Raw genomic sequence first — 144,179 nt, 5'->3', positions numbered from 1 at the left:
CAAAGCATGAGCTACTGTCTGGGCGTGGCTTAAATAGCCCCCAAAGTAGTTCCAGGTAAGTATCCTTCCCTGGCCACGCCCGTGTGGCAAAATAGTCCCAATGAAAAAATAGTCCCTTTCAGGTCTCAGGGAGGCCCGAATCTTGCAGCATGGTCTGCATCCGGTAAGTGCACAAAACACCTTCCTTTATGAGCCTGGCGCCTATGGCACCAGGACTGATGTCCAACATGAGCCTGGCGCCAACGGCGCCAGGACAGAGTCCAAAGAGCCCCTATAAGGGGCCGCTGGGCTTTTACCCGGGGGCATGATGCCTGCTCCCGGGGGTGCTGGGCCTGGCCTGGTGCTCCGGGGGAAGGCATCATGACACCTGCTAAAACCACTGGGCTACTGACGACAGTTAGGAAAGAACTGGGGACAGTTGAGATTAAACTAGCGACCCTTGAAATAAATTACAGTGCCACACATAGTCCTTGCAGACTTACACCATACCCTGGGAGAATTTAATAAAGAATGTTTATAAAGACATAAACCATACCCTGGGAGAATTGAATAAATTGCCAGATAGAGAGGTCGTATATATGACAACCCCTGCCGTACCCGAAGATACGGCGAAAGTAACAGAGCGGGTACATTTCGGGCCAACATGCTTAGAACAGGGGATTATCATAACACGAAAACCAGTACACGTATGGCACAGGGGGAGGTGATAAACATTTATGAAGGCATTAATTCAACCTTCACTGAATTTTATAGAACCTTATACTCTAACCGAGATGTTAAGTCTGGGGAAGAAATAGCTGACTACCTATGAGATCTTGATCTCCCCTCTCTAGATCTGGAAACTTGTGCAGGGCTAGACTTGCCCTTCACAGTTGAGGAGATCACCTCAGCTATTAAGGCACTAACTTCAGCAAGGCCCCTGGCCCTAATGGACTTAGTGCCGAACTGTATAAAGAATTTCAAGATACATTGGCCCCCATTTTGCTGAGGGTATGGGAAGAGGCAACTGAACGCAGCACACTTCCGGACTCCATACGCAAAGCAGTGATCACTGTGCACCTTAAGCCCAGGCGACATGTTTTCTTATAGGCCCCTCTCCCTTGTTAATACGAACACCAAAATCTTTGCCAAGATTCTTGTGACCAGACTTTTGCCACATATACCCACCTTAGTCCATCCTGATCAGTCCGGTTTTATTCCCACCCGATCCACTGCCCTTAACCTGCGAGGACTTTTTGGAGTTATGGCTTAAATTAACCCGAAAGCCGTTGCAGCCTCAGATGCCGAGAAGGCTTTTGTATAGGGCAATACTTCCTGAAATGTGTCAAGCTTCTTTACACCAACTGGAAGCTAGGTTTCTCACCAATCACACTCTATCCACCCTCTTCTCCCTAGGTAGAGGCACTAGGCAGGGGTGTCCCTTCTCTCCAATTTTGTTCGCTCTTACGATCGAACCCATGGCGGAATTCGTCCGGAGAAACATGCACACAGGGAAATCAGGTTGAAGGGTCCTCCACAGATTATATCCCTTTATGCGGATGACACTCTGCTTTATATCCGTGATCCGGTGGTAAATCTGGTTTTGGCCGATATCCACATGTTGGCAGAATTTTCGGGCTATAGGATTAATGTTTCTGAGTCGGAGCTGTTTCCGCTGACCCCGTCCACGCCTGAATTGTCCAATGTCAGTGAATTCAAATGGTCCCCTACACGGGTTCGTTACCTGGGTATTATGGTCTTTAGCAATTAAAGTACACAGTATACTGACAATTTTGAAGAATTACTTCATTCTTTAACGACTAAATTGCATCTATGGAATAAACTCCCTATCTCTCTATATGGTCGAGTGGCCCTTCTCAAAATGATTGTTCTCCCCAAATTACTGTACTTATTCGGTAATATCCCCATATGGCCTGGTAAATCCTTCTTTACGAAACTCCAATCTCTCGTTACATCATACATTTGGGGCGGGAAGACAGCAAGGATGAAATGGGTCAAGATGGTAGAACCTTATTCGAGTGGTGGCATTGCGGCCGCAGACTTTGAGTTGTACTATTTAGCATCCCTATGCACAATTTGCTCAGCACTGGTTTGACCCCAATGACAGATCTGCACATATCCCTATTGAGAAGTACACGGCCTCCCGCTGTGATGTTCAATCTATTATTTTTAATCCAAACCATAGAGACACCTGTGAATTTGACCCGGTCAGCGCCACTGTGCATGTGTGGTCCAAAATGTATAAAAGAGTTGGAATCGAGATACCATATGACCCAGTTGTCCCATTATGGAACTACCCAGGCATTAAGCCCACATTTGATAAAACCCTACCGTTGACATGGGATCCGAATAAACAAATTAAACTGCAAGATATGTCCCCAGGGAACACATTTGTGGAGTTGGGGGACTTTTGGGACACGATTGGGGGTGGGGATGCTTAAGCGTTTTCAATACAATCGCGTGAGAGCTGCGTTTTCTGCCAAAAGGCCCACATTCTCCACTGAGCCTCCCACCCATGAATGTATAAGGGCTATGACATCAACAGATGGTCGGAAGAAAGGGGTTTCGCTTGTGTACACTCTGGTCCAGGCACATTCTGCCTCCTGCACCTCCATACGGGAGACCTGGGAATGGGACCTAGGAGCCACCCTGAGCAAGGAGAAATGGCTGAAATACTGCCAACTCACTAAATCTGTGTCCCTCTAATCAGGTCTGCGGCTGATACAATTTAAAATACTCAACCAGTTGCACTACACCCCCGCTAGATTGGCCAAGTTTGTGGAGGGATGCACAGGTAAATGCTTGAAATGTGATACACCAAACGCAGATGCCTACCATATGTATTAGGCATGCCCCCTTGTGGTGGTTTTTTGGGGTGATGTTGCGGACATCCTCGAGAAGATCACATCAATCCCAGCCTCCTTGTCCCTGGTGAAGTACCTGTTTGGGGACATTGGAAAAGCATCTGAAACTATCAGGCGTCTATTTAATATTGGTTGTGTAATTGCAAAACGTTGTATATTCAAGAGCTGGAAGTCCGCAAGTGCACCCGCTGTGGAAGACTTTCTTAAGGACCTTACGATGGTAAACGAGTGTGAGGAGCAATATATGTTAACGGTGCCTGCCACTTGCCGCCCTAAGGATATTTGGGCTCTGTATAGGAGCTACGTATCCTCTGGATATGATATGATATGATACGATATATGATATGACATGATTATATCATATCAAAGTTTATCCTCTGGATACTGAAAAACACACAAAGCCCTATTTTAATTCTGTATAATGAGTGGAAAGGACATTTAGATATGTTACTGTGACATTTCAAAAGAACAAAAAATGCAGTACTGACATAAGTGTGCGAAATAAACCAGTCGAACTTGTTACAATTGTAAGAGGAGCAGAACATCTCAGAATCTGTACGACAACAGAAAATTCATGAAATATCTTTAGGGAATATCTTCCCACAACTCACGCTAAAGAACAACTGCGCTCAAGAGAAATTGACATCCAAATCAATATAGACATAGAGACTCAAACCTTAATTAAATCAAGAGCAGTGCAGAAGCAAGTACTGCAAAAGGTAAGTAGAAGGCTTTGTGACTGCAGCAATGTAAATGGCTGTCACAGGTGAACACTGAGACATGGGACGTTGTTGCGCCATACAAACCTAGGTAATACGCAAATGTCATTGCATTTGCGTATTACCTAGGTTTGTATGACGTATGGGCCGGACCCAGTGAAATGATGGTCTGTATACATATATATATATATACATATATATATATATATAGTTATACCTCAGTATACCATTAAAACGTAAATATACAAAGTATCAGGTTAGCATTTATCTGGTCTCATAACTGTAAACAAGAAAGCGAGTTTGAATGAAAATAGTTGAAATAAAAAAGATTTTCTTCCATTAAGCATATACACCCATAAGGGTGTGAAATTAGCACAATCTTGGTATGTCACAACAAACTTTGGGTAAGCGCTTACATACTCCCATCATTACTTAGTCAAATATCATACATCATTATAGTAGTCACAACAGGGTGTATGTTTATGGAAAGTGAAATAATGTGAATAAGTTGTACGCAATTGTATTCCATTTGAGTGCTTCATTTAGACCCTTGATATGGCTTTTGGTCAGGGAAATCACTCTCTGACAACTGATAAAAAGCCTTGTTGAATTTGAACTCCTTATTTAAGGAACACTTTTTTTTTTACCACCTTCCATTTTACATACTTTTATGTGTGATTACAATCATGAAATGTCATACCAAGGGGACTATCGTAATAGGAATGTGCATGCAACTACTGCTGTCCACAGAAATGTGTTTATCTTTCTCTTTGTTTTGCCAATCGATAATGCATTACCAGGACAAAATATGATATATATCACCATTGTTGAATAGCAGTGGGAGAAAAAAGCTTGCTTCCAAGGGTGTTCCAGACCTAAATCTATTTAATTGATTGGTTCTATACATACATTTCAACCAAGGGAGGGGCAAGAATCATTGCATTGCTCTCCAGAAATTACAGCTGGCTTCTCTGGCTTCTCTTGAAGAGAAGAGCGAGCAATAAATCTTCCTCTTTCAAATGAAAGTAGAAAAAGTTACATGAAAATAGTTTATATGTGAAAATTGTTCGAGCAATAACAAAAAGATCAGACCCTTTCCTCATTTATTTGTCTAAATAAATGGGAATCAGGCATTTGCACCCCTGGCTGTAAACACCCAGTCACTAACCGGTATATGTTGATGATTACTGTTAGAACTAAGATGATAGATAATAATTGTTGGGTCGTGAGTTATATTTCATATTTTTCTATGGATAATTATATTCTCCATCAGCTAACAATTCATTTGGATTTTGTTACCAATAAAGTTCAGTTCGGAATAGGAGGCAACCCAATAGATTTCATCAATATTAAAAGGGCATTTTGGTGCACTGAATCGCTTTCCTGTGTAGTTGAATTCCAAGTAAAAGATGACTGTACTACTCCTGGAAATACCTGGAAATTACCATTGCCTTTAAAAATCAAAAACGTACAAGCATTGCATATTGTTAAACCTTTATTATCTTTTATGATATTCTCCAGCAACACAGTCTATCTCTATATCTTACACTGCTAGTAGACATGCATGACGACAACATTCAAATATTGTAGGACAATAATGATCCACAAAGTATCATTTTGTGTAAAGACAGCACTGTTGGAAGAGCCATTGATGCTCAATTATTTTAAATTGACCTAGCAAATTCAATTATTAGTCCAATCTAAAATGATTTGTATAACAATACTGACAGCAGCAGAACAGAAACTCCCTAATCTCAACACGTGGTGTACTCCCCGTACATTTATGAGGTGGAGTGTGTTACCTGACAATTTAGAGGATAAAATGGCAGTGCGTGTTACAAGTAAGTACCTCAATTCCAAGTAATCGTCTGTCTAGGTAGACAAAATGAACATAGATCTTTCTAATCAATTTGAGGATAAATATGAAATCAATATCCAAGAGGTGTCTCCAGGCTTTCTTCGGAAACTGTCAGAACAGATTACTCTGGTAGATACCTGCAATACTGATGCTCAAAAACCACAATTGTGATTGTTTTTATTTTTCATTTGTAGAGCATCTTCTCAGTTAACTAGTATTACTGTAGTCATTCATCCATACATTGCACAACAATAACCAGTGACAGATGGCAGCAGAATTTCAGAGACAGTACGTACAGGGTGCATCTTTAGACAATTAAATCATTCTCAGAGATTATCAAAAATGTGGAATCCTGTGGAGGAATTTATCCAATACACAGTAATTTCAATAATCCAGTGCTGTGGTAAAAAACAAAATGGAGACTTTGGGTCAGCTTGTAACAACTAAATAAAAGGGTTCACATGTAAAATGTAGTCCCTCCTTTTTAAATCGACCAAACACTGGCATAGATGCAACTATCTAAAGTGTACTGAGCCCTAGATTTAACAAATGAATATTGGATGGTCCTTTTGCTTTGCGACCACCAACATAAGATTAACTTTACTTTTAAAAACAACCCTATGCATGAACTCCTATGTCCTTCGGGTACATCAACAGTGGGAACAGATTTGACATCTTCCTACATAAAACCATGCCCGACTTTAGCGGAACAAGGTTAATTGTCTATTAATAAAAGGTAGGATAGACAGAAAGTAGAGATCTATAATGTCCTGACACCAACAGAAAACAGGGGTGAAATTAACACTCCAAAGCAAACTTTTTGGACCGTGAAATCACAACCAAAGGCCTTAAATCTCATAAAAAGAATGTTGAAGCCTTAATGAAATGAAAGAACCTTGCATATCTATGTTAAATAAGAAGCCTCTAAGAAATTACTAACTATTGTTGTAAGTTCATAAAGAGTTACTCCAAGATCACTCAGCCCGTAGTTCATCTTTTAAAGGCCTCGGTGAAATGGGAGTATGATGAATCTCAAACAGAGGCTATGAAAAAATTAAGAAGACATGTTTTCAAGCTTCTTGTTTGGCTCACCCCATAAATATGAGTTCTTCCAGGAAAAGGTATTTTCTGGCTGCTGTCTAGCTGTAGTATTATATCAGAAGTATAAAAAGGTAAATAGGTGATCTCCTATGCAAGTAATACATTGTTACCTATAGACGTAAAGTTCAATGAATGCGAGAAAGCACTTCCGGAACTTTTATGGGCATTGAAAATCTACCATCCATTGCTTCATGGGGAGCATAGTGAGACTTTCCACCAATTTCCAATATTTGCAGAGAAACCAGATATTAAATAGGAATTGTCTACATCTCAAGGATCTATACCAAGCATCTATGTTGGGATTGGATAAATGTTGGTGTCTTTACGCAGTGAGAAAACATATACATTACACAATAAGACCATTATTAGCAAAGTACAAGGGGCATGTCACTCATTGACTAGTTGTTTTGATGAAAGCATTAATTATTATAGTGGCATACCAAAACATATTGTACACCTTTTTATTTGTAATGCAAGCACAGACTTATAGGTTTGCTCATAAAATTAATTTATAAAATGTCTTTGGAAACCAGTCTAAGGTGAGGGACTTTCTACCTTTTTGTTGAGGATCATTTGAAATAATAGATGTAATATATCTTGCAGCCTAAAGGATTGACATTCAGGAATGTAAATAGACATACAAATGCTGTTGACCAGCTGAATAGCTGGCATCCCAGATCTGGTGGCCCTAGGACTGAATAAACAGCTATTCCTGGACCTCATATGTGAATTATGTTTAAGAACTGTCCGTTATATGGCATTCAGGTCCAAGAAATAATGAAAAGGGGTGTTCTTCTGGAACCCTTTATCAATAAGGAACAGAGGGAAGCTACATTCCTGCTATTCCCCCACCATTTGAAAAAGGCACATGAACACAATTATAGCTTTCTGTGCAGGTGGGCTGATGACCTATAACATTATCAGGCTGGGAACCTGTACCATTATTTAAAATGATCTGGAGCCTGCGATAAACAGATATCAGCTTTTGGGTTTTCGGCATTTTAAAAATACTTGTATGGAGACAAAAGAAAATAACCTTTTAAAGGAATCAAAAATAGCATATCAATTGCCTGAAAAGTGACGCCAGAAAAATGAAATGTATATAATTTCAACTGTCTTAATTTGTCCTTTCAGAAAATATAACTCTTACATACATTGGAGAAAATACATACATTTAAACATAAGTTAAATATCTCAACGTCTCTGCATTACAGAAGTTTCAGAGTCATTGTGTTGGAAGCCATTAGCATTTACAAATCAAATGTTACAATTTTGCAAACGGTGGAATGCACTTTCACTAATATTTCCACAAAACTAGGATGTGAGGGTGTCATAAAAGGGTTATTGTCATGGAAAAGGTTGAAGATGTGACGCTAAACTGTAGTATTCCAGTGTCCACGTGTGCCTGTCCTCGGGATAACCTTGATGTGGAGAACAGACACACGAGGACACTGGAGGTAGACGGTCAGAAAGGAAAAAGCAAAGAGGAGTGAAGCGGGCAAGATGCCATTTGGTTTCCTGGAGATTAATCTTACCTGCCCATACACTGGCCGTTTGTCTTCATTCAGGTAGTGATTCCGAACACCAAACTGGGGAGTAGTTGGCCCCACAACCTGCCAGCCGACCAAACGCAGAAGAGCTAGCATGGAGACACCTGCCCTCCCCTGGTGCGATACAATCACAAAAAAACCTGCAACCCAATTCCTGGTGTACTGCAAAATTCTAGGCCGATGGAGGAAGCCCCAGAACTCATTTCTAAAAAAGTATTCTCCAACACCGAATGGACCCAATATTGCTATATCCCCACAGCTCCATTCCATACCTAGCAACAGAGGTAGCTTTGCCATTATAAACCTTGAACATCAACTCGACCCGTTTAGCTTTGAACATACCCATAGTTTGTGCCACCACCCCCCATAACCTGTTTGAATCTTGCAGTCTGCTTGGTAACATGGGCTTCAGCACTAGAGTTTGAAGGAAATATGGCCCCCTGATAGTCAAAACTAGAGGTTCTAGGGATCAAATAGTAAAAATAGTGAAATGGTAACTGCTGCCACCAGTTTGTCTTCATGCACACTTAAAAGTAACAAAAAATCCTTTGAGTGCAGGTCTAGGGTGATACAAAATTATCCCCATTGCACTGCATTGTGAGGTGCATTGTGCAACATGAAAAAGTTACCCAAAATAGATAAGATGCAAAAAGGAAAAGGGAAACATAGTTTCCCAGTAATGACAGTCTGAAGGACTAGCCAGTTTCCCCATAATAAATTAGCAAAAGGCGAATATATTGAAGTGTAAGGCTTCACTTTAGTGCAAAAGTCGGGACATGGTGTAAAAACAAAAGCTAAAAGTTTGGGGTTCCTTAGAATATGGAGAAACAGTTGCTTCCAGAGAAATAATTTCTGGCATTTACCAACATCCTGCCAAATTTGTGTTGCAGACAGAAAGCAAAGGTAGAAAAAAGCTGCCGATCTCGATTTCTTTTGGGGGGAGCTAATACTGGAGGCCCCAAGCAAGCTGGGAGCATGAGAATCTCTGCGTGCCTAGAAGCTCAACAGTAGCATTGGAGAGTGGGGGATTTTTGATCCTGGTTTCCATCAGCTTTGGCCTGTTGATTTCTAGACAGAGGAATCAAGACTAAACTGAGGGAGTCCCGCCAGCTTGAGCAGTGTCCCTGCCCTGCTTCCTACTAAAGTCTTTCTTTTTTTATTTATTGTGAATCAGCTTGCATAAAATGTTACACAAATATATCCATGTTAAAATATCATTCAATTTATTAAATTCTGATTAAACATGGCGTGTACTATGTTGTAGAAGGGCCCTGTTTGTGCAGGAATGGTCACGCGGACAATATCTGGAGAATCATTGGAACTAACGTTGGTGTCAATTAATAGGAAATGTCTTCTATTTATCAGATATTGTTTGTAGTGTCTTGCAAGTGAAGTCGTGGGTTCCTCTGCAACACATGAACTTGGTGCACAGGGTGGGGAAATGAAAGCCTTTTAGTAGGGTGCTCTACTATTACCAGAGGACATTATCTGGGGGATCAATGGAACTCGCATTAGCAGCACTTTATAAAAAATATTTTCTATTTTATCAGAAATAGTTTTTAGTGTCGTGCAAGTGAAGTCATGAGTAGTGCTGCAACACACGATCACGATGAACAGGGTGGGGAACTAAAAGCTGTTTAGTAGGGTGCTCGACTATTATCCGCCTACATATTTTCTGTCATCTCGCCTTTAAGCCTGAGTGCCAGCATATTAGCTTGGCAATGCGGTTGTTTATGTTATCTTGCATTTGTATAGTGCCTCCTGCCATGAGGGGGGGATCACATATTTCCCTCAAGCCCGTGCTGGTCCGTGGGGGGGCACTGCCACTCCCCCACGCTCAGTACGTAATGATGTAATGTATGATGTAACCATGACATAATGATGATGTAATTGATGATGTAACAGTTTGATGATGTGATTCATGTATGGCTTTGTCGCATTTGTTGATGATGTAAGAGATGTAATAAATGCTGCCTTTTTGCCTTCCAAAGAATATTTGTGTCTGGTGTCCCTCACTGGCCCTGCTTCCTGTACCACCCACAAGATAAGCCCTGGCATTTAGCCAAGGCGACGGATTGGGCGGTGTGGTGGTGGGCCAGGAAGGAAGAGGCACCTGAGTGGGGGTAGACCAGACCAGTGCTGGGCGGCATGGGAGATCACTTGCAGGGTCCACTGCTTGGCGCCGGAAATTAGTCCTTCGCGGGTATAAAGAGGGGGGTGCAAGGTGATCTCCATCTCTTTTTCCCCGGCTTGGACCAGTGAGCTGCAAAGGCAGCATTCGTCTATTTATCTGCCCACCCACCCTTTTAGATCATGGGTTTATGGGTGTGTTGAGTTAGGTTGGGGCACATTGCATTGAATTGAGCTATGGGCTCAACCATTTGGGTCACTGGGGGGGGAGATTTATTGCTTATTCAGGTTATGATCCCAGGTTTGGTGCGGAACGGTGAGGTGTCATGCCAGGGTCTCACAGAGCGGTCCTCACCGGTCCGTGCAAGGGGGGGAGCGGGTCTGGTCAGTCTAGGGGGGTCACATATTTCCCTCAGGCTCATCTCAGAGCATGGAGGGCATGGCCATTGCTACTCCCCCACGCTTGTTACCCAATGACTTAATTGATGATGTAACTATAACATAATGATGACAAAATTGAGGATGTAACAGTTTGATGATGGCATCAATGTATGACTTCATCACATTTGTTGATAATGTAAGACAAGTAGTAAATGAGGCCTTATTGCCTTCAAAAGAATATTTTTGTCAGGCGTCCCTCACTGGCTCTGCCGCCTGCACCGCCCACGTCCCTGTAACCACTGTTACTCACCCTCTTGTCTATCTGTCTGTGCCATTAAGACTCACGTCTATTCGTCTTGTTCGCCCCTTACCCCCGCTGTCCCCGTTCTATCCTCCATTTTCTCTTCTCCCTTTCATATCACAGAGCACAGTCTGGTCGGCACCCTTGGCGGTGTCACAATTAATTCACACATGGATATGGTTGCTGCACTTTTAAGACCTCTACAGGAGTTACTTGCATTAAAGGCCAGATAGGACATTAAAAAATAAAATGATCAGCTTGTCAATTTAATTGCCTTTTTATATCCAAACATGTAATTGTTCTGAACATTAAAGCATCACCGAAATGAAGAGGATCTAACCATACGTCATTAGAGCAACTAAATAGTTACCTCCCTTACATTTTGACATTTCTTAAGCACATGATTGTGTGGCTTGGTTAGATTAGCTTGCGGTTGTACTTTTCCTGCATACTTGTGCACACCTTTAAATGTTTTGGGATGTTTACCCTTGTAAATTATTCAGAACAGTGGCTCACATGTGTCGATCTAAGCAATGGTGTCTGTTTTGAATAAGTGACTCCCGACTAGCAAGATCATAGCAGGCAGGGTGTGCAATGTAAGGTTCATATGTGGGTCACCTCAAGACAATGAGGAGTAGGACGAGGAAGGAGCCAGAAGAACTTGGCGTGGTCTTGGCATTGTACTCTAACTCAGATCCATCTGTGCAATTCCCTCCTTGGCTACCTACAGCTTGAAACCCTCAATGTGTGGTCGTTCTTCAATGTGTTCGCGCAGTGTGACAGCTCACTTCCGTTTCAGGCGTTCTGCTCTTCCCAGACCGCCTGTCCTTGAAACAACTCGGTGAGTGACGTAAGCTTGAAAGCTGTAAACTGAGACTATGGGCCTCATTACAAGTTTGGCGGTATTCCAGCGGTAAAGCTGCCAGAGTTCCACCAAATGCAATTACTGTTGCTGCCACTTGGTCCGGTGGAATTACCACCAGATTACAAGCAGTGGTATGGTGTTTATACTCCCCATTTGTGGAGATAGGACTCCATGTGATTTTCAGCGGAATTGCTACTGGTAACTAAGCCGATTTGCCGTTTTTAGTATGTAAAGCAGCGGAATTACTGCCAGCATTTTGCTGGAGGTTTTTACTCCTCCTCACCACCAAATCTATAGTACAGTGGTGCGGTAATGCAGTGATAATGCAGTGCTAGTGGCAATAGTGTTACCACTGCGTTACCACCGTTTTTTACCACACCGGCATGCTTGTAATGACGCCATATGTCTTGCGGCCTGCACTAGTGAAATGGGCCAGCCTGGCATCTCCACTGCTTTTCATGTATCTGAAAGCGTGGCCGTTAGGTGCAGGCAGAGGCGTTGCCAGGGGGGGCGGTGGTGTGGGGGGGCTGAGGGGACTATAGCCCCAGGTCTTTTTGTTGTAGCCCTGGATAGAAGCTCCCAGTCCCGACAGTCCCAAAATGAGCGTAGTCCCAGACCTAGCAACACCCCTGGGTGCAGTCCCTAATCTGAGCAGGTCATTTGGTGCAGTACAGCAAAACAAAGGGGCAGATGAACTCTCCTCACACACACACACAGATAACACACCCCGGGAAGTAAAATTGCATTGTGCATCTATTTTGCCAAAAGTACATCTGCTGTTTGTTTTCCATCTGTGTAAATATGTCAAAACGGGATGCGCGCGGCCACGTGATGCGGCTTCTTAACTAAGGCAAACAGTCTCAGTTTTGAATTGTGTAAACAAGGCTCGCATAGGGCCGCTGCGCGCGCAGGGCAAGTGGGCCCCTGCGGTGGGCCCGGCAGGCCTCTGTGGATACTGGCGTGGAGAGGTGGGTGTCTGCATCTGTGCGCCCTCCTGAGCTCTGGCCGTCCAGGAGTGTCCTTAGGGTTGGCGCTGGAATGAGCCGCCTGTATTGCCCACATCAAAGCCGGGGACTGTGTTCTATTTCCTCTTCAATTAAAATGAAAGAAGGCAGCCAGTATCGGAGCCCTTCTCCCTCGGCCTGCCTTGTGTCGTATTAGGGACTGACTTCACCAAGCAGACATGTGCTGGCTCTCAGATCAGATGTGTAGTAGTGTGGGGTCTGACTCCTGTCACTGTATGCAATGCACACCACCAGAAGGCCTTTGTCCACACTAACTTTCCCTAAATAGTACACTAGCTCACCACAGACGCACAAACTCAATCCTTCACACTCCTGAAACACCACTCCGGCAGACACCACCATCACACAAACAATGAATGTTACCAAGCTGGAGCGCACAGTATCTACTGCTCCAGACCACCCACAAAATAAATAAAACGTATACACCACAGAGTCATATTTTCTCATACACGCACACATCAAAGTTGCTACAATGCAACCTTGGCGCCAGGGCCTTTCAACACTTTCAGATATAAGGGGTCTCGAGCCTCAAGGGTGCCCCCAGCAGCTGCTCCCATGTTTCTAGTCAGCAGCTTGATAATACAGCAATAGATTCCTTAATATATTATTTTCATTCTGGGGCTTTAAATGTGCGCTTTGCGCTGCTCGCATTTCAAGCTTCATTTCCTGGAGGACAGGTAGTCACTTAAAGTGACTGCCTGAAGGGCCCCAAGAAATGAAGCTTGTAACTGGAGCATGGCAAAGCGCACATTTAAAGCAAAGAAATACACCCGGCGTTAATAGCCGCCGATTATCAGTAGATGGCCAACCAGCAGGGAGCTGAAACAGTAAATATCCACTGAAAAAAGCTATACATTCTTCTTTGTCACCAAGGGTCTGATGTGGAGGACCTGGTGTTAAAAGACAAGGGGCCTCATTACGACTCTGGCGGTAGGAGGTTAACGGCGCCGGTAGAGCTGCCGGCGCCGTTAACCCCCTACCGCCTCATTACGAGGTCTGCTCCCGGGTCCCGCTAAGGACGCCTGGTAAAACGTCCTTAGAGGGTCCCGCGAGCAGACCAGGATGCTAACAACGGGCCCGTCATTAACGAGCCCGTTGTTAGCATCCTCCCCATTACCATTGAGACCTATGGGGGCTCAAACGGAAATGGGGATGTACTGGGTCTGGGTTCCTTGAATGGGGAAATACAGGGCCTTCCAAGGTCGGAATGGCCTGGTATTTCCCCATTCAAGGAACCCGGACCCGGTACCCGCTATGGGGGTAGCCATGCCCCTAAAAGCGGCATGGCTACCTCCATACTTGTAATGAGGACCAAGGAGAAAATAATCCGTGGGTATTCAATGTTTGAGCTCCCTACTGGTTGGCCGTCTTGTGATAAAAGGCGGCTATTAACCCACAGGGAAGCATTTATCTCCATTATAATGTATGCACCACATGGATGACGCAGACTGTTTTCCGCTCTTTGCAAGGGTGCAGAAGCAACAATCATGTTAAAATGGGCCATTTACTAGAAGAAATTTGATTATTTGCCCAGGATCACACACTTTGGTTAAACAGTGAAGCTGGAATTATACACCCGTGTACAGTTTAGGCACTTCCAGACATACCTTTCATGCTGCTCAAAAACACAAAGGTGCTCCCTCTAGGAATTATTGCATACTTGTCACAAAATTAGTAAGGTCAGTTATTCTTAAATAGGGTGTGCTTCTTAAAGGTTACACTATTGCAAACCTATATCTAACACACGTTGAAAATGAATTTTAAAAAGTCAATTACAGCATTAGACAATTAAATTGTTGTACTTTAATGAGATACATATGTATGAAAATAAATCATACAGTTGATAATAATGAATATTATCTAGGAACTTAGAAAAAGCAAATCTAGCCAGAAACACATAGAATAATACCAAACACACTCATAAAACATGAATAACATTAATGAATGAAAAGCTACTTACAAAAAGCGATCTACTCTAAAGTGATAAGAAACAGAAACTCCAAGACCGTGTGCAGAGTGACTCAATGCACCTGGAATGGGAGAGTGCCCCTATTATTGCCCTGTCAATAAATAACAAAGACAAACTACACTTATCGCTATAAGGGCTGCTATAATCAGGGTCTACATATGAGTGCTAACCTAATCGCTAACCAGAGGCTGTTGCTAGGTAAGTTCTTGCACACACCATACGTTTCGGTGGAACCTGACATTTACACTACCTTCTTCAGGACCGTTAAGTGACCCTATCAAAAATGAGACAATTGTAGACATGTAAACTAAATGCATTCAAATATTTAAAAACCATATTAAAAGAGAGCAGGGGTTGCAACACCCTCACCACCTCATATGTGAGACAAGAATAAACAAATTATAAAACTGCTACTCAGAAGGCCCCAGAAACCCAAGAGCTGAGCTAAACTGTGTCAGAAATTAAACCATTTTGAGTGAAACTTACAAATGAAAAGCCAAAGCAAAAAGAGTAGGTCACACCGGCCAAATAGGTGAAAAGACAAACGCCTCGAAATTGATGTCTATTGCTTACCCTTTCCAATATAACACAGGTAAGTAGTTGCAAATTTAGGACTATACCTGAATCATTTTATACCACGGGACGTTGATATTCTGAACTGACTGTTTCAGCGTGATCCTGGACAGATAATGAGAAAGTAACCAAAAAATACATTGACATACTGTATCATGCAATTCTAATGAAATGAAAATCAGAAAGAGGACATAGGACTAAAAAGAAACCTCTCAGGATTGCTGGCTGAGAGGGTGTTTTGCCCAGGATCCCGTTCTTTGGTTGAATGGTGAAACAGGAATTTTAACCCACTGGACAGTGAAGGCCCTTTAAGACATACGTGTTGCGCTGCACCTGGTCGACATATTTAAATTTTGTATTTTAAGACCAACGTTAATGCTGCCTTACAGATCAGAGCTCAAAAGGTTCCCATGGCTTGTGCAAGAAAGCCAGCTAGTCCTGTTTTTGCTAGGAATTTTGTAGTTTTCCTAAATTCCAAGTGGGGAAAAACTTCAAATCCCAGAATCCAAAGGTGAAAAACAGGACTGGATGGTCCTCTCACGCATATCATGGTAACTCTGATAATTCTATTTGCAAAATACACATCCCATATTAAAGCAACCTTGCAAAATGTCGATTCTTAGCAAAAAATGTTGAGCCAAAAGAATAATTGGTTTAGCTTTATTTGTCATGTAATGAATGGGCCGAAATATATTTTCTGTTTACACCACTGTATTTGATTCACTTTGAAAATGTGTAATAAAGGTTGTGTAGCTTGTAACTTGGATAAAGAATGGATAAAGAGACGAATTACCATTCATAACCATCAAAAACTCAAAATACTGACAGTTGGTCTCTGTGTTCATGGAATACTGGAGGACACTACCATCTGTTCGACCAGCCAGTTCCTGAACTGGAACCCTTTAAGTTAATATGTTTGCAAGAAACCTGGATTACTAATACACCCAGTTGTGACGGCTTTTTAACCTTTTTGAATCCTGCAATCCAGAGAAAGCAAGGAAGACGCTCCTCTGGCCTACTTACTTTGATCAAAATAAATCCTAATTGGAGCCTAGTTGATACGATAAACATCAACCCATGGATTCAATCAACAACTATAAAAATTACAAATCACCCCAACCAGTTACATCGATCTTCTTCCAATAGTTCTCATGGCAGAATTATTGTGATTCTAAATGTGTTCTGGAACCCAGTTGCCATAAATGACAGCAACTTCTTAGATGGTGTATTCATGACCATCGACAGTTTCGCTGGCAAATATCAGAATATTGAGTTCATAATCTGCGGAGACCTTAATATCCATATGTTCGCTCCAAATGGCCAGCCTTTATCTTTTGACGATCTTTCGGAAAGGGCCCGTAGATGGACCAAAGAAGTAACCATTAGAAATGTAGTGTTAACAGGCCACTCCACTGACAATCAAAACGCCCTGATTCCCACTTAGTCGTGCGGCAATGCTACTGCAATAATTGATTTTATATACTTGTCTCCGGGTCTTAATAATACAATTATGAACTCTGAAACGATTTCATCCAACAAGAGTGACCATAATATGCTGACGATATGTGGTGCATGCCTCCTTGATCAGAGTAAGCAACAACTCGTACCATTGCTGGAAACCACAGGAGAAAATGTCAGACTAAGAATCAGCTCAAAACAATTAGTAAACCTCCTGATGCTCTTCCACCAAACAACTATGAAAGACACGGATAAATTGAACTATGATTGGCTATTGATCCCTTTTTAGATAAAGGGAAATAGTCTAGAAAAAACAACTCATAAACATCATTATAATCTAGAGTTGGCAGCCAAAAGGAAAATCCTACGGAAAAACCTTCGAGGGTGGAGAAAATATCTTACTCCAGAAAACATCAAAAAATGAAAAAAGCCAAGCAAAGCTATTCCATCTGGAGAAAAACCCACGTGATGACACTCCAACAAACGGATGCAGAAGCCATTCTAGCAACATTTAAAAATCGTAATTTGAGAAACCTGTGGAACCTGCTTAACAACAACTCCCAGCATCAGCATCAGCTGGTGTTTAATGTGTCTGAAAACAAATGGATTCAAAATGTTTCCAACTTATATAAAGCTCGGATTTCAGACACCAACCCAACTGAAACAGTTGCTTCCAAGAAATGGACACTCATATGGGACAAACAAGATTTTTGGGAGATGATCATCAAGCTCAATGCTTCCCGCGCTCCTGGCCCAGACGGCCTTTCTAATGCCATCATGAAACAGACCCGTGAGAGCTGGGCGAACCTGATGGATCATCTACTTACCTTAATCAACAAACTTAAGCAGATCCCTCCACCTGGAAAAGGGCTACGATGATCCCGAGCTTTTAAACAAGGGGGTAGGGACGAGCCGTCCAACTATTGACCTATCGCCCTTCTCGATCCCATGGGCAAATTGTTTGCCATGTATTTAAAGCAAAAACTCACTCTGTGGGTGTAAAGAAGCCACCGGAGCCAGAGGTATGTAGTAGACAGTTTATTTGTCTTATCGTCAGTAGCATACCATAAGACCCCCAACCCAAGCAGCATCCAGGGTACAACTGACTAAACTCAAGTGTAAACATATTGAAGTAACATCATTCCAGAATGGTACAATAGGCAAGGATCCATTCTGGCATTACAGGTGGCATGCTTGGCATAAACATAGCTGCAACAGAGACACCATAGCAACCAGCAAAACATAAAGCATTTAACCTTTATACAACACACCCTCCTCCCCTATGAAATAAAATTCTTTATTATGAGAAATATACCAACTGAAAATATACTAAAACTTCTATCTTTTTACCTTTGCAATTCTGGACAACCACCAAATTTGACCACTTTCTACACCCACAGCATTTTTGAAAACTCGTGTAACTCTAACAGGTTCTGTGTAGAGCGGCTCCCCTTTCTTAGAAATGACTGCTTTCCTTATCCGCACCCAATCTCCGGCCCCGACCACAGTAGTTTTTCTTGGATGTTTCTCATTTACTTTTTCCGACCATTTGTTTTTTCGGGCATCCATCTTTTTCTTTACAACATCCACAACCACATCTGTTGCTCTTGCCCTGCCCAACCAAGCTGGCGCCACACAAGTGTTTGCTTTTCGCCCTCCCATAAGTTCAAAAGAACTAATCCCTGTTTCTATTCGCGGAGCCATCCTCAATGCATACAACCTGTCTCTCACTGCAATTCTTTTGTCAAGACCACATGCATTCGCTCCACGAATAGCATCCATAATACATCGATTTACTCTCTCGACCATACCGTTTGCTTGGGGATAATACAAAGGGGTCCTTTTGTGTTTAATTCCGCATGTATGAAGATACTCTAAAAATAATTTCCCCATGAATTGGGGACCATTATCAGTGAGTATGCTCCTGGGTAAACCTTCCCTCTCAAACACATCCTCCATGAATTCAATTATACACCGACATGTGACTTCCCTCAAGATCTTAAATTCTGTCCATCTTGAAAAAGTATCAACCATAACCAAAATGAACCTTCTTCTACCCGCACCCATGTCTACTGGACCAGGAACATCCATGGACAAATCTTGCCACACTTCCTCCGGAATGCTTGTTTTTCCCATAGGTTGGGACACCGCTATCACATTTTTTCTTTTTTAGGTACAATCATTGCATGCACCAAACAATTTCTCAATCTCACGATCAATCCCTGGCCACCAGTAATCAGCTTTTACAACCTCTTTTATTTTACAAACCCCAATATGTCCCTGGTGAGCACAGTTTATTAATCTCCTTCTCAGACAACCAGGAACCACCAACTTGTCCCATCTATACAACAACTCTCCTTTTACAGACAATTCATTCCTCACCTCCCACATTGCCCTTTCTTCACCGGATAAGAGCCTTTTCTCTGGCCATCCATCCACCACAAAAGCCATGACCCGCTTCCACATTTACTTAGACTTTAAAACTTGAACCCACTCTTGTTTTTGTATTATACCTTCCACGGTTGCAAAAACCATTTCATTCTCACCACACACATTACTTCCTCTATCACCAGCATTATCTTCCAACTTCACCCTCGAGGCATGGTCAGCCTGTACATTCTCTTTACCAGCAACTACTTCTATTTCAAATTTATGACACTGTAGCCTGGTTACCCAACCTGCCACTCTCCTTGACACCTTGTCGAGGCCTTTACTTTCAAAAATCGCCTTAAGTGGCCTGTGGTCTGTTCTCAAGGTAACATTTTGACCCCAGATAAAAAATTTCATTTTTTCTATGCCCCAATGGCACGCCAAAGCTTCTTTTTCCAACACGGAATAGTTCAATTCTGCGCCTCTTAACATACGGGATGCATGCATCACAATCATCTCCGTGCCATCGATATCTGGCTGCAACATCACCACTCCTATTCCTGTGTCACTAGCATCCACAGCCAGAATAGTTTTCTTTCTCGTATCAAACATTGATAGGGTTTTTGCCATAATAATTTTTCTTTTCATTGCTTCGAATTCTTTTTCACATTCATTGCTCCATACAAACTCAATACCTTTCCTTAACAACGCTCTCAAATTGGTTATGGAATCAGCATAATTCTCAACAAACCTATGATAAAATTCAATAGTACCTAAGAATGATCTCAATTCGGCCTTATTCTTTGGTGATTGTGTTTTCAAAATAGACTCAACTAAATTCCTCTTCGGTTTGAGTCCTTGCTCAGATATTTCATGACCTAGATAATCAACCGCTTGAGTCATAAAAACACATTTTTCACCACGCAAAGTTATTCCTCTTGCTTTAAAGACCTTAAGAACCAGATCCAGTCTTGTTTTCAACTCACTCTCATCCTTCCACATATCAGAACATCGTCCTCCTGAAAGCACCACACTCCACCAACATCCTTCAATAATTTGTCCATAACCTTTTGGAAAACGGAAGACGCTGATACCAATCCAAATGGCATGCGCTTGAATTGATATATTCCCTGATAAGTAATGAAAGCAGTCAATTTGCGCGATTCGTCATCTAAACATATCTGATGATACGCACTCACCATGTCAAGTTTTGCGAAATATTTTGCACTCCCTATCCTACTTAACAACTCTCCCATATTTGAAAGGGGATGCCGATCCGCTACAACACACCGATTGAGTTCCCTCAAATCGATGCATACCCTCAAATCCCCATTGCTTTTCTTCACCACCACCATGGGAGATATCCATTCTACTGCCTTAGCTGGCTCAATGATTCCCTCTTTCTCCAATTTTATCAATTCATCTCGCACAGCTTTCCGCATAGATAAGGGTAACGGTCTGAGCTTTGACGCAACAGGACTGCTCCCTTCTTTTATCTCAATCTTGTGTACCATCCCTTTGAGACATCCCACTTTGTCACAGAATACTTCAGGGTATCTAGCTACCATTTCACATTTGGTTTTGTTGCTATTAGGCTCAGAAGAGTTAACCACATTGAGAACTTGTTCTTCGTTATTGGGATCTAACTTAATTCCCAATCCCCTTTGCTCTTTCCAACCTAACAATGTTTTACCTCTTTTGGTAATACATATTTTCCCATGTGTCATTCTCCCTTTGAACTTGAACTCTGCCTCACAACACCCCAAAATTTCTATTTTGTCTCCATTGTATCCCCCAGGCATTTTATCTGAAGGAACCAAACATCTGATATCGCCTCCAATTACATTTTCAAAGACAGTCTTGGACATTAATGTGATTTTGGAGCATGAGTCGGCAAGCATTTTAACCAAATGCCCATTTACTTCTATCCATGCTGAGGGATGCTCACACTCATCAGACCCCGAGCACTTTACCATATGAACCGTAACTATTTCATTCTCTGAAACATCAGCCTCTGCAGACAACGCACCATCATACTTTTCAATCAGGAGTGTTCCCTTTCCACCTCCAATTCTATAGTTTTTACAGCAATTCTCAAATGCACCCATTTCTTACACAAACTACAATTGACACGCCTTCCAGGACAAATGGGAGATGTGGACAAATGTCGTGAACTTCCACAACGAAAACACAGTCTATCTTCCCTTTTCACATTAAATTGGGCAGTGTCCTTTTGAAGACGCCTATTACCCTGCTCACCACCCCCACTCTTGGTTTGGGTATTCTCATAACGCTTATTGGGCTTGGTTCTATGTTTCTTCTTTTCCTTCGGGCAACCTCCCTTCTCGTCTCCAACCCTTAGTACCTCAACACCTGGTGCTGATTTATTTTCCTTGAGCGACAATTTCGCTACACACTGTAAGGTGTGCTCGATCCTCTTCGCTATACTAATAACCTCCTCCAAATTGGGATCGTCCTTTAACCAAATCTCCTCTCATATTTTATCATTAGAGCAATGAATCATAAATTGATCCCTTATGTGATCCTCTAATCCACCACCAAATTTACAATTTAGGGATAAATGTCTCAAAGCAGTTATATAGTCTTCAACAGATTCTCCCTCATGTTGACATCTCATGCCAAAGTGATATCGCTCCAATACAGTGCTCGTTTTTGACTCAAAATGCTTATCAAGTTTAATTAATGCCAGGTCAAAATCATTTGTTCCCTCTTCCAAATCCAATTCAACAATATCAGGAAGCGTGTCATATATCCTCTGACCTTCATAACCCAAAAAATGCATTAACATTGCTACTTTACGTTCTACAGACATCCCATTTCCACATGTGGCTTTAACATAATGCAGGAAGCCCTTCTTCCAAGGGGCCCACTTAATTTTTGGCGGACCTGGTGTGGGCAGAAATATTTGTGGACCGGGAACTCCAGACAGGGCCATGTTTTCTACCCTCGATAGGCTGTGTGTAACAGTAACTTTCACCAGAACCAAAAAAAATGCAGTGCTAAAACAGCAGTTGGGGTGTGTCCCAAAAAAAATTCTTCCAAAAATGTCAGATGGCAACTTCTAGACCACAGTCAAATGTCACCATGAACATAAACACTCCCAATTAGGAATGCTCTCTCCAGTTAATTTCCTTGTAGGCCAGATCCACAAGGAATTTATTATTATTCTTTTTTTTCATGGGCGGGGAAAACACACACTCCCTCACCTGTGATGCTCCTTGACAATGCTCCCCTAGTTCACCTTCCCACACGTGGCCCTGGGCGAGACCTCAGTACTTTCCCTTATTACGGCGCCACATCCGCATTCAGCTGGCCTTATTACGGCGCCACATCCGCATTCAGTGGGCCGCGTAACACGCAAACACGGATCTTCTCTTCCGCGTCGCTTGCAGCTGACAGCGCCGTGACGGGCGCGTACGGCCCAAATCTCCTTAGTTGAAACCACGGGACTGCAGCTCCACCTGCAGACAGCCCTCCGCTCGCCGACACTGACAAACCAGCAGGAAAGCTGGTGACGGGCAGGGCTCGCCGAAATACCGCAGCTCACACGCGAACCAGCTGGGACGCTGGTGGGGAAAGAAGATGCCTCCCCGCAGCACTGCAGGTTCACCCTGCAGCCTCCAGCCCAGTTCCAGCGACGGCCGCAGATTGACCCCAGAGCCAGCGACGCTACTCCAAAAAAAACGAGTGCGCTTCTACGGGGCACCTTCCAGGCACCATCCGGCAGTGTCAACCCACTCGGGACAGGCGCACCTCACGCCTGGGAAAAGCAGATGGGGACACTTTTCGCTTGGACCAAACTGCAGGCTCCGAGCGAACTCCTCCTGGATGTCGGCTACCACTGACTGCTCCTCACAAACACTGCTTCCAGACACTGTTGGGGGTCTTGGCTTCAATAGGGATCACATCAGACATCCCATCCTCGTCGCCATTGTAAAGAAGCCACTGGAGCCAGAGGGATGTAGTAGACAGTTTATTTGTCTTATCTTCAGTAGCATACCATAAGACCCCCAACACAAGCAGCATCCAGGGTACAACTGACTAAACTCAAGTGTAAACATATTGAAGTAACATCATTCCAGAAGGGTACAATAGGCAGGGATCCATTCTGGAATTACAGGTGACATGCTTGACATAAACATAGCTGCAACAGAGACACCAAAGCAACCAGCAAAACATAAAGCATTTAACCTTTATACAACAGTGGGCTAATCAAACAAACCAATTTGATATTCGACAAACGGGATTTACAGCAAATGTAGGGACCAACGTAAATCTTCTGCTCTTAAATCTAATAAAACATGAAGCCCTACGGAACAACACCCAGGTGTATGTTTCTTTTGTAGATTTGCACATGGCTTTTGATGCCATAAATAGGCGAACATTGTGGAACAAATTGTGCCCATGGAAATGTCCTCCAGAGATCATTTAACCAATCAAACTTTTACATTCCAACACTTCAATTACCATCAGACTTACAAAAGAAGGCGTCACGACTGCCTCTATAAGGACATGGAATGGATTAAAGCAGGGATGCCCCCTCGCTGCAACGCTCTACAACTTGTACACTGCCGACTTTGTAGACTATATCAAAGCCAATTTACTGAACCCTCCAAAAATCAATTCTGTGCCGATACCATATATGATGTACGCTGATGATATCGTGCTTCTGGACAAAACGACAGCAGGATTGCAGAAAAATGTGCGAATGATGGAAGAATACATGAAATATAACGAGCTGCAAATTAACGTCAAAAAAATAAAAAGAATGAAATTAACCAAACAAGCAAAAAAGCCAGTTGCCAAAATTTACATTAGACAACAAAGTTCTAGCAGAATTAAACACCTTCAAATACCTTGGAATTCTAATAAATCAAGCGAAATCAGAAACAGATTGGGTAGCTACTTTAGAAGGGAAGATACTATCGTTAGCCAGACATGGATCCCTGTTACATAGACAGTACGGAAAGTTCTCGCTAAAACCCGTCATCGCGTTCTATCACCAAAAAGTAATACCCATCATAACATATGGGAGTGAAAACAGCTGAACATATTCCGCAAATTGAATAACAACGATAAAACAACAGCCATTCAAATACTGTGCGAGATCCCAAATGCTATGAATAACAACATATTGAAAGCTTTGAAAATCGATTTAGAACGGTGTTTGAAAAATGAAGACATCTCCACAGAAATGCTCATAAATCGTCCGCAACATGCTAAAGTTAAGATCCAGCGAAATGACTGGATCAAAACATCACATGAGAAAAACAATGTACACAATGAATCTTCAATGTACAAATGATATCCGAGCTATCAATGAGCTTCCTCGTTATCTGTCACTCTTTCCGGATCCTCTTATCCGCAATATGTTCATGAAAATTTGCTTGAATATTATTCCAACCCAGCATAGATTAGCGGAAATCAGACAAATCCCCATGTCTGACCAATTCTGCCATTTTTGTCTAGATCAGAAAGCTACAGAAACGCTGCATCATATCATCATGATCTGCCCGGCCCTCATCCAAAAGAGAGGCGTATTTGGAGACTTTTTAAAGATATCTGCCCACCAAACAGATGCCGACTCCAGATGGTCTATGATACTGAGGGGTCAGGACAGAAAATTAATATACAGCATTGTGCATATTCTTTCCCATATTCTGGGTTTGGACAAACCAATTATTAATATGTTGCAGCTGTGGGAAAATTTACTAGAGATGCCTGCTTTAATCTTGTTGCTGTACCTGAGATAATATGTCTAAATTTTAAGTTAACTGCTGGAAGAATCTCAAAAATGTTTAAATGAAAAGTTTCTGTTTAAACTATATCATTTTAAAATAAAAAAATGTAAAAAAGAATGGTCACCACAAACTTCGGGTTTCCTATCGTACAATACAGAACAATTCCTTTTTTGCCTGTCTGTATAGCTGACATCATGGCTAATCTTTCAAAGGGGACTTTCTCTTCTGCAAATGTTTAGGCATTTGGCATTGAAAGGGGCACTTATCGGTTAGGTAAAGATGTGCCAGTGGCCTTTCAGATGTGAATGTCCCATCAGTGCCAAATGCCTAAGCATAGGCACAAGGAGGAAGCACCTGGCAGCATGATGAATGGGCAATTGCAAGTCATGCATGTATTTATTATGTTTATGGCTCAAAGAGCTTTAACATATTTTACATAGCAACAAAACATTACAATAAGAATATCTTAAAATCTAAGGATAAATCATTCAAATAGAAAAAAACAAATCAACCAATTACAACAACTACAGTACATCATGAGTATTTTGTGCAATTAGTAAGCTTTTCAAGTGGCCAGAACTCCCTTCCAAACATTATAAAGTGCAATGTGCATATTCCTGAGTTCTGAATTCAGACAGTAATTCCAAAGGGAGTTCCTCTTTATGTTATCAAGGGACGATACAACAGGGCCCAGCCTTACCATGTATAAAGAGCAGCGCTCGCAACACTCTGTAAGAATGTGTCGCACAGTTTCAGGTAATTGTTTCAAACCACATAGGTGGCAATACCTTTCTTCCTTCGCTAGACCAAGCTCAGGGCCTAAAGCTGCGAGCACAGGAAGTTTATTTATACATAGGCGTATAAGAAATCGCCTTAGGTCTGGCCAGGGGCATAGCTTCAGATACGTTTGTGGGGTCTCCAATTTATGAACCAAATTCATAATTAGGGTCCGGTAGCTTACCAATGTTTCCAGGTGTGAGAAATTAGCACACCATTCCCACTGTTCAAGTTTCTTTATCATGTCCTTCTTAAGCGTATGGAGAACGTCCCCCCAATTTGGTCTGCAACCAATCATGTCGAAGGTCTTTATGGCCTACAACTGAAGTGTGAGATTGTCAGAGTCATCTTGGTGGATCCCCAACAATCCAAGCAAGGGGCAAAAAGGGGTTTCTTAGATTTCAGATATAGGACTCATCTCCTTTTAAGAGTCATGGTGCTAAGTGAAATAAGGCCCAGTTCAAACCATATGATTTCCATCGAGGTACTAGGCCCTAGGTGTAATATTCTACACCAGAACATGCCGTCTATAACCCTGAGCCAGGCTAGATCTTCAATGCAAAGTGAGTCTAAACCGTATAATATGGTTGCACAAAGACTCTGCTTATACATAGTCATTATACCCGTTTAGCTAAAGCCAGACAAAGCACCATCACATCTATATATTGCATTCATTAGTGGGATTGCCTTTAGTTTCTTCCCTGCAATCAGGGTCTGATAGCCGAACTGAGATGAGATCTCCAATCCTAGGTACTTAAAAGAAATAACCAGTTCATTGTTTTTACCATTGATATTCATACCAGGGACCGGAATCTTCTTGCTACAATAGTGCATAATCTTGGTCTTTTTGTAATTCACGACAAGATCATGATCTTCTGCATACCCTGTAAAGCTGACCATGATCTCTTGAGCCCAGAAAATGTGTGATCGCAGAGCACAACATCGTGGGCATAAGATAAACTGTGTATTTTCTCTCCAGCTATTTTGTGGGCAACTGTCTACCTGGCCCAACCTCTCTGGGAGGTCGGCAATATAGATGTTAAAGAGCAGGTGTGCCAATGCACACACCTGCTTTACCCCACGACTTGCATTTATGGGCTGAGAGACCAAACCCTTACTATTCAGTCTGATCTGCACTGAGGCTCCATTGTACAGACATTGTATGGCCAGTAATAGATCCTGCGGGTATCCATATGCTTCAATTTCTTTCCAAAGCTTTGCTCTATTAATAGTGTCGAAGTCAGCCCGGAAGTCTATCATGGCCACAAATAGATTAGGCTGTCCCCTTACCTTTGCCTTCCTTGTGAGTAAGTCCATCAACCATAGACAGTAGGTAGTGCCTAAGCCTAGTCTAAACCCCATTTGGAACTTACCCAGCACTTCCACCGAATGGGCCCATTTTTTCTAGCTCGTCGAACAACAGGGAGGCAAGCAATGTACCCGATATATCAAGCATGGCAAGCAGTCTATAATTTCCTGGCAATGATCTACTACCATGCTTGTATATCGGGACCAGAATTGACATACACCAAAATATAGAAATGTGCCCCTCCTCACAGACCTAAGAGAACAAGATAAATAGCAGTCTAGCCCAAATATCATGGGCACCTTTGACCACCACATTTGATAGGCCATTCAGGCCCTGTGCCCTGGACTCACGTGGGATGCAAATACAGCCCCAGAGTGACAGAGAATGAGAGGCCATGCTATGTCCCTATTGTGCGAGTGAAGCTGGCTAATGTAGAGTCCCATTGAAATATAAAAGCCGGTACAAAACAGTGATTTCTGACATAAAGCCTAATGAAATTATAAGAAATGGGCCTATTTCAACTCTACTAAAATGGATAGGCGCTCAAGTGAAAGGGAAGCTACCTGAGAAGTTAAAAATGCTATACATGCCCAATGAATGGGAAAGACATGAATGGCTGGAAATGCTGTTTTCCTAAAATATGAAAAGTTACAATTTCAGCTTAAAGAGACTGATAGCAGCATGGGACATTGACTTCTATACAGCACAGGACGATGATCCAGAAATCCCAAGTGTAGGCAAACATTTTGCATTTGTTCAGAATAAAAAGACTTATTTTCATCACATAAAATGACAACATTTAAAGGGAAAGGCCTATTTCGTTTTGCGTAAAAATGAACACTGGTTTCTATGCAACTGTGGCCTATGTGTGAATAATACCAAAAGTGAACTTATATCTGTTCAAACAGAATGTAAAGAAAGATTGTATTGTGAACAACATGCCCAGATGCAATACTAAATGTTACATGTAAACACATTGTGTCGATTTAAAAGCTGTTCTTTCAGATGTATGGATGCAGCATGAGCCTTTCCACTGAAATTAAACTGCAACCTTAAGGCTTTTGGCTGAGGCCCTCTAGGAGAAAACAGGCCTGGGTTTTAGTTGAATGCAAAAGAAATATAAAGAATCAGATCGGAATTGTGGAGAGGTAGATAAGCCGGCCAGCAGAAATGACCTTTAAGGGCGGGTCTCCCCATTAACTGTGCATTGGTGGCAAACAGAAATGCCCTTTTTAGTGCTGACTTAGAAAAAAGAATTGCCTTCAGAGCCACAAATGGATCTTCAAACACTGTGTAGGAACAGACACTGCTGATAAACAGATGTTCATGTCAGGTCACCGAAGGGAAACAAAATTTTAAAAAAGGTGGTGCTAGATATGAAACTATGAATTCCCATGTGATGTATTGCCATAGATTAACATTGGGCCACCTTTTCTTGAATTAAAAGAGAATTCTGTGTCCCAGTGAGCTCATCCCAGACCTATATTAAAGGGGATAATAAACCTGTCGGTACCATGTGAATACGAATTCTGTGTGATGTATACAATTTGAGTTATGAAGAGAATTATGATTCCGGCCTTCTCATAAATCCGAGGAAATGGAAGTTGGTGTGGTGAGAGATTGTGAAATTAATGTTTGAATATTGAAGTGTCTGATGTTTAACTAAATCGGAAAAACCAGTAGCTCCTCCCAGGAAGGGAATGCCAAAATAAAATTAGTATTTTCTGACTCGCCATAAAATATAGAACTCAAATATCTATATGTGCCTACAGTTATCTGAAAAATTAAGGTAGCTGCCATGTTGTGATATTTTAAGAACACTGGAAAGGTAAACCCACCTGTATTTCTGGGGTGATGAATCTTTCTCCTCCCTCAGCCTCCACCTTCCACACCGCCCAACTCCTTGTCCTATCAGCCGGCATATGGGCGTATACATGGTGGGAGGGAGGAGAGAGCTATCCTATCCATATCATGGGAATTATTATAATATGTGAGTGTCATCTACAACTAGCAGAGAGGCAAGGAGAGCTACCAAGGCCATCTGGGTAACCCTTGCGAGGAGAAAAGCTGTTTATCTGGAAAGGCCTTAAACCTTGCATCGGAGACAGAGACTGGAAAATCTAGAAGCTAGCCGGGCCTTCTGGGGACTATCCTTGACTGAAGCCTGTGGCCAGATCTTTGCTGTCATCAGAGGAGCTCTGCTTTTTCCCTGGAAACCCCTAACCAAGGCCTCCCATTTAAGTAGATTCATCCAAATGCCAACAAAAAGTGTGGAGAGAATCATCCAGCCTTAATCTCCATCTCGAATGGTGGGTAGGGGGTTGGAAGTGGGTAGATCCTTTGCACATTTTATTAACTATAACTCACATTAATTCCCCCATAGAAAACCACCTTATCCATTTAAATTGAATTGTGTTGGGAACTGCCTGCCTTGATCATTTCTATTAAATTGCAGGGGAGGGGTGTAACTGTGTAGACCCTTAGCACATTTAAATAACCTCTTAAATGCCAAGGACAAGTATGCTTGTCCTTTTTGCAGAGACTTGCATAATAGCCAAGCACAAAGTTAATTCAATGAATTCCCATAAGGAGAAATCAAGGGATGAGTGTTGTTAGAGTTCGAAACTAACAAAGTTCATGCCCAGTGTGTTAGAGCCAGTATAGACAATGGGCCTCATTACAAGTTTGCTGGTCCGGAAACTACCGTACTGGTAAGCTTGCCGGTACTGTAGTTCCAGGACCGGCAAACTACAAGGTGCCTCAGGTCAGACCTGGTGGGCAGAAAGGCACCCGTGAGCACAGCATGTCAGATGCACCGGCACCGTTATAAATGGTGCCGGTGCATCCAACCTCCCCATTCCCATTCAGCCCTATGGGGCCGAATGGCAATGGGGAGCATCTTGTTGCCGGCGCCCGCAAATGGGCAATTACCAGGTCCGGCAGGGCTGTAATGACCCGGTAATTGCTCCCGCCAGCCTTTTAATGAGGCCCAATAAGTACTTGGATGACTATTTTTCTGAAACCCCTGACTTCTGCACAGAAGGGGGTGTCCTGAATCTCAAAAAGAAGTAACCATATCTGCTTGATGCCTGGAGATGGGTGGTTGCTGGGAGAAAAGAGTTGAGTAACAAATTAAGCAATCAGTGTGTGTTTTACATGTTTCTATGGGTTGAATTGCAGGAAATCTGATGTAAAGTGATGAAGGCCCATCTCTAAATTTTACCTGTGTGTTGTACTCTATGAAAGTCCATTAGAAATATGTCAGTCAATTGTGCAAGTACTTTTGAAATTGTAATACTGTGTAGTGCTACAGCGTTGGTGGCTGATGTTTTGGTGACTGTTCTATTATTCTTTGTCAAACCTTAAATAAATATATATTCTTACTATACACTGGCCTTGATCCTATCTCATTGGTAGTAAAGAGATTATTTGCTGCATGGTACTATATGGGTTGGAGGCCTCACTAAAGTTGAATCTTCAAAGCACTTTGTTGTGCGCCACCAGGCTTGGGAGAGGAGGAGGAACTCCCTGATTTGAGAATGACCATCCAATAAATCATGACATTCCTTCAGCTTTGCAATGTTGGCTGTGATGGCTTTTGTGTCAAAGGTTATATCAAACCTAGCGTTAGGAAGTTGGTGGGAGCCTGCAACTTCATCACCTTGGAACACTTCCTTTAGGTGGAGGAGCCATTCATGTTTGGCTATTCCACACACCACCCAAGTTTCTTGCGTGCTATTAAATGACCTCAGCAGCTTCTAATTCTTACGGGTTTCTTTAATATTTATCATGGCAATCAAATACTGCCATTGTGCGTTTCTTTCTGAGGCGAACCATGATTTTACTCACCTTCTATACCTATTCATTGCTAATTGGGTGGCATGCTGAGCGTCTTTAAGCGAGTGGTGCACATTCCAAATTACGCGCATTTCAATTGGTGCAAGTAATTTGAAATTGTGATATTGTGTAGTGCCACAGCGTCGGTGGCTGATGTTTTGGTGGCTGATCTATTATTTTTTTGTCAAACCTTAAATAAAGATATATTCTTAGTAGGCAATGGCCTGGTTCCTAGCTCATTGGTAGTAAAGAGGGTATTTCTTGAATGGTACTATATAGGTTGGAGGCCTCACTAAATTTGAATCTGCAAAGCACTTTGTTGTGCGCCACATGGCTTGGGGGTGACTCCCCGATTTGAGAGTGACTGCCCAATAAATCGTGACAAGCTAGGGGCTAGTGGCCCAAAATTGGTTGAGAGTTTTCCCTTGTGACAGTTGCAGTAGCAGCAGACTATTAATTTTTTGTAATTGCACTACAGTGGATGGAAAGTTGTGTTGCACTGTTAAGGTGCCATTCAGACCTGTACCCTGGGTTCCAGGGTGGTGTATAGAAAAGAAAGTGTTGATTTTAAGTTGTCAATGTAAGTGGAATCTAAGCAGGGACAGGGTTGAGATTGTTGCCCTTGCATAGGGAGAATATAAGGTTGTAGAACACCTTTCCTTTTCAGAATGAGCACCATAGAAATCAACATGAAAAGGAAGCACCTCCTATCCAAACGTATTTATCAAAGGTGAATGGATGGAAGAAGAACATGTAATGTGGCAAGCCAGATTGATGCAGGAAGTTACCTCTGTAAATGTTGACATATGGCAGGATAATGGTCTGTTACATCAGCACTGACAGACTTTTACCTGACACAAACCAGGAATGATGAGCAAATTAAAATGGCTCCGCTCACAACATACATGTATTTCCATATGCTGATCATGTAGGAAAGTCAGCAGAATAGTGTGGCCTCGGTGCAAAACCAGGCTGAGCTTTTGAATCAAGCCCAGAAAGAGCTGAAACAATTAGAAGCGAAAGCGCAAGAGAGCCAAGATTTAGTGTTAAAATGAGAAATTCTTATTGAACAGCTAAAAGATGAGTTAACAACACAACAGCAAGCAAATGCAGAGAGTGAGACTCCATTTTCTGCACTGCAAGGGGAGTATAAAGAATGTGTTGAAAATCTGAGCGCAAGTCAACACAAAATAAATCAGAAGGTTGTTCATAATAGAGCCTGCTTAGAGGACATTTTCACATTTCAATCACAGGTAAAACAAATGAAAGCTGAACACGGCCAGTTAATTATCAGAGGGGTTGACTCGCAGGGTGAGTTTGATGAAATGAACCAAGATCTGAACACCTTGAAACAGCAGACAGAGCATTTGAGGGAGGAAAATGACACATTAATTCAAGAGAATAGTGCACTGTTTCAGGAAGTGCATCAGTTAAGGTTGGATGTGGAGAAAAGTGAATCATGTTCTCAGGAACTGACTCACAGTAGGTTACAAAATGCACAATTGACGAAACATGTGAGGCAAGCAGAGATTGACCTAGAGCGGGCAACACTGGCGAAAAAATTGTGCAAGGGGAGATTAGTCTCCTGAAAAAGTAATGCTCTGAATAGGCACTGACGATGCAAGCCTCACAGAAGGAAAATGAGTCCCACTATGAAGAGAACAAGTAAAGTGCTAGAATGCACTCAAGCACTGGTACCAGAATTGTAAACTCAGTCCTCTGCCTACCACCAAGAGATAGGGACTGAGAAAAACAAATGTGAGAGGTTGGAAAGTAAAATAGCCAAATATAAATAGGCTTTGAGGCACCCAGACCAGTCAGGGTATGGAAGAGCACCCTCCGATTGCGGACTGATGACTTCCCTACCAGAGACCTCAAGTCAACGCACCACCTCATATGTACAGAGTTCAGCTGATGTCATGCATACCACTATTTCAGAACAGGGAAACATGAGGCAGCTGGACTCACCCAGGCCTAGTCCAACTGATCCAGAATGGCAGTCCTTATCCAACATTAATGAGGGTTCAGGGTTACCAAGTAGAAGTGAAGGGGGCCTCTGGGAATTAGAAAATACCCTGACATGTATGTCTGACCAGGAGGGCTCCTATGATGAAAATGTCAGGGAGTTGGACTGGTGGCAAAGGAAGTTACAAAGGGACCACCTGGTCCGCTTCGCAGAAAGAGAAGACCAGAGTTTAGGCCTCAAAAGAGCATCTTAAAATCCTACACACATTCAGGGAGATGGGGGGAATTCCCCACCATCCCTGGAAGGAGGGATTAGGAGGATGAGTACTCTCTTGTGCAAAAAGGGGAGTACAAGGGAGATGGCCCTGAGAGCACACAGCACAACAGGAGAGAAGAGTCCAGACCCAGTAATTATGGGAGGTATTCCCAGTCTCATAGAGGTAGGGAGCGCCTAGAGGAGAGGGAATGAACCACCGACAGTAGCATCTCTGAGTCAGAGAATGAGTGAACTCAGGTGCAGCGGAAAAGGAAGTCTGCCAAACAGAAGAAAGGTCTTGTGAAAGACCCAATTCAGCAAATAAAGGCCATAAAGATCTTCATGACTCCCTAACATACAAATGCCAGAAATTCGGTATGGGAACATCCAGAGTGTTATGACCAAATGATGACATCATTTGCTATTAAATATAACAGAAATAGCATGGAATTTGCTGAGCGGACATTCTCTCCTGAATACTCCAGCTTCTTTGCAGGGTTGGAGGACCAAGATCACCAAAAATGGCCCACCTATAAGGCAACCATTCTTAAACACGTCTCACTTCATAGGAACCTGCAGCAGGCCCACTAGGCAGCATACTATCTGCAGTGTGGGGAAGACCAAGTGTCTAGAGGGTTCATGCAGGAGCCGAAACAAGCATTTGCACAGACTTCTAGGGGTGTGAACAAGAATAGCCAGGAGTTCATCAGCACATATTTTCATATATTCACAAAATACATAATGGCCCAACTAGTAAGGGATTTCCATGAGCGTAGGACCCTGGATTGGGTGATTCAATAGGCAGGATCTATGAGGTCCAAAAGCCGTCTGAAAATAAGAATAACCAAGAAAATACCCAACCATCAAACACACCTGCCGCTGCAAAGGTAGTAGAGGTGAAAAATATTCCCCCATTGGACTTGGAGATGGGGGCCTAAAAATTCTCCTCCCACCAATAAGCAGAATGAGAGGCAGAGGAGACCTTTGGATCCAACCCAATCAGGTGGTAGGCCAGCAGGATACCAGACCAATGCTCCATCTGACCCTGCCACCTACATCAGTCCTAGATACAAGGGTAACAGACCCATCCTGGGGTATATCTACACCCTCCGGCACACAAAGGGGGGCCCGACCAGGTAAGTAACCTCCATCAAAACTTCCCTCAAAACTTCCCTCAGGGGGAAGCAATACCCCACCCCCAACCTAAACTTCTTTCCCAGATACCCTTCAAACCCCAATTTCCAGAATCGCCCTCCTCTCTCTCCCCACTTTCAGGATAATATATTCCCAAACACAGGAGAATGGAGACCTAAGATGGAAGGTTATCAGGCAAACTTCCAATACCCAAGCTACTCCAGAAGAAGGGATAGGTACCCTTTCAGGGAGCAGCAAAGGTATGAATCCAGACCTCCCACCAACCAGAACAAATGTCACAACTTGAGCGACAAGTCCAACAATTAATACAAGACCTGGGGTGCATCTTGGGGGCTCAGCAGAACCCTCAACTGGAAACTGCTGCCAGATCAACTCAACCCCTTGGTCTAATGGCCGAGGGGAGTAATGACGTGAAGAAAACTCAGACAACCAACAGGTTCTAGAGGAGGGGGCCCGGCTGGAAAGGAGATGCAAAGCCCTAGAGGAAGATTCCTTTCCGACCAGGACAAAACCCGTGGAAACCTCTGAGCCTGAATATGAATCTCCTACCCCTGAAAATCTGGAACCTAAAGAACAGAGGTTAAGATGGAGAAAGAAAGAGAAACCCCACTTTGTGGAGGAAGTCCGCATCATCCCTTTCGAAGGTGAAGAATCCCTGGAGGATTCAGGGAAGATAATCTTATCTTTAAGGGCTGTAGGGATCCCTCCCAAGGAAAAATAGGTCACAATAACTGTGATCTTGATGGTGTAGGTATGGAAAGCGACCCAGAGAAAGAAGCTCTTAAACCCAAACATGTCACCCAGAAGGCCCAGAAATCACAGAGGTATCCCCCGCCCCAAACAGGTAAGGGGAACTGTCTCCACAAAAAGGGAGACACTAAATAATCATCGGTAAAAGGGGACTTCCCAATCCCACCTGTTTCTGGGTGCAAAATCTTTTTTATAGATTCCTGAACTGCGACACAGAAAACTGTCCCAGATCCCATAGGATTGGAGTTCAATATAAAACGGTTAACTGCCAAGCTGGCACATAATACACATTTTCTTTACCCCCCCTCCCTGAGGAGAGGGAAGGAGGATTTTACGCTTCTGTCAAGGTACACGGTCAGTGTGCATTATAATAGCCGGTGGATACTGGATCACAAGCCCCCCCTCCTGTCAGAAAGGGCCTATGATCAACTGAACTCAGGAAGAGGGAGAGTCACCAAATTCCCCTCACAACTCTTCCCGTACAACTCCAAAACTTCGATGGGAATAGTATTCCCGTCGAAGGGACTGCGGTTCTGGAAATGAAAATTGGGTGGCATAGGGTGAAACACCCAGTGATAGGCATGACTCCACAGGGCATACCTTGGCTATTGGCAAATGACCTGTTTTGGAGGTTAACACCCCTGATTGACTGGGTGAACAAGGTCCTCTGGACCCAGACTAACTGGCCGATCAAACTAAAACAAAGCACAAATGATATGAGTTTGAATGGCACCTGCCACATGAGTGAACAACGGTCCGACAAAATAGAATTCCATTTCAGTTACAATCAAGTCCCAAACATCACTGTCATCTCGATAGGAGAACAAATTGGTGATGGGAACCCTTCTCCATTCTTGGAAATCAACCTCCCTCCCATTTTTAAGTGGCATTCCACACTGGAAGGGAATACTCTGAAATGTTATACTAGTCCAAAATCAGAGGAAAACCCAAATCCCATGATGAAAGAAGGTGAAAAACCAGCTCACGGTTTGACCGACATCCAGATAAAGGGCGAACAGCTGTTTTACCCCATTCAGATAAAAGAGGGGGAAGAGCCTGTTCTCCGCAGAATATGCCTGAATAGCGGAAGAAGCTTCATCAGCGAAGCATTATTCAGGAAACTCCCAAAACATCCGACCATGCCCACATTTAAAATGATTGCATAATGGGAATTAGACCTGGAAACACCAAATTCTCCTGCCTAGCAGATGTATGATAAAAATGTCTATTTGCGACAAAAGCATACAACATAATTGTTAGGTTGTGAGAGATGTCCCTTTGACTTTCAATTAGGCAGTGACATTCTCAATCAATTCGCAATCAATTTGGCCCTAATTATAAACAAAGCATGGTCCCGACTGGGGCTAACCCCATGGGCTTTGGCAACCCTGAGAAAGTATTCCAGTCAGCTCAATTGCTGCCTTATGCAGTGGACGTTCAAGTGAGAGAAGAGGTTACCATCCCAGGACAGGTGCAACAATTTACCCTCCCCTTAAAAGTTAAGCGAGGAAATAACCTCAAATGGCAGGACGCATATATACATTTGAATTACCATCTCCAACAACAAGGTTTGTATTTACATACGACACACCTAGTGGATCTAGAACACAACAACATTCGAATATTGTTGGATAACAGTTTATTTATTTATTTATTCAAATTTGTTTAGAGCGCGCAATCAGCCCGGGGGCATCGTGGCGCTGTTACAAAGAAACATTTGGCTGGTTACAGAAAGGAAGGTTGAACAGAATACAAGGCATTTGGTTTACAGTCTAAGCATACAAGGTATTATTTTTTGCAAGGCATTATGTTTTACAGTAGCGTTCTTATGGTACATTACAGACATCAGAGCGTTAGAGGTACAGAACAGGTAGGGGGGGAGAGTGCAAGTTAAGTAAAAAGTGTTGTTTTGAGGGATTTACGAAAGGAGAGCAAGGATGGTTCCGCTCTGAGAGAGTTAGGAAGGTCATTCCTGAGCTTCGGAGCTATGTGTGGGAAGCTAATGCCTCCAGCTTTAGCTCTTCTTACGGTGGGAACTTGGAGTTGGTTGTCATATTGGCTTCGTATCGGACAGAGTGAGAACTTTATGTTTATGGTTTCTGATAAGTATGACGGAGCGGTGTGATTGATACATTTGTGTGTGAGGGTGAGTATTTTGAAATTGATTCTTTCCTTGACAGGGAAGCCAGTGAGCATTTCTTCGTGCCTGAGATACATGGTCAGATTTGGGAATGTGCAGAACAGCGCAGAGCGCATTGTCTTGCACTTTTTGGGGCTTTATTTAGATTTTTAGAAGATGGGCCGGCTAAGAGGGCGTTGCAGTAGTCATGTTTGGCTCCTATGGTGGCTCTAGCGATGGAGAGGCAGTTGGGCGTGGTCAGGTAGGGTTTTATAGCAAAGATGAGTTTGGTGGTTAGTGCGGATGAAGAGGAGATGGCGTTGACTTGTCTGGTCATGGATAGTGTGGCGTCCAAGTAGACTCCTAGGGTCTTAACGGCAGAGGAGACCGGTATGCTGATGTTGTCAATGGTCATGTGTGAGTAGTCTTGGCTAAGCTTGGATAGAATTTCGCTGGGTGCCAGGATGATGATCTCTGTTTTGTCACCATTAAGGCAAAGACCACTGATAGCCATCCAGGTTTGGATTGTGGAGTAGATGTTGAGGAGAGCTTCTGTGTCTTTGGCGTGGTCTCCAATTAGAGGGAGGAGGACTTGTGTGTCATCAGCATAGTTGGTGTAGGCTATGCCGAGAGCGGCCAGTAAGTCAAAGAGGGGTTTAGTGAAGAGATTGTAGAGGGTCGGTGCAGTGCAAGAACCTTGTGGGACTCCGCAGCTGATGGTGGTAGGGGGAGCGTTGGCATGGTCAGAGTAGACTTTCATGGCCCTGCCTTCTAGAAAGGACGTGATCCATGTGGTTGCTTTGTGAGAGAAGTGGGCTGCATTGGAAAGGTGAGATGTGAGGATGTCATGGTCAACTAGGTCGAATGCTGTGGATAGATCGAGTCGAAGGAGGAGAGCAGGTTTGCCTGTGTCCATTATTTTGGTGATTTGATTCTTCAAATCTAGGAGGGCAGTTTCAGTCCCTCAAAGTATCACTCTGGGCGCAGACACCTTTATTGGAATGGGGATTGATGCCCAACATTATTCTATTGATTTAGGTAATGAGATCATTGGACCAATTCCAAATGACTGCTACTATTTTGACAACAGTATCCCTCCTGAAAAGATTTTCACCAGACAAGGGTGAATCTCTTGGTGTACTCCTCTGGCCCTTATTGTGTGGAAGATGTGACCTGTGACATCAGGAAGGATAAGGTGGTATTACGAGTCAACAGTGACTACCTTCTCCTTGGGACCTCACGTCCAGACCAACACCATAACAAGATATCTCTCCACCCAACTGGAGGATACCGCTGAAATTGCAAAGCTCAAGGTCTTTCCAGACTTTAAGCTGATGCCTGTGAGACTGAGGAGCAAAAACAGAATCTGAAACAGGTGTTTCTAGATTTTCAGGATATCTTTCCAGTGGACTCATATAACTGTGGACGCACAGATATACATTCAACTACCATACCCACAGACCCTGAGGTGGCTCCCGTATTTGTGAAGCAGTACCAAGTTGCCTTTCGCATCCATGAAGTCACTCACAGAGATTATTAAAAACTTAGAATCCTGTGGGATAATTTGTCCAATCCACAGTACTTTTAACAACCCAGTTCTGGGGATACTCAAACCCAATGGCCAATTGAGACTTTGGGCAGACATAAAGGAGTTAAATAAATGGGTACACATGTCAAGATGGCCCCTTCCCTACATCAACCATGGACTGGCCCAGATCCAATGGTCAAAGATGTATTTCCGCCATTGACCTGACCAATAGTTACTGGACAGTAACCGTGAGTAGGGAAGGCCAGTAAAAGCTTTCCTTTTCCTTCAGGGGGCAGCAATACACAGGGACCCGGACCCCACTTAGATACATAAACTCTGGCAACAAATTGAACATCTTCCTACATAAAATCATGCCCGATTTGGGTGAAAGGGGAAACCTGACCTATTTAGATGATGTCTTAATCAAGAGCTCAACTGTGGAGGAACATATAGCGGAAATACACTATGTTATGACCCAGTTGCAGAAAGCTGGAGCAAAACTCTCCTTTCAGAAGGCACAGTGCTGTAAAACGTGCATGAAAGTCTTAGGGCACGAAATCACCCCTGAGGGTTTCAGCCCCCAGGCGAAAAAGGTGCAAGCATTGAAAATGAAAGCCCTACTACCCTGCGAGGACTAAGAAGCCTTCTTGGACTCACTAATTATAGTAGAAAGTGTATTGAAGACTACACAGAGGTCACTTGACCTTTGTTCCATTTATTAAAGGCCGAGGTCAAGTGGAAGTGGGGTTCGGAACAATCCCAGACAGTAAAACAACTAAAGAGAAGCCTTTTCCAAGCCCTTTGTTTGGCTTACCCCATAAAGAACAAGGAGTTCTTCTTAGAGATGGGGTTCTCAGATACTTTCTTAACATCAGTATTATACCAAAATCACAAAAAAGGTCAACAAAGTAATCTTGTACGCAAGCAAGACATTGTCCTCTGTGGAGGAAAAATTCAACAATTGCAAAAGGCACTCGTGGCAATGGTGTGGTCATTGAAAAAATACTGCTGTTTATCCAGGGAGAACGCATCATTGTGGAGAGTCCTCACCCTTGCAATACTTACAAAGTGACCAAATCCGAACAGGGAATGTAAGTAATTCCAGAATTACTACCTGGATTCTGTCCATGTAAGGCTTTCCTGTGCAGGTCAGATATGGACAAAACAAGAAGAGTGCTCTAGTGCAAGGATTGGCTGACTTGCATGAATGTGCTCAAGAAAACCATCTTGCGGAAGAAAGTCTAAGGGCCAATGAAAATATGGAGGCGTACCGTACTTCCCTGCACAAAGTCTATGGGGACGACACGTGTCAGGGGATACCCACAGTTTATGTGGATGGGTGCTCCTACCATGTTGACAATCATGAGGGAAAATAACTAGTGGCTGGCATTGGGAATGCCTGGGTGAATGATGACACAGAACCCTCTGCTGGGTACAAAATAGGTCCCTGAAGTAATCATGTGGCAGAGTTGATGGTGGTACATCAAGCCGACCTCACTGCTGCACACCACCAACACAAACAGCTGGTCATAATCACTGACTCGGGTTATGTCAGGCATGGGTTTGTGGAACGCCTGATTGACTGGAGAAATCGTGGCATGCTGTGTGTGAACAATAAACCGCTAAAGCATGGGAAATTAATCAAATCAATTTATGATCTGGTAACCTCTAATGAGAGGACTATCTATTGGAAAAAGATCAAAATAGAGGGACCAGACAAGACTGGAACTGGCTTGGCTGACCATTGGCAAAAACCAGAGCCATTCACAGGGATCTCATATAAACCAAATCCCTGTTGAGGGAAATCCAGGTCACAGCGATCACCAGTTCCCAAACCCATGCCAATACTGAACTCTCAACTGCCCAGTGGAGTAAAGAAACTCCAGATGCAGATTTGATTACTGCACAAAAAGATGGTCCAATTATTGGGAAATGTTATCAACATATTGAGGCCCTTGCACATTTTCCTCTGACAGAATCGGATTACACCGGGAAAGAGGATATCCGGGTGTTGATGAAGTTTTCCAAAATGTTCTGAATCCAAGGTGATGTGTTGGTAGAGAGATCCCTATCTGGAAGGGACCATGGGGCGGTACCTAACTAATTCCGAAACCTGATGTTAAGTCACGCCATGACACGGCCACTGTCGATCATAGGGGTTTCATACAACATTAGAAATCTTGCGTGAGGTTGCTTACTGTCCACAAATGAGCCACAACATTGACATCTACTTAAAGGGGTGACCTGTGTGTGTGCAATTTCAGCAGAGTTTGCTCACATACAGAACTCCCCTGCAGAAAAGGGGGATGGCACTGCTGTGGTCAGATTTGCAAGATGATTTCATCTGCCTAGTGATTTGCACATCTAGAGGAAACTAGTACATATTGACCGTAACATGCTTGTTTACCGTCCCAAATTGTAAGGCGGAGATGGCTGCCGCACTAATGATCACCCACATCTTCTCTCGTTTCGGCCTTCCCCAAAGGATTGAGTTGGACCGAGGAAGTTATTTTACCAGCAAGGTGATGACCAAGATGTGGGAGGGGTAAAAAGAAATCTCCACATTGCCTACCACCTAGCCTTGAGCGGGGGAGTTGAGAGGTACAATAAGACAATTGTGGGCATCTTGAAGAAGTTTGTGGTGGACTCTAGACCTAGTTGGGACATCAGATTACCGCGTGTCCTGATGGCCATTAGATCCACACCGTCTTCTACTACAAATATGTCTCCATTTGAGCTCATGGCTGGATGCAAAATGGTGCTACCTCAGCATCTGCATTACAGAACTCAACAGCAGACTTGATAAATGCGTCCATGACCCACGAGTACATCGAATATGTAAGCAAACACCTTCAGCACACTTTTGCCTATGCTCAACAAAATTTGGAAAAGTCGTCGGAAGGCATAAAAACCTACTATGACTTAAAGACTACCAAGAAGGAGTACGAAGTAGGTGACAGGGACTACTTGTACAATTTCCAAAGGACCCAGATCAAAGAGCGGAAGTTCCTTCCCTCTTGGCGGTGCCTTTGAAATCATTGATAAAATGTCTGTGGTGCCTATAAGATCTGCATCCCTAAAGGAGAACATACGGAAGAGAAATAGGTCCATATCAATCAGTTCAAGAGATGTCACAGCATAAAGACTTTACTAATGATTGAAGAGCCCAGTGAGGGTGGAGCTCAAGAACCATATGAAGAATTAAAGGGAGGAAGGGAAACCCAGATGGTGAATATTACACATTTACAGGGAGTAAAGTAATTTATACTTTTAAAGAATGTATAAAAATCAGAATGAGAAAATGATGTGTGTAGATATGTTCATGTAAGGGAAATAAATGTCAATGTGTTACGTGATGTGGTTTTGTTTTTCAAATTGTATGCCTATTTACCGGGGAAAGAAGTACTGTTTAATATACATAACCTCTCTTTTAGTCTGCAGACTCAATAACACCTTTACAGCCAGGGGGTAGGAGGTACCAAAAAGGGAGGGGTTCCAGGACCAACCCCTAAATTCCCAAAAGAGTGGAGTGCAGACCAGAGCGCCATTGCCTCAGGATGGGGAAAAGAGCAGACGTGCTCCAATGAGGAAATTCATGGAATTAACAATCAAAAGAAAAAGAAAATCCCCACTCTCCCTTGCTCTTTTCTATGGGTCAACCGAGTCAAAGACCAAGGTGGGGCACTTCTGGGGTGCAAATACATCCCTAGAGTGACAGAGACTGAGAGGCTATGCTAGGCCCCCTATTGCCAGAGTGAAGCTGGCTAATGTAGAGTCCCATTGAAATATAAAAGCCAGTACAAACCTGTGATTTCTGACATAAGGCTTAGTGAAATGAAAATAAATGTGCCTATTTCAACTCTACTAAAATGGACAGGTGCTCAAATGAAAAGGAATCTACCTGAGAGGTTAAAACTGCCAGATATGCCCATGAACGGGAAAAGACATGTGTGGCTGGAAATAGTGTTTTTCTAAAATATGAAAAGTTTAATTTTCAACTTAAAGAGGCAGACACTGCATGGGACATTGACCTCTATACAGCACAAGATGGTGATCCAGAAATCGCAAGTGAAGCCAAGCATTTTGCATTTGTTCAGAATAAAAATACTTATTTTCATCATATAAAATGTCAACATTTTCATGGAGTGACCACTGTCTCCTCTCCTCTCATCTCTCTCTACCCCTCAGGCCGAGCCAACCCCTGCACTGCCAACCACCTTCTCGGTCATCCGACCCATGTGTCAGATGAGGCTTTCCTGGCACTTTCTCTCCCCCTCCTGCACCTCTGGCTGACTCACATCCTGACACAGCCCTTTCAAACCTCCATTCTTCTATCGCTGACACTCTCAATGTACTTGCCCCTGTCATGAAGATACACTTGAAGCCCAAAACCAAGTGTAACTCTTGGTATGATTCAGACCTCGTCACCCTTAAACACAAGTGTAGGGTGGCTCAGAGGAAATGGAAGGCATCTTGCGCACCCTCTGACAAACTGGCCTGCCGCCTGCTCCAAAAGCAGTACTGACTCTCTGTCCTCACTAAGAAGAGAGTTCACATCCAACCCTGTGTGTCTGCGGCATCTAACAACTCGGCCAAACTCTTTCAAATCTGCAAGGAGCTGCCCAATCCTGCTGCAGTCTCTACCTCTCCTGTCCCCTCCGAAGCCCTCTACATGGCCCTGGCTTCACATTTTACAATTGAAACCCAGGACATCCTGTCCACCCTCTCTTCCTCTCCTCCTTCTTCCTCTACTTTATCCTCTACCTCAGTGGTCGAAGTGAGCAGGAGCGGTTGGGAGCGGTGCTCCTCTACTTTTTTAAATTACGTTTTACTTTACCACCAGTACCTCCACCTTGTATAAAATGGTCTGGTGGCTGCATGTCAGCAGCATGTATTCGCGGCATTACGCGATGACGTCATCGTGCACGCGGCACTACGCGATGACATCATCATGCACGCGGCACTGCACAATGACATCATTGCGTCCGGTGCCATTTTGGATTGGGGACAGAAAGTGTTTTTATTTTTTTTTATTTTTTTGTGCTGGTGCTTATTTCTGCCTTACTTAGGGAAGTACAAAATTAAAGAAGATTTGTTAAGGTTGTAGATTCCCTGAGACACTATGTAATTAAGAAGGAAAAGAGAGAATTTGTAGCAGAGAATACTAATAGTGAAGCCCTGGTACAATTGTTTTATTAGTGCACTGTGTGGTGTTTTAAGTAAACACATTGGCTAGGTTGATGACCTTGATGTTTGAGCATATTGATGTGACATGAGTTATCATAGGTAATGCATTCTGGAGCATGATATACATGGGCACCATTATGTGACAAACATTTGCATTCATAGAACATTGAGGGCATGATATGCATAGACAGATCCAATGTACAATTGAGATATGTTAATTGTAGAACAAGAATACATATAATTTAAATGGTACTGTTTTTGAATTCAGTTCAAATGAAATGGGATAGTTCATTGTCGGCATGGCAGCAATCTGTCAGGCATATCCATTTGGCTTCGCATTGGCGCAGTTTCTTTTCACGATTGCCACCTCTCGCCGGTTTGGATATTTTTTCTATCCCAAAGAAAGAGATGTCCTTTATGTCATCCGTAACATGGTTTTGGAAAAAGTGGTTGGCGAGTGGGTGTCTCATGTCCTTATTTCTCAAAGTTCTTAAATGTTCAGATATTCGTGTCTTTAGATGTCTGATTGTGCTTCCAATGTATACTTTCAGGCATGTGCATATTATTGCATGAACCACAAAGGTAGAGTTGCAGTTAATGAAGTCTTGGGTGTGGTGTTCTTGTCCATTTGGTAGCATTATTGTAGTTTTTGAATTGACTGAATGATTACATACCGAGCAGGAGCCACATTTATAGTTGCCTTTTAGTTTTGGCATATTCCAAAGTTGTTGCAGTCCTTTTGAATCTTTTTTAGGTTGAAAGTGAGAGGGACACAATATGTTTTTGAGATTGCGTGCTCTGTGATACGTGATGTTTGGGTGATCTGGCAGATATGGTCTAAGATTTTCATCAGATGTAAGGATTGACCAATATTTTAGTAGACTTTTTCGAACAATAGATGCTTCAGAGTTGAATGTTGTGATGAATCTGATGTCTTGATCCTTTGTTGTTTTGATCAAGGGCTTGTTTTGTAGTAACTCATTTCTAGATCTTAGTAGTGTTTTCTTGTATGCTTTATTGAGGTTTGAATTATGGTAGCCTCTGGCACGAAATTTCTGTTTTGCTTGGGTCACACGTTTCTCGAATTCCTGAGTGGTTGTACAATTCCTTTTAATTCTAAGGAATTCCCCGTAGGGGATATTTGTTATGGTGTGATGAGAGTGGTTGCTTGTTGCATAAAGCGTACTGCTACCTGCCGTTGGTTTAACATAGAGTGTGGTCTGTATGATATTGTTTGCAACATATAGTTCAAGGTCTAGAAATTGGATCCTCTCTGTACTTTCTTGTATGGTGAGCTTGAGGTTGTAGGAGTTATTGTTGAGATTTGCACGTTCCCTTAAACAGCAGGTGCATGTGTTTGGGGGTTTGTATTGTGTGTGGAAGGCGGTGTGGTGATGGGGTTTGTGGGGAGTGGGTGCATGCTAGCAGGGAACATAGTTCCACTACTTCTTTTCATACACTTCGACAACTGCTCTACCTTTGGCCTTCCTGCGGCCACCTCTCCTCCTCCCTTCTCTTCCTTTCCTTTGTTCACCCCTGATAAGGTTTCTAGACAAGACCGATCTATGTGAGTCTCATCAAAACAGGTTCTTCCCTGCTCATCCAAAACCATCAAGGACCAAATTGACACCCTCGCTCCAGCCTTGGCCGACTTCTGTAACCACTATTTCACCACTGGAACATTCCCTTGCCCCCTGAAGTATTCTCTTTTGCACACTCTTCTTAAGAAACCCTCAGCCGACCCCTACTGTCCGGTTAACTATCACCTGATTTCCATTACTCTTTCTCTGGGCAAACTCTTGAAAAAGCTGGCCATCATCCAGCTTAACCTTCACACTGAATCTGTTGGTTGTCTTCATGACCATCCATCTGGCTTCTGGTGGCCAGAAGCATGGAAACTGCTCTCCTGAACATCCTTGAAGATTTGCTCCCAAACCTGAATACTAACCACCCCTCTATATTCATCCTGGTCGATCTCTCTTCGGCTTTTGATACTGTCAACCATGCAATCCTGCTCAACTGGCTCTGTGATAACCTGGGTATTACTGATCAGGCTCTGGCCTGGCTGCCCTCCTTTCTCTCGGACCGACCCTCCCAGGTCCAACTTGGGTCCTATGTCTCCTCTATCTATCACGCTGCTGTCGTGTTCCCCAGGGATCTAATCTTTCTCCCTGGCTGTTCAATCAATACCTGGCACCTCTCGCCCACCGCATAGCTGCACTCCGTTCAAACTTCAATACTATGCGGATGACACTCGCTTTCAGTCTCCCCTTAGTCGCCTCTTCTCCCTCTCTCATCCCAGATTGTCTTTCTGCAATCCAGGAGTGTTGTGCCACCAATGATCTATGCCTTAATTCCAGTAAGACAGAGATCCTCCTCATCGGCTCACCAGCACCTTCCTTTCCTGTCACTCTCTGGCCGCCCACATTGGGCCCTCTTCCTGCTCCCACCTGTATGGCTAAGAACCTCAGCGTCATCTTTGACTCCACACTCTCCTTCCCTCCTCACATCCCTGACGTCTCTAAGAAGTCAAACTACCAGCTACAACTCCCCCGAGGTATTCTTCCTTTCCTCACTTTCCCCCAGAAGCTCACTGTCTCCACAGCTCTGGTTCTGTCTAGGCTGGACTACTGCAACAGCCTCTTTCTAAATCTACCTGCCTATACTCTCTGTTCTCTACAGCTCATCCAGAACAGGACTGCGAGACTTGTCCATGTCCTCAAGCCCAGGATCATATCTCTCCAGCTCTGAAATCTCTGCATTGGCTCCCAGTGGCTGCAAGGATCAAGTTTAACACCCTCTGCATTGTCCACAATGCCTTCAGGGGCCTGGGACCCCAATACCTTCAACTCTCTCTGCGGAAATATCTTCCTACTCAAGCTCTTCACTCCTCAACCTCCAGCTCCTTGAGGGTCAGTTGCTTCTCCAAAAACTTGAGCAGAACCATCTCCGGTTCCAGAAGTACCTCAAGACCTTCTTCTTTGCTTCTGCCTTCTCTCTTCCTCTCCCCTGATGATCTTCTGTCTGATACTGCACTGGTCACCTGGCTACCCTCTGAATTCGTGCCCAGGTCCCTGCCCATCAGCTGCACACCCGCACTGTCTTCTGGTACCTCCTGCACTTATGGTCTGTATCTGTAACCCTAAGGTCCTCTTCCTGCACTTATTGGATCTCTCTACTAGGATTATCAATACTAAGTCCATATTTACTACAGCAAACCATTGTATTGCATCTGGCCTACAGCCAATACTCTAATGAAACAGTGGCCCCCCTGACCCCATAGAACCTACCATCCTAGAAATACACCAGCAGAGTAAGTACCCTTTACCGTTGTCAATACCTTGCGACACCCAATGTGACTTCTATTGCCTCTTCCCCATTCCCCCCCCACTCTTTAGCTTCTCCCCTTACCCTTAGCCACTATACTTAGCAGTTATACATTATAATTACCTTTCATCTATCGCTATTCATTCCTTCCAACAAAACCCTCCTGAGGAACCAGACCAATTAATCTGGAGAAACACGTGTCGAGGGCTTCAATACACAATTCAAGTTACTTTTAACAATAATATATGTGATATAACATATATTGAAGACACATCTAAATAAACCTTCTCCAAAGACATATTGGAGCAACAATGTTCAGATGAGGGATCTCACCACAGAGTAAATACCTATCAGCAAGCTACTGTTTCCTACTTTTTGAAACTTGTGGATAAGCAGACAACACTGCGCTTTGTAAACTTGTGAAACCAACAAGGCATCTATTTTTGTTCTAAATTTTGTGGAATTAATCAGTTATCTACTTCGCTTTTCAATCTGTACAAATACAAAATTTCAAACAACAAGTGGCTACACTTTGATTTTTGCGCTTTCATCTCTTTAAGATTAAGGGCACAGGGCACTAAAAGGAGTTCATATTGCTATGACCAAGTACTTATAAACACTAGGCAGTCTCAGTGCTAACACCACAGATGGCAGCCCCAACTACCAACTGGCATACAAAAACTTACAACCTGTCTAACTCGCCGAAGGTTGACTATAAGGCTGAAAGGTTTGAGTATGTACATATTGGACACTTGTCTGTGCTTTTCACTCTCGCACTTGCCACCTGCTGGCTGCAGTACTTGTGTTGATTTCTTGTCCAGCACTTCTCCCTTCCCCGCTCCCCTGCACTTGGAAAATCTCAATGCCACTAGGCCTAGTAAGATCATTGTTTTATGTCCTCCCTGTTTCCCCTTACTTGCCTTGTCACGCCCTGAAACACTTGTGTCAAGGCGGGTTATAAATGCCACATCATATCATATCCTATAACATTTAAAGGGAAAGGCCTATTTCATTTTGTGTAAATGTTAACATGGGTTTCTATGTAATGTGGTGTATCTGTGAGAAATACCAAAAGTGATCTTATATGTGTGAAAACAGTATGTAAAGAGAGGTTGCATTGTTAGTAACATGCCCAGATGCAATACTAAATGTTGCACATAAACACATCTTGTCGATTTAAAAGCTGTACTTTCAGAAGTATGGATGCAGCTTGGGCCTTTCCACTGAAATGAAACTGCTACCTTAAGGCCTTTGGCTGAGGCCCTCTAGAAGAAACCAGGCCAGGGTTTCAGTTAAATGAAAAAGAAATATAAAGAATTAGATTGGAATTGTGGAGGGGTAGATAAGCAGGCCATCAGAAATGGCCTTTAAGGTCAGGTCTACCCATTAACTGTGCATTAGTGGCCAACAGGAGTGACCTTTTTAGGGTTCACTCAACCTCAAGAAATGGCCTTCAGAGCCACTAATGCATCGTCAAACACTGTGTAGGAACAGACACTGCTGATAAACAGATGGTCAGGTCACCGAAGAGAAATGAAACTTTAAAAAAAGATGGGGGCTACATATGAAACTATGAACTCCCATGTGATGCATTGCCATAGTCTCAGATTTGGGGGGTTCTATGTTAAGGTAAATACCAGGATCCTCCCTCTCTTCCTTCTCACCAGTATCATGTTCCTCAGAGGAGCTCTCTGTAGATATCGTCCTTCTATTTCTCCAAGTTCCCTCTTGACTCTCTTTGTAGGTTTTGGGACGGACTCGTCTGGAGGCCACCTTGCCAGTTCGCAGATTGCTCGGCAGTGGGACCCTCAGGGAGTCCGCCCCTAATTCCAGGAAAAAGGCATAGGCCGGAAAAAACCCTGGCGTGATGGTTAACTGCTGCAGGAGAGCGTAGACTACGATTCCCAGAAGTCTCTTCCAAAATTCAATCAAAGCGAAGCGAAATCCAGGCACAACAAGGCAGTAGCGGGAAGAGAGTGAATGCAGCTTAGTGGAAGCAGGATCCGCACCCGAAGGGAAGCGGGAAACGAGGGTTGTAGTAAATGGACCAAAGAGAGAAGCGCCGAGCGGGGAAAGCAGACAAACAAGGTAAGCAGGCGACAAGCGGGAGGTATGGCTGAGGAAAGCGGGAAACAGAAACCCAGCGGGGAAACAGCTGGAGGGCAGAGAAATACTCACACGAAGAGCGCAAAGGAAGAAACTTCAGCGTGTAAACCCGAAGCGGAAACTGAGGGTTGCAACGCACCGGCGTAGCTGTCCGGTGCGTAGATAATGTTGAGCCTCAGGGGGCGTGGCACGGCAGTCCGGACACTAGACCGCAGTGAATGGTTCCGTTAGTGTTTCTTCCATCGAGTCCACAACTTCCAGGACGGACGCGTCGTGACAGTATAACCTCTTCTCCTCTGGACCCCTCCGGGTTTCCCTGGATGGTTTCTATGGAAGAGACGTAGTAGTCGAGGTGCACTGAGGTTTCTTGCAGGTTCCCAGGACCTTTCAGTCCAAGGGTATCCTTTCCAAAGTATGAGGTACTGGAGAACCCCTTGTCTGTAACGAGAGTCCAAGATTCGAGAGACTTCATATTCGGGATCTTCTTCTAAGTTTGGGATGCATTTCTTGATTTGTCTTTGATATAGATCTTTTTTGTAAGCCTTAAGAAGGGACACATGAAACACTGGATGGATCCTTCGTAAGGAAGAGGGTAGCTTAAGTCGAAAAGCTACTGGATTGATCTGCTGTTCAATGATGTAAGGGCCAATATACCTTGGAGTGAATTTTCCTGGACGTATACGCCTTGGTAAGTATTTTGTGGATAACCAAACCTTATCTCCAGGTTTCCAGATCGGGTTTGCTCATCGCTTTCTGTCGGCCCATTTCGTATAGGATTGACGGCTGGCCGTTAATGTTTCCTGAGCTTTCAAGTGGGTTTGTTTGAGGGTGTTCAACAATTGATCTACAGTGGGTATGTTAGTGGTTGGAATCACTGACTGTGGGATTTGTCGAGGTTTGTATCCATAAGTACATTTGAAAGGGCTCATACCAATCACCGAATGTACTGTATTATTATAGGAGAACTCGGCTATGGATAGAAGTTGGCTCCAGTTATCTGTGTCTGGTTGCAGTAACATCTGAGGTATTGTTCCAGTGTAGTGTTTAGTCGTTCGTTCGGTCTGTCCATTGCTCTCGGGATGGAATCCGGAAGACAATGCCCTTTGGATTTGTAATTGTTTACACAACGAGGACCAAAATTTTGAGGTAAATTGAGTCCCTCGATCCGAGACTATTGTATGTGGTAGACCATGTAGTTTGACTATGTCTTTCAGAAATACTTCTGCAGTCTTGGTGGCAGATGGAGTACCCCGGAGGGGGGAAAAATGAGCAAGTTTACTGAATGAGTCCACTACAACCATGATGGCTGTGAATCCTTCTGACGGAGGTAAGTCCACGATAAAATCCATGGATATATGCTGCCAGGGACCCGCAGGTAATGAATCCTGTTGGAGAAGGCCCAGTGGCTTGGCCGTGCTGTATTTACCTTGAGCACACGTGGGACAAGAAGATACATAGGCATAGACATCCTTGACCATTGTCGGCCACCAAAAGTTTCTCTTTAGTAGATGTAGTGTGGCCGCTTGACCCTTGTGTCCTGCTGTGGGTAGATCGTGACACCAGGCTAGTGCTTGAGACTGTAGTCCGGAATTCGGTAAGAACAGCTGGTCGTCTTTAAACAAGTATTCACCCTTCTTGATTAAGGATGGAAAACGTGTGACTGTGGATCTTGCTTGGGCTTCTAACACTTGTTGTAAAAAGGTGTTGACTGTTCCTATGAATTTCTTCCCTTGAAGTAACTGTTCGTGATTGGAGTATGAACCCGATTCTTCCCCAAAACTTCGGGAGAGGGCATCCGCTAGGTGATTCTCCTTTCCTGGTAAGTATGTTAGTTCGAAATCATATTGAGCGAAGAAGTATGCCCACCTGGCATGGCGAGAATTTCGGCATTCCATACTCTTGAGAACACTAAGATTCCGGTGATCAGTTCATACTTGGAACGGGAAGTTCGCTCCTTGTAAAAGGTGCCTCCATTCTTCACAGGCCTGTCTGATGGCCAACAGTTCCTTTTCTACTACAGAGTAATTCTTTTCACTCGGGGAGAGTGTCCTAGAATAATAAGCAACAGGATGCTCCAGTCGATCTTCCTTCTTTTGGAGGACAGCAGCTCCAATAGCTCCTTGTGAGGCATCTGTCTCTACAATGAAAGGTAAGGTTTGATCTGGTTGCCTGAGGATGGGTGCAGAAATGAAAGCCTCCTTGAGATGTTTGAAAGCCATATCAGCCTCTTTATTCCAGCAAAATCGTGTGCCTTTCTTCAGTAAGGCAGTGATGGGCAGGACAATGTTGGAAAATCCCGGGATAAATTTACGGTAAAAATTTGTCAGTCCTAGGAACCTCTGTATATCTTTTACAGAGTTTGGAGTGGGCCAGTTTTGGATGGCTGAGGTTTTGTTGGGATCCATTTCTACCCTTCCTTCTGACAGGATAAATCCCAGATAAGGGACTGTAACAGCCTCAAACAAACATTTTTCTGGTTTGGCTAGCAGATGATGAATACTGAGCCTTCGGAGTACCTCTGATACATGCTGACGATGTTGTGTTAGGGTTGATGAAAATACCAAAATGTCATCCAGATAGACCACTACTGAATTGAACAAAAGATCACAGAAAATCTTATCCACAAATCTCTGGAATTGAGCTGGAGCATTGACCAACCCAAAAGGCATCACTTTGTACTCGTAATGACCCAAGGGAGTCCGGAAAGCGGTCTTCCATTCGTCTCCTTTTCGTACTCTCAAGAGATGATATGCTCCTCTTAGGTCTAACTTAGTAAACCACTTGGCTCCTTGCACTGCTTCCATTATATCCTTAATCAAGGGCATGGGGTACCGATCCCGAATGGTCAAGCTATTAAGACCCCTGTAGTCAATACAAGGTCGGAGCTCCTTGGTGCCTTTCTTGGGGATAAAAAATAAAGATGCTCCGGCTGACGAGGTGGATTCTTGTATAAGACCATTTTGAATATTAGTGTCCATATATTCTCTTAGAGCTTCCCTTTCATGAAGAGACAATGGAAACATGCGTCCAAAAGGAACTACAGCATCCGGTACCAGATCGATCTTACAATCCTCATTGCGACTTGGAGGTAAAGGACTGGGTTGAACGTCTGCAAACACATCAGCATAACCTTGATAGTGTCTTGGTATGGTGTTGATACTTCTTACAGAAAGAGTAGACACTTGAGGACATAATTGTTCCTTGTTGGATAGGCAGGACCGAAAAAATCGTTCAGAGCGGAATTCCACTACATTGGCTGTCCAGTCAATGCCAGGATTATGCCTTCTTAACCATGGGATGCCTAGGATAATTGGAAAGTGCGCTTGCTCTTATGAGATCGAACACCATTATTTCCTGATGTAATTTCATCTTTACTCCCAGTTCTTGAGTCTCCTGCCTGATAAGGCCTGAGGACAAAGGGGTACCATCCACCCCTTCTACAGGGATTGGGAGAGGTTTCGCTCTTCTGGGGATAGCATGATCTAGAGCCCATTGATCGTCCATGAAGTTCCCTGCCGCTCCACAATCCAACATGGCCAGGCATTCTACAGAGTGTCCTCCTTTCCAATCTAGAACCACCGGTAAAACCATCAACTGATGTGAGGCATCTGATACTTGGGGTGTATTAGTGATACAGGGACCTGCCGTTTGAACCCCTTCCTTGTCCCTGTTCAGGGTCGGGGTCTTTGGTTTCCCTGTCTCCTGGGAGGTACATTCGGACAATCTCGCAAGAGGTGTTTCTCAGAACCACAATACATACATAAGTTCAAGTCTTTACGTCTCTTTCTCTCGATTGCAGTTAGGGGCCCTCGTGCAGTTCCGACTTGCATGGGTTCTTCTGTTTGTTGCACGGTTCTTTCTGGTGGTGTAGGAATAAAGGAGAAGGATGAGGAGGGTGATATTCCAGACTTGTATCTTCGTCTTTCAGTGCGTCTCTCGGCCATGCAGTATTCTATCTGAAGAGCCAGAGTAACCAGTTCCTGGAAGGACTGTGGTCTAGCTACCCTCGAGAGTTTGTCTTTAATCTCATCAAGTAAACCCCGTCTGAAGAGGGTTTGTTTGGCGGAATCCGGCCATCCTGTTTCCGCTGCAATCCTTCGAAAGGTTGACAAGTACGTCTGTACATCTTGAGAACCCTGTTTTGTATCCACTAGGTTCTCATATGAGGTGAATAGAACTTCGGGTCTTTCGAATCTTGTGTGGAACTGTTGAACAAAGGCTCCATATTCAGCTAGAATTGGGTCGGAATTAGTCACCAACGGAGTTGCCCAAGCTAGGGCATTACCTCCTAGATTGGAGATAAGAAAACCGACCTTGGCTCTGTCAGATACGAACATCCTTGGGCGAAAGGTAAAGTATACCTGACAGGCATCAAGAAATTATTTCATTCCTTTGGGATTTCCTTCGTACTTGCCACATGGCAAGGGCATAGGAGGAAGGTCATCTCGTGCCTCCTCCCTTTGTGTAACTTGTAGGCGTAGAGCAGCATTATCCGCCTTTAATGCATTATTATCGGCCTTTACTGCCTGTAGTTCAGCTGTAATTCTCTGAATCGCATTGACAAGTTCCTGATATTGCTCCAAACTGGCCATCTTTGGGCGTTGCAATCTCTCAGATTTGGGGGGTTCTATGTTAAGGTAAATACCAGGATCCTCCCTCTCTTCCGTCTCACCTGTATCTTGTTCCTCAGAGGAGCTCTCTGTAGATATCGTCCTTCTATTTCTCCAAGTTCCCTCTTGTCTCTCTTTGTAGGTTTTGGGACGGACTCGTCTGGAGGCCACCTTGCCAGTTCGCAGATTGCTCGGCAGTGGGACCCTAAAAGAGTCCGCCCCTAATTCCAGGGAAAAAGGCGTAGGCCGGAAAAAACCCTGGCGTGATGGTTAACTACTGCAGGAGAGCGTAGACTACGATTCCCAGAAGTCTCTTCCAAAATTCAAACAAAGCGAAGCGAAATCCAGGCACAACAAGGCAGTAGCGGGAAGAGAGTGAATGCAGCTTAGGGGAAGCAGGATCCGCACCCGAAGGGAAGCGGGAAACGAGGGTTGTAGTAAATGGACCAAAGAGAGAAGCGCAGAGCGGGGAAAGCAGACAAACAAGGTAAGCAGGAGACAAGCGGGAGGTATGGCAGAGGAAAGTGGGAAACAGAAACCCAGTGGGGAAACAGCTGGAGGGCAGAGAAATACTCACACGAAGAGCGCGAAGGAAGAAACTTCAGCGTGTAAACCCGAAGCGGAAACTGAGGGTTGCAACGCACCGGCGTAGCTGTCCGGTGCGTAGATAACGTTGAGCCTCAGGGGGCGTGGCACGGCAGTCCGGACACTAGACCGCAGTGAATGGTTCCGTTAGTGTTTCTTCCATCGAGTCCACAACTTCCAGGACGGACGCGTCGTGACACATAGATTAACATTGAGCCACCTTTTATTGAAATAAAAGAGAAACATGTGTCCCAGTGAGTTCATCCCAGACTCATATTAAAGGGGATAAGAAGTGATTGGTACCATGTAAATACAAATTCTGTGTGATCTATACAATTTGAGTTATGAAGAAAAATATGATTTTGGCCTTCTCATAATTCAGAGGAAATGGAATGTTGGTGTGCTGATAGATTGTGAAATTAATATTTGAATCTTGAAGTGTCAGATTTGTAACTATTTTGGCTAAGGAGCAAATTGGAAAAAACGGTAGCGCCTCCCAGGAAGGACGTGCCAAAATAAGAGTAGTATTTTCTGACTCGCCATAAAATATGGAACTCAAATATATATATATATGTGCCTACAGTTATCTGCAAAATTAAGATTTTGGGAACACTGAAAAGGTAACCCCACCTGTCATGTTAGGGTGATGAATATTTCTCCTCCCTCAGCCTCCATCATCCACACCTCCCAACTCCTTATCCTATCAGCAGGCAGGGGGGCTATATGGTGGGAGGGGGAGGGAGAGAGCTAGCCAATCTGTATCATGGGAATTATTATAATTTGTGAGTGTCATCTGCAATATAAGAGATCAGTTTGCAGTCTGAGAGGGGACTCTGGACTTTACTTTTCCACTCAATTTCTGGGGGTAGTCTACTTATAGACTTTTGTGAGGAACAACTAGCACAGAGGCAAGGAGAGCTACCAGGGGACTATCCTTGACTGACGCTTGTGACCACATCTGTGCTGTCCTCAGAGGAGCCCTGCTTTTTCCCTGGATGCCCCATAACCAAAATCTCCCATGTAAGTAGATTAATCCAAATGCCAATAAATGTGTGTGGAAATCTGCCAGCTTTAATTTCCACCTCGTATAGCGGGTAAAGGGGTGGAACTGAGTAGACCCTTGGCACATGTTATTAAATATGATTCAAATGAATTCCCCCATAGAAAACCACCCTATTAACAACAAACCACCTAGCATTCAGGAAACTCTTCAAATCATGGCTCTTCAAAGCGTAACCACAACAGAGACGCACTAGAATGCCCAGACATTAAAACAATGATGGAAATAACTCCAACCTCGGCCACTCTCAAATTGGACGAACACTCAAACCAAAGAACCAACCACTCGACAGAGCATAAGAGATCATGGAAAATAGCCACAAAGGAAGGCCGCAGAGACTGACCACATACCTAGACCCAGCCAAAAGCCCTCAAGTGACTCTCCGACTCGTACGTACTGGACGAACATATCCAGACCGGCAGACGCACCTACATAGATGTAGGCCTGTGTCACATATGGATAGGATTGACTGAAGGATAACTTGCCTGCACCTAGAAAAAACGTGAATGCTAGCATGTGCCACACTTAGAGTTGTGAACACCAGCCTGCGTGGCGTTCAGATGGAGTTGTGAATGTTAGCATGCCCACACCTAGACAGATCTCTAAACTCTAGCCTGCGCCGCATATAGATAAAAGTGAAAATGTTGGCATGAACACACCTGGATGTTGTCCTAGGCACTGGCCTGCGCTGCGTCTAGATGGGAGTGTGAAGGCCAGCAAGTGCCACACTCAGACAGAACTGTGAATGTTAGCATGGTAAAGGTCAGTTAACCCACTAACCAATATAAGCTCAAACTCTGCATACTTATCTCACTCAATAAACTCACACAACCATCTCTCGCACAACAAGCCGCACACACTTCACAACACTGCAACAACACATAAGCCGGAACAACAGCACACGCGGACTGACTCCGATCCAATACCCGCACCAAAGCTCAGCACCCGGTGTATACTGAGTTGAGCTGCCAACAGAACACCACTCCTAACCCATCCCACCTTTATCATTTACAAATCCGCCTGAGCGCCTGGGGACCAATTCCGTTGGTGAGGGTGCGCGGTACAAATACCTTTAACATTTAATATTTAACATTAATTTAAATTGAATTGTGTTGGGAACTGCTTGCCATAATCCTTTCCATTAAATTGCAAGGGAGGGGTGAAACTGTGTAGACCCATAGCACATTTAATAAAAGTTAAATCAATTAATTCCCATATAGAAAAATCACAGGATGAGTGATGTTAGAGTTCGAAACTAAGTTCACGCCCAGTGTGTTAGTGCTGGTACAGACAATAAGTACTTGGGTGACTATTTTTCGGAAATCCCTGACTTCTGTACAGAAGGGTGTGTCCTGAATCCAAAAAGTACTAACCCTAAAACTCTGCCTTAAACAAATGTTGCCACTCATTTTAAACAAGCCTCCCAAAGCATTGCATTTCCCTTGAATGATTGGTGCAAAAATGTCCCATTTATTCTCGAAACCGAATCTCCAAAGCCTTGCATTCACGTTATTGTTTGTTGAAAAACGTTTTTACCAAGAGAGTTCATTCACAAACCTTGCCTTTCAAATAAAAGCTAAAACAATGTTCCCATTGCACCCCACTACCTGTACCTTGCCTACACACCGAAGGGGTCATATCTGCTTGATGCCTGGAGGGAGTGAGGGGGGCTGCTGGGAGAAAAGAGCTGACTAACAAACTAAGCAATCACTGTGTGTTTTACATGTTTCTATGGGTTGAATTACAAGAAATCTGCTCTAAAGTGATGACTGCCCATCTCCAAATATAACCTGTGTGTTGTAGTCTCTGAATGTCCATTAGAAATATGTCAGTCAATTGGTGCAAGTACTTTTGAAATTGTGATACTGTTTAGTGCCACAGCGTTGGTGGCTGATGTTTTGGTGACTGTTCTATTTTATTCTTTATCAAACCTTAAATAAATATATATTCTTACTATTTTTTATTTTTTTTTTAATTTTGTTTATCTAGTTCGAGTATAGAAGATAGAAAGAGAGCAATTGTGTAAGTGTACTTGTTGTTGTGGCCGCTGAGGAGAGCGGCCCATCTTTCTTGCGTACACATTTGTATCGATGAGAGTTGGTAAAAGGCACCAAATTCTTTGCGTTGTGACGCGAGTTCGTTACATTCCATGACAAGGTGGAATATGGTTTCCTCGATTTTTTGGTCTTTACAGAACCTGCAATAGTTGTCTTCCTGCTTGATCTGTCTTTTTGTAGCTAGGTATGCTTTTGTAGGAAGAATGTTTAGGCGAATTTTCAGAAATGTTGTTCGAATGGTTTGGTCTGGAAAGGTTTGCAGGTAGGCTGGTTGTTCGTGGATTCTCCTGTTGTCTTTTGTGCAGTGTAGATTCTGTTTATAGGTATTTTTTTGTTGAATGGTCCTTATCCAGTCATTGTGCAGCAGTTTTGTTTTTGCGTGTTGTGGACGAAGTATGAGTAGTTCTTCTGTGATATTTTCACTAACCATTTCTTTTCTCATTGTGTCTTTCCATTTTTGCAATATTGTCGTGTTGAAGGTGTTTTCTTTATGTCGCAGTATTTGAATTGCTGGAGTTTTCCCGTCTGTCAATATTTTGCGAAAAATGTCTAGTCTTTTCCATTGTACGACTGATTCAATTGATTGAGTTGCCAATTCGTAGCGTATTCTTGGCATCGGAAATGTTTGCGGGAGGCGAAGGACTTTGCGCCAGAAAGCCGCTTCATATTTTGTCCAGTTGACTCTCTGAGCGTTCAGCATTGCTTCAGTACCATAGGTGAGAATCGGAATGTACTTGTGTCTGTAGTAGGAGATAATTGGCTTGAAGGAGAATTTTCCGTATTTTCTGTGAAGGAGGCAGCCTTGTCTTGATAGCGTTTGGGATGTTTGTTCGATTTTGTCTAGCCACTGCTCTTCTGATTTAGACTGGTTTATTGTGATCCCAAGGTATTTAAACGAAGTAACATTTTCTATTTCAACATTGTCGATCGTAAAGATACGCTGGTTTGTTCTTTTTTTTAGTGGTTTGGTGAGAGTCATTGTCTTTGTTTTTTCTGCATTGATCGTTAATTCATTTTTTTCATGTACTGGCTTAGGTCTGCCAGTGTTGTTTGTAACCCAGTTGGTGTTTTGTCTAGTAACACGATGTCATCGGCGTATGCCATGACTGGGAATGGGATCGAGTTGATTTTAGGGGGATTGGTTTTGTGTGATTTTAGATGGTCTTCAATATCAGCAGTGAACAAGTTGTAGAGTGTCGCTGCAAGTGGACAGCCTTGTTTGAGTCCGTTTTCTGTTGGTATGGCAGGTGTTGTAGTTCCTTGTCTCGACAATCTAACTTTTATCGTGGTTTTTGAATACAGTAGAATAATCGGTTCTAGGATGTCAGATGGACAGTTCCATGTTCTAAGTTTCGACCATAGTTTTTCGTGCGAGATTGCGTCAAAAGCCATTTTTAGGTCAATGAATGCTGCGTAAATTGTCGAGTTGGAGTTGATAGCTTCATGTTTAATTACTTGTAGTAATATCAGGTTGAGGTTTGTTCCAACATTGGCCGTAAATCCTGTTTGTCTGGTCGAGAATTTGTTGTTTTTTATGGCCCACGCAGTGAGTTGGTTTAGAAGTACTGTTGCGAATAGTTTTCCTAGCGGATCGAGCAGGGCAATCGGACGGAAGTTTTGGGGGTCTTCTCTAGGGCCTTGTTTATGGATTGGTACGATTACTGCTGTTCTCCAGGAGTTAGGTATTCTATGCAGTTTATTGATCAGGTTTGTGATGTGGCATAGGAGGCTTGCTCAAGCGTTTGGATCTTCTTTGATTATGGCATTAGATAGTCCATCTGGGCCTGGTGCTCTAGAAGTATTGAGTTTGTTAATCAGGAAGATGAAATCTTCAAATTCTACGTGTACTTTCCATGTTGGGTCTGTTGTAGTCTGTGTATTCTGTTGAGCTGTTTCTCGTGGTGCGTAAATGGTGGTAAAGTGTGTTATCCATTTTTCTTGGGTTACATTAGCTGTAAGCTTATGCTGTTTTTGTTGATTGTCATTGAGTAGGTTCCAAAGTTCTTTTGTATTGTGGGATTTGTGGCTTTTCAGTATTTGTTCAGCATCTGCTTGTTGAATGAGACTTTTTTGTGATTTAGTCCAGTTTCGATGGTTGTTTTTCAGAATTTTGATCTGGTATGAAGTATCGAGAGCTGGAGTTTTCTTTAGCTGTTTTATTGTTCGGTTTAGGGCTTTTTTCCTTTCGGCAATTTCTTGGTTGTAGGAATGTCGATGGTCTTTCTGCGGGCGATTTTTACTGGTTTGTTGGAACGGAATTAGGATCCATTCGTAGTCGATTTTTATAGCATTTGTCAGTCTTGCATGTAGGAATTATTCCGGTAGTGAGGTTAAGGATGCTTGTGGGATTCTCAGTCTTGTTGTTGTTCCGTTTAGTTCTAATGGAGGAGGTAGTGGTGCTGTCACTGTTTTTTCTAGTGTCGCTTCAGAGTGTGCGGTAAGTTGGTTGAGGTCGCTCCTGTCCGTTAATATCGTCTGTACGTTTGTGACTGATTGGTGAAGTTTTTCAGATAGAAATATATAATCGATGATTGCATGGGACGAACCTCTGCTCCATGTTGGTGTATAGGATTTCAAAGTGTTCCCTTGACTTAGAAGGAGTAGGTTGCGTGTCGTGGTTTCTTTAATCCATCTCTTTGCATTTGGCGATAATTCTGAGTGCTTTAAGAGGCCACCGTTTTTATCGTATAACTTGATGTTCAGATCGCCACAGATTATTATTTCCGATATCGGGTATTTAGTTGTGGCCTCATCAATTGAGATGAAAACTCTGTCTAGGAACGTGTTTGTTGATATTGCTAGAGGGTTCCAATAGAGGTTTAGGATTAGGATTGTTGAGTTGTTTTTGTCTTCTCGATTTTGCTGGTTTTTTGTAGATGTTATTATGGTCAGTTGCGTCCCAGGGTTTATATTCTCGGAGAGTATTGCTGTGCTGTGAGGGTTTATCTTGATTAGGGTGAGTAAGCCTGAAGCAGGTCTTCCTTGTTTTTGTACGATAGCTGGGTTTAGGAATGTGATAAAACCATCGCATGCCGGTGGGTCGCTGAGCCAGGTTTCTTGGAGACATATGAAATGGTATTGCTCTAGTTCAGCGGCTGTGTCCGTGAATAGATGTAGATTACCTCTGGTGTTCCACGAGCACAATGACCAATTAAATCCATAGTTCATTAATTGTTATGAGTTTGAGTTCATTGAGTATTCTGTAGATTCTGTTTCTAAAAAGGTGTTCTCGAAGTCATAGATTCTTCTGATTGCATGGGCATCTCTGTCTGGTCGTTGGCTTCTTATTGAGTCTTCTGTAGATGCAATATCTGATGAGGGAGTTTCAAAGCTAGTTCTGTTGGGTTTGTTAATTCTGTTTGAGTCTGCTTCTTCTGAGGCACGATTTGAGTATCTATCGTCAGTTGCCTGTTTTTGTTTCCTTTGTTCAATGTATTTTCCTTCGTAACTTGCGGTTGCTTTATATTTTGGTTTGCTTGGTATTCTTGAGGATGTTGATGCCCAGCATGAGAAGCCTAATTTGTGTAATTGTCTTCTTGTTGATATGATGAGTTCTTGGTTATTTGGGTCTGGGAGCTCTATGACAATCTTGTCCAGGTTCCGATCGTCTTTAAAGGTTATCAGAGCAATATCTTTTGTTGTGAGTTTGTTCAGGCGAGGTATTACGCCAAAAAGGCGTAGTAGGTTTGTTCTATTTAGAATTACCGGTTCCTGGTTTTTATTTGCATTTTCAATGTGGATTTCATATGTTTCATTTTGTCGTAGTGGATTGACGAATGTTGGTCGGATCTGGCTGTGTTGACTGTGGTCTTGTGGTGTTGTTGTTATCGAGATCGACGAGATGGGGTAATAGGGCTCATCTCTGGTTGTGAGTGTTGAGATGTTTTCCATTGAGATCATTGAGATTTCTTCTAGGGAGATTTCAGTAGAGTTGTCTTGATTTTGATTCGATTGTTGGTCGAGTATTGAGGCGTATTCGTCGATTATTATGTAACTCGTCTGGATTAATGGTTGTGGAGAGTGTTGATTGTTTTCTAATGGTTGTTCTTCATGGGTGGTCATGTCGAGCAATTCCTCGTCGATTGGCGATTGTGGCAGGGTAGGTTGCGCTAGTTTGGGTTTTGTCTGGGCTAGCTGAACTTGAATGCTTTGTGTGTTGGCAGCTGGTAGTTTCTTCTTTGATTGTTGAGCAGTTTGGGTGTTCTGGGTTATATTTCTTAGAAACGCTCGCGAGCCCGTTTGTCGTTTTTTGTTATTTTTCTGTTGGGTGCCTTTTATTTCGTTTGTTGTTTTTTCTTTTTCGAAAATCTGAAAGTTTTCCTTTGGATTCTTTGTTATGTTGCTTGAGATAATGGTTTCTGTTTTTTTCTTAGTAATATTTTGACTTGGTTCTTTCAGTATTTGTTGGGCAGGATCTGTGATTGTTTCAGGTAGTGGTTGTGTCTGAATTGGACATTGTGTTGATTTTGGAAATGGCGAGGTTTGTAGCCGTTGGTCGTTTGGTCTGGTTGCTTGTTGCTGATGATGTTCTTTGAGCATCTGTAGAAGTTCTCCTGTGAGTTTTGTTTTCTCTTGTCGGTCTCCTCTTGCGATCTCAGCTAATCTTTGTTGCCACTGGTGTGTCTCGTCTGCTTCTATTGTCAGTCTTCATTCCACTGTCGAGACAAAATGTTCGATGTGTATCTGTTTTGAATGGATTAGTGCTAGAAGGGTCGCTTGATCTTTTATTGAATCTTTCAAGTCTTCTTGTAATTTCAAGAAGGGGATCATTGACTGGGAGAGTGTTGCGATGAGCATATTTTGCAAGTCTAGCATTGTTGTTGGGATTCTTGGATGTGTATCTTCTTCATCTTGTTCATGGTTGTCGTTTTTCTGTTGGGGGTCTTTTGGTTTTTGGTTCTTGATTATTGGGTCTGGGGTATAGTAGGATTCATCCGAGTCATAGTTGAATCGTGATGGGATAGTTTTACGTTCATCCAGTTCTGGTTGTCGTTCCTTTTTCATCTGCTTGTTTTGGTTTCCATAGGGGATACATGGGGTTGAGGTTGATTGCATTTGATTTGCTTCTGTTCGTTCTCCAAATACTTCTTTTCTTTTTTCTGCAGTAGTCATGATTGACTCGATTTCGGTAATGTCCAGTGATAGTTTTGCCAATTTGTTTCTTGTTTTGGATGTTGTTGGTTCCACTGTGCTGGTGGATTTAACGGAGTTGAGGGTTTTAAGCCACGCAAGCCGTGCTAATCTTGCTTTTTCTTTTTGCTTCAGTTGGTCTGGTGTTGGAACTGCTAGTTTTGTAGTTAGGTCTTGTGTTCGTTCAGTTTGTTGGCAGGTTGAGGTTGGCTTGAAGACGACAGGGTCAGCTGTGAGTTTTGGTTCTTGATTATTAGCCATTTCCTGAGGATTGCTATCTATTTCGTGTAGTTTCTTCGATTTCATGGATTGCTGATTTCGGATTTGTTTGTCCGGTGTTAAGTCCTGTTTTGTGGTCGTCTGCAACTGTTTGGTTGTAAGTTCCATGGGTTCTTTGTTGCTGGTTGTAAGGTTTCTCAAGGTGTCTTGTATCACGTTGTTTAGAGGATCTTGTTTTGTGGGCTGGTGGTTTGTGTTCAGAGCAAATGAAGGACTGATCAGTTGTTGTTCAAATTCGAGTTGGAGAGGCGGTAATGATAGCACGGACATAATGGGTTGTCCAGGTTTTGTAGTTTGTTTCTGAGCTTGAGGTTTGGTGTCCGAGCTGTTTACCTCAGATGAGATTATTTGCTGATTTTCTACTGTACTGTGTGACTCCACTGATAGTTGGGGGGATGTCACAGTGGAATTAACAGTTTCTAGAATTTGGTTTCTGGCGTCTTCTGAGTTCTGTTTAGAATCTGAACACTGTGTCAGGGATTTTGGAATTTCTTTGTACAATGTCACTTTCTTGAAGGATTGTTCCAATGTTAGCTGTAGTGAATCTTGCTCTGTGGTGTTAGCGATCGCGATCTTGTTTTTGGGCGTTGAGTTGGGTTTTGTTTATTGGTGCGACTTGTAGCCATTGTTTCCCGATTGTAGATTGCTAAACTTAAGTTTTGCGAGGTTTCTGTTTGGTTTCTTAGAGTACTGGCCCCCTGGTTAGGGCTTGCTGCTGTTGTCTTTGTCTGATTCGAACGTTTTGGTATTTGATGGGGTCAAGTTGTTTCAGGGCCGAGAGTAAGGTTGTAGGCAGCTTACTGTACTAGATTGAGCTGGGTTAGATGGTGTGTCGTTTGGGAATCAAGGGTCTACCGCTCGATGAGGGTACGCAGATGTATGTTCGTTGCGGTCTTCCGTGTTATTATTTTTTTTTTTTGTTTTGTTTTTTTTGAAGTTCGCTTTTAGGATCCAAGGGTCGAACCCTTTTGGTCGCCTGGTCAGCGGTGGCTGTGTAGGTGTATCTTTGTTTCGCTCTTCTGTAGTGGATCAGGGTGTGCTTTCAGGATCCAAGGGTCGAACCCTTTCGGTCTCCTGATCAGCTAGGCTGCGCAGGTGTATCTTCGTTTCGCTCTTCTGTAGTGGCTCGAGTTGCGCTTTCAGGATCCAAGGGCCGGACCCTTTCGGTCTCCTGGTCAGCGAGGCTGCACTGGTGTATCTTCGTTTCGGTCTTCTGTAGAGGATCAAGTGCGCTTTCAGGATCCAAGGGCGGGCCCCTTTCGGTTTCCTGATCAGCGAATGGTACGAGGTTGTATGATCGTTTTGTTTCTCTGGAGCGGTTAGGGTTGAGGTTTCAGGATCCAAGGGGCCAACCCTTTCGGTCTCCTGATCAACGAGGGTAGCTGGGGATGCCGGGAGTTAGCACGTTAAGTGGCAGGGGCGAGGCCGCAAAAGCACGAGCAGCAGAGGATTCTGTTCGGTGTCAGGTGGAGTGGAGGCGCGTGTACGATAGGCACAGGCAGGCTCCGGCGTCAGAGGTGAGTCGCGCAGCTCCACGCCAGCCGATGCGAGCACACGAGGGGACAGCGCAGCTGTCAGCAGTCGCGACTGTGCTCAAGTCGATCAGCAAGTTCGGCGTCAGTGATGCAGAGCGTGGGTAGGTGGGAGACGAGGAGCCTGTCACGGGTTGAAGATCCCGCGGGGCGGGCAGCGGTGCTTTGGGTGTGTGTAGCGTGATGAGAAGCAGGTCACCTGCGCGGTTTTGAATGTCTTTGAATGATTCAGTGGGTGGATTTTCTGGGGGGGGGCGCCGCGGAGCCTGCAGAGCCTAAAGACCAAAAGACTCTGCAGCAGACTCCGCGGCCGCTCCGCGGTCTTCTGGGTATTTTAAAGTCACCAGGTGGAAGCAGGTGAAACAAAGGTAGGACAAGAAGCAGGTCCTCACAGGGTTCAGGAGCAAAAGCTGTAGAGTCCTCTCGCAACCGCAACCAAATGATTCTGCAGCAGACTCCGCGGCCGCTCCGCGGTCTTCTGGGTATTTTAAAATCACCAGGTGGAAGCAGGTGAAACAAAGGTAGGACAAGAAGCAGGTCCTCACAGGGTTCAGGAGCAAAAGCTGTAGAGTCCTCTCGCAACCGCAACCAAAAGACTCTGCAGCAGACTCCGCTATATTCTTACTATATATATATGGTTCCTAGCTCATTGTTGGTTACTAGGGTATTTGCTGAATGGTACTATATAGGTTGGAGGCCTCAATAAAGTTGAATCTGCAAAGCGCTGTGTTTTGCACCACCTGGCTTGGGGGGAGGGACACCCTGAGTTGAGAGTGACCACCCAATAAATCGTGACATTCCTTCAGCTTTGCAATTTTGACTGCAATGGCTTTTGTGTCAAAGGTTATATCAAACCTAGCGTTAGGAAGTCGGCGGGAGGCTGCAACTTCATCACCTTGGAACACTTCCTTTAGCTGGAGGAGCTATTCATGTTCGCCTATTCTGCTAACCACCCGAGTTTCTTGCGTGCTATTAAACGACTTCAGCAGCTTCGACAGCTTACAGGTGTTTTTAATGTTTACTGTGGCAATCAAATACTGCCATTGTGCATTTCCTTGAGGTGAACCATAATTTTACCCACCTTCTATACCTATTCTTTGTTAGTTGGGCGGCATACTGAGCGTCTTTAAGCGAGTGGTGCTCATTCCTAATTACGCGCATTTCACTTTGCAGATTGCGTTTTGCATTCTGTATTTCTAAATCGAAACAATGTATCTTTTTAGGCTGATCTAGATGCACATAAAGTCATAAAGGGCTCCCAGAAGCCCAGTGCAGGGCGCTCTGTGGAGCCAGCAACGTGTAATGGCTTAGCTTCTATGTAAACAATCCCAGTTACACTTGCACCTATATTAAACAAGCGGACCAAACCGTGACAAGCGACCTCCATATATTACAAGCGACTTTCGGCAAAAAAAGCCCAAAGAGGCTTATAAAAGGCAACTTGGCAACACTGTGGTTTGGTTCACCACCTCCAGACAAAGAGGTCTCCTTGGAATCGTCCTCCCCTGCCCTTTGATGAGATGCTCGGTAGTCTTTGGACTTTGCTTTCTTCTTTTTTGTGCTGCGCTCTGAAGATTCATCTGTGCTGTGATTGGAAGGGGAAGACCTTTGCCACGTGTCCGATGATTTCATTATTTATTTATTTATTGCATTTGTTACACACCCAAACCCAGGGATATGACAGTGTTGGTTACTTGAGAGTCTTAGCTAGTTGCAAGTTAGTTACATACAATAATACATTACAACATAATATGGATATTGACAAGAGAGAAGGCATTAGTTGCATTTGTCAAAGAGCTGATGATTTTCTTGAAGCGCTGGTGTGATGGCTCATTTCTGGTGTGAGTCTGTAGAGTGTTCCAGAGCGTTGGAGCAACTACTGAGAAGCCAGAGCCTACCGCCCTTTTACTCTTGAACCTAGGGACAAACAAGTAAGTGCTGGTACAAGATCTTACGGATCTAGTTGAAGTCTTTTGGGCCACACTGTTGCTTAGAGAAGAGGGGGCATCACTGAGGATGCATGTGTGGCAGAGTGATGATGACTTGGCAGAGTTTCTTGAAGGACATCTAGACCTCGGACAAGGAGATCGCCTTTTGGGGGTTCTGGCGCGGGATCGTCCTATGCCAGGACTGTGGGGTTGCCGGTTATAATTCTGTCAATTAGGTCTGTTGTCCTTAACATCGCCCCCCATGGTCATACTGACCTTGTGGGTAAAATCCCCTGTCTCCTCTATTTCCGGAAATAGCCAGGTATCCTGTGCCCTAGGAAATTATCCCGATTCTGGTATACTCTTGGATAATTCCTTTCAAGAATGTGGGGTGAGGAATGGGGCCTTGAACATGACTCGGAGCTCTGCACCCCATTTCTCGGATGGGACAATGGGCGTGAAGAGAACGTGACTTTGAGAATAAACGTGACCGGGACGGGGGTCCTTGAAGGGGAGGACAGACTGTGATCTCATTCCCACCAACCTGGCCATTATATGTACCAAGTCCAGTTTCTGTGATCACACCGTAGGCTTCAGGCACCACACACAGATGACTTGCACATCAAACTTCTCTTGCAACCAAAACTGATGCTCAGGTCCTGTAGTTGGGACGTGCGGGGGCTCCTGGGAAATATAGTGCTTTCAGAACATACGTGCGTTGACCGAAAGCAACATGCATCTGTGTGTGTGTGTGTTTGTGTGTGTGTGCGCGCGCGGGCAGAAGCCTGGCTGCGGGGCGAATCAGGGGTGTGTGCTCTCGGCAGCGCGTCACGGGAGGGAGCCTATAAAGGCACCCCCTGGTGCAGCTCCCCCTGGCACACACCGCGCTTCTTACATGGATGGCCGCACAGCTCCCTGGAAGCACACCGACCACCCCCGCGCTAGAGCCTGGGCGCCCACCGCCCGGATCCCGACACAGGGGGGCTCGTCCCGCCTTGGCAGTAGAGTTGGTGGATGGGAGAGGGCCCCTGTCCGGCTGCGCTACTACCTATCCTCGGGTCTCGCCAGCCCGCTAGTTCTGGGATTCTGCGGCCAGCTGTCCCCGCAGCCCGCGCCAGCTGCTGTCACCGGAGCCCCCATGTCTTCACCTGACTCCCTGCACTTGTGGACTGTGCGCCTTTCTCGGGTTTCCAGGAGGGACCGCGGCATCCACCTCGGGTTCCTGCTGCCAGACTGCTTCTGAGCGGAGGGGAAAGCGCCCGGGACATCCTCCCGCAGGAGGGCGATCGCGGCGCTGCATCCTCCTGCAGGAAGAGGACAGGCAACTTCTCTCTGGGACTGGGAGCAGATCTTCCTGCAGGGAGAGCGAAGAACGCATCTTCCTGCAGGGCTGTATTCTAGGAAGGGGAGTGGGTGGACCGGACACCTTCCTGGGACGGTGGAAGGGGCATTTTTCGGAGGGGCTACGCCCAGCTTCCTCCAGGCGGAGGGCCAGGGCATTTCGGAGGGCATCCACGCACCTGATTACAAGGACATTGAGCATTGCCCCAAGCTTCTGCAGGAAGCAGTGAGACAAATAAACAACTTCCTGCCTGAAGGAGGAGTGGGACACCATTTGTGTGCAAACAGCAGGAAGGGGGCACCATCTTCAAACCATTACATTAGCCCTTCGAGGGGCAGGAGACCACACACCCCTGCGGGAAGCAAGGGATCGCACATTCCTGCGGCAACCGGGGAGATCGAGCGCGCATTCCTGCAGGAATCGGAGGACCTGATCACATATCCCTGCAGGGATCGAAGAGAGGAGTTACAACGCCCCCTGCCCCTCTCCCAGGGATTGAAGGAGTGATCGGCTCCCCCTTGCAGGGATCCGAGGCGGCCAGGACACTGCACATCCCTGCAGGCGCCGGGGAGGGAGCGCAGAGTCCTGCAGACAGCAGGGAGGGACAGCAGCACGCCCCCTCCCTCCCCTCCCTGGAGGCAGGGCTGCTCCCTCGGGGCTGCCCGGACTGGCTCCCAGGCGCAGCTCTCTCCCGCAGTTGGCGACCGCCTTGCGCCGGGCAGGCGATGCTCTGAACTTTCCCCAGAGGCACCGCTCGCCACGGAGGGGGCGCCCCATGCATTTCTGGGCGGCTGGGCTGGGTCCCGGGGGTTCATGTCAAGCCTCGGTCTGAAGAGACCAGATAAAAGGTGAGCTGTGCGGCCGGTGGTGGGTGTGGGGAGGCGGGTGTACCTGCGATGGGGGTCATTTAAGCCTGCTTTTGCGGAAAGGCGAGGGGTCGGCGGAGGTGGAAGAGTGAGTTGGCGTCTGATGTGAGGAAGGCAGCCCCTATATGGGGAGAGGGTTTCTATCAGGCAGTTGCGCAACACCACTGAGCAGATCGGGCTCTAGCCCCCCCCCCCCCCCAGTAACCACCTCCCCAAAATTTTGGGCTATGTTGATTCGACCTGGTTGGCCTATGGTGAAGTGGCCTGGCAGGGCAGGACACAGACGTTTAAGGGTGCTTCGGGTACCCTGCAACAACTAACGGCAAGCACTGCAGTGTTAGCACCTGCATGCGTATGCATGCGTTTTTAGGCAATAAATCCTAACGTGGGGTTAGTTACTTGCATGCCAAGGGGGTGATTGGAAGGGTAGGGGGGCAGTTGAAGGTTCAGATTCACATCAGTACTTAAGTGTGTAGTTTCAGACATAAAGGAGAGGGTTAACTGCTTGTAATATTGAAGTTGCACTAGAATAGTCTCATTGGGAGGTATCATGAAGTTAGAGGGCCCCAGACAAGTAAGTTTGCCCATCGTCTCTGAAGTTAACTCTTCCCCCAACACTGACATGTTAACCTAGGTGCGCCCCTGCTATCAAGAGCACACCAACATGCATTCCAGGAGGTAAACAAAAGGACCGGGAAAACATGCAAATTCACCAAATGCAAAATCTGTCCTTCCTGTGCAGGGATGGGAGAGTGTGGTGTGGCTGGTGAACAAGTGGGCAGTGAAAACAGTGTGTGCACTCCGCAGAGAGTGAGGAGAGGCGGGAGGGGGGTGGTTCGGGGGGGCGTTGTACTTGAGTCTCCCACCCCAATCCCTCGAAGCTTGCAGCCCCTCCCCCCACTCATCTGTAGAAATGTAATAGTACACTGCCTCCTGCTGCGTATACTGTTTGTCAGATTGTTCCAAAGCGGGAGTTCGATTACAACCAGTTGGGAGCTGCTAGCGAGGGTTTGCTCGATACATGTATGCAGACATGCATGTAAAGGTCACAGATGCATACATGGATGAAAAGCGAAAGGTGGCCAGTGAGTTGGTCAGAAAGAGCGACGGCGGGCCCCAGAATGCCCAAGGTTGATATCGGAGGGTTGCATGGGTCATTCAACGTGCAGGTGGTGGTGAGAGGGGAAGGTATGGTAGGTAGGTGGGTAGGGGGACCGGCACATAACTAGGCAGAACCTGGGGTGAGATGGAACGGTGGGCTGGGGGGAGACCTTTCTTTTCTCTCTGCGAACTGATTATTGTACACTTTGCGCAGGGAAGGTACCTGCTTGCATTGTAAAAAGGAATGTAGGAGTTAAGGTTATATATTCCACGCATATGGTGTGCTGCCCACTCACTAAACCGTACACATGCTTTGGGGGCTTCTATTATATGTATTTAGGTTTTTAAAGCCGGGCCACCCTGCGGCAACTTCCCGAAATCTATATCCCGCTCTGAACTGCTGTGAACATATCAATGATACTGGACCCTCTACTACAACAGTCCAACAAATAAACAACAGAAACAATCAGGCCCACAGAGGTCACCGACCGCGCCAATAATCCATATATATATGGGCCTGCTTCACAGAAGTGTTGTATAATGGCGTATTCGCGTTGGAAAGCGCTCTGTGAATCAGGAAAACGGCGAACCGTGTGCCATATAAGAAGCGCGTAACATCACGAATATGAGCGACGCAGTCTTGTGGAACTGGGAAGCCCGCGCTTTCATTCCAGAGCTGCGGTGGCTGGCAAATCCTCTTAGACTGCTCCTTCTTGCGTGGAATGGAGTCGAAAAACTGCCCGGTCCTGCAGTGGCGCGCTCTAAGGAGGTCACAGTAGACCCCATGGCGTGTAACAAAACATCCTAATAAGTAAATACATGAAGGCGGCAGCGCGACGACGCACCACATGTGGCATCGTGTGACGCAGCGCAGGCGCCCACGCCTCGCTGCCCGCCGAAAGGCCGTGAATACTTTCAATGTGGCCAGGTGCCACGGCTGCACGCTGTCAGTGGCCTCAGCCATTCGCCGGATGGCTGCCTACCGCCCCTCGTTTCGGCTCAGTCTGGTCCCCAGTAGCAGTCACTTTGATGGCTGCACGTTGTGAAAGGTTAACGTCGAGCTTATAGTTAAAGGCAGGCCTGGTGCGGAGAGCCGACTGCTGCTGTGGCTCTCATCCACCAGGGTCGTCCCCGCTCTGCCCAAGCGTTATTAGGGAAGGCCGAAAGGCGCAGTTTGTTTTCATATAAAGCCAGCAGGCCGCCAGCAGCCTTGCCAGGATGATAACTTCTTCAGGCAGTTCTCGGCTAGAGCACGTCAGCCGGTCCCGCCCCCAGGCTCCCCTCAGATCTGAGCACATGAAGCCCTGTTGGTCTACCAAGCGCTCCGCGGCTGCTGGCAGGTAGGTGCAGCGCTTTATATATGAGGGGAAAACCACCCGAAATGCATAATCATCAGGGTCGTCTTTAGATATGTCTCGACTTATGGGGCCCATTTCACAAGGATGCTGCCCCCATCTCCCCTCAGTTTGGAAAAAAACAGTCGGAGGCACCTGTGGAATGCATAACGTATAGCAGAGAGATAAAGGGGTGGATGGAGTGAGTAGCTGAAGATTATCATGGCACATGTTTATTGGCATATTCACAGAATTAAGAAAGGCAGCCAATGAAACACTTAGGGTCTGATTTGCAAAGCGTTTTTTTAATTGCGAAAGGCTTTTGTAAACCAGGCCCTAATATCCGGCGTAAAGCTATTAAGCATTCTTTGTCGGCAATGTGTTTATGTAGTGGAAACAGCGCAGGAAATGGGCCGGAACAAGACTGAGTAGGAACTCCCGTAATACGTGCCTTACAGAATGTTGAGTTATCACATGGAGGAGCAACCCACGGAACTCCCGTAATACGTGGCTTACAGAATGTTGAGTTATCACATGGAGGAGCAACCCACGCTTCAACGAGCTGCAGAATATTGTCCTTGCAATAACGGCTACAGAACAGATCTGCCCACAGGCCCAGGAGCTAGTGCAGGAAACTCTCAGCAAGATCTCGTCTGAAGCCAAGTTATTGCATGCATGAGCAACCCACGTTTTAAGGGCTTTCAGAAAACGAACATAATGCTCTTTGCTTTTATACAAATCACCAGAATTGAGTTCTATGAAGAGATAATATGTTGTTACCTGACCCAGTGCCACACGCCTCGACCTCACCGCCTCCTCTCCATCTACTCTTTGGAGGGGCGGTACCATGGTTTCCCCAGAACATTTTTTGCCATTTCCAGCACACAGTGCAAACGAGGTGAGAAGAACACTGCTGGATACTGCAAGGTCAAAGTGAGCCGATGGCCTGAGGGCCTAGCAGACAGAGCTTGAAACTTTCACTCCGCAAAGCGCACATTTAATGTACTGAGTTAAAGTAATATTTAGCTTTGTGGTAAGACTGGTACAATGGGGGCAGCAACTCAGCCCCATTTCAGCTAAAAAAGGTGAAATGCCCAGACACAATCCCTGACAATGATCAAAACTCAATCTTCAATTCCAGAACTACATGATTCAATCCAACCAATTCCATGAAATTGATAAGCATCTGCGTGGACCCATGAGATTTCAATCCACTCAAACTTTGCCTGTAAAATTGACAATTGATCGAGATGGTCTGATCAGGTGTCCGTTTGTGGCAGTAGATAATCGGACTTCAGTTCACTTGGATAATTTGCAGTGGGGAGATGTGAAAGAGGCAGCGTTACGTGGTGTGGGGAGCTGTTTCACGCACCTTTGCTTGTTTTGGACATTCATCTTCTAGTGGCAAGTTCCTGGTGTGAGGCTTGGACCACAGGGCATTTACAAAGTAACTGTGCCCTTAGTCTTTTTTTCTTCCTTGACTACAAAAATGTAGTCGTGCTCAGATTGCACACACTTTCCCCCAGAATGCATTGCATTTTTGGGGTGCGCACATCGTGTAAGCAGCACAACAGAAGATACTTACTCAACAGAATGGTAAACGTAGGATTTAACTCGCCCCTGCTCCTCCAACCCTTAGAAAATTAGTAACCCAATGACTTACCAACTACTATGCAACCAGGTTTTATGGTTCCCTTGTTCCATTATCACTAATCAGCCAGTGAGCATTTAGTATTTAAAAGGAAAATATGGGGCAGTGGTACATTTTTAAAATCATTTGGTCTTATCCTGTTTAAGAGTCTATTAATACATGTGTGTGGGAGTAGTAGCTTGTCATTTACATAGCACTTGTGGGGGGAGCGCCATCGTGGGACCTAGGTCCAAGGTGTGTGAACATTGTCAGGAGGATTAGAATGTGTGTGTGCATTTGTGTCTGTGATGTAAGCTGGTCGTATACAGTAACTCTTCTCCTCTGTGGCTAAGTCCAGAAGGGATTGGAGTTAGTGGGGAGCAGAGGAAGAGGTGATGGAGGGGGGAAGATGTGGAGCTTGTCTTGTGGGTGTGTACAGATGAAAGCACCCACTCTCTGTGTGCTAGTAAGAATTTATCAGGAGGGGAACGCCGGGTGATCTAGTCCTGGCTGGCTGCTTGCTAACCTGCTCCACCCTCCCAGTAAGGACGAGGGCAAGGAGCAGTGGTGTAGCGTGGCCTAGAGTGCCATGCGTTGCTGGGCAAAATGTAGGGTTTATTTGTTGTTCCTCCAGGGCTGCTAAAGTGGCAGTGGCCGGACATTGCACTACGGTAGGAGTTCGGCTATCTGGGCAAGCGTGTGTACTATAATATGGGGGATGACTCGCAGACTCTCGCTGATGTTTTTTGGGGGCATACTATCATCTCACATTTATTGTAGTGAAGTATCATTCTACTAAATAAAACTCAATGAAAAAAGAAAACGTAATTATTAACATACATAAAAAACGCACCGACAATACAAGAAAGCACTCCAGTTAAAAGAAAATCTGTAGTTACTCTAAATGTAAAATAATATACCAAAATAATAAATAGGGTGTCAGGTACAGAAAAATACATTTTATTTAAAAAAACGGGTGAACAAATACGCTGATTTGGCATGTCGGTGAATTGTCATGAGATGGTTTCTAGGTCATCCAAAGTAGTCCTGAATAAAATCAGCACTTCTCTTTATAAAGTTAGATGTGGCACGTCCTCTCCTCCGTGTGAAATACACACGGCACATGACTTGCGTCGCATGGTATGCTCTGTACCAACACACGTTTTGGGTGTAAGAGGGAATGGTTGGGTATTTTGACAAACGAAAGAATAACGTGCATTCTTCCCAAAGGTGGGGAGGGGGCAGTGGGTGCAGGCCAGCCAGGACCCCAGCACCCTGCCCGCTCCCGCCCCCCAAAGTGTTGACATAGGCGCAGTGTCACTTTCAGCACTGCCTTCAGATCCGTGTGTCGATTGGGGTTGGGAGCGTGCGGGTGTGGAGACCGCCATTTCCTGCCGCCGCGGCTCCTCGGGCCGCGGGGAGCGCAGCGAGAAGAAAGCGCCCCTGCCAGCTGGCCTCTCCGCTCTGTCACCACCCGACCCGGGCCGTTTATGGGGGAACACCGGCTATCTAGAGATCCTGTCAGCAGCCCTGAGCCCGGGGGCTTCCCGTGGACGCGCGGGGTCACGCCGGCCGGCGGCGGCGGCGTGTACGCACTGGCCACGCAGCTGCTGCTACCCAGTCACCCCGAGGGAGCGCGGGTGCGGTGGCAGGGTTAGGCCGCTAGGGGGCAGGGTATCAAACGCATTCTTTTCAAAACTCAATGGAGATTCCCTGCAGAAAAAATGACAATGCCGTTGGCTTGACTGCACTAGTTTTTTTATTTAGTTTTATATTTCACCAAATCGCAGCACACAGAGCAAAAGGCGGCAACACGCATTTTAATCGGCCCAGTGCGCGTTACAAAATACAAATACACACGTTGAATGTGAAATACATGGATAATCTTCGTAGCAGTAAATCAACCATTTTTGAATGAGTGCCACCCACTTTCCATTCGACAACCTCAAGATTTTAGTTTCACGTTTTCTTACAAAAAGTAAAAATAATGTCAAGCTTTTATTGCACCACACGTGTGAACGGGCTACCAACACTTCCCTCTAGCGGTGGTAGTGAAGAACTGCAGGTATATTCGTCATGGCTCTTCTCCCACGTCATTTTCTGGAATCCGTCAGGTGTAGGGCCTAATTCACAGACCGTTTTATAATGGCAAAACCCCATTGGAAAACGCTCTGTGAATTAGCCCGAAGTGTCTAATTCGAATTTTGACACTTCTGTGTATTCCACCTTGTTGAGTTCCTACGAACTCGTGATGCAATTCAGGGGCGCGGCGGCAATCGGCGCGCCGCGCAACATATATATATATATCAATGCAATATACTTCAAAGTAAATGAGACGCGGGAGCCGGAGTCAGGGGTGACTGCTCTTCTTTAATCATTGATCGAACTGCCGCGGAGGCGGTAACCCCGCCTCCTCATTTCCTCTCCCCACGTCACCACGTTCCCTAAACACAGAGAACGGACGGGAGATGAGGACATATAAACAGGGGCATAGAAAGAGGACGCAACATCTCCCCCCCACTTAAGAAAAGAGTGAGCCTTGCTACATTTCTTCTATCCATCGAGTGGGTCGGCGAGTAGTCCTTTTGGGAAGGCTTCTCCGCGTTGTCTCCTCCCCGTGCACAGGGGTTTCACTGTCGCTGTCGTCCGCATCACATGCTTCCACCTGGTACTCTGACTCCGCATCTGAGGATTCATAGTCGGTCCTTGACTGATCAGTGATCGGTTCGGAGTGTCCCTCAAAGTTTTTAAAGAACAACGAATTTCTTGTGATGGTCCCTTTGGGGCTGGCTGCTGTTATCATGGAGCCGTTGATGTGTGTCACTTCTAAGGGTTCCGGTCTGAACGCCGGGGTGTCCTTGGTGACTTGTTCTTGCCTGACTAACACCACATCGCCTACTCGAATGTGACACGGCTTGGCTTGTCTCTTTTGGTCGGTGTATGCTTTTGTCATTTCTTTGCTCCGCTTGTCTCTTTGGATGGCATCACCAACGACTGTTGCCGATGATTGAGCAAGGGGATTGTGGGGCAATTGCGTTCGTACGACGCGCCCAAACATTAGTGTAGACGGGCATACCCCTGTGGTGCTGTGTGGAGTGTTCCGGTATTCACGCAGGAGAATGCAGATGGCCTGCATGAACGAACGATTTGTGATGGCACATACTTGAAGCGTTCTCTTGAGGGAGCTCATGAACTTCTCAGCCATTCCGTTGGCTTGTGGCCACAGTGGTGTGATTGTTCTATGCTGGAAGCCGAGGTGTTCTGCGAACATTGCAAAGTCATGCCCACTGAATGGTGGGCCATTGTCTGACTTTACTATTGACGGTATGCCATAATCAGAGAAGGTCTTGTCCAAAGCGGGAATCACAGCTTGGGCACTCGTTGAGTGAATAAGATGTACCTCCGGGAACCTGGACATCTCATCCACAATTACCAGGACGTATTTTCCGTTTGCAAGGGGTCCAAACATGTCCACTGCCACTCGGTCCCACACTTGCGGGGGTATCTCCGATGGTTGAAGGGGTGCTGGGAATGTTCGGGGCCCCACCGCTTGGCAGGTGAGGCATTTGCCTAACATCTGTTCCACTTGTTCATCTAATCTAGGGAACCAGACCTTTGTTCTCAGCTGCCTCTTGGTGGACACTATTCCACGGTGTCCCGCGTGGGCTATGTCCAGTATTTGTTTTTGCAAGCTGGAGGGGATTACAAGTCTGTTCTCTTTGAGGAGCAATCCTTCTGGGGACACAGATAATGAGTGGCGTATTAGCTTGAAAGTGTGGAAGTGAGCTTTTTCTGCTTCTGTTAGTTCTTTGGCATGCCACCGGCCAGTTTTCAGGCATTCTTTTACTCTGGGTATCAGCATGTCCGCAGCTGTGGCGTCCACAAGTTGAGCGAGGGGGACATGCTTCGGAAGTGCATTGTTGACTAAGAAATTAACGTATTGGTTTGCTTTTGTGGACTGTCTCTCTATTTGAGCTGGTAGTGGATATCTGGAAAGAAAGTCAGCAGGGTTGTTTTCTTTCCCGGGGCGGTGTATGATCTTGAAGGAGTATTCTTGTAGCCGCAGGCCCCATCTGGCGATTCGGGGTGGCATTTTGGCAGTAGGTTTGCCGTATATTGTGGTCAGAGCTTGGTGATCAGTTACGACTGTGAAAGGGCGGCCATATAGGAAAAGGTGATAGTGCTCACACGCCCATACTACTGCGAGACTTTCTTTTTCAGGTTGTGAGTACGCGCATTCTGCCTTTGATAGACTCCGACTGGCATATGCTACAATACGCTTGGGTGAGTTGGGTGGTGCTCCTGGTCTGGATTGAGCTAAAATGGCACCCAGGCCTACAGGACTGGCGTCCACTGTGAGTTCCGTGTCGTAGTCGGGGTCATAGTATGCCATGGATGACGCTGAAGATATGCGTCTTTTGATTTCCTGGAATGCTGTTTCGCATTCTGTTGTCCATTCAAATTCTTGGTTTTTGCCGGTGAGGACTCTTAGTGGTGTGCTCACTGACGCGAAATCCTGGATATATCTCGTGCAGTAACTCGCCATGCCCAGAAATGATCGTATTCCCGATGATGATGTGGGAGTGGGTGCATCCACCAGGGCCTGTACCTTCTCTGGATCAGGACGCATGCCCTTGTTGGAAAATATATGTCCAAAGAACTTGAGTGTGGACTTGTTGATCTCACATTTTTCCGGATTGAGCGTGAGGTTTGCGTTTTCTAACGCCATGCAGACCCTTCTTAGTGTGTCATCGTGGCTTTCTTGGGATGTGCCAAAAATGAGAATGTCATCACTGTAATTTAGACAGTGTGGAATATGTTTGATTATCTGATGTATCTCATTTTGAAAAATCTCGGCCGCGGACGATACTCCGAAACTTAGTCTCTTGTATCTGAAGAGTCCTAGGTGGGTCGAGAATGTGGTTATATAGCGTGATGACGGGTGAAGCTCGAGCTGATGGTAGCCTTTGTTCAGGTCAAGTTTTGAAAAGATGGTGGCACCATGCAAGAGATGTATCATGTCCGTCATGCGTGGAGCTAGATGTCGCTCTCTTTCAATAGCTATATTCGGGGCACGCATGTCTACGCAGATGCGTATTTTGGAGGTGCCATCTTTCTTGGGTACTGGGACTATTGGCGAAACCCATGGGGTCGGGCCTGACGCTGGTTCGATTATGTCTTGTTGGAGTAGTGAGTGGATCTCATCTTCTACTTGCCGTTGTATGTTGAGGGGAATGCCCCGGTAATGTTGTGCGATGGGTTTTATTTGTTGGTTGATGTGTAATTTGATTTGCTTGCCTTTTAGGCACCCCAGTCCTTTGAAGAGTGAGGGGAATATCTTCTGTATCATGTCTTTGGCGCTGGAGGTATATGCCGACATGATCTGATACATGATGCTAATGAGACCCATTTGTATTGCCGTGCGGAAGCTTAGGATGCTCCCGCCTGGAACTTCCCCTTTGATTACGTATATGTTTATTTTCTGGCTCTTCTCCTTGTATTGGCAGCGGGCGTTGAACATTCCTATGCAGTCTAGTGGTCTGTTGGATCCGTAAGGGTATATCAGCGTGTCAGCTTTCTTCAAGTCTTTCTTGACTTCTAGCGACTTGTATATTATGTCATTGATGACATTCACGGTGGCACCTGTGTCGATTAGGAATTCTAGATTTTGGCCGTTTAGTTGGAGTAGCAGGGTCGGACTATATTCCACCGCTGTAGCGTTCCCAATAGCATGTACGTATGCCCGTTTTCTGTCTCCACTGGAGGAGGATGACCTGGTTGTCTGTCTGTCATGAGGCGAATTATCCACGTATCTAATCCTTTGTCTTGTTTTGCGGTGTGGGGAGTGACGCCTGCTTTCTCGGTGGCCAGACGTTTCTCTCTCTCTCCTCTCTTCTCGCCTCCTCGAGGATGGCGCGTATTCCTTGGTTGAGCTATGAGAGCGCCTCCTCTCATGTGTGGAGACTCGATGTGAGTATTTGCGTGGGCTTTCCCGCCTGGAGCGTCCACCTTCTTGTCGTCCGGTTTCCTTTGTGCTTCCTGAGCCTTGTAGGAACTTGATGTTTCGGCATACGGATTGGAAGTGGTTTTCCCCTCCGCATTTGTCACACTGATGTCCAATAGCAGGGCATGGGCCTACGTGGGGAAAACGGAACCCGCAGCGATAGCATTTCTTCTGTTCAGACGGGCCAACTGGCGTGCGGATGGGGCAGAGGGACGCTGACTTGGCATTTTGCGTTATGGAGATGTTGCCCAAAGACTCGGTTTGTAGGGTTAGTGCAGCGTCTGCTCTTGCAATTTGAAGAATCTCTTCCAATGTCCTGCTTTTTTGTAACAACTTTCTGCGAAAGTCCGGAGAACCGCACCCAGCAATGGCCTGCGATTTTAGTGCTTCGTCAGTGGAGTATTTGTCAAAATCGCAATATTTGGCTCTTTTTCTTAGCCTCATGACAAAGTTATCCATGCTTTCGTCTTTATCCTGTGTAGTTGTGTGGAACACGTGTCTCTCGTAGTCGACATTCCGTAGGGGTGCGAAGTACGCATTTAATGAGTTAATTATACCTTGAAATGAGTTGGTGTTGGCCTCAGGCATTTCGAATACGATGTCCCTCACCATGGGACCCAGGGAGTGGAGCAGAATGGCTCTCAAGCGGCGTTCTTCTCTCACGCCAGAGGCATCGACATAAATGTGGAATTCTTGTAACCAGCGAGCCCACCGGGGTGCCAGGCTGTTGGTGTCAGTCATATCAAAGTGCGGGACTGCTTGTAGCTGCAAAGATTCAGAGGCGTTTTCTTCTGCATTGTTGGCTGCCCTCGGTGTGGAGCTGGCTTGGGGGCTCTGTAGGCCGCTGTCGGTATTGTCTGTCGACATGTTAGATGAAACGGCTGGGCTGCGCTGTTCGTGGGTGCGCGCGGAAGCACTGCGCTGTCGTAGGTCACTACTCACTGGAGTGTCGTGTGCGGAGGGTCCACCACTACGTCCTTCACCACTACGGCCTTGCCGGCTGAAGTTGGGGGCTAGTGGTGACCTGGCCTGCATGTAGTTTCAATGGTGGCCCTTGGCTGTTGCACTGTGAAGCTTTCTCCTGCAGCGTGTAGGGAAGCGGGTGTTTCTTTCCCCTTCCTTTGATGTCGGATGCAGCTCCGTTGCTGCTGCTGGAGTGCGGCCGTGTCAGCTGCAGCTGCGAGTAATCACGGCCCGCACGCGACGCTGGGGCTGCCAGTGGGTGGTTCGTCCTCGTCGCCAGTGTTGAGTTCCTACGAACTCGTGATGCAATTCAGGGGCGCGGCGGCAATCGGCGCGCCGCGCAACATATATATATATCAATGCAATATACTTCAAAGTAAATGAGACGCGGGAGCCGGAGTCAGGGGTGACTGCTCTTCTTTAATCATTGATCGAACTGCCGCGGAGGCGGTAACCCCGCCTCCTCATTTCCTCTCCCCACGTCACCACGTTCCCTAAACACAGAGAACGGACGGGAGATGAGGACATATAAACAGGGGCATAGAAAGAGGACGCAACACACCTCATTCAAATCATCAGTGGAAAAGGAGTATATACGAATTATCGTCGTTTTCATACAAATGCCCCCCAAATTGTAGAAGTTGCAGGCAACAGGCAGCATTCTACAATGCTTCGCAGCCAGAATGCAGATGGGAAAGTAACACTGCACAGGGTCCTTCCAAATATATCCCATGCGAGAGCACAACGTGTTTCAAACAATCATTACGAGGCTACAGCACAATCCATTGGTAGCCCCGGGCATATAAACACACAGGGCCAGATTCACAGACATTTTATAATGACACAATCTCATAGGAAAACGCTCTGCGAATGAGGCCCACAGTCTCCCAGAGGAAGCCAAACACTTGGTTGTTCTGCTCAGCTGTAAGTGGCTCACATACCCCAATGATTATCACCTTGTGAAGATCAGTATCCTCACAAAGGATAACATTGCCTTAAAGATGGAGGTAGGGATGAAAGAAAACAATATTCAGTCTCATGGGCGCAGGCTTGTGTGAGACATGCAAGTCCTAAGCTTGGAACCTGATCAGACGGCCCTATTGGTTAATGCACCTGCTGCAGCTTTCTTTGTGTAACCTGTACACTACATGTCCAGTTCCCATGGAGATGCTGAGGCATGTTTGCTTGCCATACCGGGACCTGTAGTCCCCTCGCACCATCTCGAGAAGTTGCCCTGTTTGATTCCCAGACTTACTGGGGCCACAGCCCGCACTACATCCAATGCTCTCTTCCAAAATGCCTTCTTTCTCGAGCCCTTCACTCAGCTACCTCCAAATCTAAGGGTTAGACGCTTCTCAAGCAGAGAGTGGGGGGGTAGATCTCTATCCTCTGCAGGTGCCTCCCTCTGGAATGGCCTCTGTGCTCTATTGAGCCAGACCACCTGTAAGTCCGAAAGCAGCTCAAAACTTTCCTCTTCTCCTCTGCTTTCTCTCTCTCCCTTCCCTGCTGACCTACCTATCTGCTGTACCGACTGGTTGCTTGGCTACCCTCAGAGTATCAATGGATGCCAGGCTCTTTCTTGATCAGTCACCCTTGCACTGTCTCTGGGCCTACCGCGCACTTAGGGGCTGTAACTGTAACCCTACAGTCCCTTGTTCTCCTTGCACTACCCAGAGCCGCGCTGCCCTGGCTGCACCTACTCAGAGCATTGCTGCCCTGTTTTCCCCCCTCTCTTTTGTTCCAACCTTCCTTTCTCCTTGTACTTCTCGTTCTCGCACTTGCACGATCTGAATGACACATGGCCTAGTAAGATCGTTTGTCTTGTCCTCCCTCGGTCTTCCCTCCCTTGTCTTGTCGATAAACGATTCATATCATATCATAAAAGTAACTTATCAACACAACCCCCCCCCCAAGACTTCAGATTTTTTCCTCAGTTTTTCTCAGTTCTGTTGGGAGGACAGAGTCAGCTCATATATGACAAGGTCACAGTGCACAAAGCAAAGGCACAATTGATAAACACTTGCCAGCATTCTTTGCCCAAAAAGCTGTAGGATTCTTGAAGATTCGAAAATAGTAATTAGCTTAATAATGACATCAAAGGAACTTAAATCACATGACCTCAAACCTGATGATATCACAGGAAATATATAAACACTAAAGTGAATACCAGCACACCACAAGCTTTTCAAACTCAATGGATAGTGTGCATGCTGGGCCTTGGAGGGGCACTGGGTAATCACTCATGACCCCAGTCACGTCCTCTAAAATGTTGGGGCTGGCTCCACCCCTTGGCACAGGGCTAGTGGTGGTAACTGACGGTACTACAGTTACAATGAGCCCTGCAGACAATTCCCGTGGTTATTTGTTACTGTTGATCTTTTTCAAATGCTGGGTATCAGTACTATATTAGCTATTTACCGAGTTTTTAGTTAAAAAATAAACGTGGTGTAAAATATTGAACATGGAACTTACAAAAATGGTGTCAATACCCTGAATAATAAAGAGCACATTTAAATCACACCCACAAAGCATATTAAGAGCCCTTTGCCACCATTTATAGTAAGCGCTACATCGTGCATCATGTCCACGCCGCCTTCAAAAGCGATCCACTACACCAATGTCCTGAAATGAAAAATATTAAACATGCTCAATTAGGACCATAAATGCACTTTATTTTCAACAAACTCAGAATCTCAATAATAGGGATCCGGAGATTAGTATACTGTAAACAATTTGATACGCCGCCGACATTAGCCAACTGTAACTAAGCAAGTTGCAAAACATTCTGCAATTTCTCAGTATATTGTTACCAGAGCTTGCGCTGTAAACTCATATTTAACTGGTCACTGAAAGGCAACCAGAGATAGCATGATGGAAACAGTCACGTAACCAGTCAGTATTATGAAAACAGAGCTTAGAATGCTGCAACTGATTAGTATAATGTTACCAAAGCTTATGCTGTAAACAAGTTTTTAACTGGTTACTGAAAGGCAACCAGGGATAGCATGAAGGAAACAGTCACGTAACCAGTCAATATAATGCAACCAGAGGTTAGCTTGCTGTAACCCATTTTCTAACCATTCAATTTAAGGTAGTGTTATTCAACTTTTTTTTATTCCAATCCCTCCTTAAGTGAAAATGTTGTTGCCGAGCCCCCCGTTTATTGCTGCTGTGTCCCCCTAGACGTCATTTCTGCTTATATTTTCTATTAAAATCAGTGACCGTAACTCCCTTTTGGAAGAGCCTCGCGCCTCCCATGGACACCATTCAGGCCCACTGATTCAAGCATGCTGTAAGCAATTATGTAAGCGTCACTTTAGTGCGCTCTTACATGAGTATGCTGTAAACAATTCTGTAACCACTGAAAAGAAGAAAACCAACCAAAATGTTGCATACTGTAACATTTCTTAACGTGTTTAGTGTAACACAACGAGAGCTTAGCATGCTGTAAACAAGGTAGCTTGGTTTTAGTTTCTACTCAATTGGCGCTTGTGCTGGAATTCATACACAGAGACTACTTTTCCCACTCACATGGGTGGGTAGGTAGGTAGAGTCCACAAATTTCATTTATTCTTTTTTTGCTTTTATTTGGTTAAATCACTTTTGTTGAGTTTGCTGTTCTTAGTACAGAAAAGTGTTGAACATTGTTTTCAAGTAGTGCCGACAAGTGTTTCGACCGTCAGGGTCTTTATCAAGGCTGGTGGGTGTCTGTCCTTGGTTGGAATTGGGTTGAAATTAGGATAGATAGCTCTTGGGCCAAGCGGTGTTCTCGGTTGTTTAGTGAGCGCTGGTTGGATAACCGGACTCCTGGTAGTCAAGCAGGTGGATACCTGTGTCATGCGCTCTAGACGATTGCCTCTGTTGTCCGTCGGATCGGAATACATGCTGTAAACAAGTCTGTAATTGTAAAATATTCTTGGGCGTGGGAACAAGTTTTTTTACAGTCATCTGAAGGCTTTTGTGTAGCGCAGTTGAAATGCATCCCAAAAGTGATCCTAAGACACAGCTCACCTGCAATGGGATTGGGCCAAGTATTTTTTTTGACTGCGTTTCCCAGGATGGTATGCGAAAATGGATAACGTACAAATGTAAACTTTCGTCACACAGATGCAAAGCAGCGCGTAGTCGTGGGCGTCACTATGGCGTTGTTTGTTTACATTTCTTTGGTGGTGTACAAAATGAGGTATTAATCACTCCTTAAAATGAATCCCTTTGCATATATACAGGGGTGTGTGCAAATTCAAAGAGATTGGTTTAGGGTGGCTTCAATGCCACCCTGTACAATACCTACAGAAAGGGGAGAACTCCTAGGGGAGGAAATGGTCTTCTGTACTGACAGTGCAAATGGGGGCAGCAGGCGGAAATTGCAGATACCCCTTAATGAGTCTTCTTACTAGGCTAAGGCGGTACAACAATCCCATAAAGATTTTACAGTACTACCCCTATTGCTACCACCACTGCCACAGCAATGACAATGATGATAACTTTAATGGGCCTGATTCACAACTCTTTTTTCAATTGCATTTTTTTCCATTGGATAACGATTTGCTAATCAGGCCACATCAGATTGGAAATAATAACAATGACTGTTCTTATGGCGCTGACCAGAATCTGCCATGTTTGGCCGAGTTGAAATAATTGTTTTCATTGCCTACCAATGGAACTCATTTTCTTGGCCTTGAAAGGAGGAAGTTAACCATCTGACGCCAGCAAACCTCTGGTTGGCTGCTTGTCCCACAGTTATCTCCAAGGTGGAGCATTTCAGTGATTTAGGTGTTCTGTGACCCGCAGGTATGTCACCGGCTTGGGGGCCACTTCACAGCGCAAGATCTCCCGAGGCAGAGCTTGGGAGACAAGATGCTTGCGAAATGCCCATCTGTAAATAAGAGCATGATTGGTCCAATTGCTGATGGGCAGCCATGGTGTGTCTCCTGCGTCGCAGCCCAATCCCTCCTATTCAGGGAGAGAGGTGGTGTCATTTTGTTTGATCAAGGCATGAAAACTGACGGGGAGGGATCAATCTTGGACAACAGTAATAATGCCATGGCGACACTTCCATATAGGGGCATTTTCAGGGTTTGTTTAGAAAGCTTTAAGGTTGGGCTGTGCTTTCAAGTTTGGTTTCAGAACGTTCCTAATATGGCCGCTTTGAATTTTGGCTGATTGTCCTGCATGTTTACTCTGATTGAATTTAGTTGCCTGATTATTTGGGCCGCAGCTCACTCCCAGGATCCAAGTTGGGTAGTAGTAAGGGGCTCATTTTTCTTATGTACCGCTGTCAACTGCCCCCGTATGCTGCACATTGTGCAAACGTGCTGAATTCAATGACCTCTTTCAGATCTGTCTTTGTTTGTCTGGGAACATCCCTGCCTTCAGGATAGGATTTTTTGTGAGATGTGTCCTGTATTCTTTGAAACAAAACAAAAAAGTGGATGTTCCTCTGTGTGCATGGATCCTGGAGTTGCACTGCTCCACATGGAGGCTCTCTGGAGGTGTGGATTCCCAGATGGGGCACACGTCTTTCCTTCCTTATATTGCGTTCTCAATAAATGTATTTATTCATGGGTTTTGAGAAGCACAGGTCAGGAGGTGGAGTGGCAAACAGCTTCTGTGCGCCTAAATGAAGGCACTACTTAATAAGACGGGAAAAGTTTAATCAGACAAGAGCGCCTGCACAATAACATGTACACTTCCCATAGGGAGGTGAAAGGCAGCAGTGCAGAAGTGCTTATTCATTAAGATTAATATTAAACATCAATGTAAAGAAATACCTGGTAGTCCTAAGGGGCCCCTTTTACTCACTGCACCACCCCACGCCCGCTATCCAGGCCAATCTCTCAGATCTATGCCTCCCTCGAACTTAGACTGAACTCCTGTAAATATGTATCTGTGTAATCATTGGCCCAAGACCAACATCCAACATGCGTAATATATTTATCCATGTCGGTCACTGTGTTACTGGTTCATAAGTGCCCCTTTAATGTCTCCAGCCCCCTAATTTGGGTCTCGGGAGGATAACTCAGGGGCAACGTGCTCGCCTTGGAAGCAAAACTACACAAAGCAACGCAGGAAGCAAAATGAAACGGAGCAATGCATGTTCGATCCCTGGGTCCACGCTTAGAAACGTCTCGGTATTAAGCGCGTTATAAATAACCAATTACAATTACAAAAGTGCCATAACCCACATCACACTACCCACATATTCATTGTAATATCCAAAGGCACCTAAGGACCGCTGCCACTATGTCGGGCACTTCTGTTCTTAGTGCCAGCCAAACTTCAACTTGTCAAGCAAATAAGTGCAAAATAGAAGTCTGCTGAGGCAGAATCTACCGAGCTGGCTTCTAATCCCAGCTTCTACACTTGAACAAAAATGATCGGATTCTTAGCAAATCTCTACCCTCCATAAAACCCTGCATTGCTCCATCAAGCTATACTGGCCACATCGAATACCCCACGCCTCCCAGTACATGTATGTTTGCAAAAAGCACTCATATACCTGAGACAGAGGTTCCAAGTTCTGTTGAGATTGAAAACATTACTAAACAAGCATTGGCAATGCCAACAGTGTGGGCTTTTGTATAGGCATAGGACAGGCACTTGCCAGGCACAGCTGTAGTGATATGAACTGGCAATTGATGGTATAAGGTGCAACATGGTACTAGTACCTGTGCATCTAATAGCACTGTCTGGCAAATGCCGAATACTTGTCACAAGCCAAAACCGTTGGCTTTGCCAATGCTTGTTTTTAACAGGACTTCAGTGAAGGACATGCATAGTGTTTATAAATCGAGTGGCTGAAGGCAGACCTGGTTAAGACATTTTTATTACATCAGTTGTTGGTTTACAGTTCCAACTCTCAGAAGACTGCTTAGAAAAAATACTGACAGGGACTTCAAGTGCACTGTTTGATGGTAAGGCTTGTTTAAAGTGAGCTTAATGATTTTCCCTGGGGAAGGTATTTTGGGCAGGAACTGGGTGGGAACAGCCATAGGGATTAGCAAAGGCATGGGCAGTCAATGGGTGGGCAAATACTCAAACTGTGTGTCCCATCTACACTCTATTACAATAGTTTCGGCTTAAACAATTAAGAGCCCAAACTAAAAAGGTGGACCCCTGGGATTGGGATTGTAATTGTAATGGGTTATTTATCACGTGCTTATTACTAAGCGCAGACCCGGGGATCGAACACGTGAGGGCTCTGAGTTTGGAGTTGCCACGTCGAGGCGTGCTCGTGTTTACAGAACGCAGTCACTTACGTAAACAAAGCTCGCCGCCCCAGTAGGGCTTCCGGGCGGGATCCAGGGGGCCGCAGGCCTCAGGCCGCACTTGCCAAGGGTTCATCAGCGAAGGCAACAAGTCGAAGTCTGCGTGGTCGCCGTCCGCCAGTTCACAGACTGCCCGAGCAGTAACTTGAGGCGAGGGGTCTCGTTTCCCTGAAATGCGACCCTTATAGATCAAGAGAGCCCTTGACACAAAAGCGGGGTCTCCCACGGCGTGCCTCACTCAAAGAATAATTAGTGAGGTGTAAATCTTATCAACACGCGCTCAGAGGTGCCTGCCCTCTCAGTATGGAGAATGTGTGCGTGTTATTGGGAGCAACGGCGGGTCACGCACCTAGGTGCTCTGTCTCCTAGTTTAAAGCAGCACATTGCTTGAGAGCCTCGAACGTTGTATTGCCATACAAATCGTGTTATACACGTTCTTAAAAACAAGTTTACGCAATGCCTAATACAGGATTTCTTTTTAAAATATTATCACTCACAGAGTCGCAGATAAGGGAACTGATGACGTAGGTAAACGTGATTTAATCAAGATCACACAACTTGTCAATTCTGGAAGCTGGGTTTGAAACTCAGATGTATTTAGCACTCACTACCACACTCTAGAGTGTGCCATAGCACTTTAACAGTTCACATTTTAATGGTGCTTTATTTGGCAACCAGGGAAGAATTAAAGTCTCAGCAGTCAGCACTTAACTCACTGAACTATTCTAATGTAATATCTGTGTTTTATACAGTACTTTATCGCTGCAGTCTCAACACGCTGCAACAACTGCAGTGCTGTCACTATATTACCCCAAAGCAAAAGAGGTGATGGCTGGAAGGTTTTGAATTAATCTTAACCTCTGGCATTGCTCTGAGCAACCCTTCAGATCATCTTACTTCCCCTGCAGAGCCATTACAGAAGGGGAAACACCATATGCAAATCAGGCTTGGCCACACCCCAAAAGGGACAGGCCAGCTGGAACTGCTATGTCACATCCCTTCTGCACCAGACAACAAACATCCCCAAACATGTTTTGGCCTCGTTGGGCCTCATCAGTGGAGAGTAGGTTGGGTCGCTAGGCATACCCGTCCCACTCGGGGTGACTACAGCAAAACAAAAGAGGTGATGGCTGCAAGATTGGGGGGAAAGAGTCGGAAGCCAGTTGCACACAGATTTCTGTAGGGCATGCTGTAGTCCTCTAGGTTATGTTAGCCGCGCCCCCCGCCCCACAGCCGGAACATTCCCTTTTCATCCAGGTGGTGTCCAGATGCCAGAGGGATGTTTCAGTCCTACAGCACTCTGCAATGGGCGTGTTTTCCTGCGTGTTGTGCTCAGTAACACGGCAATGATTTTGGAATCCATTTTTCAGAGAAGTCTTCCCAGTAGAGTTTATACTGCCAACAAGAACAAGATCTGGGTGTTTCTCAAAGGCCTTATGGTCGGGTTTAGATGTGCAGAAATAGCAACCACACAAAATGGCGCGCACCACATGTCAGTCGTTTCTACAACGCACACCACAACCTGGATTGTCAGTGCTTGCACAATATGTGCCATAATGATGTGTGCTAATATACATATAACCTATAGAACATAATTTACTTCAAATCTGGCACTTGTGGCACAGTGATTGGCCATTTATAAGTTTCAAGTTGTGATGCTTGCAAACAATTCCAAGAAGCAAAGCACCAGGGTGTGTTAACCTGAAGACAGAATAACTTTCCAAAAACAAAAAACAAAAGGCCTTTTAAACTCTACAGTATTTCCCCAATATTTAGCCACATATTGACTTCCTCAGAAAGAGAATACCCATTGCTCTCTATGGCCCCTCGAACCGGTTTTGAGGGTCTGGAGCACTCTATCGGGCTGTGGCCGTAGGAGTAATTTCTATGTTCAGCATCACCCATCTCAATAGTAACTATCTTGAGTCACAGGTGTGAATTGAGCTACACACTGATCCCTACAGGGGCCTTTGAATCCACGCGCTATCCTCCGACCACATTGTCAGCTATCGATAATGAACAAAATGTTCAAGGAATACCCTCTTTAGACTAATTCACCAGCTCAACTACAACGCACATGTTTGCCAAATCAATCAATAGCAACAATATAACGGCTTGTGTACAATTATATATGTTGCACGTCCCTGGGCTCTGCAGCTCCAATAAGCTGTCACTTGAGTGTGAAACGGTGAGAGCTGCCCTCCTTGGGTTGGAGCAGAATACTCCACTCAGGGCCTGAGTGTCATTTATAAGAACCTCCTAAACTTCATTCCAAAATGTGGCTACTACTGGCTGGATTGGGAATTAACCTTGCTAGGCCAATGCCCGTAGGCCAGTTTCAAAATAGCCTTCAGGCATGGCCCCCTTTTTACTCAGGGCTGTGTCAAAGCCTTGGGAAGCTCTCCTCCCTCCTCCACTGCCACTGCAATGGCTTTTGCAGCAAGACACCTCCTCTGCTCCCTCCATAGTAAGTCCAGTCACAAATCTCGTGACAGGTCATCCAGATCACAGTGACTGACCAGAGGCTATAGCGGGCAGTGTCCTGAGATTCTGAGCTGGGTTGCACCAGTACTTTCCCTGGGCTACAAATGGAATCCTAATCTGCCCCGGCCCTTACCAATGGTAGGGTACCTCACCAAGTTTACAGCCTTTTTAAACAGGGGGCTCTCATCTTGGGAGGATAGCTCAGGGGCAACACGCTCACCTTGGAAGCAAGACGACGTGGAGCAACACAGGTTTGATCCCCGGGTCCGCCCTTAGAAACCTCTGGGTATTAAGTGCGTTATAAATAACCTATCATCACAGACAGCGCGAGGGTTGGCAAGTGGTGTGCTGATATATGTCTGCTGAGGGTATTCCTGTAACAACAGGATCCAAGAGAGGTTCGAGGCTGCCAGAGAGGCATGGTTTCCTCGGGAAAAGGAAGGATGTTGGAGGTTTTACAGAAGGTGGAAAGTTAACCCGCTTTTGGCTTCTGTGTCTCAGATGTTAAGGTGTGTATGGCGCGTTGGCGCTGTGGCCCAGTGATCTCGCTACGCAAAGAACAGTAACCCGACTGCACAAAGGTCGATGATAGGATGGTATCATTATTCATGACTTACACCCACCTCGGTTCATCGAATGTAAAGTGATTGGAACAGTGTGAGCGTTATCAACTACATACCAACTCCACATATGTAGAACACTCTAAAGACCGCTCTGTTTATCAAACTATCGGTCACCCCACGCAACAAACGGTGTATTTTAAATGTAAATCATTCGAGACATGTTAGCTGTATAACCTATAGTTATACACATATAGGCAGTGGCATGATCCCACAAACGGTTTGTACTTTTCTGATGCCTGCTGAGCTTACCAAGTTATCATCAGCCACAACCCGTATCTCCCTGTGCATTGCAGGGTATTAAAGTCAGTACCGGCATTGGCCGTACATCCCATGGATATTGTAAGGTAATGTCCAGTATCCAACCTCCACAACTGTTGAAAATGTTTGCAGCACTGGTGATCACGCACTATTATCACCAGTTACAGCTCACTTCTACTGTGCTTCTGCGTATCCAGTGCTTGCAGATCCATTGCTGCCAATTGCCCACCCTCGCCCTCCCCGGTTAGCTCACTGCTCCTTCCCTCATTGTGTTCTTCCCCCTTTGATTGTACAGCACTCCGTTGCTTCCCAAAGCTATGGCCGCGCCCAACAAATACCCCAATGATGATAAATCATAATGATGAAAGCATTCCAAGCATGTTGCCAGCGTTGCCTGTATTTGTGGTTGTGTAACACCCAAGCTCAACAAATGAGGGCTGGTGATCAAACCAAAGAGCATCATTGATTACAACACACGTCCAGCTCGGTGTTTCACATGTTAAAGTGTATAAAGCCTGTCCCTGGTGTGTAATTGACATGGTCCAAATCTCCCCTCCGAAGAATGACTTGGCCTTTTCCAGGGGCAAGAAAGTCACACAATTATTAAAAGAGAAAAGCGCTACATTGCCTTTCCCTTTTACATAGTTGTTGCCCTGTGTGGGCTCAGCCCCCTTCTCCGCACCAGGGCCATTAGTGAAAACCCAGAGTAGGTCCTTATTTCCCAGGCTCTGTGTGGCCAGCACGTATTTACACATGTACAAAAGTTATCAGCAGCAGACGGGAGTAAGCTGGATGCTGACTTGACTGTGACCTGCAGCAATTTCCATTTGGGTTTGTAATGTGTTTTCTTTTCTTTCTTTTTGGCATTGTGAAGGTCCCTTTCTTGGAAGCTAATCTAAGATGAAGTTATGGGCTATCGTGGCTGTCTGCGTGTTGCTGCTGAGCTCCGTGTCCAACTCTCCGCTGCCAGCAAGTTGGGAAGCCGCTAAGAAGTCATCGTTCCTGCGAGAGTCAGAGAAGGAGGAGGAAGAACAGGTCTCCCCGCTGTTCCAGAAGCTTCCGCGAGACCCTCCATCCGTCCTGAGGCCCAAGGCTCTTCCAACCCACAGTAAGAAACCATTAAAATCTGCATAGTGGGGCCAGCGGGGGCAGTAGAGTTGAGCCAAGTTACTGGGAAACAGGGAGGATTCTCTGAAAGATCTGTTCGTCTTAGAGGTTAGTAAGGCTGGAGCAGAGGCGGGCCAGTAATGCTATGCAAAGCTCCTGGGTGTGCTTCCTTAAAGTCATGTGCCTGCATTTGTGTGTGGGTGAGTCCGCATGCTTATTTTGGCTGCGTCCTTTACATTGACATGTATAGAACAATTCATGTGTTTGCAATGGTACGGGTTGCGTCTAAACTCAAAGTATGTTTTAACTTTGATATCATTCTGGAAATCTTTCAGGTATCCTGTCCATAGCTTTCTGTTGTACTTTTCTCCAAATGGCTCACTTCAGGGGACACATGCTACAACTCCCAGAAGGCATTAGGTTGGTATGTAAAAAGTAAAGTGTGGAAACAGTATCCCCCTGGCCATGGAGTAAGTAATCTGGTAACCTTAAACATATATATAAAAACACAGACCTGGGGCCAAATTTACATAAAAACTTGAATGGTAAAACCTCATTGAAAAAGGCTTTGTAAATCAGGCCCATAGTGTCCTGTGGCACTTTACAAGAAACATTTATTGAAAGAGGGATATTTCACGCATGTGCTGCTGTACATATGACAATGTGGAGTCTGGTTGAGACTGGACTACAGAAGCCCGATTCTGATGGGGAAGATGGGTTTGGGCATGTACCTGGCATAGCATTGACAGCATATATTTGCACTACACATATTTACAACGCGGGGCAAGGCTGACAAGGTGATTTGCCCAAAATCACAAACATGGTGTTCAAGAGCTGGAGCTGGGATCAAGACCCATGTATATACCCTTTAGACTATATCTCATACACATGAAGGCAAAAAGGGGCTGATAGCGCCTGCCCAAATGTAGAAGGATATGGATAGGATGGGGCTGGGAGGATAGCTCAGAGGCAACACGGTTATCTTGCAAGCAACGCGCAGAGACTGTTCTCTAGTATTAATCGCGTGATAAAACATTAATATGTTTGATAATATTTATTATGTTACACTTTCATTAGGGTTGCTATAGGTAAGGTTTGCGTGTTAGGTTGTTTGCACGGTATTACATATCAAGAAGGACCCCACATTTATATTAGATGAATTGATGTACCAATGTCGAATTAGTAAGGACACTTGCGGTCCTTTTTTTGTTGTATTACTTTAAGTATGATGATGTAGGCTAACAGTTTGATTCGCTGAAGGCTATATCTCAGACAAGCCTAGAAATATCGACTTTGGTAATATAGTGACTTAATTCACTGTCTCCCAAATATGTTGGCGTGTCGTCGTTTCATAGTGCCTTCCACTTCCTTAATGTATCCATTCATTTGAGCTCAGAAACGGGACATCTAGAGGTATCTTGAAATGACACATCACCCCGCCCCCCACGGCCCTCTGCTTCTAATTCCCCCTCCCTAAGTCCCCAAATCACACCCCTTTATCCTCGATCTGTTCATTCGAGGAGACTGGAGATGTCGCCCACGAGAAATGTAGGGTTTCATGGAATGCGATGAAACAGGAACATGCATTTAACGCAGGCTCATTGGTGGGGGCAGCAAACTCGCTTCAGGCCCTGGCATGTATTACCGCCCCCTCCCCGACCCCTCACTCCGCCCCTGCGCACGCCTTTTCACTATCCCACGAAGGCACCAAACGAACTGCAGCAAGAGCACAGAGGTGATGGAAAATGTTTCTCGTTGTTTTATTCCCAACTGTTCTTTGGAGTTCACTGAAGCTATTGACAACGAATAAGAGAAACATAACCCACACAAAAAGACAATGTTTCGGGGCAGTGACCCTCCCTCGGAGATGCGCAAGGCATTCTCCCAGCCTAGACATGCGTGTCTGATTGTGTAGCTGTTCTCATGTTTCGTTTCTTTGTGTGTGCAAACTTTAAAGGACCGCACATTGTTTGCAATCGGCATGTCCGTGTTCCCCCCCCCCCCCCCCCCGCGACACGCAGGCGAGCTAATCACTTTATAGACGGCAATAAGGCTGTAACCCCCCGCCCCCCCACTCTGCTTTCTCTCTCCCCGTTTCATGTGCAATTAACAGTCCGTTGGCGCTAAGTTGTGAAGCCAGCTGCCTGTTTCCACCTGTTTTGCCCCCATGACCAGCATGGGAAGGCGGTAGCCCTCTCCTGGCAGGTGAGAGGTGCAAAACTTAAGCAATAGAGCCCGAGGAGGGGCAGAGGGGGGCATTGCCGAGCTGGTAACGCCCACCCTCCGAAGGTTCTGTTGGTATTAGTATTTTTGCCTGCCACAGATCGGGGGCCATTCGCTAGATAGAGATGCACCGGGAACACTACTGTTCCCGGCTCCAGCGAGGGACAACGCAGCACAAGGTAAGTGGGCAAGGGAAAAGTGAGGTGCGGGTGGGGCCAAGGGGGCGCGGGCAGGGCAGTTTCTAGCCAACTTGGTGCCCAGTGCAAAACACCAGAATGCGTTGCCCCCCTCTACCCCCTCCACGACTGGCACATGTCACTCACAAACTACATCTATGTGTCATGCGACAAAACTCCTCCTCAATATGAATAAATAATTGCTATATAAATTAAGCTGGTTTCATTACATTATAATGCAAGTACTTTACAGAAGAATTCTAATGTGAAAACACAGCTGTTGCTGTCCAAGTAAATGGTTTTTCTGTCACCTGCTCTTAGGGAAGGACTTGCCTGAATGCTGTCCATAATGGCACACTGCTGTGTGACCAGCCTATCTGGGCCTGAGGGCCCACTAGCCTCTGGCCCTGTGTTGCAGGGGTTCTGTTTGTGCCACCTCACTTGTATTTCGCAAGGGGCATTACGAGATTAACCATATGAATTATTTTCTGATGGAAGGTTATCATTCCAAGATGGACCGTCTGGTACACTCTTATTCTACTCTTTCAAAATACCTCTATGAGAGTGGGAAAGGGAACACATAGCACCAGTGCGGGTTCCTATATGCTATATCTATAGAAAGGACAGGATACCGTAGAAGAGAGACCCAATAAACAATGCACAGCAAGGCTACACAGAAAAGATTGTACTTCTTACAAACTTTAGCCCTACCAGAAATAAGCTGATGAAGCGTTTTAAACAAGCGGTAAAGGGTCCACAGTTCCTCAGCAACTACCTTCTCACTATTACGCCGGCCTCTGGGGTTATTTCTGCAATAACTAGCAGGCCCATGCTTTATCTAACAGAGCTGAAGTTAGCATCCCTTATTAGTGCTGGCCTGCAGCTAGTGAAAATCATGGTGTGGCAGTGTAGAAAGGTTGTTTGGCCTAGTGGATGTACAATTTGAGGCAACTTCTTTGATTGCTTCATGCGTTTAAAGTGTGGGCACGGTATGGCTTGCTCATCAGAGCCACGTACACAAAACGTTCCAGTATGCTATTGTATGGACTTTGGACACATCAGACAAAACGTGCATATGTGCTGTTACATAAGGGAGCGCCACATTGACGCCATTAACCAATAGGTTGGTGCCTTGTGCAGCGCACAAAACATTGCTGCACACATTCAGTATTTTGTAGTTCAAGCTTTTGGAATATGCAATGATAAAGTACATCCATGAAGGACCAGTCTACCTTATTGAACGCTTTTGTAGCATCTAGCGTTGGAAGGGCCATTTTACTATGGTCGGTCATTGCTATCTCGACAAGGTCAAGCGCTCATGGAATAATATCAGTTGTAGTTCTCCCTTGGATGAAACCTGTTTGGTCTGCATCAATGAGTCCTGACACCACTTCCACTAATCTTTTCGCTATATTTTGGAGTAGATATTTTCTTCGATGTTTAGGAGTGAGATTGGCCTATAAAACGCATAATCCTGGGGGCCTTCGCCTGGTTTTGTTATTGGTATGGTCACCGACTCTTCCATTATCTCTGTCACCTTCCCCGTTTGCTGGAAGGAGGTAAATACTCTAGTAAGGGGTTTTAGGAGTTGGACCCTGAATATTTTATAAAACCTCAGTGTGAACCCTTCAGGGCCTGGGGCTCTGGTCTTGTGTAGTATGCGAGCAAGCTGTAGCAGTCATGGTCTCTCTGAGGTGCTTTTCCGCTACCTGAAGTTTGACGCTTTCCGCATATTGTACCACACCCAAGGGGTCTCTCAAGCCAACCATAACATTTTTATGCTTCATGTGTTGTAACTTCCTCACTAGTAATTTATTGGGTTTATTACCTTTCGCGTAACATCCCGGCTTTGTATGAAGTAGTGCCTGTGCTACCTCCTCTTTGAGGTGCACTTCAAGTTTATTTGTACAGCTCTATGCGTTTTTGGGGACCATTTTATTAATTTGCTTGTTCCCCCTCTGCTACTGCCCAGTCCAACTCCTCTTTCATCGCCTTCCTCCTTTTATAGTATGCTAGGGAATGGGCCATCATCTCCACATGAATGACAACCTTCATTGCATCCCTCAGCATCGCTAATGGTACTGAGTCCCCTTCATTTTTCCAGATAAATGATTTATGGTCTTCGCAATCTCATCGCGGAGGGTCATGTCATGGAGGATTGGGTTGTATAATTTCCAGTGGGGTTTGGGGGTGGGGCTGGGTTATGGATCAGAATGCCCATTGCATTGCAGGCCCATCACCACACAAAACCTTGTCAGTCTTCGATGTGGTCCAGATACGAATCGTGAGCGACCTGTATATGGTTCCACACATTGATGACATTTCCCTTGCTGGTGTTTAATAGAACCAAGCCTTCTATAACCGTGGGCTGCATTGGGGTGAATGTGTGGTTTCGAGGGGTGTGAACTAAAATAATGATAAATGTGATTTGAGTGGTTTTGTTCTGTTTGTTTGTTTATGTTATGTGTGTTGTCTAGTTTGTTTTTGTTCTTTGTGTGTAAATTGTAATTTCGTAATGGGTTAAGTTATAGTTGATGATTTTGCAATATACCTTCATAGTATCAAGGTAAAACTGCTTATATCCTTGTTGAGTAAGAATTGTAATTGGCTGGTTTATGTTTCAACTCGTAAGTGTAACTTGATGACTGTATTGAGCTTATAATTTTGAAATGACAAATAAAGAACCTAGGATTCATCAGCCTTTGCTGAAACATGTTTCCAGATGTAATCAGTCTCTTTTTGACACAATTCTGTAAATCAGTTTTGGTGTGAGTTTCTTGCTGTTCTTGACTTTTTTAAATGTTTGTCAGGTTTCCTGGTAAGGACGAAACTTCCTCAAGTCACCAGTTTCTAGAGTATGACAACCCATGCCTGCAATTATTGGATAAAAGTGCTCTGTTGTATTTTTCTAATTAGAATCCATACTCGGTTTTTGCTTCTAAGGTTTTTTGGTTACATATTTTTATTGAAGTTTAACAAACATACAATAATTGAAAACATCACCATATAAATGGCATCTAATATTTTATAAAATCATGTAAAACATCAACAATGTTATCTTTCTTTTGATATGACATTATCCTTCTGGCATATAAAATAGCCGTATCATGCAGGCAGTCCTCACAAGTGGTTTTCTTACACTTTTCCACCACTTTAACATCTAAGTATACTGTTTTTGAGGGAAGATCTATCCTAACACACATGCAATCGGAGATCTTGGAAAAGCAGACCCAAAATCATGTAAACTCTTTGTAGAATCACCCCCCAGAATGGTTTAACCTTCTTACAATAACAAAACATATAAAAGAAGGTTCTAGTTCCTTCCTTATAGTACCAACATTCCGCAGAAGATAGGAGTTTACTAGCAAACACCCTGTTCAGTGTCCAATACAACTGATGTATTACTCTTTGGTGTGTAAAGCGAGATTGAGATCAATATTATCACAATAAGAATGAGAGCATATCCTTTCCCAATCCCTTACATCAATTTCCTGATTGAGTTCCACTTCCTATTAATTATGACCAAGAATTATTATTAGTAGAGGACAGAGCACTTTATATATCGAAGAGGTGGACATAAAAGATGATTTTATAAGCATATAATAACCAAGAGAATCATGTGTCTTCACATTCAACACTTCAAAAGTAGACAATAAATAATAAACACAGCTTCTGATATTGAGCCACTTCTCTCTATGCCTAGTTTATATTTAAATCTCAAAAATTCAAAATCTAACAAGCTGTCTTTATAAAGCCCCTGACAAATTTGCAACCTGCCTGCCTTCTGCCAACTTAACTTTTGGATCATATGATTATTGATTTGCACAGCAGAATGTTTCCATAATGACGCCTCCGTAGACAAGAGATACTCTTTCCCCATCTCCAAATTTCCTTTTTTAAATTCAACTATCACATACCTTTGGGAGGGCAGTCATAGCAGACATACGTTTTTCCATAGTTACAATACAATCTAGTGGAATAGGTGCAATCAAAGCAGCTTCAATCTTCCCCCAAGTCAGAACCGATGCCACAACTACATTTAGCCAATAATTTAGTGATCTAGGCGTATAAACCCTGTGATATAATCTAATTTTTGCATACCCAAAACCTCCTTTAGTAATTGGGCTTTGGAAAAGAACAAGTGGAACTTTTGGTTTGACTCATTCCCCCCCACAAAAATTCTTCCAACGTCTTATCAATTTCACACTCGAACTTAGCTGAAAGTAGAAGTGAGACCATACGTAAAAGATAAAGGATCTTCGTCAACAGGTTCATTTTAATCACAACAACTTTTACCAACAAAGTCAAGATGAGCCTAGACCATTTCCTACATTGGATTCTTATCTCAATTAATTTCAGACAAATATTCGTCTCTAGGAGCCTATTAATATCCCTATACATCTTCACACCTAAATATTGAATTCCCTTTTTGGCTGGATTGAAATTCTCTTCGGATATGAAGCCCATATGGCAATATCCTGAAATTGGAAATACACCTGTCTTCGTTTGTTTTATTTCCCTATTTGCTTCTTCCTATTTGCTTCATGAACAGAGGTTCCACCCATTGCTGCTTGAGTACTCTCAGTTCTAATCACCTCATCGTCCACAGCCGTAGGGTTGTCGTGAGCATTGTCACTGTTCTCAAGTCCAACATAATCATCATCCAAAACGACTTTCTTATCAACCTCAGTACCACCAGTTTCATGATGCTTATCGATGTTGGCATTATTGGTGACTATGGTCTCAGTGAGGATCTTATTTCTAGATTTGCTTGGTAGAACCTTAGCACTTTAGCCATCTAGTCGTTCCAGGAACAGGTGTACTTTACTCATTATGTCTTTATGCCCACGCATCTCATTATACATTTTACTACAGTGCATCACTAATTCCTTAAGAGCGAAATCAAGGGCTTGCATAGGAGTTTTAGGAGGTGACAGTGAGGTGGGTGTCGAGGTGGGTATGCTTGAGATTGTGCTACAAGTGCTGATTAAAAAGTCAGGACTGTCCAATAAACGTTCATTTAGACATGCAGGCTTATTCATTCTGTGTGCAGATGTAGAAGCATTTATTTCCTCAGCAATACTGCCAGCAGTTGTGATTTTCTGCAAAATCTTGTACTTCATGTGCCTCTTTCAGTAGACTGTGGCACTAGTCCAGTGAAGTGTGGCTGGGAGGAGTGAGGTAGCAGTCATGGGTTGCTGGAGAGAGCCTACAATGTGCCCACGGCCAAGGAGCAGAGTTCCTAAGAGAGAATATAAAGATGTACCACCCAACAAGACCACTCAGATCAAGCAACGACATCTGCCGAGAACTAAAACCATACAACCAAAGAACATTTGGAGGATCATCTTTCTCTCACCTGGCACCAATAACCTGCAATGAGCTACCAAAAAACATATGCAACACAAGGGACTATCTTCATTTCAGAAAGCTACTCTAAACTTGCCGCTTTGCTCCAGAACAAGAAACAAACGACCAGGAAGCATATACGCAGCGGGAAACAAGAATCCCAGAAAGGGAACGCATCATCCCTAACTTAATCTTCCCTAACTGGCGAGGTAGGGGGAGGATGCCATGTTCACATAATGCTAGCCCACAGAGGAAACATAGTTAAGTTAGGACCCCACTCGAGAATGGGCAGGCAGGGACCAGGAGGGTGGGGGAGGATGCCATGTCCACATACCGCTAGTCCACAGAGGAAACATAGGTAGGTTATGACCCCACACAGGAATGGGCAGGGTGGGACCAGAATCCTCTAACCTAAACATCACCAACCCCAGCCTAAACAAACCACTAAACTAATACAGAGGAAAACTTCCACCCCTGATCATACCTACCAACTAGGCGGATAAACTACAATACCAAGCACACAGGATAATCATAGATGTGGAGCAAAGAAATGGGAAGACAAAGAGGTAAGATAAAAAAACACGCTCTAAAACCTCAACTTTCCCCATGCACTTCTCATACAGATACCCACACAACCACTTCTCTGCACAGCAATCTGCACGTACTTCACCACACTGCAACAACAGACAAACAACACATAACCCGGATCAACAGCACATGGTAACTCGCACCGACCCGAGAACCTCACTCAAGCTCAGCGGACGGTGTAAACCAAACTGAAGCTGCCAACAAGACATCACAGCTCTCACTCTCCTATTCCCACTACACCCTAGTAACCCCCCCACCCCTCCTTTTCAGATTCATCAGTGCGCCTGTGAACCGTCCGGTTGTGACGGTGCGCGGTACAAATACCGTGTACATTAACATCAACATTGATTTGCCGTGGACTACTGTCTGCACATTGACACACAACGTATTCTACTTTCCTAATCAAGGTGCCAAGTGACATTGAGTTGCCATCTGGTGTGCGTGCCAGGCAGTGGCTTGCTTGTTTAGAAAATTAAAAGACCTTTGATGTTGAGCGCATGATGTTGAGTCCATGTCTCAAAGCAGCCTCTACAATACCTAAGCAAGAAAATGACAGTTAACTTTCCCAGGGATGCGCCATATGTAACTAAAAAGTAATGTACAAAAAAAAACATTTTGGTATTTCAAATAAAGAGACATGAAAATAAAGAAAATAGTTTAAAACTTTTTCTGTGTGGCATTTTAATTCTCTTTGAAGAATGCATAGGTTTGGTCAGCTAACTGATACTTGCGCTGGCCTGCTGAAAATAAAATAACCCATGTTCAGTTGTGCACACTGAAATGTCAAGCACATACTGTGTAAAAACAATGGGCCTCATTAGGAGTTTGCCAGTCCAGAAACAAGGGCGGTGGTAAACTCACCTACACCCTTGTTTCCGGATCGGCAAATTCCAAGTCTCCCTGCTGTGGCCGCTGTGCCCAGCAGGTCTGACATTGCCAGGCGCAGTAGCCACGATAGGCAGACCCGTCACGGAAGCACCGGCACCGTTATAAACAGTGCCGGTGCTTCCGTGTCCCCACTCCCATAGAGTCCTATGGGACTCTATGGCAATGGGGACTTATAACTTATCGGGGCCTGACTTCCCGGGCCGCCGGACTTGTAATCAGTCGGTGGCACCAGGAAGTGAGATGCCGGTAAAATATTACGGGTCCGGCGGCAACCCGCCGGTAGCACCGGCACGGTTACCGCCGGACCCGTAATGAGGCTTGTTAAATGAACCATCACTTATACATTGCCCCACTTGAAAGGCTGTCAACACAAAGAATGAGGGGCAAGGGTGTGTGACTCCAGAGCTCTCACACACTGCGTTTGGAATATGCATTCCTTTGTTTGCATATTCCAACGCATTGCAATAATACAGAAGTCGGCAGAGAGCACCCAGCCGCACATTGCAGAGAAGCGCTCACCGGCACAGCAGGCTGCTTAATCTTTTGTGCGGCCAGGTCAGAGTCAGCTTTCTGGGTGGGTCCCTTACTGCGCCCCCCACCCCCGAGCTATTTAGCTCTGCTCCCCGGCCCGTCACCCGGTCCACCGGGCCAAGAAACGAGGCTGGGCGCGGGTATCACACTTACCTGATTCCCGGCGAGGGAAGATAGCGACCTCCCGCTCTGAGGAGGCCCAGAGCGGGATCTTTCCCTGTGTGCTAAGGACCCCGTTCCGAGCCTCCTCATTGGCTAGGAGGCCACCACCCTCCCTCGCCGGGTACTAATACTATATAATTCCAGGCCAATAAAGTTCCTTTTGCAGTGACTTTAAAGCTCCAGCATCATGATAGTGCCTGGACTGCAGAGGAGGAAGTGAGTGGATGCAGCCTTCCACTAGTTTTAGGGGAAATACCCACCATTCCCTTACTTTATGACACCCGGGCAGCATTCTAGGCATATGTATTATTATTTTACTGCTCCTCTACTGGGGCTCTGAACCATGGCTCTGCTGGTAACACTCATGTGTCCCATCCAACTGAGCCATCTCGCTTGATTGCGGATCTTTATTTTAATAGACTACTTGCCACATAACGCCCTTTTGCGAGCCGCCACAAAACCCTGCTCAGCTGCCGTTTTGTCTTCTGCAATTAAGCATGAGCTGCAGTTGTGACAGCTATCTGTACAGGTAATGGAGGTGTGTGGGTGACTATAGACCTGGACATGAGCAGGTGCGAATGGTTGGTGACTGGTAAGGGGAGGGTGCCTAAAGGTGCATGCTGTGGGGGACAATGACCAAAACGAATGGCGGTCATTTAAATGCAATTTCTTTCACTGTGTTTTCTTCAGTCTTCATAGAGCTGTTGTAAAACTCAGCATTGTGGGGTGGAGTGCATTAAATGCAGGACCCAGGTGTGAGTTTGAATTTGGATGAGTATGGAGCGGGTCCACAGGGAACGTAGTTTCACAACTTTCTTTTTACACTTCGACCCCTGCCTGGGCGACATCATACTTGACAGACACCATTCACTGACGCAAATGGATTTTTGCACGGTATTAGCACTAAAGAAAATTGCTCTAGGACATAAAGCATATTCCTGCAATGTACTTTTGCATTAGGGAAATGTTTGCTCCATTATTTATATTGTCCACTATTATGACTTGTGCACTATTATGACAAGGGCAAACACCTGGTGCAAAATGCATAAAGAGAATGTGTTTATTTGCACTATGTTTGCTCTATCTTCAATATCACCACGGTCCCCTTCCTCTTGAAAATTTTGGACAGAGCAGCTTATATACAGATACAACAATTCCTGGAAACCCACCTCATCCTGGGTGTAAGACAGTCTGGTTTCAGACCAGGCCACGGTACTGAGTCCGCCCTGCTTGATCTAAAAAAATCAGCTCGCTGAGTTCCACGATCAGGGAAAACTGGCCTTACTCCTTCTCTTGGATCTCTCTGCGGCATTTGATCTTGTGGGCCACATGATCCTTTGCCATCACCTCACTACTGCAGCTCACTTCTCGCCAGAAGCTACCGCCTGGGTGGCCTCCTTCCCCGAAGGCAGAACCATAATAGTCTTTGCCGAGAACCACAATGCCCCACCGGCCCGGATTCCCTGCAGAGTCCCCCAAGGATCGTGGGTGTCCCTGACCCTCTACAACACCCCTTTTTGACCTACTTGATTCCATTGGCATATCATACACCAATTATGCGGATGACATGGAAATCCTCCTACCCCTGTCTGGTGACTATCTTGAAGACTCCCACTCGTTAAATAATGTCTATGCCAAAATACAAGTCTGGATGGCCACCCATCGCCTCTACCTCGACAACGATAAGACAGAATTACTTCTAGTTGGGCCACACACAATACTCAAGAACCTGATGCCACAATTCCCTCATTCTGCATCGACGGGATCCAAATACAGGTATCATCCTCCTTGAAAACCCTTGGCGTTTACTTGGACGCCACACTCTCGCTCACTCCCCAGGTGAATGTGATTGCCTTCTCATCAGCACACACTACTACAAAGCTGATTAATGCTGCTAGAGCCTTCCTCTCCCAGGACAGCTGCATTACGATTGCCCGGGCAATCATTGGCTCAAGATTGGACTATTGCAATGCCTTATTCACTGGCACATCAAGCAAGAACATAGCTCAGCTGCAGGTCATCCAAAACAATGCAGTGCGAGCGGCACTAAACATACCAAGAAGAGAGCACATTTCTGTCGCGAGAAAAAAGGCCCACTTCAGCCGTAAGAAAAAAGGTCCACTGGCTCCCCATTAAAGAACGCATTATCTTTTAGTCCATCACGTACAAATGCCTCTCTAACAATGCCCCTTCGTACTTGACACAAGAAATTCCCTAGGGATCTAACCAAGAGACCCCGCCGAGCAGCCCAGAACAACAAACTCCTGCAACCAAGATACACAAGAGCAAAAGCGGAGAGCGACAGCTTCCCATCCTACGCAGTTAGCCAGTGGAACCTGCCCCACCCCCAACCCCCTCTCTGAGAGCTGAGAACTCTTACTGGATCTTCAGGAAAGCTTTAAAGACTTGGCTGTTTGCATAACCACTGCTTATATGGTTCCTGTACACTCTCTGTTTTTACCTTTTTTCCCCTCTCCATGTGTGTGTAACTGGTTGTAGCAGCGCCTTGATGCCCCCGGGCTTAGTGCGCTTTATAAGTGAAAAAATAAAGAAATAAAATATTGTGCACTTTTTTAGCACTAATGCAAATACTGACCTGGTGAAAAATGCATTGAAATAATGCACTAGGGTAATGTTTTGACTAGTGCTAATACCGAGTAAGATTACTGGTTGACCTCTTTTTTCAGGACAACATTATTCTCTTTGCTGCTGTGTAAGGTTGATATCTATTGGTCCAGATTCCTCTCACGGTACCTTTTCAGGAGACCCTCCTATTTAAGCTAGATCTCCGGAAGCTCGCGATCCGAGTCTGGCAGGAGTTCGTTCTAAGTCGGTGCCTCTTTCTTATTTGCCTAGTCACCGTACTCGCTTCACTAATAGGTAGGGCGCACTGGATCCATAGCCCCTCCGACACGTAAAGCCTGTGGTAATAAGGGGTTTCTTGTGTTACTGGTTCACTGCGCTCCATCCGATATGCATGGAGTTGGACAAGGAGGGTGGGGATGTCAGGTTACTTAACACTTCACCTTGCAGGGCGGACAGGTGATACCGCCGCCAGTGTCAGTTTCTGCAGGACTCCCGAACTAAAGAATAGGCACACAATGTCTTTTCTCTCTCTCCTTGGCAGGCCAGTCAATAAGGCAATGAGCCAGAACAATATTAATCATTAAAACGAAGGCAATGACCTCTGCGTCTTTGATGTCATAGTCCGCGTTGACTTCCACTGACAGCTGCCTCTTTGGCCCCAGTCTTGCCTCTAGCGTCACACATGATCAACGCAAACATGAAAGCAAGGATAATCCTCATACACCACGTCGCTGGGTATGAAATGTTTTCAGCTAAAGGTTTGGCCAAAATCCTCAATGGATCCCAAAGAAACCCATTCAAATGTATTTTATGAAGCAATGGGCGCATCCATATGCATCCAGTGCAGAAGACACTGTATTAAAGGTGCACACGATATAATAACGCAATGGCTACCATAGCCACACCCACATTTTACATTGTAGTTATAATGTAACAAATCCCTACAGCAAGTCATTGTATGCACGTTTTTGCTGAACATGTTCATTGTGGATATCCCGAAAACTTGAATGGATGTCACAGTTCTACGGGGTTCCATGACCCCAGCCCATCTACTTCATACTATCAATTGGTTCCTTTCAGGTCAGATGCGGTCATTAACACTGAGAAGTCCATGCCACTATAACAATAACACTATAATATCACAATGATAGGGGATAAACACATGGAAAAATACGGATCAGCCCAAGCCATGGATGGCAGCAGCATGTATTTGAGTTGCCAGGGTGCAATAATACAAGTCACCAGTAGCACGTCACAGCTCTGTCATTTCAAGTAGAAACATGGATTAGGAGGGCGGATGCCATCCAGTCTTAACATTTAGTTTGCAAAGGTAGCAGGCGCCCCTCTCTCGACAGAACAAGGCCTGATAACCTGTTCAGTGGTTATTAACCACTTGAGAGTTCGCAGCCACTGCTTTTACTCACTGCCTTTCACAGATGGGAAATATCCATTTGCATATCAGTCTTTGTCCTGCCCAGGGGCAGTCCAGCACCGAAATGCAATGGCAATTCCACCCTGAACGAGAGTACCACCAGCAACCCCATACACGTGTTTCACCCTTGTTGGGGATCATCAGTGAGGTGAAGCTGATGCCTCTTTAAGCACAGTGAGAGGGAGACCACGTCTGGTTGCCCCCAGGAGACCTAGGGTTACCAATCCCAGGTTCCTTGAAATTTAGTTTGCAAAGGTAGCGGGCGCCCCTCTCTCGACAGAACAAGGCCTGATAACCTGTTCAGTGGTTATTAACCACTTGAGAGTTCGCAGCCACTGCTTTTACTCACTGTGCCTTTCACAGATGGGAAATATCCATTTGCATATCAGTCTTTGTCCTGCCCAGGGGCAGTCAAGCACCGAAATGCTATGGCAATTCCAACCTGAACGAGAGTACCACCAGCAACCCCATACACAGGTTTCACCCTTGTTGGGGATCATCAGTGAGGTGAAGCTGATGCCTCTCTAAGCACAGTGGTGGTACTCTCGTTCAGGTTGGAATTGCCATTGCATTTCGGTGCTGGACTGCCCCTGGGCAGGACAAAGACTGATATGCAAATGGATATTTCCCATCTGTGAAAGGCACAGTGAGTAAAAGCAGTGGCTGCGAACTCTCAAGCGGTTAATAACCACTGAACAGGTTATCAAGTCTGTTCTTTCGAGAGAGGGGCGCCCGCTACCTTTGTAAAACTATTTTTCAAGGAACCTGGGATTGGTAACCCTAGGTCTCCTGGGGGCAACCAGACGTGGTCTCCCTCTCCCTGTGCTTAGAGAGGCATCAGCTTCACCTCACTGATGATCCCCAACAAGGGTGAAACACGTGTATGGGGTTGCTGGTGGTACTCTCGTTCAGGTTGGAATTGCCATTGCATTTCGGTGCTGGTCTGCCCCTGGGCAGGACAAAGACTGATATGCAAATGGTTATTTCCCATCTGTGAAAGGCACAGTGAGTAAAAGCAGTGGCTGCGAACTCTCAAGTGGTTAATAACCACTGAACAGGTTATCAAGTCTGTTCTTTCGAGAGAGGGGCGCCCGCTACCTTTGTAAAACTATTTTTCAAGGAACCTGGGATTGGTAACCCTAGGTCTCCTGGGGGCAACCAGACGTGGTCTCCCTCTCACTGTGCTTAGAGAGGCATCAGCTTCACCTCACTGATGATCCCCAACAAGGGTGAAACACGTGTATGGGGTTGCTGGTGGTACTCTCGTTCAGGTTGGAATTGCCATTGCATTTCGGTGCTGGACTGCCCCTGGGCAGGACAAAGACTGATATGCAAATGGATATTTCCCATCTGAGAAAGGCACAGTGAGTAAAAGCAGTGGCTGCGAACTCTCAAGTGGTTAATAACCACTGAACAGGTTATCAAGTCTGTTCTTTCGAGAGAGGGGCGCCCGCTACCTTTGTAAAACAGTCTTAACATTTACCTGTGGCACGGTAACGTTACGTGGCTGAAATGTCATTGCACACAGGTGTGCATGTTAATTGTTTTACATGAAAAGCTTGAAAAATATACTTTTCCTGTCGGACATAAAAAGGCATTTGACTAGTAGAGGGTATGATTGTTGACCTCAAAAGTCAAAAAAGTGGCATAGATGTTATTTGGGAATTTATAAGTGCTAAGTCACCAGAGGTGTGGCCTCGAGGCACTTAGTGCTTATCGATAGAGCATTGCTCCCCCTCAATGGGTTTCCTGTAGAGTGCAGTGAAACATAGCATATCCTACATGCACAACCACAGAGTACTCACATGAATGGCCGTCCAAAGACTGTCCTGTGGCAGGAGCGCCATGCTGCATTGTGGCTGTTGTTTCTTGCATACAGGTTCCAAATTGTGCGTAACACCAGTGAGACGCTACGCAAAGCAGAGCGACAAGTGGGGAGGTGGTGATGTGCTTGGTGCCTGGACATTTTTGGGCAAACTGTAGGTGCCGCTTTTTGTCACGTGCAATCAGTTGTATAGGCGTTACCTTGTCCTAGTCCTCGGTGTGGGATGGCCTCGAGCTGCACGCTGTCCCACAGGACTGGACCTCACCACAGGTGCGGAAGATTGGGTGGGAGAGAGAAACGTTTGGTCATTGGCAGGATCATGGTCAATAAGAAGAGAGGGCATGTGCGAAATAATTGCGTGCACATCGTGCACCTTCCATCAAGCACTAGCTCACTGGTGGTTCAGGGGGGCACCTTGCAACACGTTTTATATATTTATAATAGTGTAGCTTGGAACTAAATCACATAAGATGGCCGATTTGAATTGTCAAGTCTTTGTATGAACAACATTATCTATACGTGTCAATCGCCTCCCCACTGCCATCCACTCACATGCTGTCCCTGGCAACATGCCCCTCTCCACACCTTTCACTATTTTTTTCTGCTTGAGGTTTGGTGTACCTCTGAAATGAATCAGCACCTGCGTCATCATGAAGGTATCTGTGGAGCGCAGCCATAGTTTTGGGAAGCAAAGGAGCACTTGCAATCATAGGAGGAAGAAGAAAGTGAGGAAAGCTGAGAAAGATAACAGGGCAAGGCGAGGGTGGGCCATTGGCAGCAAGGGATAGGCAAACACTGGATACGCAGAAGCGCAGTGCAAGTGAGTTGTAACTGGTGATAATAGTGGGTGCAAAAATGTTCAACACTTGCATTTCCAGTACACATGGGATGCACGGCCAATGCCGGTACTCACTTTAATACCCTGCAATGCACAGGGAGATACGGGTTGTGGCTGATGATAACTTGGTAAGCTCAGTAGGCATCAGAAAAGTACAAACCGATTGTGGGATCATGCCACTGCCTATATGTGTATAACTATAGGTTATACAGCTAACATGTCTCGAATGATTTACATTTAAAATACACCGTTTGTTGCGTGGGGTGACCGATAGTTTGATAAACAGAGCGGTCTTTAGAGTGCTCTACATATGTGGAGTTGGTATGTAGTTGATAACGCTCACACTGTTCCAATCACTTTACATTCGATGAACCAAGGTGGGTGTAAGTCATGACTAATGATACCATCCTATCATCGACCTTTGTGCAGTCGGGTTACTGTTCTTTGCGTAGCGAGATCACTGGGCCACAGCGCCAACGCGCTATACACACCTTAACATCTGAGACACAGAAGCCAAAAGCAGGTTAACTTTCCGCCTTCTGTAAAACCTCCAACACCCTTCCTTTTCCCGAGGAAAACATGCCTCTCTGGCAGCCTCGATCCTCGCTTGGATCCTGTTGTTACAGGAATGCCCTCAGCAGACATCTATCAGCACACCACTTGCCAACCCTCGTGCTGCCTGTGATGATATGATGATAAGGTTATTTATAACGCGCTTAATACCCAGAGGTTTCTAAGCGCGGATCTGGAGATCGAACCTGTGTTGCTCCGAGTCGTCTTGCTTCCAAGGTGAGCGTGTTGCCCCTGAGCTATCCTCCGGAGATGAGAGCCCCCCTGTTTAAAAAGGCTGTAAACTTGGTGAGGTACCCTACCATTGGTAAGGGCCGGGGCAGATTAGGATTCCATTTGTAGCCCAGGGAAAGTACTGGTGCAACCCAGCTCAGAATCTCAGGACACTGCCCGCTATAGCCTCTGGTCAGTCACTGTGATCTGGATGACCTGTCACGAGATTTGTGACTGGACTTACTATGGAGGGAGCAGAGGAGGTGTCTTGCTGCAAAAGCCATTGCAGTGGCAGTGGGGGAGTGAGGAGAGCTTCCCAAGGCTTTGACACAGCCCTGAGTAAATAGGGGGCCATGCCTGAAGGCTATTTTGAAACTGGCCTACGGGCATTGGCATGGCAAGGTTAATGCCTAATACAGCCAGTAGGAGCCACATTTTGGAATGAAGTTTAGGAGGTTCTTATAAATGACACTCAGGCCCTGAGTGGAGTATGCTGCTCCAACCCAAGGAGGGCAGCTCTCACCGTTTGACACTCAAGTGACAGCTTATTGGAGCTGCAGAGCCCTGCACCCAAAAATGGCCTCTCTGAAGCAAGTAGTCTAGGGCCTACAATGCTGTGAAGCGCGACTGTCGGTGGGTATTAGGGGTCTATGTTAACTTAAAATGCAGACTTGCTTGGCAGATAAATGTACAGGCTATCCCCTCTGTGCTGCTTCACCCAGCCAAGAACATAGACATTTCTTCCCACCGCCTCTGATCCCAGCAAAGGCCCGCACTCATGAGAATCATGGAAAACCTATGCAGCGACCCAACCGCGCAGCCCGAGCCCGCAGAATGCGTGACTTGGAATTAAGTGGGAAGAGAATGTCCCGTGTGGAAGGGTTTTTGGAAAAAGCACATTTCAGATCGCTTCGATTTTCCGCTGTGGTCCGACGGGAACCAGTCCAGGGACATGCAACATATATAATTGTACACAGGCCGTTATATTGTTGCTATTGATTGATCTGGCAAACATGTGCGTTGTAGTTGAGCTGGTGAATTAGTCTAAAGTGGGTATTCCTTGAACATTTTGTTCATTATCGATAGCTGACAATGTGGTCGGAGGATAGCGCGCGGATTCAAAGGCCCCTGTAGGGATCAGTGTGTAGCTCAGTTCACACCTGTGACTCCAGGCAGGACAGCTCAGGGCAGGGCGAAAAGATAGTTACTATTGAGATGGGTGATGCTGAACATAGAAATTACTCCTACGGGCACAGCCCGATAGCGTGCTCCAGACCCTCAAAACCGGTTCGAGGGGCCATAGAGAGCAATGAGTATTCTCTTTCTGAGGAAGTCAATATGTGGCTAAATATTGGGGAAATACTGTTTAAAAGTCCTTTTGTTTTTTGTTTTTGGAAAGTTATTCTGTCTTCAAGGTAACACACCCTGGTGCTTTGCTTCTTGGAAGTGTTTGCAAGCATCACACCTTGACACTTACAAATGGCCAATCACTGTGCCACAAGTAGTAGATTAGAAGTATATTATGTTCTATATGTTATATGTATATTAGCGCACTTCATTATGGCACATATTGTGCAAGCACTGACAATCCAGGTCGTGGTGTGCGTTGTAGAACCGACTGACATGTGGTGCGCGCCATTTTGTGTGGTTGCTATTTCTGCACATCTAAACCCGACCATAATGCCTTTGAGAAACACCCAGATCTTGTTCTTGTTGGCAGTATAAACTCTACTGGGAACACATCTCTGAAAAATGGATTCCAAAACCATTGCCGTGCTAGTGAGCACAACACGCAGGAAAACACGCCCATTGCAGAGTGATGTAGGACTGAAACATCCCTCTGGCATCTCGCTTTGAAAACAATCCAGATTTTTCACTTAACGTGCTAGTATTGTGGTGAATTTAGTGACAAAATGACAAAATGACAAAATGTTTCCCTGCAGGGGAATCTGTGGTGGATAAATATTTTCACATAGCATAACACTGTACCTTTTCTGATATCCTAATTAATTAAAGGGATGGTCTAGTAAAAATTTTTATTTCAAAAATAGATCGACCACATTAAAAAAAAAATACTAGCATCCTCCGTTTTAAGACTTCCTATGTAAAATTTTGAGCTATTCAAGCTCAAAATTCGAAAAAGCAAGCACAGGGGCGCCGCCATTTTGTGAAATGGAGGCCCTCCTGTGCTGGCTTTTGCTTTTGCGGCACTAATGAAGGAAAAGCCAGCCAGCTGTAGTAAACAAAGTCTACCGCTGGGTGGCTTTCCCTTCATTAGTGCCGGGACTCGGAGGACGCGGACCGGAGACCAGAGCAGGAAAGCTGCAGCTGAATCTCGGTAAGTGCTATTTATTTTTTTTACAAAAAATAAGCACTAGCTGCGTTTTTTTTTCTAAGTTTTCCGAGCTGGAGGAGCCCGGAAAGCTTAGAAATAAAACCACAGCTTTAAAAACGTTGTATTTATGTTTGCGGTTGCTTTTGAAGCGACCGCAAACATAAATACAACGTTATCGTGTTGGAAAACGCTGCGGTTTTTCGTTCCAAGTTTCTCAGGCTCCTCCGGCTCGGAGGAGCCTGAGAAACTTGGAAAGAAAAACCGCAGCGTTTTCCAACACACCCGCGTGTGTTTCTGCCTGCTGTGGGGAGCACCGGAGACCCAAAGTGAAAGCCACAGCAGGCAGAAACACACGCGGTTGTGTTTACATGCCGCGTAGTGTTTCTACCTGCAGCTGATTTCCCATTTGGGGCTCTCGGGCTCCCCGTGGGGAGCCCGAGAGCCCCAAATGGGAAATGCTACGTTGTCTGCCTGAATCTTCTTTTCCATTTGGGGCTCTCGGGCTCCCCTGGGAGCCCGAGAGCCCCAAATGGAAAAGCAGATTCAGGCAGACACAACGCGGTTGTTTTCCGCAACGCCGCGTTGTGTCTGCCTGAATCTGCTTTACCATTTGGGGCTCTCGGGCTCCGGGGAGCCCGAGAGCCCCAAATGGTAAAGCAGATTCAGGCAGACACAACACGGTTGTGTTGGAAAACGCTCCGGTTTTAAAACCGCAGCGTTTTCCAACACAATAACGTTGTATTTATGTTTGCGGTCGCTTCAAAAGCGACCGCAAACATAAATACAACGTTTTTAAAGCTGCAGTTTTATTTCTAAGTTTTCCGGGCTCCTCCAGCCCGGAAAACTTAGAAAAAAAACCGCAGCTAGTGCTTATTTTTTGTAAAAATAAATAAATAGCACTTACCGAGATTCAGCTGCAGCTTTCCTGCTCTGGTCTCCGGTCCGCGTCCTCCGAGTCCCGGCACTAATGAAGCGAAAGCCACCCAGCGGTAGACTTTATTTACTACAGCTGGCTGGCTTTTCCTTCATTAGTGCCGCAAAAGCCAGCACAGGAGGGCCTCCATTTCACAAAATGGCGGCGCCCTTGTGCTTGCTTTTGAGCTTAAATATCTCAAAATTTTACATAGGAAGTTTTAAAACGGAGGATGCTAGTATTTTTTTTTTAATGTGGGCTATCTATTTTTGAAATAAAAATTTTTACTAGACTATGCCTTTAAATGGTGATCTGTCACATAGCGGAGTGGACTCAATATGGTTTTAACGTCAGTGGTTCCCAATCTTTATTCCTCAGCCGCAAGTCTGCATTGTGGCAGTCCATGCCATGTGCAGAACTAGGAAGAGTAAAGTGGTCATCCCACTCAGCCAAACCAAAGGTAAAAGAAAATACATTAATTCTTTATCAGCACAGCAGTATGGCTCTGGTTCTTAGCAAAGAGCAAATGTATCTTGGCTTTCCCAAAATCAATCTCTCTCCGCGTTACTACCCGGCACTCACAGTCTCAGGGTTGGAGAGACCGCTTCCTTCTTTCATAGTTTTTCTCGAGTCTTCTTGCTTTCTTATCTGTGCCTTGTGTAGCTTGCATACGGTGGGGAAGGCCTCCTCCCATTGCCCCAGATCGACAAGGTCGCTGCCAGTTCGGTCTAGGGGGGCTGCCAGATCTGAGTGGGGCTTTTACAGCAGCCCCGCCTCATTCCTATGCAAGAGGAAGGTCTAGTGGTTATCCTTCTAGGCCCCCACCACCTTGCTCTCTCCTGGTCCCAGCTCTTTGGATCACTAGTTCGCTATCACTTTCCTCCTTGATGTTTCACCATGGCCTCGTACCTAAAGGAAACTTTGCTAGGCTCCCTTCTGCCCCTTCTCTCCAACTCTGTGCTTCATCTGCACTTCCTCAACACTCTGACACATGCTCGTTTCTCCACCACTCCCATGCTCTCTCCCAGGTGACTTAAGGTTCACCTACGCCTCTTTCTCTTTCCTCACACCTCTGAGGGCTAGACTTGTCCTTCTCAGCAACCTCCCCCTCTTCCTCATATCTCTTCCTCCTCCTGACATTCTCCTTCACCTACTCCTGCCTCTTCTCAACCACCTCTTCTCTCCTGCCACTTGCTCCAACTTTCTCTGCTCCTCTGCATTCCCTTAACCTGCTACTAACTCTCGTACTCTCCGTCTCCAAGAATTCATACTACCTGCATCAACATCCTCTCTGTACAATGGGCCAGGATTAGACCAGTTAAGAAGGGTATCGGTTTCACACGTGTGGAAATGGGATTGGGGCTTTGTGGTTGGCTGAGCGGAATGGCAACTTTACTCTGCTCAGCTGTGCACGGCCCCGCCCACTGCCACAGCCTGGCGGCTCACTTCCGAGGGAATCACAGCCAGAACTGGAACCACTGCTCTGCAGCATATCCTTTTCCTAAATCTGCTCAGTGCATGGGACTCCTACTCCAGATGCCTGGCCCTACGCCTGTGATGACACAGACAAGAGGGCACTCTTGCTCACAGCTTCTCTTTGCATGCGAGTTATGACTAATCTAGTTATACAATATTGTGCATATCCGGTAAGAGAATATTAATAGTTTCGGGCAAAGTGAGATCCGGGAAGGGAATGTATTGAATCTCTATGAGGCTTACACTCCTGTCCCGTAAAGCGTCAGTGGTCTGGTCCTGAGCAATGTGGCAAGCCCCTGCTTCTTTGCCAGAGGATGGTGGCCCGGGGATCGTCCCTACACCTCCCCCAGGCCCAACCTTCCACGGTTTGTGACAGCACCCAGCCCCTTTGGCAAACACAGAGGCAGGCGAGGGACTCTGTCACAGAGCCCATCAGTACTTGTGCTCATAATATCCCACTACTTGCACATATCTGGTGCATAGCATACTAATACGTCTGGTGTACTCATAGCATGGCTCATGTCAACACAACTTACGCAACCTTAGAGGGAAGTGTCGCCTTAGGATCTGCGCGTGCTTTCGGCGCATCTGATGCACTTGCAGTGCAGCGCATTGTTGTCACGTCATTAGTGAAGGCACTGGTGCCAGACTCGGATGGAATGTTCCTTACAATTCATGACCACTTAACAATGACCTTATTATGAATTCCGTTAGAGTAGTTAAGGAGAGTTGACATTTTTGACCACAAAGACGAAATGACACAAGCCTAAACTCAAAACCCATGTTTTGGCAATGGCATCACAAAGGACATTAGTGACCGAGAAGCACACACGCCAAAGACGCCAGGATACCACTTGCTAAACAGTTCTTTCATAAAATGGTGACTCAAGGCTGAAACGTGCAATTGGTGTGCTTTTTGCCTATTTCCTTGCAGGACACGCATGCAAGCATTGCACCATTGACTCCACATACCGTCTACCTATTTCTCGTCCTTATCTGTCGGTGCTCCATAGAGTTTTCTGTCTTGTTTTATCTTTGAAGTATTTCATATGGCATAACACTCATAAGGACAGGGGTGGGAGGGCTTCTAGGGCGGCAGGACTGGAAGTCTTCATGTGATTTCCTTTGCCTCTGGTTGGGCAACAGCCTATCTGAAGGGTTGTCATCCAATAATTGCATACATAGACCAACCCTCCCAGCCCCCTCCGCCCACCCCCGTGGTTCGGGCTGAACGGGGACCACAGGGACGTCTTAAGGTACTGACCCTCTTTCTCTGACACCCATGACCAATGGGCCGGGAACGCCAGGTCCTGGCCAGGCACTAGGGACACAGTGCTCATGGCCTGCCGCGTGTTTCTCTGCTTTGGAAGGGGGATAGGGTGCAGTATAATTTGCCAATAACAAGAATGGCAACACTATGCAATAACTAAAAGCAGCATATTGTATGCCTGAACTGTGTACAGTGTTGGCAGCGATTCTTCAGTAAGGCCACTGCAGGGGTTCCTCGTCCACCTCCCCTCCTTTGGGGCAGATCCAATTCCCATTCAGTCGATTTTCCATAGCACAGCGTCTTGTCTAGCGTCCGTGAATAATTAAGTAATTCCTGCCCCCATCTGCCTGAATGAATCAGACTTATACGTATTACTAGTCTATCATTGTGAATGTAACTGTAGCTTTATGTCTTGGTGTAGACGTCTAAGCACTTTAAGCTAGCACGATTATTGTTACTGAATCCAATTGCTACTTATTTTATCGATAAGCCATCTTTTTTTCCTTGGCGATTCCTTCGTCACTTCTAGTCTTCTGGCTGTATTTTACTTTCCAACATGCTTTGATTTTCGGCCTGCGTTGTGGACGAATTCCAATGCCGAACTGTACACTGCAAATTGAAAATTCACGCTCCTCACTTGCAGATTTGCTGCCATAGTATGGCCGCTCTAGAAGTACTAAGGACATTGCACGCCAAGATATATTATATATTTGCACTGACATCTGTATCTCTCCAGTCACAAACATAAGTTAATATTACTCTTTGCTCACTTATCGCTTTGTAACTCATGTGACGCTAGAACATACACATGTTGTAATGTTTCTTCTATTCTGGGTGTTGTCGTTATTTCAGTGATATTCGTAGTGATGTAAAATATGATGTCATCAGTGATCTTAGGTTATTCATGATACCATATCCAGTGAAATCTCATTGGTAAAATACACGCTACACAGACCTGGCTCATTCCCTTGCATACAATGCGTTTAATAACATTTCAATTTCTCATTCCTCCTAGATCCTGCAATACACTGGCCTCATTACGAGTTTGGCGGTAAGTGGTAAAGTTGGCGGTAGCTCTCTTACTGCCAACTTTACTACTACGCCAAATTACGGGTTTGAGCATGGACAGGAAAATCCTGGAGGTAAATCCTCCAACTCACTGCCAAGTAATCGGCGGAATTAGTGCCGCAGTAATTCCTCCAAAAAAGCCCCATAGAGTCCTATGGACTCAAACAAAATGGGCATTTACATCACCACCACCTGTAATCTTGCAGTAATTGCGCCGGACCAAGTGGCGGTAACCGTAATTCAGTTTGCTGGTATCTGGGCTGATATACCGGATAGATACCACCAAATTCGTAATGAGGCATAGTACTGATTGCATAATAGCTGTTGTCTATTTTACTATATATCTGAAAACTATTTAACAAGCACTATATGAGTGATGAAATGGTCACTTCTGTGCAAGAGTGAAGGGGTGAGCACTACTAATCCAGCAGTGATCCCAATCATAAAGGTGAAACATGCACAGCTCGAAAGGTATATCCCCTTTACCTCGTTTGGCAGAGCAGGCCGAGGGCAGGATATATCTTCAAGAGGGGGTTTGAGCTGATGACAGTAGCAACCCAAACAACTTAAGTACAATAGTCCAAAATAAAATAATGTCCAAAAATATAGACTTTTAATCAAATAATAAAATGCAAACCAGAAAACACTAGGGAACCCTGCCCATACAAAGAACACAGAGAATACAGTCGTCTGTAAAAAAAAAAGAGCTGCCTGGGTAGATGAACATTGTTTTTAGGCACAATATTGGCAAAAATGTCCTCTTGGACGAGCAAGGTAGAGAAAGGGGCTCACAAGACATTATAGTCCTTTAAATGGGGCACCGTTGCATCTTGTTGTTGCGGGTCAACAGCATCAAGCCAGGTTTCAAGGTGCTTTTTGAGACAGTGATTCTGTGTCCGGATGGGGAACAGAGGCTACCACATGGTGTTGTTCACAAGCAGCAACTCCCAGTGGCACAAAGAAGCTGGGGACAGGCAGGTGATTTCTGGGTCGGTATAGCTCACAAGTAGTTTCGTGCAGAAATCTGGGCCAAGAGCTGTTCCTTGGCATTAGTGTTGCTGAGGACGTCCAATCCAGGGTCTCTGGGACTACGTGAGTCCTTCAGTTCTGAACATCTGCTTCAAGAAATGTTATGGGTATTAACAGACAAAAGTCAATGTTATTCCCATTGGGGGGTCTATATCTCTACCCTCGCAGACTGGGGGATACATTAGGAAGAGGAATTATTCAGGTTCCTAGCTATTTAAATCTTCCATGACATTGAAGAGACCTTTGTACACAGTACTGGTAGGGCAGTGTCGGGAATTGGGGATGTGGTAACATTTTGGAAAGCATTACCCCTGTCCCTAATGGAAAAGGTGGCCACTATGTAAAATGGTTATACTTCCACGATTGTTATACTACTTTACTATTTTCCTATATTATAAATCTTCTTTTAAATGCTTGATAAAAAATTGGGGAACTATTGTGGAACACAGGGAGGCAGAGGATATCTATGGCAAAATGGAGACTCCCATGTGTAGAGCAACACCTTAAATTGCCTGATTACGAACAGCATTTCATGGCTGCTCGATTACAAACAGTTCTTCTTTGGAACGATACACAGGGGGGAGGGGGGCTGCTGACTTGGTTGCTAGGTGCTATTCTGAAATATTGACAAGGGATTGAACTGCTATGGGGCAGTGGACCTGGAAATCCGATCAGCATTGAGGGGGCTGGGGCCGGCTACACTTAGTGAAAAAGGATTGCAAGACACTGGGAATTTTATTTGAGGATGTAAAATGGATGCCCTTTGAGCGATGGAGCAATGGAGCAATATGTATCGGATTTCTAAAGGACACTTCCCGAGTTATGCGAAAGGGGTACATTCGTTAGATGTCCTGTGGGAAGGTATTCCAGAGGAGCCAAGCACTAGTCAGGAGATGCAGATGTTACTGTCACAGAGAGAAGGCAGGGTCAGGATCTCCAGGATATAAAAGGCAATACTGGGAGAATACCCTCAGAAGGCCCTGGCGATAGGGAAACATGAGAAAGAGATATGGGTTTCATATCTCGGAAGGGGAATGGGATAAAGTGTGGGAACAGGTCAAAAAGGTATCAATAAATGCAAGGTTTCAACTAATCCAATCCAATATCCTGCGTAGGGTTTACATGACTCTTGAAGTTGCATGCGCACACTGGTGCATTAAGCCAGAATTGCCCGTGATACAGGGTTGGACCAGCTGAGATCTGGCATATGCTGTGGGATTGCCCAATCATTTTCATATTATTGCAGGCAGTGATGTCTCGGATAAATGGATTATTACATTCCAGTTATGAGTGTGTCGCAAAAGTATGCTTATGGGGGATTGTTCCGGCAATGAAGCACAAAATTCGAGGGTGACTGGCAAAATGTATGTTAATATTAGAAAAAAGACGGGTGGCGTTTTGTTGGAAGAAATCTCAGGGTCCATCTTTTGGAGCAATGAATGGAAGATGTTCATTGGTGGGGTCTAGTGGAACTGGAGATCCTACAAAAAACCTACGACGTTGATTCAGAAGAAGGGGTGGAAGTTGATTGGGGTCAGATGCTGAATGAGCTGAATTCTTCCAAAGATTTAAAGCCTCCCTGAAGGGAGAAAACAATTATGTGGTATTATATAGTGCTGGCTAGTGGGGCATATGACTGAGGGATGGGCAGTATTGGGTGGAGGGTGGGAGATGTGGACTGGACATGAGGGGGTTCCCTTTATCTTTTGTTTGGTTTTTGAAGGGTTAGAGTGGTTGCAGTTTTTGTGTGACAGGTCTGTAACTGATGCTATCAAGACATGATTTGTTTGTGCATTGAACATTTCAATACAATGGTTTTTAAAAAGAGTTGTCTGGCACCTACAGGGGATCCTTTACCTACAGTGAATAGGAACCTGGTTCCAGAGCAGCCAGCAGTGATGCCTTGGCCCAAAGCAGTTCACCCCCAATATTCCTTGGGGATAGTTAGGGGAAGAGATATCCTTTGGCATAGATCCTTTCTGGCTTCACTTCATTGGTGATGGACTTTGGAATGGACTGCACTCCCAGGAGAGCTCCAGTGAGTTCTTCTTGTGCTTCAAGAGTCCAGAGATGCCTCAAAGAATGAGAATGTGCCCCTGTTTTTTTAAAGGCAAAATGTCACAGATGATTTAGTCAAAGCAGGACTGTGGCAAGGGATCCTATTCAAGTGGGTGTAACACATGCCAGTTGACTTATGACATCACACCCAGACTGCAGGAAATGTAGGGGATATGAAAAGGAAACAAGCACCTAACAGAAACCAAGATGGTGGGACCATCCACAAAGCCTATCTCTCCTCTCTGGCTACTCTAACTTTTCCCCTGCCCCTTTCCTATGCCTGCTGCCTTCAAACTGACTCCAGTGGTTAGCACCCTGGTGTGAGAGTGGTTGTTGTGAAGGCTGCCTTTGAAGCTCTGGTTCCCAGGAGTCCTACTTGAGGAGGTTCCTGTGCCCTGGTGAAAGGTGTTGGCCTTTTTCTGGGGAATAAAAGAGGCATCATTCAGTAGGGAAGACAGGCCAGACCCCAATACACATCAGTTCTGTCCTATCAGTCACCATGCCACAACTAGATATTTTCTATCTTGGAAGATTAATGTCACAAGACTGGCAAAGGCATACAATGTATTCTCATTTAGATTCCAGCAGCTGTCAGGGATGCAAATCTGACCTTTAAGCCTTCCCTCTGCCACAGTTCCGCTGGGGCTGTGGGCAACTGTAAGCTGTCTCAGCAAAGGCATATGTGTGCACTATAATTTTGTCATTTAGCATTCATGAAAGGGGGTCTGATTAGCATTACTCCATTTCAGAAACAGAATTGCTTGCATCATTATATATTAATATTTTTTTTTTTAAAAGCTAGGGCTTTCACAACCTCGCAGATAGCAATCTGTCAAATAAATGCATGTGCCTTGTATTCTATTTATGATGTCATCAAACATTCAGAAGTCCCAGATAAAGACATGGATATTGTAAGGAACTCATGGGGACAACAGTGAAGACATACACAAGTGATCACAGTTCAAGGGTGTTTATTAAACTGTAAATGCAGGGTGGAAATACCTAATCTAGACCTAAATCTAAGATGGGAGCAAGCGTCGACCATCAAATGAAAAATAAGGCAGTCCTTGTGGCGTCTTGTCAAAATAAAAGACCTAGACTAAAAATAAAACTATTGTCAATTCCTTACAACTAATTACAGAAAGAGTGTGGGATAGGGTATTCTAATAAAGAAAAAGTTGTTCACAAATAATTAATCAGGATGTGATTGTCTTGAAGTCTCCCTTCCTCATGTTTTTAGCACGGGACAATGTGGGACTTTGGAGCACAGCACACGGTCAAACCTTCCCAGCGCAAGCTAACAGTTCCTTATCAGCTATCAGGTTCTTCAATAGTTAAGTCTCTTTATAATAAAAGTCTCTTGCATTCAAGGCCTGATACTCTCAAGAAATAAACACAAAGTTCTTGTTCTATGAAGACTTTGGGTGATAGCTTCGCCCATGGATCCCCCTCTTCTGGGACTGACCCCTCCGACATAGTCAACAATTTAACAAGACAGTTTGTCTTCAGCAAACTACATGGTAACTTTCCACCCCTGGATCGCCCTCGGCTGGGCTCGGTACCCAGAAGACAATTCCTCATGGGACTTTTAGACTCTTCCCCTTTTCATTAGCATCCCTCATCCGGGTTCACTCCTGCTAATTTCCACAAAATACAGTTCATGTGCTACTTTTTACAACATGCGGGTTTCGCTTCCCTTAGCTTTCACAGTTTTCTGTTGGTTAAAGACATTCAACGGTACAGAGGATTTTACAAGACCCCTGTATGACCACTTTGACCATTCTTCGCCTCTTCCCAAGGCCTTCTGGTTACGGTAGTCTTTACCATTGGGTAATCAGCCAGAGTTTCCTGCTTGAGCACCCACGTGGTGGCGGGGATCCTCTGTATCTGGTTTTCCCCCTCTGGCTACTTTTCATTCAACACAGTTCGGTTTCTTATTGACACTCCCATCGAATCACCGGCTGTGATGAGCTGCTTGGCTTCCTTTCACTTCGGAGTCAAGGTTGGTACCACAGAAACAAGCATCTTCCGCCCCCCCCCCCCCGGCTTGGCAATCAGCAGACAAGGGTCTTGTGTACCGTTAACATCTGGTGCAATACACGCTGGCTATTGTTCGAGTACTCATCATTCCGGAAAGGGCAAGGTCGACTCTCTCCTTGTCACCCTCTCAGTCAGCACCGTATTTCTCCTCCTCTTGAACTGCCATGCTGAGTTAGCTTTTACGCCTTTCTGTCTGCCCTGCTCGTAGTGTGCTCTCTTGCTCCACCTTTTATCCCTGTGGGGAAAGGAAAGGGCCGTCAGGTGTATGTGACTCAGTTTAATTGCCTGACTCTGCTTGGCCCTTGAGCTGGGACATGTCAGGTAAACAGTTTTAACATTAGTCCGTTTTTTATCACAGTGTGTATTGGTAAAAGATGGGTTTAGAGTCTCTGGGTGTTCTATGGGGTAGGATGGGGAAATGGTGTATGGAATTGTAACCCTCGTACTTAAGGGGTTTTTAGTGATCTCAGGATGGATTTTTGGTTTTGGATAAGGGAGATTTATTGGGAGGAAGGGGGGTAGATTTGGAATAACCAAAGAAAATCTCAGGGACTTCGTCCTCCTCTCCTTCTTCTGCGGTGCAGTACTGCGTTTCACCTGGGGCATTTCCACGAGCATAACCTCGGTCTTCCCTACCCAGGTGATCCTCCCTTGCTCGACCATCCCCAGGGTTGGGATTTAAGAGTGCCAGCCCTCCCCTGGCCACCTGAATAAAGGATTGCCGAGGTCTACTTGGGAGAATACCCTCAGATTTCTCCCAATATTTATAAGATTTGTAAGATCTATAATAAACTTACCAGTCCTATAAAAACTATTAAGGACCCCCCACCCCTCCCCTCTGTTGGACCTGACAAGCTTTCCCGCTTATTGCACAATCAAGTCATTGACATTTAAAATACTATTAAGCAAAATCTAAGATCATCTCTTTCATTACCACCTGAAAACACAGAACCAGTAGACATCTCGTTCTTTAATCTCGTGTCACCCAAGCATGTCTTTGTGATAACTAAAAATATGAAGGCATTTGGACTACACTGCCATCCTTCTCCCTCCAGAACCATACACGACAATAATCCATTTACTTGCTAGAACCTATTGCTGAGCTCTGCAACACTTCTCTTAGTTCTGAAATTGTCCCCTCTCAGCCGATGGTGTCCACTTTATCAGCACTCCTTAAAAAACCTGATACTGGTCCCTAGAAACCCTAATTACTGCTCCATCTTAGATATACTGTTATTCAGCAAAAAAACAGAGAAAGTAGTAAGCAACCACTTACAACTTACTCAGAATAAAAACAACTAACCTTATGTGTTCCAAATGAGTAGAAGCCCTGAATTCTGCATCCTTTACATCAAAGAGAATTTACTAAATAATCTGGGAACTGGGAAATAATTGTCACTCCATCCTCAGGAGGATAGCTCAGGGGCAATGTGCCCGCCTTGGAAGCAAGACGACACAGAGCAACACAGGTTCAATCCCTGAGTTTGCGCTTAGAAACCTCTGGGAATTAAGCACGTTATAAATAACCTATCACATCATCCTTAGATGCACTGATCTATTCCTCTCTGATAGATCTGCACAGATGCCTTGACATATTCCTCTTGGACAGCTATGCACAGGTCAGATTGGTAAACCACTCCGACTCCCCCATTGTCTTGCAGTGTTCCCCAAGGTGCATTCATTTCAGTATGGACCTCCTAATCCCTAGAACTACTGCACTCTAATTGTACGCCAATGACACCCGCTGATTTTCTACCCTGGCAACACCAGTAGAATGTACCTGCACATCAAAAGTGAAATAAATAAAACCTTTGCCTCACCATCACCAAATCAGAAATCCTTTTCTTTGGAGAACCCCCCACACATCCCTTTCTGACCCTGGACATTAGACTCCCACCATCCTTAAACAGAGCTCGAAATCTTGGTATGATCTTGTAACCTAATCTTTCCTTCACTCTTCAACTGAATGCCATTACTCAAAAGACAAACAACTAACTAAATCTTCTTAAAAAGATTCACTTCATCCTCAATGTACTTTAGACAGTGAAACATGCCAGTTCCCTAATCTTGTCAAGACGTGACAATTGCAATTCAATATTCCTGGACTCCCACTAACAACCTCATAGCTTCAGTTACTATTAACAAAACAGCCAGATTGATTCTTCTACTCAGCCACCATGACTGTGTCATCCCAGGGTGCAAACTATTGATTTGGTGTCTGGTGAAGAGTATCGAAACCAAAAGACTCATCGTTGTTCATAAATTAGTTGGCAGCTTAGATCCCTAATATCTCTCAGGACTATGAGAAATACACTTTGAGAAAGAATTTAAGAAACGCATCGCAGCAAGATTGTTAAGGTAGGCTTATCTTGACAAGCTATCCCCATCACCCTTCACTACAAGAGCACTAAACATGGCAGAACCCTTTCAGTACAAGGATACTTTTGTGGAACATTCTCAGTTCTATCCTGTCGAATAAAAGGAACTCTAAGAGCTTCTGCAAGCTTCTTAAAGCCGAGCAGCACAAAGAGACGGTTGACTCAAAATTACAAATGTTTCTACTTTCTTTTCAAATCTGATCTGTTCATACATCCAGTCAGCCACTTGCCTTTTATCCGTCTGGTCCATTTACCCTCGACTCCCTCCCTCCTCTCCTGCCCATCTCTATACAGAAGACCTCTGTCCGGCCATAGCATTTCCACCGATTATGCACTTAGGCCCTCATTTGGTGGTATCTGTGCAGTACATCCGCCGAGAAACTACCAAATGGATTTACCATTACCACCACTTGGACCGGTAGAATTACTGCTGGATTACTAGGGGTGGTAGGCAGTGTTAGTCCCCATTTATAGGAGTCTATAGGACTCCATGGAGAGTTTGGTGGAATTACCACTGGCGGTAATTCTGCCCATTTGGCCATTTTAAGGCTGTAAAGTGGAGGGATTACCTCCAGCATTCTTATGCAGGTTTTTCTTTCGCCTTACCCCCAAACCTGTAGTTTGGCAGTGTGGTAATGCGGTGGTAACACATTACCACCGTTTTTGGCCACACCACCAATCGTAATGAGGCCCTTAGTATTCTAGGAAGGTTGCTCCTCAGCAAGTGTGATTGGAAATGTCTTCCCCCACAACACTTACCCATACATTTCCGACTTGCCCCCTTATCTCTGCCCATGCTAAATACTGTTTGCTGACCTTGTCAGCGTATTACTTTCTTTTCTCATTTTTTTTTGGCATCTTGCTAATTTCCTATGATGGGCTTTCTGTTATTTCTGCCCCATTCTGTTTTTTTCTCTGCTTTTGAGTAATTGCCCATGGAGCACCATCAAGCAGTTTACCGTTGTATGTGCATGTTGTAGAAACTAGCAGCCAAATGTTTTAAACAAATAAAGGCGAGTCTTGCCAAGCTCTGGAACTGCTCTTAAACAGTGAGCAGTTCCTTGCAACCCACCAATCAATAGTATTCCCTTAGCAGCACAATTTCACACGTTTTGGGTGTTTGAAAAGCTTAATATAATTTTAGAAACTACTGTTGCTTGGTTGGCAGTAAACAAGAGGTCAAAGAAAACCTACTCCATTAAAAGAGATGTCCCTTACGGATCCACATTAACGTCTAAACCATAGGTTGCCATTTTGACTGCTGCCTACAAACTGGGGAGCCACGTGAACTGGGTAGGGCATGTCAAATATCCGCGTTCCCAAATACAAGTGTATAAAAAAAATTGACCTCACTAAAAAAAAAAAAACACAGGACCCCTCAGCTGTCCATCAAAACACTTAACCCACCACAACCCTAAACAGGCATTGGCAACCCAACACTTTTGGCTTTCTGTATGCATTGGATAGGCACTTGTGAGGCAATGCCATAAGGTACTACCTGCCATAAGATGACCAGAGCTGGAAAATAGTGTGAAAATAGTGTGAGTACCAGGGCATATGATAGCAGTGCCTGGAAAATGCCTTTCAGTAGCTATACACAAACTAAACGTGGCTTTGCCAATGCTTTTTTAAAACAATACTTCCGTGCAGGGAACAAATGCAGGGACACACATACTGCTTATAAAACAAATGGCTGAAGGCAAACTTAGTAAAGACATTTTATGACACTAGTAGTTCATTTACGACTGCAATTAAGTCATTAATTCTCAGAAGACTGGTTTGAAATAACACTAAGAGGCCCTATACAGCACACATTTTAATGTTACAGTGTGATAGAGCTGACTCAAAGAGCTCTGGACTGGGAAAAACAGGTAGAAGGTGAGAATACCCATAAGAATAAACATGGACATGGAAGACAAAGTGTGAGCAAACAAATATCCCTCTTTTCTGTACTCCAATGCAGACTTTTCAGAAAAATCTTCACAACCTTTCCATTCCATGAAGCCTTTCACCGCTCAGAAAGCCAACATGCATTAGGATAGGCAACCTCAAATGATCTTATAAACATTATGCCATGACTAAAGCATAGCAGTGCATTTCACACCATTACAAATTATAACAACCACCAGTGTACATAACACAAAATAGGCACACATTACAAACAAAGTACAGTCAAACTATTACAATTCTGTCAAGACTGAGGCATCCAATGCGTTTTTCATTGGATTGACACACGAAACAACCAATTGCTACTAAGGCACACACAGCAGTGAGGTCTAATGGCACCCAAAGTATCCACCAGCTCATCTGTTCTAGGCAAGGGGTGTGCATCTGTCCTGATGACAGCATTCAGAGCCCTGTAATCCACACAGAACCTCAACTCAGAGGTGCCTGCTTTTGGAACCAAAACCCCAGGGCTGGACCAAGGACTACTAGAGGGTCCAATCACCCCAAGATCCAACATTTTGTTGACCTCTGTCTTAATGTGTCTTAATGTAAGACCTTACTTAATGTAAGAACTTCCAGCGCCATGATGCCCTTGGGCGACCGTGCACTTTACAAGTGTAGATAACATAACATAACTTTGTCTGACACCTGTATCCCCTACCTTTGGTAGGTACACTACCTCCTGTGTCAATGTCATGTTTGCACTAAGGTGTCAAACCAGGAGACTGTGTGGACAAGGGGGAACATTGCCCCAGCACACTTTTCACCTCAGCTTGTTGAGCAGCAGTCAGGTGAGAGGCCACTTTGACACCCTCAATGGAGCTATCTGAAGGACTGCCTTGGAACAGGTCAGGGAGAGGTTCTGACTCCTCCTCCTCAACATCTGAAGCCAGCAGCAGTGCAGCGATTTCAACTCTTGGGATGAGAGTCCTTAGCCTATTTATATGGAACACTTTTGGAGCTTGTCCTGCCCTTCCAAGGTCCACTAAATAGTTGACCTCACCCAGTGACTCCACCACTGTGTAAGGGCCTGATGAGGGCAGCCTTTTGGTCATAACAAATACCGATTTGTTTCGTTTTTTTATTTTGGGAGGCTCGGCCTCCCAAGCCCCTGTTCCACCATGTTTTACCCCCCAACCCCTTCCCCACCTGTTTTAAACCCTTACCCACCCCCTGTATTTTAAATCAGTATTTCTTTGGTGTACATTCTTCAGTAAAAAAATTCCTCGAATAAAAAAATCCTTGGTAAAATCACTGGATACCTCTGGGAGCTGCCCACTTCACAGCTTTGCACATCCAGCATAAAGCTCAGCGGCAACGTGCTTGACTTGGTAGCAAGACGACATAAAGCCACACAGGTTCGATCCCCGGTCCAGACGACAAGGAGCCACACAGGTTCGATCCCCGGGTCTAGACAAGAAGGAGCCACACAGGTTCGATCCCCGGGTCTAGACAAGAAGGAGCCACACAGGTTCGATCCCCGGTCCAGACGACAAGGAGCCACACAGGTTCGATCCCCGGGTCTAGACAAGAAGGAGCCACACAGGTTCGATCCCCGGGTCTAGACAAGAAGGAGCCACACAGGTTCGATCCCCGGTCCAGACGACAAGGAGCCACACAGGTTCGATCCCTGGGTCTAGACAAGAAGGAGCCACACAGGTTCGATCCCCGGGTCTAGACAAGAAGGAGCCACACAGGTTTGATCTCCGGGTCCGCGCTTAGAAACCTCTCGGTATTAAGCGAGTTATAAATAACCTATCATATCATATCATAAATGTTTTACGGGCAAGGGGGAGGACAATGCAGTGTCATCTTGGCAGTTTGTATGGTTAGATCGTTCCATGATTGAAATAAGAGGGGCTTCATATTTCTGGAGCACACTATAATTCATACAGCTTATTGGATGGAAGATCCAAACATGTGCCACTGCAATAGACAAACCACAATGTTCCCACCACACGGATATAGCCATTCTGGGCGGCTGTGGTCGGAGTCATCATGGATAGCGGAGATTTAAAGTGTGCAGGTTATGTTACACTGTGCCCAGCAGCAAAAAGCATTTGCATTTCGACCAAGACAATTATACATTATTAGTTCCCATAGCCAGATTTTGTGTTACGTTTTTTGTTTTTGCAACAGATTTGGATTTGACTCCAAGCTTGCTGACCTGTGAAAAATGCAATTATATTCCAAGTTGCTGGCAAAGGAGTGTGGGTGTGTGTGTGGGTGTGTCTGTGTGCTGGCTTTTCTATACTTGTAAACTTGTACACATCAAGGAAAATCTTTATCATGCTGGCCTTATATTTATATTTTCGGGACGGACACACAGGTAAAATATGAGTTAACGTTCATCGCTAGAATCCAGGTAGTTAAGAATGGAAAATAGTAAATGAGACTAAGCAAGGTCAATCACACATCCTATGTTCTCCTATTTTAGAGAGCACCTACTTTAGTCCTCACTAGTAGGTTGTGTGTCAACCAGGTCCTTGCAAGTACAGTAAAGCAACACACATGCCCTTGCGTTTCACTTTGAGTTCTCCTTAGTACAATAATTCCTCACTTCATCTGGGAGATCCTGACTGGACTGTAAATTAACCTTTTTGCACTTTGATGATGTTTTGGTTCAACAAATGGAAGGAAAATCACCTACTGTAGTCTGAAGTAGAAAATATACAGTAAACTACAATTTTGCACACCATAGCACCGCCCACCTCAGTGTCGATACACGCGCGTAAGACCTGCTAATGCCCCTTTGTCACTGGGAAATATACTATTCGCTTCAGACATACTTGAGGGGGCGGGGTGGACATTATGTGCAACATTTCTTAAACATTTAAGACTTACCACTCATAGATGGTTTGCAAAGAATGACTTGGAATTTGCAAATCAAGCAGACTGGGTAAGTCTTGCAGCACCTTCTTTTTCTGAAACGATGCAAACCTTTACCGCCACTGCTCGATGACACCTCGAAGACAATCCAAACAGCTCATTAGTCTTGCAGCTTAGTCCACTGCTCCGTTCAATTTGCTTCAAATAAGGACATATTTTGGTGAGTTTATTTTTTAAAAAAATAAACATAATGCTTCTGTAATTTAAGACGAAACTGTTCAATGTTTGCGCTCCTGCTACTTTAGTTCCAGAATCCTAATGCGGCTGGAAACTTCACTGAATAAATGTTAGCAGAAGGGGGGAAGGGGCTTCTCTGCGGTAGCCCGGGCCCTATAGAAGTTATTTCCACTCTCCGTTCGTTTCATTCACACATATCGAGAGTATGAAAAGCCTTAGAACGGATGTATGCGCTTATCTTGCCCCATTATTCATAAACGTATTTTCTTATGCAAAGGGGACTTTTTCATGTTTCCCAACCCCCGCCCCTCTTCCCTTTCTGGGGGGGTGACCCCATGTGACCCCTGCACCACCCTGCTCTCCCATAGAGCTTTCCCACACACCCCTGCCTGAGGAGAGGGCAGTAATCGCAATTCCCAAACCCGATTGGAATGACTGTTTTTCCATGTTTCAGAAAATATTTTTCATAAAGAAAGAGCAATCTTTTAAAATGCGAGTGTTGCCATAGTTACGTTTGTAAGTGTTCCTTTAGTTACGGTAGGTTCTATGTTCACAAAGTCAAGAGAACATTGTGGTATTGCGCTTCTAGAAGAACCTGGAGACATGCTTCAACAAATTATCTTATTTTTCTCTTACAGCAAACATGCCTGACCACTATCCGGATCGCTTCGATGACGTGGTGGAATTTATTCAAGATACAATTAAAAGACTGAGGAGATCCTCTGACAGACAAACGCAGACTCTTTCGAAACGAGAGCGGAATCGACAAAATGCTGCGGCACCAGCAAATATGGATCATTTCTCCAAAAAGACAGGAAAGGATAGACGGAGAAAGAACAAGGGTTGTATTTTAAAGGAAATCCATTTAAATGTGACTGATTTGGATTTGGGATATGAAACCAAAGAAGAACTCATCTTTCGGTACTGCAGTGGATCTTGCAATGCTCCAGAGACCACATACGACCAAATTTTGAAAAATTTAACCCGGAAGAAAAAGTTTGCGAATGATAAAGTGAAACAGGCTTGCTGCAGACCTATTGCCTTTGATGATGACCTTGCCTTTTTAGATGATAACTTAGTTTATCACACATTAAGACAGCATTCCGCGAGGAGATGTGGTTGCGTCTGACTGGTGGAGATTGTGACAATACAGTATGTATTTGCATTCCTGAGAATAGTGCAAAGAAAGGGAACAGGCTCCCAGACAGAGGTTTCTGAGGATGGAGAAGAGGACCAAGGGTGATGGAGCACAGTCGACAAAGGAACCTCCAGGGGACAAACGGCCAGCAGCAGAGGCACGGACAGGAGTCACGAAGCATCATGGTTAGGACTGGAACGGCAGCAATGATGGATGGAGGGATGTGCTTTAACCATTTCAATGGGCATGGTTAACCAAAGAGGATGGAGAGATCAGTTTTACAGGCGTGGACACAACCAAATGTGTATCATACTTTTCGTATGTCTTTTCCACTAGGTTTTAGCCATTGGGTTAACAATCCCTGATGCAATTAGAATTTTGATTGGGCATGAGTGAAATTAAGAACAATGACAAAATATTGTTTTCTGTTCTAAGACCGTATTTCGAAACATAAACAAGAAAAAGCACATTAGCTTAAAGTGGACACAAATGCCTTAACTGTTTTATTCATGATGGGATGAATAGAGGGAAAAATGCAAAGTGTTTTCGGATATCATTCTAAGTCCTGCGGGTAACACTGTAAAAGTACAGAGATCTCAGTCACCCCTTGCCCTTTACAAGGCATTGTTGTTTTAAGAGTTGTGTGTAGTGGGGTGACAGCAAACGCAGCTACACCACACACAAGGTGTCTCTTCTGGTTTACACAGGACACATTTCTCTTGCATAACAGTACGCATATGATTGGTCGTTATGGCCAAAGCTGACTATTTGATGCCATGCATCCATTCAGATTCATAAATATATAAAGGATATTTATTGAGATTTAAGTTATTGTTATTTATTGTAGTCCAATTTTGAACCTCTCTCTTTTCTTATTTATTTAAGTTCTTCTTTCAAAGGTGCCAAAGTGGAACATGTTCACAAAACACAAAAGTTAAGCTGGGAACAATAATCCAAGTGTTAACATTCACAAGAAAGCAAAATAGAAAAATCACTAACTTTACCTGTATAAAAAAGCAGTGCTTTGTATTTTCAAATGAATGTATAGACAGCTCATTGAGTTTGCCCCAAAGCCCTGACATCTCTTTCTCTATATATAATATATATATATACATACATATATATATATATATATACATATATATAGAGATATATTCAGAAACCGAGTAAAATCGTTTTCTTGTATGAAATGTCAACACTGACCAGTCACCAGAAATAATGCATGATCATTACCTCGTCATCCGGCTTCCGCCTTCCAGTCTTTACTTGCATGCAGGAAATGAAGGACTGGGATGAGGTAGACTGGACCTGAAATAATGCAGGATATCTATAAGAAATCGGCATAATTGTGGATATTTGCTTAACCCACAAATAGTACCCCCGAAGGCAATCCAGAAATTACTAGATGATTACAGTTTAGAGGCAAGCAATTAAAATGTGAAAAATACCTATGTCACAAAAATATAGCATGATCCACTTGGCACAGATACAGTACTTCTCCATCAAGAATCAGTCTTTGTTTGCATTGTGGATAGCGTCTCTTTGTAAGACAAGGGATTGCATGGAGTAAATTAAATTCTTCACAGCAAGCGCGCAAGAGATAGTCTTCCAGCAAATGGTTTATCCGACATTCTCTCAAAGTGCACTTCGACTGCACACCCTAATATCAAATTCATATTTCAGAGAAGTGTTAACTTCTTCACACGTCTGCTTCAATGCTGTTTGTGCACTGTTAATGTCAAACCCAAGGTTAATTCCTGGGTATCATTAGGTTACATGGAAAGAATTCCCAGTATGCTAAAACATTGCCCCACTCACAAATTGCATTGCATTTAGAGCGAATTGACAGTGTGAAACGTTAACCCAGGGCTTGTTGATAATATCTAGTTTGTGCAATAACTTTGGCAATGCTGGAAGAAAGCATTTTTTAATATAACTTGTGTTTCTTGCTGTTACAAATGTATTTGTAGTGTTGTCACAAAAAGGCTTGTCAACAGTTGTCAAAGTTACCACCGCAAGCCATTCAAAAGGGTAAAACAATTTGGTGATGGGGGAGTCGACGCCAGTTTAAATGGTTTTTATTCAAATTGGTGCATTGGTAATGAAAGCCTTTATTGCTGCTTTACTGGTTGTGGACTGCCTGCCCAAAGAAATGTGCACCATGCCACAAAAGGCTTGTGTATCACTGCATAATCACCTTAAATGGCTCATGAACAAGAGAGTAAAGTTTGTGATTTTTTTTTCTCCCAATTGTATCAAAGAAAATTGTTGTACTTCTCCGCAGGTTTTTCCTTCACCTGATCTGTGTCTCCGTCATTTGTGTCATTCAACCAAAGTTCCTTACAGACTTTATTTTTGTACAATATTCATTTTATAACTTTTTACAAAATAAAACTCATTTCTATCATCATCGGTATTTTCCTTTCCAGCGTTAACCAGCTTTATGTTGTTTTTAAACAGTGTGCAGTGCTAACACCTGATGGTTTTGCTGGAAGGATAGCTAAGAGGGCGAGTCCATGTATTGAAGGCTACAGGTAGAATCTGGAAAGAGCACCTCAGCTTCTCAGCCTTCGACACATTTTAAAATGAGGGCCACAGAGTGAGATAACTTGTGTTGCTTCTAGCAAACTTACATGGCAAAGCGAGGTTTGCAAGTGTTAAATACAAAAACAGTTATAAGAAAACTATAAAAGCAAGTGATTGCATTGGTTAAAAAGAAAACATAAAATAGTATTATTTAAAAGTCTATAGTTTGGAATTAATGACAGAAATTAATAAGTTGGAGATACGGGCCAAGAAAACTGAAAATAGTCATGTATGGTTCCTTCCCGGCATCCATACAGAGCGCTGATATCCCACCAGCATGTCAGTTGTACTCTGTTTACGCTTTGTATCAGGGATCAATTGTATTTTACCGTTAGAAGGTTTTCAAAATTATTGATTGATGTTAATGAAGAGTGTTTTTTCTAGCAAATTAGAGATGATCAGAATGGCAGACTCTAAACAATCTACCGGCCACCACACTAGCGGACATTCTCAGCTTTTTATGAAACATACACTGGCTCCAGGCAAAAGTCAGCAGCTGGCGATCTTAATTAATGAGGTCCATGTTTTTGGTAAATATATGATCTATCTCATCAGTGGCAATTGGTAATTAACGAATGATAAACAATCTTTCTGCCAAAAAGTTGTTAAAGAGAATAACTTTTTTAAAAACAGTTTTTAGTAGTGTTTTAACATAACCGGCACCACTGTGCCACCTTCAACATACAACTGTAAGTATTGGTTCATTTACTTACATTGAGTTGTAGTGCATTGTTCTGGGTACAGTCTGGTTGAGGGCCACCTTAGATCATCAAGTATATCGCCATTGGTTACAGTCAGTGCATACTGCCTGCATTGCCACCTTGCTGCGTTATCCACCCGACCCGTGCAGCGTTATGCCACATCAACCCCTATATTGATAATATCAGCAGGTGCTATAGAAGATTGTGATGGGTGTCCTTCTGTTTCCCAGTGATTGCTTTATCAGGTCGTGTGTATATGGGCCCCGTATGTCAGTGGGGTTAACTTGGTAATTTAGCATCTTACTGTACTCTAGTTCCATATCATTACAGTATAGAATGTCTGCATGCCATTGATTCATCGTTGGAAATTGCATTCTGCCCAGTGTCATTGCCACCCTTCTTTTAGCCAGGAGCAGCCCAACCAGTTTCCGCATGTTCCCCGGAATGGTTTGGTATATCCCACTAGTGCTGTGAGTGGGCTCTGGCTCAACTCTTCCTGCGCTATCTCGCCTATTGTATCAAACACATGTCCCCAGAAAACAGCAATCTGTGGGAAGTCCCACACCAGGTGCAGAAAGTCAGCTGATGCCTTGTGACATCTTGCACATTTGTCCGTATGGTCGAACTGGTGCAAGTATTTAAAGTGGATCAGTTTATATCTAGCATTAAGGGCCACTTTCTTTGTGCCTTCACAACATTACTTCCAGATTTCAACTGTTATTGCTTGTCCCAATGTAAGTTCCCACTTCTCTCTGGGGAGGTGCCTGTCTCTTTCCTGATGGTGAGGCCCATAATGCACAATGTTGAGACCGGCCAATCTTTGCACCCGCTTTTAAGTGTTTTATCGAGTATTGCGGCCACCACTGGTTGCCCGGGGAAGGACGGGATCAACTGTCTCATAGAATTCCATAGTCTAAAGTACAAGAATACATCCAGGGACGGAGAGCTCCCCCCTGTCTCGCTTCACTGCTAGCGTTATGAATTGTCTGCCTGGGAAGAGGTCTCAGAAGCACGTTAGTTCCAGACGTTTCGTAAAGGTGGCATAGCACTTCTCACTAGCGATGGTAATCCCAGGGATATAAATGATCGGCAGTTCTGGGGAATAGATGGTCCCACCTCCCCTTCTACGTTTGATTCGGGTCCAGGCTTCATAGGGTAATTCCACCATATTGTTCGCTCTAGATGCCCTTTCGGGTGCTGTCAGGATGGTGGACCGCAAGAGGAACGGTGACGCTATCACCCTCTCCACTTCTACATGTTCGCTATATCTCCAGTCCCTGAACCAATAGAGGAGGAACCTCGCCTGGACCACGTAATAAATTTCAAAGTCAGGCAGTGCCATTCCCCCTCATCAAGCGGTGCCACCAGTGTGTCCCATAAAACCCTAGCTTGTTTCCCCACCCAGACAAATCTCAGCGTCACAGATCTGAGGTCCTTTAAGTATTCTTTGGGTAACGAAAGCGGAATATTTTGAAACACGTATCAAACCTTCGGTATTAGCACCATTTGTATCAGGGAGACTCTACCGTAGAGGGAAAATGTATCCACCTGTCCATCTCTGATTTGGCCTGTTCCAGCACATTCTAGTAATTGTCTTTGCATAGAGCTGCCAGGTCGCGAGCTAAATTAACCCCTAGGTATCGAGTGTGATTGGTGTGCCATTGACACCACCACTCATCCACAAATTGATCTACACTATCTGTCATAGGTAAGATGATTGATTTCGTCAGATTGATTTTAAGTTCGGTAACCTCCCCAAATTTGAGTACATTCTGCATAATTGGGTTGAGATTGTGCTCAGGTACAGATATGAATATCACCATGTCGTCAGCATACAGAGATATCACCACCCTATGTTTACACAGCTGGACTCCCCTATGTAGGCGACTCTCCCTGATCGCCTCCTCCAATGGTTCTATCACCAGTGGGAACAACAGTGGCGACAGAGGGCAACTTTGTTGAGTGCCTCACTCTAGCATGATGTCGGGGTAAGTCGACCATTCACCCTGATTTTAGCCTTAGATAGTGCGTACAGTAGCGACACCAGTGAGATTAACGGCTCCCCGAGTCCCATCTTACCCAGTACCTCAAACATGAAGGGTAATTCCGCTTAGTCAAATGCCTTTGTGGTGTCTAGGAGCGGTGCTATAATTGGTGTGTCCTGTTGCACCGCAGCCAACAGTCCAAACATCCTACGAAGGAGAATGGATGTGGCGCGACCAGGTATGAACCCTGGCTGATCCGCCTTCACCATTCTCTGCATTAGGGGTGCCAATCTTGCTGCCAGTATTTTGGCTAGGATTTTATTGTCTAAATTAATGAGGGATGTGAGTCGATAAGAGGAACAGACATTCAGAGCTTTATCTGGTTTAAGTAACACCACTACCATTGCGTCCCACAGGGACTCCAGCAGTTGGCCGACCCTCAGGCTTTGACGAAACTCTGCTGTAAACCCCTCCGGCCCCAGGGGAATTCCCCGATGGAGAGATCTAATGGCCCCCAGCACTTCCGCCAATGATAGTGGGTGACCCAGCCACTCCGGTTCCTAATCTGTGTACCAGTACAGGGCCACCTGTTCCACATAGTCTTCCACTGAGACCTAAACCTGAGAAGAGTATAGTCGACCGTAGAATTGACAGAAATCTTTAACTATCTGAAAATCTGCAAATTTCCCTGTGTCTTGTGTATCCTTTATGGATAGCACACGATCCCTGGACCCATTTATCTTTGCAGCTCTGGCCAATAATTTCCCTGGTCTCTGCCCTTTCCCGTATTGCCGCACCACAGCTCTCCTTGATAGAAATGTAACCTCTCTGTGTGCTAGTTTGATAAACAGCTGCATTTGTTTCATGATCTCAGCTTGCTCCGGGGGTATTTGTGTGGGATTTTCTGTCTGCATTTTCCGAATCTGACTTTCAGCAATTGTCATTTCCCTTCTTATTTGTTTTATTACCCGGATTCCCTCAATATGCAATCTCCTCTGATCACGCATTTGAAACTCTCCCATAGGCTCACGGCAGATGCCACTGATCCAGCATTCATTTCAAAGAACGTGTCTATTACTGCAGCTACGCCCTCCCGAAACACTGTATTGGTCAGTCCCTCACTTTTGAATACCCAGAGCACCCTTTCTGTTCTCCAGCACAGACCTTCGATAGCCATTTGTACTGGTGCATGATCTGACAGTGTGTGTGCCAGAATAGATGCCTCAGCTACTGACCTCATGAGGGTATGAGAGATCAGGAAGTAGTCCAACCGGGATGCCAAGTTATGTACTAAGGAGTGACATGAGTACTGTAGTGTACCCAGGTTTCTATTTCTTCAGACATCAGCTATCTCCCACCCCAAACACATGTCCTGAAGTTTTCTGGTCATCTTGGATGTTGGGCAGTGAGCTCCCCCGGTGAGGTCCTGGCCCTGTTCCATGACCGTGTTAAAGTCACCAGCCCAGATTGTATCCCCGGATGTCAGCTTCCCCAGTTGATGGTCGATCCATTCTAGTGTTTCCACTGTGTTTTGGTTAGGACCATAGTAGTTGATCAGCGTATACAGTCTTCCATGTACAGTTTCCTGCACCACCAAACCCCTATCCTCCTGGTCCTTGATCACTGTGGTTAGATGGAACCCAACAGAGTTATGTATGAGAATACACACCCCTCTAGAATATGAAGAGTACGAAGAAAAATAGTGGTGGCATCCCCAGCTCTTCCCAAATGTTGCCTCTGTATCCAGTGTCAGATGTGTGTAGAAATGCTACTCCCACTTGGTGTCTTTGTATATATATAGTAGCACCCTGCGACTCTTGGATGGGCAGTTCAGGACCCTCAGGTTACAAGTGATGCTTCTAAGTGAACCCAGACATTACTTGCCCATATCGATATCACAACCATCATTTGTACGATTTGCAATGCGTACCACAACTTGATGCTTCCTAATCTCATGATATAGAGTAGTGTCTTAGTGCCTTGTACTCCCAACCGCTCAGTTGTCGAAATGAACCTTTCTCCTATTGCTCCGAGCTCCCTGGCCCGCCTGATCCCCTCTGATTTAGGGCATTCGAAGAGGTGACCCGGGTTCCAGGCCTGATGTGCAAACCAACAAAAAACCTCAACTGTGACCTCCCCACATTCCCCACCGGCAACCCCAACTTGCCATTTCCCTCCCTCCCCCTCCACCCTAATAACACACATTGCTCACACTTGGGGGGCTCACCAAGACCCAGGTGTCCTGGCCACCCATTCACTGGTTACTGTGGCAGCTGTCTTGAGACATCACAGGTTGCTCTGTTTCTCGCGCCAACGGGGTGCTGCATGGACCTTCAAGGGGGACACTTCTCAGTCGTCGTTGCCTCTGTCTCGTGGGGCTCTCTGCAAGGTTTCAAGAAAGGTGTTCGCCTCCTGGAGTGTGAAATAAACATGCTTTTCTGTTTTGTTTAATTCTGAGTTTAGATGGGAACAACATTGCATATCTGATGCCCCTCTCTCCGAGCTTTCTCTTCACGTCCCATGTTAGGAAAAGAGGAGTGGGGGCACAGAGGCTCCATGTTCAGTTAGCAGGGACCAGGAGACTACAATACCCATGAGGCAATTGGAATGATGGCTTTGCGCGCATGCACACAAGCAACAATGCCTATAAAGCCACTCCCCAGCCCATGCTGGTTGTTGGTGATTTTGGCATCTGGCACGGGCCGGAGGAGTGCGGGCAGGACTACACATGTTAGCAGGAGGACGGTGAGCATGCACAAACTGGGACTGGAGGAGGAGGCACCAGGAGAATTCCTTGTTGTGCTCAGAGCGCGGGTTCGTTGCGCTCAAGGCTTGATCTTCAACACCTGGGGAGGTGGCAGTCAGCTCCTGCAGGCCTCAATTAAGTGCTCCACCTTGGATGACATGGTGTGCGGGTGGGGAGGGCACATGGGGGAAAACCAAGGCCGGAATTAAGACTCTGGCAAATTGTTGAGCTTTAACAGGAATGTTTCATCTGACCAACAAAACGTTCCTTTTCTTGTTTGCTCAGCAAATCAAATGGAACGCTCTAAATACCGAACGAGTTTAGGACAGGGGCTAAGGACACAACAATGTTCACCGAGTACTGTAAAAGTACTTCCTTGCTTACTGTTATGATCTGCCATGTTTCTTCTGAGATTAGTAAGCACTTTTGTGCTAAGAAAGTACTCTCTTGTCTCTTATACATGTGCCCATGTACTGCTTATGTAGATGCTTGTACAGGTTTTCCTGGTGCCATGTTGTTTGTTTAGTTGCCTGCTAGTTATGTCATGATTCACTGTATGTTTGCTTCTTCTTGTGAGCATAGTCCTAATTAAGAAGGAGGGTGCTCAAGCTGATCAAGGGAGTGAACACTGATATTAGGAGGTCAGGTGCAACAGGAAAATTCAAGTGTTTCAATATATGTTGTATGTACCTTTCCTTACTTCCCCAATACCCATCCAGTACCCAAGATCCTTATCCTCATTCCGGTTACCCTAAACACCCCCCTTCCCTATCCACAAGTTCTCCCTAACCCTCTTCCCCCCAATGGCTGCCTTGAGGTAACCTGCTATACCAAATCAGGAGCCCGTGCCAACCAAAGTGGGAGGGGTCAACTGCATTTGGCTTCTGTGGTCAGGAAGGAGTTGTATGATACTCCAGGGGTTCAGAAAGGTCTTCCTGGAGGATTGAACTTTATCCCAAAAATCTGGAAAGATGCAGATCTGTGTGTCCTGGTATCTCATGGATCCCTTTTCTCGAGCATTCCGGAGTGCCACATCCCTGTCGCGGTACTTCAGCAGTCGAGCTATCAATGGGCGAGCAGGTGCACCGGGTATAGGTTTCTCGCAACTGGGTATGCAGTGGGCTTGTTCTACGATGAATACCGCTGAGAAGTCTTTGTGACCCAGGACCTCCTTCAGTAGGTTCTCCACCATTGCCTCCATGATGCGCTGGTCCGCGGCCTCCGGCACTCCTATTATCCTTAGATTATTACAGCGGGATCGGGGTTCAAGAACATCCTATTTATCCGTCAGTGTTTACATCGCCCGCCCAAGTTCCACAAGGTCTCTTATTGTGGTGCTGGCCCCATCTTCAACAGTGGATATTTTCCCTTCAGCATTGTCCAGCCGTTCCCAATGCTTGTCCAGACTGACCTGCATGTGGTCCACCTTGCAGGTCAGGGTATCCATTTTCCCATCTAGCGATTGAATGCTCGCTTGTACCTGGCCCAGCATTGCCTTGATGTCGCAGAGCACTTTGCCAGGCACCATAATGGAGGTTTGCGGTGATCCCTCGTGAGGACCTTCTCTAGTTCCGGAGGATGTGGATGGTGTCACGGCTTCAAAATGTAGCTTGGACTGCTGTTTATGTGATTTCTGTGGTTTGGACATGATGCGGTTTGTGGGCCCTAGCGGTTCTGCGTATGTAGAAAAGGCCCTGTTTACACAGTTCCAAGTTCACTAGTGGTTGCTACCGGTGTCTTACCCCAGGTGGATGGTTGTGGGCCATAGGAGATGGCGCCTCATGAGATCTTCCTGGGCTGAATGCGGGATTTGGGTGCTCCTATGTTGGGGCAGTTATGCAGTGGTTGCCTTGAATTTCATCAGCTGCCAGCTTGTGCTGCACTTCACATGGCACCCGCACTGCGACTGTGCAAAGGGCTGTCAGTTGGAAGCCTAGGCGGAGGCCCCCTCCTTGCCTTGGGGGTGCACCAGAAGCGTGGCTCACTCTGCCTGCACCTTTGCTGCGACCCTCCCATGTGATGCCACTGCACTGCGCTCCCCCGCAGGATCTGTATAGGTTGCCAAATCGAGTGATGTCCGCTCCTGGTCTTCCACTCCACAAGCGGGAGCAACTATATTGTATGCTGTGATTTCACCCCAGGGTCTGCATGGGAGTGCCCTGCTCTGTGATTTCTCATGCCCTTAAGTTATTCACTGGCATTATTCTGCTTGTACGTGGGACTCCCCGGGGCCCGTATCACTTCGGCTCTGCTTTGGCTGAGTGTGCCATTTCTTCACGATCGGAAGCATGCCTGGGTCCCTGCTCTGCAGCGAGCGGCTCGGGCCGGTGCAGGTGGCACTCTGGAGCTGCGGGTGCAGGGGTTCCCACGTTGGGCTAATCCCAGTTCCCCCAAAGGGATAGAAGCGCCCCGCCCCCACTCTGTCTCCGTTCTCTGTGCTTGCAAGCAATTGCGCAGTACAGGCCAGCCGTCCCTCACCCGGGCTCCTACTGTGTCTTCGGTTCTCGGAACTCTGAGCTCTAACGATGCCCAGATTTCGGTCGATTTTGCCGTGAATGTTCCCCCAACTACTGGGTGCACCGCGGCTCCATGTGATACAGCTAAAACAGTATTTAAGGCCGGATAGAGCTAGGTTCGACGGGAGCTCACGGGCTGGTGCCCATTTTCTCTGGGCTCTCTACCGCCCTCTCAAAGAGGATAACTTTTAAAACACTATGGAGAGTCTTAAAAAAATAACCTCCATAAAAATAGTAAAAGACTCTGTGAGTGTGGAGAAAAGGTTCCCACTCTGAGGTATAGGGAAAAATGATGTACCAGCCCAGCAAAATGTTCTGTGGTTGACACAGGTGAGGAAGATCTATCATTGATATGGACATCTTACCTAAAATATTGCACACCACTTCCACTTGTTTCTTTGCTCTCTAATGGCAACACTACTTGAAAACCATATCCATCTTCTAATGTGAGGCTTTCTGGATATGGAAACCTTCCTGGTAACTTTTTCCAATTGCTCTTTTTATCCATGCTTGAGCACTTTTGTATTCTGTGAGGCAGCTAATCTGAGCCGTCTGTCTATTCTGGATTATGTTCACATTTTCATACACTATGTATCCTGCATTTATACTATGATCGGTATACCTTGTTCGTGGCTGCTATTGATGGGAAGCGTCCTGTACCCATGCTAGAGCACCAGTACTTGGACTGCTAATGTTGCCCTTGAAATGTTACTTGTTTGTCATTCATGTTACAGTAAGAATAAAGAGGGTAACAGGACCGAAATGGGGAACCAATGCGTTTTTTGATTGCTCATGACGAGGGGTGTGTAACCAGATATTCAGATTCCTTAATTCATGTTATACAATATATATATATATATATATATATATATATATATATATATATATATATATATATATATCATGGCCACGGTAGTGGCCATGTAGTTATAGTTAAGTTGCTGTTTCCATAGGAAGAGCACTTTTTGGGCGGCTTATAACTTCGCTCCCCCTGGACGATTCCTCACCAAACTTTGCAAAAAATGTATATGGCCCACTCCTGCAAAGTTTGGTGAGGTTTGGTCCCGGGGAGGGGAAGTTATAGGGGGGGTCCCAAAACTTCTTTTTTTCCCACAGACATAATGGGAAAAACTTTGCTCATGCCTACAGCCCAAACCGCTGGACGGATTTACACCAAATTTGCAGCAGGAGCGGTGGCTTGGTGCCGAAAGCATGCTTTTTATATTTGATGTAAATCCATCCAGTAGTTTATTTTAAAATGGCAAAAATGTAAGTCAAAAAAATTAGTGATATCTATGTTCGCTCCACGGACAGGACAGGGATTGGGTAAGCGGTTTGCGTGGTTTGGCTGCAGTGAAGCTTGCAGTGCATCATATTTTCAGAGACGCCCACCATCTTTGTTTATCGTTCGCATCGAGAGGGGCTTTCTCAACAGAGATCCTGGGTGTTTCCTGGTTTCCGGAGAGAGTCTGCAAGGGGTTGTCTGAGAGCGAAGGTAAGCAGGAGGCGCCGTGTACCCCATATCCCAGATATCGGTCTGTGTTTTTGACTCATGCTCCGCGTCTCTCACCTGTTCCCCCACCCCCCGTTCATGCCCGGTGTCTTCCTCTTGATCCCCCGACACCCTGCTCATGCCCCGTGTCTCTCTCCTGTCATCCCACCCCCCGCTCATGCCCGTGTCTTCCTCCTGTTCTCCCCACCCCCTGCTCATGCCCCGTGTCTCTCTCCTGTTCCCTCCACCCCCCGCTCATGCCCCGTGTCTTCCTCCTGTTCCCTCCCACCCCCCGCTCATGCCCTCTGTCTCTCTCCTGTGCCCCCACCCCCGCTCATGCCCCGTGTCTCTCTCCTGTGCCCCCACCCCCGCTCATGCCCCGTGTCTCCCTCCTGTTCCCCCCACCCCCGCCCGCTCATGCCCCGTGTCTTCCTCCTGTTCCCCCCACCCCCGCTCATGCCCCGTGTCTTCCTCCTGTTCCCCCCACCCCCCGCTCATGCCCCGTGTCTCTCTCCTGTTCCCCCCACCCCCCGCTCATGCCCTGTGTCTCTCTCCTGTTCCCCCCACCCCCAGTTCATGCCCTGTGTCTCTCTCCTGTTCCCCCCACCCCCCACTCATGCCCTGTGTCTTCCTCCTGTTCCCCCACCCCCCGCTCATGCCCCGTGTCTCTCTCCTATTCCGCCCACCCCTCGCTCATGCCCCGTGTCTCCCTCCTGTTCCCCCACCCCCCGCTCATGCCCCGTGTCTCTCTCCTGTTCCCCCACCCCCGTTCATGCCCCGTGCCTCTCTCCTGTTCCCCCCAGCTCATGCCCCGTGTCTCTCTCCTGTTACCCCACCACCTGCTCATGCCACGTGTCTTCCTCCTATTCCCCCCACCCCCCACCAGTGGTCGAAGTGAGCAGAAGCGGTCGGGAGCGGTGCTTCTGTACTTTTTTAAATTACCTTTTACAGCTCCTATACTTTTATTTTAAGAAGAAACCGTTCCGAAATTGGTTCGTTTTAAAATAAAAGTGTAGGAAGAAGTTGAAACTTGCACTTTCAGTGCACTGCACTGAACGTTCCCTTAAAGGCATGGTCTAGTAAAAAATGTTATTGTCGGCCATGTTTTTTTAAGCCTAAGTGGCTCGATTTTAGAAAACTTTCCTATGGACCTGACCCGAGTTTTCGTCCATTAAACGCACGCGAAAACAAGCACCAGGGAGCCGCCATTTTCTGATAATCCTATCTATCCCCCATCGCCCTGGCTGACATGCTTTTGCGGCACTAAATCAATTCCCCCGCCCCTGAGCCTGACATTATCAAAACATTCATATTCCCCGCCTCTCTCCGTGACGTTACTGTGCTGCGTAGGCAAACGCGCCCAGTCGTCTTCTGCGCGACTCCACACAGAACCCGGAAACCAACACAGATCAACTCACAACACAGCGCGCCACAATTCGAAATATGAAACTGTACTTTAAAATGAAACAGCAACACAGTACATTTGGTAAAGTACATTTATTTGACATTAAATGTTTAGAGAATATTCAGCAATTGCCATATGAACTCCGAAAGCCATTTATTTTCTTTTATCTGTATCCGCAATAACTGTTCCGTTTCATCTTGAGTCACGCGCTGTTCCTTTATGGTACACAGGGTGTTCATTTTCGTAAAAAGAATCACTTTGGAAGCACGGTGAACCGCAAGGCTGTTCCATCAACTAGGCACTAGTCCATCCTAAAGGTTGATATGTTGCTTCTAGCCACTAGTACAGCGTAAGGGCATGTGGGCCCTTGGCGATCGTCCCATAATATGGTGATCGTGCTCCAGTTGTTGACACGAAGCTGCAGGTGTCTGCTGAAGAATCCATCCGCCGGTGTCTCAAACAGATGGCAGTGGCAGAATGGGATCAAATACCTGTTGTGACGACAAAAAAATTATAATTAGTCTCGCTAGCCAAACTTCATTAATATTACTCATTTTATTTATTACGGCCGATCAGAAACTATTTGCTTGCAAGGATAGTTCAATGGAGTATGTTCGTCTCTAAAATCAATGCGAAAAGTAACGAGATAAATCGAGGCCAACACACAATGATAAACAACAGTTAGTCTACATGTGTGAGGAATGATATGATATATGATATGGCATTTGTAACGCGCCTATACTCAAGTGTTTCTAGGCGTGACGAGGCAGGTGGGGAATAAGGGCAGACAGACAACGATCCTACTAGGCCAGGTGTCTTTCTGATCGCGCATGGGGAAGGGCTGTACATGGTTAGTTGAATACAAATTAAATAATAGGGCCAGCTGGTGGCAAGTGCAAGGTAAATGCCGGGAGAAGGGGCTGAAGGATACAGAGACAGTCCCGTAGTGCAGGTAGGCAGTGCAGGGAAAAGTGGCTGGGCCAAGGACCGAGATCGGTGAGACCAGTGGACCTGCATGCCCATGTGCCCACTACGAACACGTTTTCCTTGCTTTTCCTAGCTCTTCATTCATTCATTTATTCATGCATCCATTCATTAAATCTTCATTCCGGTATAAAAGCGTGTAAAGATTTACTTACATTATATTTGAAATTTCCATTGTGTCTCTTCGTAATGCAGTCTGTAAAACGGACCGTGCTCTTGACAACGATTTTTTGTATACTGAACTAAAATGAAACTCAGTCTA

At 45.1% G+C, this 144,179-nt stretch overlaps 1 protein-coding gene across 1 annotated transcript; it reads left to right on the top strand.

Moving 5' to 3' along the window:
* Positions 1 to 67,312: 67,312 nt before the first annotated feature.
* GDNF (glial cell derived neurotrophic factor) lies at positions 67,313 to 131,909 on the top strand. Its single transcript, XM_069627152.1, has 3 exons — positions 67,313 to 68,613; positions 91,171 to 91,404; positions 129,003 to 131,909. The coding sequence occupies exons 2-3, from the start codon at positions 91,197 to 91,199 to the stop codon at positions 129,491 to 129,493; spliced, it is 699 nt and encodes a 232-aa protein (XP_069483253.1). The 5' UTR covers positions 67,313 to 68,613; positions 91,171 to 91,196; the 3' UTR covers positions 129,494 to 131,909.
* Positions 131,910 to 144,179: the final 12,270 nt, after the last annotated feature.

Source organism: Ambystoma mexicanum, chromosome 6p (assembly GCF_040938575.1).
Source record: "Ambystoma mexicanum isolate Mex_15411 chromosome 6p, UKY_AmexF1_1, whole genome shotgun sequence".
Classification (NCBI taxonomy): Eukaryota; Metazoa; Chordata; class Amphibia; order Caudata; family Ambystomatidae; genus Ambystoma; species Ambystoma mexicanum.
The sequence above is the reverse complement of the archived record's forward strand: the minus strand, read 5'-3'. Positions and strand labels throughout refer to the sequence as shown.

What these genes read in the sequence shown, in the direction of transcription:
- GDNF (XM_069627152.1), top strand. Translation starts at nt 91,197, where the DNA reads ATGAAGTTATGGGCTATCGTGGCTGTCTGCGTGTTGCTGCTGAGCTCC. An exon ending in CAAGGCTCTTCCAACCCACA is followed by an intron (nt 91,405 to 129,002) that starts GTAAGAAACCAT and finishes TTTCTCTTACAG; the next exon opens with CAAACATGCCTGACCACTAT.